This window comes from Schistocerca serialis, chromosome 1 (assembly GCF_023864345.2).
Source record: "Schistocerca serialis cubense isolate TAMUIC-IGC-003099 chromosome 1, iqSchSeri2.2, whole genome shotgun sequence".
Taxonomy (NCBI): domain Eukaryota; kingdom Metazoa; phylum Arthropoda; class Insecta; order Orthoptera; family Acrididae; genus Schistocerca; species Schistocerca serialis.
Window position 1 is genome coordinate 341,473,234 of NC_064638.1, and position 144,179 is coordinate 341,617,412.

Here is a 144,179-nt window from a genome sequence, read left to right on the forward strand (position 1 = left end):
GACACTCATTGAGGCGGTCCGGAGTTTTCCTGCCTGTTTTCTCTGTTTGATCTCCAATTTTGTTCCCTCCTGTTTCTGTCATCCCATCTGTTTCTATTTCCAAAATTTCTATCCCTGTCTCTGTCATTACCATTATGATCCCTATTGTTTCCCCTGTGTTGTTCATATCTATTGTCTCTGTATTGTCTTCTCTCTCCATACCTGTTTGAATACCACCCCCCCCCCCCCCCTGTTGGTGTTCACCATTGTCAAAATATTGCATATTTGCTCTTTCTAATGCCCTATCCAATTTATCCACATATTTTAAAAATTCTTCCACAGAACCATCAGACCCGTGAACTAAATCCCATTGCAATTTTTCAGGTAGCCTTCTTTTCAGTGCATCTATTTGTGTCATTTCATCAAAAGGTTTATCTAAATGTATTAATTTTCTCATGGTGCCCACTCTCCCTCTGAAAATAGGTCCATTTAAAAATTCAGATTTAATCCTCCCCTGTTCAGATACTGACCAAAATTTGTTTAAGAAGCTTTTCTCAAAATTTGCAAAGGTTTCCCACTGATCAAAATTTTGGTTAGCCCAGGATAGGGCCTACCCTTCAAGAAATTTTTTTGACAAATTTAATTTTTGAATTATCAGACATTCCTGGCACAAAATTATCCTTGCAATGGTGCAAAAAATCAACTGGGTGCAAATTATCACAAGGAAACCTTTTCACTAACAGGTTCGACCATACTGGTCCATGACTGTACAAATTCTTGTTCAAACATATTCTTCAACTTTATTTATTTTCCTTTTTAAAGTGTCTAATTTATTGGTAAGATTTAATTCTAAACTGTCAACCTTTTTCTCAACACTACAGACTGCATTAACACTGTTTACTTTCAAGTCATTTAATTTTTCATCTAGTGATTCATTTTCATTTTGAAGTTCCTGAATTTCCCTGGCTCTGTTACTATTTTCAGCAATGAATTCATTTTCAAAAACAATTACTTTTTTCTCCACATTGTCTACCCTCGATACTATCACCTTTAAGTTACCTTCCAGTGTATTTTTGATCTCAGTTAACTCAGTTTTTATTGCATTTAATTGCTTATTCAAATTCTCCCCTAACCTTTCGCCAATTTCAGCCCTCATTTCAGATTTTAAGTTATTTATGTTTTCATTCTGCTTACTCAGAAGATACATAATTAATTCTAACCTATCAATTTTTGGACCCCCCCCCCTTCTACTTCTTCCCCTGCATTAATTTTATCCATTATTAACTGTTAACAGAAAATGAACCACTAGAAATGATGATACCAAATTACAAAATTCGTTAGAATTTTTACTTAACTTATAGCTGAAGTCTTCTCTGTCGGAATCGAGTCGTAGTGTTTATTTTAAATCCTTTGTCGTCTCATTGTTTTTTGCGTCCTTTTCTAATCCTGTGGTTGTCTCCTTTTGATTTTCAGGTTTTTGTCGATATTTTTCATAACAGATTCACTGTGTACTTTTCCTGAAACACATCTACAGTTAATTTTTGAATATTTGGTGCTGCCTATCCTGGCTGAGCCCCCACGTTCTAACAACCCTACCACAACAAAGGTCAAAATTTAATAATGATTGTGGTGTTGCTCACGCTGCTAAATACTGCATTTTCGGGCAACAACATAGTTATTATATGACAGGTGTCATTAGAGCATAGTTAATAAAGTCATTTCATGTAATAATGAGTAAACTAGACATTCATGTTTTCGTGTTTCCCACGCTGGTCTCGTTGTAAAATCATGGCTCAATCGTCGAAAATCTAGGTGGTTATGATTCCAAGCTCGGATGCAAAGAGGCCTAGGTTTTATTCTGCTATATTCAAAAATTTTGTAGATGCGCTTCACAAAGCATTCTTTAAGATTAAACCTTTCAAAGTTAGCACAATGGTGATGTAGAAAAAATAATCAGCACTCCGAATTTAAGTTACACTTCCTTTTAATTGCTTTTATTGCAATATCACGTAACACACAAAACATCACTTCACAAAACAAAACATACTTGAAACCATCTTCCTCACATTTTATAAGCCAACTACAATATGCGTCTTTCCAACATGACGTCCGAGACTTCACCCTCTCAAGTCTCAATGTCCGACTCTAACAACTAACTAATAATCGCTTACGTGCCCAAAAATCAGAGTTACAAGTACGTCAAAGATCATAGTGACAAAAGAAAGAATACACATAAGAATAATATCATTGCAATATAAACATATCAATGTATCACAAATGAAATCAAATCTGAATGTTGTCTCAGAAATATGTTAACTACTTCTACAGAAACACAGTAGAATATTACTGGTATCGAGAGGTTCAGGTGAGGCGCCGTAATAGTTACGTAATTCAAGTACCATTACAACCTCCACAGTTCTCTATTATTCCAATCTCATATAGTGCACAGAATGAACAAACACCTATATCTTTCCATAAAAGCTCTGATTTCCCTTATTTTATCGTGGTTATCATTTCTCCTTATGTAGGTTGGTGTCTAGAAAATATTTTCGCATACTGATGACAAAGTTGGTGATTGGAATTTTGTGCGAAGATTCCATCGCAACAAAATATTCTTTTCTTTTAATGATGTCCAGCCCAAATCCTGTATCATTTCTATGACACTCTATCCCATATTTCGTGACAATACAAAACGTGCTGCCCTTCTTTTAACTTTTCCTATGTACTCCGTCATTCCTATCTGGTAAGGATCTCACACCGAGCAGCAGTATTCTAAAAGGGGATGGACAAGCGTAGTGTAGGCAGTCTCCTTAGTAGATCTGTTACATTTTCTAAGTGTCCTGCCAATAAAACACAGTCTTTGGTTAGGCTTCCCCACAACATTTTCTATGCGTTTCTTCCAATTTAAGTTTTTCATAATTGTAATTCCTAGGTATTTAGCTGAATTTACAGCCTTTAGATTTGACTGATTTATCGTGTACCCGAAGTGTAACAGATTCCTTTTAGCACTCATGTGGATGACCCCACACTTTTTGTTATTTAGGGTCAATTGCCAATTTTTGCACTATACAGATATCTTTTCTAAATCATTTTGCAGTTTGTTTTGATTTTCTGATGACTTTATTTATTAGTCGATAAACGACAGCGTCATCTGCAAACAACCGAAGACTGCTGCTCAGATTGTCTCCCAAATCATTTATATAGATAAGGAACAGCAAAGGGCCTATAACAATACCTTGGGGAACGCCAAAATTCACTTCTGTTTTACTTGATGACTTTCTGTCAGTTACTATGAACTGTGACCTCTCTGACAGGAAATCACAAATCCAGTCACACAACTGAGACAATATTCCATAAGCACGCAATTTCACTAGAAGCCTCTTGTGTGACAGTGTCTAAAGCCTTCCGGAAATCCAGAAATTCAGAATCGATTTGAAAGCTCTTGTCAATAGCACTCAACACATATTGTGAATAAAGAGCTAGTTGTATTTCACAGGCATGATGTTTTCTAAACACATGCTGACTGTGTGTCAATAGACAGTTTTCTCTGAGGTAATTCACAACGTTTGAACACAATCTATGTTCCAAATCCTGCTGCACATCGACATTAACGATATGGGCCCGTAATTTAGTGGATTACTCCTACTACCTTTCTTGAATATTGGTGCGACCTGTCCCAACTTTCCAGTCTTTGGGTACTGATTGTTCATCGAGCAAATGGTTGTATATGACTGTTAAGTATGGAGTTAATGCATCAGAATACTCCAAAAGGAACCTAATTGGTATACAGTCTGGACCAGAAGACTTGCTTTTATTAAGTGATTTAAGTTGCTTCACTATTCCGAGGATGTTTACTTCTATGTTACTCATGTTGGCAGCTATTCTCAATTCGAATTCTGGAATATTTACTCCATCTTCTGTTGTGAAGGCATTTCGGAAGGCTGTGTTTAGTAACTCTGCTTTGGCAACACTGTCTTTGATAGTATCTCCATTGCTATCACGCAGAGAAGGCATTGATTGTTTCTTGCCGCTAACCATGGAGGTAAAAATTATTCTACCTCCATGGCCAGTAACATACTTCACATGTGACCGGGATCTCTTTGGATTTTCTGCCAGGTTTCGAGACAAAGTTTCATTGTGGAAACTGTTATAAGCATCTCACACTGAAGTCCACACTAAATTTTGAGCTTCTGTAAAAGATCGCCAATCTTGAGGATTTTGTGTCTGTTTAAATTTGGCATGTTTGTTTCATTGTTCCTGCAACAGTGTTCTAACCCGTTTTGTGTACCAAGGAGGATCAGTTCCATCATTTGTTAATTTATTTGGTATAAATCTCTCAATTGCTGCCAATAATATTTCTTTGAATTCAAACCAAATCTGGTCCACACTTATATTATTAATTTTGAATGAGTGGAGATTGTCTCTCAGGAAGGCGTTAAGTGAATTTTTATCTGCTTTTTTTGATTAGGTATATTTTTTGCTTATTTTTGGAGTGTTTGGGGATTACAATATTCAATCTCGCTATGACAACCCTGTGTTTACTAATCCCTGTATCGGTTTTGATGCTCGTTATTAACTCAGGATTATTTGTTGCTAAGAGGTCAAGTGTGTTTTCACAACCGTTTACAATTCGTGTGGCCTCATGAACTAACTGTTCAAAATAATTTTCAGAGAATGCATTTAGCACAATTTCGGATGATATTTTATGCGTACCTCTGGAATTAAACATGTATTTTCGCCAACATATCGAGGGTAAATTAAAGTCACCACCAACTATTATCATATGAGTTGGGTACATGTTTGAAATTGATCTCAAGTTTTCTTTGTACCTTTCAACAACTGTATCACCTGAATTGGGAGGTCGGTAAAAGGATCCTATTATTATTTTATTCCAGTTGCCAACAATGACCTCTGTCCATACTAACTCACAGGAAGTATCCACTTCAATTTCGGTACAAGTTAAACTACTTCTAACAGCAACAAACATGCCACTGCCAACTGTGTTTAGCCTATCCTTTTCTTTTGGAACACCATTAGGTTCTCTGCCAACATTTTGGCTGAGCTTATATCTAGCTTTAGCCAGCTTTCAGTGCCTATAACAGTTTGAGCGTCAGTGCTTTCTGTTAGCACTTGGAGCTCTGGTACTTTCCCAACACAACAACAATTTACAACTGTTATATCAATGGTTCCTGTATCTATGTTCTTCCTGTGTTCAGCCTGCACCCTTTGTGACTGAAGCCCTTCTTGTGTTTTCCTGAGACCCTCTAACCTAAAAAACTGCCCAGTCCATGCCACACAGCCCCTTCTACCCATTTAGCCGCCTCCTGCTTGTAGTGGACACCTGACCTATTTAGCGGAACCCAAAACCCAACCACTGTTTGGTGGAAGTCGAGGAATCTGCAGCCTATACATTCACATAACTGTCTGAGCCCCTATTTCAGACCCTCCACTCGGCTCTGTACCAGAGGTCCACAATCGGTCCTGTCGCCTATGTTGCAAATGATCAGCTCTGCTTTCATCTTGCAAGCAAGACTCTCAGCCTTTACCAATTCTGTTAGCTGCTCGAAACCAGAGAGAATCTCTTCTGATCCAAAGTGACACACATCATTGGTACCGACATAAGCAACCACCTGCAGTTGGCTGCACCCTGTGCTCTTCATGGCTTCTGGGAGGACCCTTTCCACATCTGGAATGACTCCACCTGGTATGCACACAGAGTGCACTTTAGTTTTCTTACTCTTCTTGTCAGCAAAGTCCCTAAGGGGCACCATAACACGCCTAATGTGGGCGCTCCGAACTGTGATTCCAGAAGGCCAAAGTGCATAGTGGAAATTGGGAATCGTACTCAGCTATAAACAGTGGTGGGAGATCAACAATAGCTCACAGTCTAGTTGGAGTCCAGGTAGTGAGTATCCATAATAGCAAAACTCGTAGCACCTGAGGAAGGTGGCTGGGTCAGTCAAAATATTGTGCAGAAAATGGAAACAACAGCTCAACTAAACACCCAGAAGGTCACTATCAACTAACAAAACTGAGAAAACCTGACAAATCGGACAATGATGTGATTGCAAAGATAGATTGTGTAGGGTGAGTTTAATTATGCACACTGATACTGTGTGAACTGTACAGCATAACAGCATCTGTCAGCAGCTTTTCAAACTATTTTGTAACTTTCATACAATTTCTGTATAAAATTCTTACAGCTCTCACAATAAAGAAACCTTTTGTTTCATTCATCTACTGATCTTACTTTGAGGTATTTAATTTTGAAAGCAGAGTCTCCTTCGCTAGAGATCCTGTAAGTACTGCCCAGTTTCATTCTCAGACAACTGCAAAGATAAATGATGTAGATGTTAATGTCAGTGGTGTTGAGAAACAGCTGGCACTGCTAAAACTTGAAATCTACCCCTCCCTTACATCATTTGCTGATTGTCACTGACTTCATTATTAACTCTTTTAATAAACCTCAAGAGGGGCAAGATTTACAATAAACTTTCACTTATCTTCTTTTCTTGTAGTTGGCTCCAGTTCTTCATGTCTAGGGGCTGATTCTTGAAGCTGAAATTTTTGACATTGTAGGTTCTCATGGTTCCAGTTTTTCTATATCACACTGTCTTTACAATTTCCACTTCAAAACCAAAAATTATGTTGTTATTGCCAAAAATAAAAACAAGTCTGATCACATCAGAGGCATGCCCACTACTAAAATCCATTCTACGGTACTAACAATATTCCAAAGAGTTTACAAATTTCTTTGACAAATGAACCTCCACCAATTTATATCATTATTTTATACATGAATCCAGAAATAAACATAATAAATATCATCAGATTGCACAATTAATAATAGGAATTTTAAGTGTGCCAGATTTTTATTGCTTCAAATATTAAAAAAAAAAAAATTATTTTAACTGTAAATACTCAGATAGTACATATCGATTGTAACAATGAAAAATAGAGTAATTTCTTTTTATGGATTATAGCCTAAAATATACCATATAATATACAAAATCATATGAAATCCTTTTAGTTAAACAGCTGAGATAATGTTAACCTATACAAGATTTGAAAATTTTTTGGTATCGATTACTTCTTTTGAATATAGGTAATATGAGAGGAGGGTGTCCCTTTACAATAGCACCCTTACAAAATTTGAAAACTATGTGTTTACAATATTTTGTGACAGACTAGCAGGTTTGGCAAACAGCGTACAAAATGATGCCAAAAGATAGAATACAGATGTATAGAAGTATCTGATATATAAGATACTACAGAAAATGAAGAAAAATATCTACTATACAAGTCATAATCTATACATATATCAGGACATGGCTTTCAGATCTGTGGAACATACTGTCCCAAGACAATACAAAGTCAAAAGTACAACATTACAGTACTAAACTATAGAAATAAATACAAAGACAATGTAAATTACTAGAATTACAAATTGCAATTTTACATCCATAATATCATTCCTTCAAAATTGTCAAAAGCGAAGAGAAAACAATTCAGACCCTAAGTGTACGACGAGTAGGCTGACAAGAAAAACTCACGACGACAACTACAGGCCAGAAGAATATACTCAGCACAATATAAAGCACAAAAACAATGAGCCACATAAGGATATGTTGAGTTGTGAAAGAACACAATAATGAAAAAATATTAGGGCCTAAGCTTACGATGTGGGAAACAACCCATGAATCCAAATCAAAATGGGTAAAAACCAGCAAAAAACACAACAAAAAACACAACAAAATGAATAAAGTTCATAATTATATCAGTAAGTTCAATCATATGTAAAGAGTAATTATAAGAAGCATCTAACCTCAATCAATAGTTGTACACTCTCCTTGAGAACTCACACAGACACAATCATGATGACTAGGGTACCCAAAACAGAGTTAAGCATAAGTTTGCCCACAACTCAAGTTCCAGTCAGATACAATATTGCAGTACTCAGGATCATAATTAGCTTTGAATGAAGACATAATTGAGTAGCTTGAGGACCAAAATCAGTCTATAAAAGCAGACATGTATACATCTTGTTATATTGACTACTCTAGTAAATGCCTTCCACACTATTTACATATTGTCCATACATACTAACCTACATACATAAAGGCCTAGAATATTCATTTACAATTGAATACTGCATGAAGTAAATTAATATTGTATAAACCTCAAGAACCTGTTTTACTTCCGGAAACTACAAAGGAAGCCATTGCATTGGAAGATAGGAGACGAGGTACTAGCAGAATTAAAGCCGTGAGGATGGTTTGTGAGTCATATGTGGTTACTTGGTTGGTGGAGCACTTGCCCGCTCCAGACAAAGGTTCCAAGTTTGAGTCCCAGTGTGGCAAACAGTTTTAATATGCCAGTAACTTTCAATTTTGATAAATTTTTGTCTAAGGCAATTCAGCCTCCCAAAAGCACTGATTTAAATTCCCTAGATTAGTTTGGATGGAGCTTAGTTGAAAGGGTCACCAACATATATCAACATTCCAATATGACATCATTAAGGACCACCACTGAGATAGCATTTGCCAATACAAACTTACATACATTACCGTTGCGCAGGTGCACAATTCAGACTGACACGGAACGCCATTATTACAGCTGAAAGTGAGTACTTTAAATGACTATTCAGTAATGGCAACCCATGTACCAGATTACTAGATTTTCGTAGTATTTATTATTTTGCAAGAACTATTACATTTACAAGCACATTTGTCTGGTTTATGATGGGGCGCCCTATAAATTAGTAACCTGAAATATTTCTAGATTACATCGTTACAACAGTAAAAATGGTGGAATTTTGTAACATACGCTCTTTTGGTTTAGAATTGTTGAGAATGATCTTCAACACAAATCCTAAACATTGGCGTAAGACAGATGGAGGATATGAGTTATAGCTGCCATTCAGTCAAGTAAGGACAATGAATGAGCCAATTTTAGTGAAAATCATGCCCTTTTTTCTGAAAGCAAACACTGTCAACAGGGAGATTGGTATACTGACCATGTACCTCTCAAATACTGCTGTAGGGTAAAGCCTTAAGTGCAGTATGGATGGTATGGCAACCAGCATCACAGTTTTCTATCGGGTGCTAAAAATAACCATCTGAAGTTAAATTTGTAATTTAGATATGGCCCTTGACTTCAGTCTATTCTGTAACAGCACAAGAGTACATTCACAATATGTGGCGAAACACAGGGCTATTATAAATGATTCACTTGTTTTTGAAGTTCTACAGTTTCCAAAGTATTACACATACAAATACAACTGATGCATGAAAACAGTCATAAAATCACCAAGTTTGCATTGTGCCCACCGCTTGGTGTTAACGAGTGCAGTGCCTTGACAAAATGATGACAAAGCAAGAAAATAGTTTTTGTAGGAATATGCGAGATATCTGTTGTAACAGTAGTGTGTGCATTCAGAAGGAAATATGGAAAAGAGCCACCTTGTAAATAGAGCACTGTTTGTTGGTACTGACAGTTTGGAGATGCGGGTTCTCCGTGTAAATATAAAAGTACGGGTTGACCAAGTGTGCCATATGCAACCATGGAGAGGGTGAGGGGACAGTTTCATATGCGTTAAAATAAATCAACAGTCTGCACAAGCTATGAACTTGGACTAAAGCAGAAAATTGTACGGAAGATTGTGACAGTAGTTACCTTTAAACCATACCGTCTGCAGCTCATAAAAAGAATGAAATCTGGAAGATTATGGGCAGCCCTTCAGTTCTACACTACAATACAAGAAGCACTTGAGGATTAACATTTCGCCTCCAAGCTGAGACTCAATGATGAAGCAACCTACCATTTATGTGGAAATGGTTAATTCCCACAATGTGGTAGTGTGGGACACTGAAAATCCCCATGAAATTGTGGAGCATGAATGAGGTTCCCTGGAGGGTAATGTTTTCTGTGCAAAGGTGACTCTGTATGGGCCATTTTTCTTTTGAGAGAACACTGTCACGTATGTCTTACCTCGATGTGTTGCAGTTGTGGTTGTTCCCACAACTAATTGATAATTTCAAGACTTCCATCTTCCAACAAGATGGGTCACTCCCTAATTTGAGCATCGATATTTCTCGCTATATACACAACAATCTTCCATATCGCTGGATTGGGTGTAGTGGAGAAGACAGTGTGGCTCTGTTCCGTTGCCCCCCCCCCCCCCCCAGATCTCATGACCCAATGCCTTAAGACTTTTCTCTTTGGCGGTACATTAAGGACTGTGTGTACCATTGCCAAGAAAACTGGAACAGCTCAGAGAGCTCATTAATGTAATGGCCATCGAAAGCCTATTGCTACGTAAGATATGGAATGAACTTTACTACCACCTGAATGTGTGTTGCATGACCAAAAGGAGAATCATAGAACATTTGTAGAGAGCAGAATGCAAACTCAGTAGATGATCAATCATATTTGTGCACGTAATACTTTGGAAAATATAGTTCTGAAAATGAAAAATCATTATAGTAGCCTTGTACATGTCAGTCATACTTTCTCAGATGATTTATGAATTTCTTCTTTGCTACAACTTGTTTGAACTGCTTAACCAAAGATTGATGGTTATATGCCCTCCTAAGATCCCCAAGTATCAGAAACACCAACTATGGAAGAAGTGTTGCACTCCAAGGTCTCAAATGACTTTATGGTAATAAAGGAGAATTGAAGACATACAGAAAATGAAATGAGCGGATTGGCAATCCTGTTTCTAGGCAAAAAAGCAATTTGTGCCAAATGGGCCCAAGTGTTGCAACCCTCTAGTTTGGATACATGCACTGATTTGGAAGAGTGTCATAAAGCTGTTGTATCCTCTCCTGAGGTAAGCTGGTCCACAGCTGTTGTAACTGGTCCTTAATATATTGGAAATGGAATGGAGTTGACATCTGAGCTGGTTCCGTTTTTTCTATCAGGCGCAGATCTGGTGACCTTGCTGGACACACAAGTACCTCCATATCACGCAGACAGGTTGTGGAGACACATGCCATGTACGGATGAGCATGACCTGTTAAAAAAACAATGTAATGCTGTAATATGAGAGGTAACACTTGGGGATGCAGGATGTCTGTGACATACTGCTGTGCAGTCTGAATTTCGTCAATTACTACCAGCTGTGACCTGAAGTCTTAGGTGATGTTATCCCACACCATGACACCAGTAGCAACACTGCAGTGCCTCTCCAAAACATTGGAAGACTTTGATCTCCCCTCAGGTTGCCACCATACTTGACAATTCTCATCTAGGCTAATGCAGAACTGTGGTTCATCACAAAACACTATGCAATGCTGTTCATCAGGAGTCCACGTTTCCCTGTCATGGTGCCACTTCAGAGCCAGCCATTTGTGTTGTGATGGCAATGGTAGCCCATGCAGGGGACAATAATTCCATGACAGGCTGCAGCTAGTTTCTGTCCAGTGATGCAGGATTACACAATGTTGCAGGGAATCCATTGTTTGTTCTCAGATGGCAAGCAAAGATGTGAAATGGTTATATGTTTGGTGCACAATACAGCGATTCTCCCTCACAGTGATTTGACGATGAGCATGCCTGCCCTCATATTCCCATGCAGCCCAACATTGGTTCACTATCTGAATGCTCCACAAACCGGAAATTGCACAATTCAACCAGCAGGACAAATGGAGAACCACAATGTCATTCCTTTCAAACTCTTCTCATTTGTTGATAAAACTGCCTCACACAGCGATCACTCAACAACTGATGATGATCATACCCCTTATACACTTTACCAGGCCTGGTCACAACATTGTTACACACTCCGCTGGCTGTTCTACCTTTCACAAATAATTGCAAATGTAATCATTTTCTGTATGTGTACAAAGATACACTGACATATGACCATGTCTTCTGGGTGCTTCGCATGTTTTCGTCAGGCAGTGTAATTTGCCATACAGCTCACTTAGTTGTTAAGGAATGTGTATATGTCAAAGATGTAGACTGTGAAAAAATGTATGTACTGTTGATATGAAACATTTTATTTAGATATTTGTTTAGATTTGCTGCTAACTGAAGTTTAAACATTAAATCCCTAGAGGCATTGACTTTTTTAAAGAAGGACTAGAGCCACTACATACATCAATTTTAGAACAAAATATCATAAAAGACTACAATCTAGTATCCACACACTTGGTTAATAACAAAGAATTAAATGTCTTACACAGAGAACAATAGGTAGTCCAATGCTTGCATAATTAGGTACAAGTTTAGACCTTGCAAATAATTCAGTCAACTGGTTCAAAACAGCTGTTTTTGTAGCAAAATTGTGGAAGTTTTTTATATGGTTTTTGGGGTGCTGCATCCAAATTTCACGTTTACTGCCATGAAAAACGCAAAACAACCTCAAATTCTTCATACTTTTTCAGGTTTTTGCTTATATCTCAAATGCTATGGGCTTTTTGAAGAAGACCACACGATACAAAATTAAAGTAGACAAAATTTCCTACAAAACACTCTGGCAAGGTTCTATTTCCTCACAAAGTGTATCAGTACTAAAGCACACTGAAAAGCAGTGAATTTTTGGACCCTTTGGAAAAGTCAGAACTGCCCATCTCAGCCTCCAACTCTTAAAATACACGTGCTGTCAACGAAAAACTGTACACCACATGAAAGTAAATTAAATTTCCTACCGGATACATCTGCTAACATTCAAATTTCTCTAAGGGGAGTGGGAACAAAGCGAAAAATTATGATACATGCTTTCTGCGCCCTACAGTTGCATGACCCGTCCCTCCTGTCTAGCTCATTGGTGCTACACTTTCGGTGCATTACACTTAAAAGAGGTTGTTTTTAAGGAATTTATGGTAAAGCATGTTTGATGAAAACCTTTACGACGTATTAGGTATGTGACCCTGAATAGAATTATAATAAGAAATCGGTGCGAAGTAATGTACAGTCTTAGACATAAAAACTTGCAGCCAGCCAGGTGCCACAGAGACTATGTTCGAGTCGTTCACTTAGAGTGGTCAACAAAACTGATGGCCCCTGACAACACTAAGTTCGGCCATCTGCACAATCTGGCAACACTGTAAGATGCGGAAGTGTCAGGAGGAGTGGTGTCTACTTCCAAGATGTTGTCGTGTTGTGTGAGCCCATGGTCTAGTGGTGATCATCATGCATTCTAAACTTACAGTCGCATGGTTCGCGTCCAACCATATCTCCTTTTCTTTTTTCACCACATTTCAGCCCTCGTCTAAAGTTGAGAGTCTGATTTAACATCAAAGATAATTTGCTTCACATTCTACCCACCAGAAATAACAAATACTTCCAGAAGCAATTCCCTAGGACAGCTCATGGCTGCGTCGTAATCAGCCTCGCGCTGCAGTGGCTACCGGCCACTGGTCAGACAGCACCTGCCACCTGAAGTTGGATGCTGCCCAGATGAACGCTGCACAATGCTGTCAGTGTATGTTTCAACTATCATTCTTGAATTTGTAGTTTCAGTAATCATCTTGCAGTTAAGCATTGGATTTTGCATACTTGAAAGTCATGAACTGCAGTTAAGCATTGTAAAATTGAGTTGCAAGTGGAAAAATGTGTAACATCTGCAACACAGTATTTACTTTTGGTATAATAGATGGGTGAATGCAGAGTAGGCAGCTTGAAAGATTTGAACTGTGTGTGCAGCGAGTGCTTTTGGGAAAAATACACCAGAAAAAGATATTCTTGTTTCTACAAAGGTCGTTCTGGTATGAATGGTTTCCCACATTAAGGAAGCCTCGACTACTGATATAAGTTGTGGATTACCATCTAAGCATCATGCGACATTTGCGTCCAACAGGCCAGGTTCAGAAGTCTGGTGTATGAGTACTGCAGGCTCTAATTTGGAATAACAAATATCATTGGAGTGCCTATTATTGCAGTTTTGCCTGAACATCATCAGGTCATTCATTAAGCATTCCTATGCAATACTGTTACTGATGATGAGTTATGATGCCTTTATTGTTAACTTCCTAAGAAGAAATGAAAGGCTGAGCCCTACCAAAAGACGTAAACTTGAGCAAAGAGTAGTGTGGTAATATTTTCCATCTGATAGATCCAAAAGTGTATTTTGCGCTAAGAATTCTTCCCAAAGGGCGTGTACATCACAGCTGGAATTTGTTGCCAATAACTGAGACACGTTTCGGTTGCAGTGTAACAAAATCAACCGACAAAACTACATCACTTGTGCTATTGCATGATAATGCACTCTGTTGATTTGAGAAACAAAACAATCCAGGAGATTGATAGGAAAGTTATGTCTCAGGCATTTGTATTGATAGGGAAGTCATCTCTCAGGCATTTGTCACTCTGAACGTGTACTTGTAAAATTGTACCTTTTTGCTCTTGATCGATCAACCATCAAGGCAATTCATTTCTACCCGAAAATGCTCTTCAAACTACACTGGTTTAATTACATTGTTAGAACAGTTGGTTTCTACAGGTGTAGAATTTGTAAACTACTTTAGCACGGTCAGATTGTTTTAGATATTGTGAAAGAATATACTGTTGCCGATTGATTTCCCTTTGGCATTACTGGAGGATGTTCCTTTGGCTAAAAGAATGCGTATGTTCCTCGAACATGACGGGGCTCGTGTACATTCTAGTCATCAGGTGACACATCATCAAACCTAACAAATCAAGGAAGATTGATCACTAGATATGGGCACCTTATCCCTTATGGATTTTTGCCTGCGGGGATGGTTGAAAGGCAAAGTCTACAAAGAAAAAGTAAACTCAAGAGCTGATTTAATTGTTCGGATTATGAATAGTGCAGCCCTCATAAAAGAACGCAAAGACAACCTCAGAAGAGGTACACGTGGTGTTATCAAGAGAAGTCAAAAGTCCATCGAAGTTGGCAGGGGGAATTTTTGAAAATCAACTTTGAACATCCTCATTTACCTTTGCTTTCAGTTTGTTAGGTTTACATACTAACAGCTGTACCACCATACTCAATAAAAAGTTGACACATTTATATGGAATTTTTTATGCAATTTGGGTATACTACCACTTGCTAAAATATCTACTATTCCTCCTGAAACACCCTGCATATGCATATATGTGTGGTGTCTGGCATTTCAGACATGTCTGAAAGAAAAGACTCCCTCCACACACATGCACACGCAGTTCTATCTTAAGTGGTATTTGGAAAATGTTTGGCAACTCTGTGACAGTGACGGACTGTAGCTGCATTAACCTACTCATTTCACTAGATATAGTCGTAATTTTCTGAGCAATTCATGTTTGGAAAATTTACATTTGTGAGATGGTTACTTTATGTGTTAATTATAGTGTCTCTCATCATTCACTTTGTGCAAAACCTGCTTCTTTCTGCCAGCAATGAGTGAATGCTCACATTCTTGATACCTCACTGGAGTGCTATTGCAACTGTAGCCAAAGATTCAAATCCTGCTGAAAAAGTATATTTCAAGTCAGATGATTTTGCTTCTCCTCTATTGTCTCTGAAAAGAGATCACAACAAAATTAAGTATAGGAATCCTACGAACCCTTGAGTTCATACTGCGGTGCTGTGCATATGAAAAAAGTAGTTTTTGACAATTATCAGATGACAGATGGAGTTTGTCAGATTCCACTAATTATGACTGTGTTATTAATTGTTGGTTCACAGGCACTTTTCTGCTGCTTATTGTAACTATTTTTTGAATGTTGGAGCTGGAAGAATAGAAACATCAGATTTTTGCCATATGGAATATTCGAATTCACCTTAAGTGCTCATGTCTCAAGCAACGGCAGAACATCCATCAGAAAAGCTGACAACGAGAAGCCAAATCATGCCTGTCTTCTGGTAGGTGTGCCAATGACAGTGATCTTAATAACAATATTGTACAGCAAAGGTACGTTGCCAACTCAACCACTAGAGAAGTTCCAAAATTGTGAATTACATCTGATGAATACGCTTTCAAAGTTTTGGTCCAATTAAAACACAAATAATTGTCACAGTTACTAAGTTACGGCGTTTTGTTTGCACTCAGTGCATCAATGTATTATGAGTAAATACGCTCTAGCCCCTAAACCTAGTCACAGAAATGCGAATAAGACTCACTGACATATAATGGATATTCCGGCTCTTGCCACTCACAACTTTTGAGACAAAGTCACCTCCGAGGTCACTCACAGAAAACATCAGCTGGTATCCTTCCCGGTAGTATAACTGAAACTTAAAAACAATGGAAAATATGTTTGGCAACTCTGTGACCGACGAGTTACTTCCTTGATGGCACAGAACTATCCTTCTTAATTCACTTGATATTATCGTGTGATTTAAATTGAATAATTTGAGTGATTTTCTCTTGAGATGTGATATAAGGATATCAGTTAATGCTTTTGAGTCCGTGAAAGTCTTCCCACATGGGAAATACAACTAGTCTCCTCTCTTACATTGCGATTTGTCTGTCATAGCAGCTACTGGGCCAATAAGTAAGAAATATATGCCACACCTCTTCGCTAGCTCTGAGGTAAAGTGCTTGCCTACCAGGTGCAATATGGTTTCATTTGCCTTTTGAGACTCGCTGAATGCCAGATTTTTACGTCTTTTGGAGCAGACCTTCAAGCAGGCAGATAGAAACTCAATAAGGGAATCTTAAGACAACGCCCAAGCAAAATTCGTCTTGCTACTTTCAGTACCCCTAAGTGTCAGAGCGAAAACCTTATGGTACTGCAAAATTCATAATGACACTTTTGTTTTCTGCCAACATATATATATATATATATATATATTTTTTTTTTTTGTGAGTACATAATTTTATCTATGAACTGCCACATTTTCATAATACTTGAGTATGATACAGGACATGAAGTGAACACAGACCCTTTTGAAATCAAAAGTCAGTAATATCCTACTAATTCGTGTTAAAATAGGCTTAATCATCTTACAGTCACTTAATGCTTTCTTAAGATAGACTGTCATCATAACGTTTCTGTAGTAACTTAAATTTAATTTGTATTAGTACTGTGAATATTTTAATTGTATTTTCCATTAGTTTATTGAACACGACAGTAATCATAAAAGGGAAATCAACTGGCAACAATACATTTTTTCACAGTATCTAAAACAATCTGACAGTGCTAAAGAGCATTTCCATGTAGAAATGAATTTCCTTGACAGAAAGGTAAAATTTTGTGAGCACACGATCAGAGTGACAACCGCCTGAGAGATGACTTCCCTATCAATACAAATGCTCAAGATATAACTTCTCTATCAATCTCCTGGATTGTTTTCTTTCTCAAATCAACAGAGTGTGTTATCATGCAGTAGCATGCTTGATATAGTTTTGTTGGTCAATTTTCTTACATTGCAACTGAAAGGTGCCTCAGTTATTGGCAACAAATTCCAGCTGTGACGGACACACCCTTGGGGAAGCATTCATAGTGCAAAACACACTTTGTAGCTTTCAGATGGGAAATACTATGTTCACACGACTCTTTGCTCAAGTTTGAGGCTTTTGGTAGCACTCAGCCTTTCATTTCTTCTTAGGAAGTTAACAATGAAGGCATCGTAACTCATCAGCAGTAACAGTACTGCACTGAAATTCTCAATGAGCGACCTGATGATGTTCAAAAAGATTTTGGGCTTGCTGCCAGCTGTTCTAAACTTCATTGCACGATATTTCAGCTGGACAACTGCCAGCCATCTTCAGGTCAGCTGAACGAGGAACGTTCTCCGCTCCAGCTTATATAGCGCGCTGATAGTACTGCCGCGCGCGCGCGATGCCGCCACGGCTGGTGGAACTGCAGTACTCAGCTGATATCGGTATTGTCGCTGGCCGCAGCTATCGAAGTCTTCTGGCGTCTTCGTCTCGAGCAAATTTCGGAGACGACGAGATTCTATGTGTTATTCAATTCGTAACCACTGTCATGGTTCATTAGATTTCCCGCAATGTGTATTTCAACGGATTCTTTGATAATGGAGTCCCAAAAACTTGTTGCTGTGGCCAAAGTTTCGTCGTACCCCATTGAATGTCCGTTAGAAATACAACGTTCCGCAACTGCAGATTTACTGGGTTGCAGTAGGCGAGTGCAACGTTCATGTTCCGCACAACGCTCTTCCACTGTCGTGCTGTCTGTCCTATATAGGCCATTCCACATTGACACGGTGTTTTGTTAATTCCCGCAATCCGCAGGAACAAATCATCCTTCACCGATCCCAGCAAATCCGAAATCTTAGAAGGTGGACGAAAAAACCACTTTCACATGAAAATTATTAAGAATCCTTGCCATCTTGAAGGAGATATTTCCAACGAAGGGAAGAAAAGCTAGGGACTTGGCTGGTGCGTTCCCCTCTTTACCCACTTCCCGGTTCCTGGCACTAGTTGAGAAGGCCCTGTTAATTTGCCGGGCTGACTACTCATTGCCTCTGAACACCGTCCTCAAATGTGCAAGTTCCTTAAGCAAATTCTCTGCACCCGACACCTCATGTGCCCTGTGCAGAAGGGTTTGAAGTAAACTCATGGTCTGGGATGGGTGATGCCAACTTGAAGAATGCAAATACAAATCAGTGTGCAACTTGAAGAATGCAAATACAAATCAGTGTGCAACTTGAAGAATGCAAATACAAATCAGTGTGAGTGGGCTTACGATAGACAGAATGGAAGGAGTTAAGATGATGAAAAAGCTCCATTAACTTTTCTTCCCTGTGGGCCCACACAATGAAAGTGTAATCGACATATCTCTAAAAAAACAGTCGCTTTTCAAACCGCTGATTCAAGTGCTCTCTCCTCAAATCCTCCATAAAAAGGTTAGCCACCAAAGGAGACAGAGGGCTGCCAATGGCAACATCGTCAGACTGTTCAAAATATTCCTGGTTAAACGTAAAATAAGTTGAGGAAAGAGCATGTCGAAACAGAGCCGTAATTTCCGATTTAAACTGCTGACCAATTAGAATCAAGGAATCCACAAGAGGTACTTTTGTCACTGGGCGGTGTGGCCTTTCTGTCTCCGTGACTGCAATGCATGCGCAGCAGTACTATCACTGCTTTATATAAGCTGAAGCAGAGAACGTCTTTGTCAGTCCTCGTTCGGCTTACCTGAAGATGGCTGGCAGTTGTCCAGTCGAAATATCGTACAATGAAGTTTACGACAACCAGCTGCAAGCCCGAAATCTTTTTGAACAATTGATTCGCCGGGAAAATTTCTAATTTTACAACCTGATGATATTCAGGCAAAACTGCAATAATAGTCACTCCATCGATTTTTGTTGTTTCGAATTAGAGCATGCAGTACTCCTACACCAGACTTCTGAACCTTGCCTGTTGAATGCAAATGCCCCGTGATCTTAATTGGTAATCCATCACTTATATCAGTAGTTGAGACTTCCTTAACATGGAAAATCATTCAAGCCAGAACGATCTTTGTCGAAACAAGAATATCTTTTTCTGGCGTAATTTTCGCAAAAGCACTCACTCCACACACAGTTCAAATCTTTCGAGCTGCCTACTCTGCATTCACCCCTCTATTATACCCAAAGTAAATACTGTGCTGCTGATGTTACACCTTTTTCCACTCGCAAACCCAATTTTACAATGTTTAATTGCAGTTCATGATTTTCAAGTATGGAAAATCCAATGCTTAGCTGCAAGATGAAAACTAAAACTTCAAATTTGAAACTGACAATTGATACATACACTGACAGCATCGCGCCGCGTTCACCTGTGTGGCACCTGATTTCAGGCGGCAGGTGGCATCTGGTCGGTGGCCAGTAACCGCTGCAGCGTAAGGAAATGCTCAAGCATAAGCCGTTCTGATCACGACGCAGCCACGAGCTGTCCTGCGTAATTGTTTCTGGAAGTATTTGTTATTACTGGTAGGTAAAATGTGAAGCTAATTATCTTTGATGTCAATCAGACTTACAACTATAGACAAGTGCCGAAATATGGTACAAAAATAAATTTAAAAAAAGGAGATATGGTTGGAAACGAATGTGACTGTAAGTTTAGAATGCACGACGATTACGATTAGACCACGGGCTCACACAACACGACAATATCTCGGAAGTAGACAATACTTCCTCCTGACACTTCTGCATCTTACAGTGTTGCCAGATTGTGCAAAATCAAATGGTTCAAATGGCTCTGAGCACTATGGGACTTAACTTCTCAGGTCATCAGTCCCCTAGAACTTAGAACTACTTAAACCTAACTAACCTAAGGACATCACACACATCCATGCCCGAGGCAGGATTCGAACCTGCGACCGTAGCGGTCACGCGGTTCCAAACTGAAACGCTTAGAACCGCACGGCCACACCGGCCGGCCAGATTGTACAGATTGTACAGATGGCTAGACTTAGCATTGTCAGGGGAGGTCGGTTTCATTGGCCACCTTAAATGAACGACTCAGACTTAGTCTCTGTGGTGGTTGGCTGGCGGTCAGTTTTTATGTCTAAGACTGTACATGTGTCATGAAATGGGTGAATGTTGAGCCCGTGACTAGGTCATCACTCCAAGTAGGTTCTCCATATGAAAAAAAGGCATTTAGTGATATTATATGAATACGAAAGACAGATAAATAGTGTCGTGAACTGTCAATTTATGAAGAAATACCTGTAATGATGTCATGTTCCTTGGTCACTGAAAGATCCATGCGAAGGACCCTGTGAATGCTTATCTGTGCCCACACTGACCTTGGCAATCTGTCTTGCATTTGTAAGATATAATGCTAAGGAAGCCTTTTGGGAGCTGGAGTACTTGGAGCCACTCCATTCTTTGTAGCTTTCACCACCACTGCTCTTGACCCAATCTGCTGCTGCACCTGATGAACACTGACAAACTGTGTTGTTAAGTTGCAGCTTTGGTGGGAAGTATGGAAGATGTGTGTTATGAGGCCTCGTAGGGTGATGTCACATACTGCTTTTCCTCAGCTAGATGAGTGTTGTGTTTGGATGGTTGCCTCGTAATGGGGACTCATAAATTTTCCACCAGCAGCTGTTATTTCTTTTGGATTAGGAGAAGGATAAGTGTCTGATTTGAGTTCTGGATTTTTTGTGAGGATCTTGAGAAATTTAATCTTGGCTTAACTGAATAAAGTCGAAGTAGATTTGCAACAACACACTGCATGGAGGATGAGCATGTGGTTAGCAACACCGTCCTCCACTGCACTTCCAAATGGAAGACGAAATGAAGAGATGGAGAGGGAGGGGGAGGGGAGGGAACAGAGAGGGGAGGGCAGAGAGTGGTGAGGGGCATGGTGAGGCGAGAGGTGGCGGGGCATGGTGAGGGAAGAGGGGCATGGTGAGGGGGAGGGGCATGGTGAGGGGGAGTGGAAGGGAGATAGGGGAAGGAGGTAGGGAAGATAGGGGAGGGGAGAAGGGAGGGGAGGGAGGGGAGGGGAGAAGGGAGGGGAGAGAGGGGGAGGGGGACAGAGGGGAGAAGGGAGGGGAGAGAGGGGGGAAGGGAGGGGAGAGGAGAAGGGAGGGGAGAGAGGGGGAGGGGGAAGAGAGGGGGAGAAGGGAGGGGAGAGGGGGAAAGGAGGGGGAGAAGGAAGGGGAGAGGGGGGAACGGAGGGAAGAAGGGAGGGGAGAGGAGGAGAAGGGAGGGGAGAGGGGGAAGAGAGGACGAGAAGGGAGGGGAGAGGGGGAAGAGAGGACGAGAAGGGAGAGGAGAGGGGGAAGAGGGGACGAGAAGGGAGGGGAGAAGGGGAAGGGAGGGGGAGAGGGGTAAGGGAGGGGGAGAGGGGGAAGGGAAGGGGGAAGGGAGGGGGAGAGGGGAGGAGGGGGGAAGGGAGGGGGGAGAGGGGAGGAGGGGGGAGAGGGGGAGGGAGGGGAGAGGGGGAGGGAGGGTAGATGGAGGGGAGAAGGGTAGGGAGAGGAGGCAGAAGAGAGGGGGAGGGGAGAGGTTGAGGGGGAGGGGAGAGGGAGAGGCGGGGTGAGGGGAGAGGGGGACAGGAGAGAGAGGGGGACGGGAGAGGGAGGGGGACGGGAGAGGGGGACGGGAGAGAGAGGGGGACGGGAGAGAGAGGGGGGATGGGAGAGAGAAGGGGATGGGAGAGAGTGATGGGAAGAGAGGGGGACGGGAGAGAGAGGGTGATGGGAAGAGAGGGGGGAGGGTAGAGAGGTGAGGGGAGAGAGGGGGAGGTTAGAGAGGTGAGGGGAGAGAGGGGGAGGTTAGAGAGGTGAGGGGAGAGAGGGGGAGGTTAGAGAGGTGAGGGGAGAGAGGGGGTGGGTAGAGGGGGGAGGGGGATGGGAGAGGTGGGAAGGGAGAGAGAGGGGTCAGGGGAGAGAAGGGGGTCAGGGGAGAGGAGAGAGGGGGAGGACAGAGAGAGGGGAGGACAGAGAGAGGGGTGGGGAGAGAGAAGGGATGGGAGAGAGAGGGGAGGGCAGAGGTGTAGGGGAAAGAGGGGGAGGGGAGAGGGGGCTGTGAGAAGAGAGGGAAAGGGAGAGGGGGAGGTGGGAAGGGAGGGGGAGGGGAGAGGGGGAGGGGGGAGAGAGGTTAGAGGGGTTTGGGGAGAGAGGGTAGAGGGGTTTGGGGAGAGAGGGTAGAAGGGTTTGGGGAGAGAGGGTAGAGGGGGAGGGGAGAGAGTGTAGAGGAGGGAGAGTGTAAAGAGGGAGGGGAGAGAGTGTAGAGGGATAGGGGAGAGAGTGCAGAGGGTTTAGGGGAGAGAGTGTAGAGGGGGAGGGAAGAGAGGGTAGAGGGGGAGGGAAGAGAGGGTAGAGGGGGAGGGAAGAGAGGGTAGAGGGGGAGGGAAGAGAGGGGTGATGGGAGAGAGGGGTGTTGGGAGAGGGGGAGGGTATGGGTGAGGGGATGTGGACAGGAGAGGGTGTGGGGGTAGGGTATGGGAGGGGAGGGTAGAGATTGTGTGGGTAGGGGTGGGGCGGGTAGTGAGTGAGGGGGTAGGGGAGGGGGGCAAAAGGAGTGGGACGAGGGGAGAAGGGGGGACACTGACTTTGGAGATCCATCATTATGGGCAGAAGATCAACATCTTCCCCGACAATTGTCACACTCTTCTGTGCCCTATCCAAGTATTCTACCATCTGCACTATCAGTGTGTCTCCATCATCAGCTGCTTGCTTGGAGGTGATTCACCTTCACTGGATTTTGTAATTAGCAAGATGATTACTCTATCTTTGTTTATTGTCGGTACAAAATTTCTTTGTGAAACTGTTGCTAAATTTCATCTCCATATACTGCTTTTTGGTCGACCTCTTCAAACGCTCCATGGACTTTCTAGTCTTCTGTCCCATAGAGTACCCATCAAACAATTGTTGCATTTTGATAGTACTTACTTCATACATAACATATATTTGAGTTACAAATTTGTTGGAGGTATGCCAACTCTGCCATATTGTTTTGTGCAACAAAAAGCATCCATCAATCGCACATACTGCACTAATTGCAGGTGAAGTTGACAAAAATTGACTTGGCTCCCATTAACACACTGAAAGCCCCTGCTCCTGAAAGGCCTGTTCAGCTTATATCTCGCAAGTGCCAGACAGACAGGCAAGGCTGGTGTGGGTGTAAGTGAGCAGAGCTGTTCTGCACGAAACTGTGCCAGCAATGTGAATAGTCTTCTTGAGCACCAACAAGAAATTTGATGTACGAGACAAAGACAAACTGGATGAGCAATTCACAGTACCACTGCTGAGGTAACTGGAGGAATTAGCTCGTGTATTATTTTGCGCCATTATGCACCTTTACTAATCAATCTCTCTATCATATTAATGGTAATTCAAGTACAGTTTTTTCAGTTGAACAACTAACACTTCATTGCGGACGTTCCACAGTTGCTGACACTTTGCCTGGAACTTCCATTGCCCAAGGTCCTTCACCTGGACCTTCTAGTGCCCAAGAAACACTGCCAGGCAAAGGAAGGTGAGTAAAGAAACCGCACACTTACAGATACACCTTATTTCTTCATACATTGGCAGTTCACTGCACAACTTATCATCTTGTGTATCCATATTCTACTGCTAAATTCCATCTTTCTTTTCCAGATGGAGAACCAACTTGAAGTGATGACCTATCCTGGGCTCAACATTCACTCATTTCATGATGCAGGTACACAGGGGCTGGGACAAGGGGGGAGGGGGGGGGGCGCTTATGGGGGGCTATAGCCCCCTCATGTAGTATCGTATTACACTGGATGAAATGGCTTCAGAAATCAGCGAATATATTACTCCAACATATTCAATCATTTTTTTTTATAATTATGTACCAATATAGGTTGCAACGTATTCCAAACACATTTTAACAAAAGAATAAGAGTGGCAAATAGTTTACTACCTAAACCAATAAATATCATTCAACTTAAAATAGGTGTCTATTAATACACATTTTTTACCCTGAACTCCAAAACGGTTACCAAAAACTACTTTAACCAACATCAAATTTTACCGATTTGTGAGTAGAGGACCCCAACTCTCCATTTGTTAAGCCATATTACATTCCCCCAACTCCCCCCCCCCCCCTCCCCCCCCCCCCCCCCCCTCGACCGACTTCTAGACTCGCCCCTGTATGTACATTACTACATACAAATTTCATATTCATCTTTCTATTCAGTGTCATGAATCTAATATGTTCAACATATACGTTAATGTTTTCATCAAACAAGCTTTGCCATAAATACATTCAAAACAATCTCCTAAGCATAACCTACAGATTATATATATATATTTACAAATGTCTGCTTGTGTCTGGCTTTCCTGATGAAGCAACCGTTGGTTGCGAAAGCTTGAATTTTGTGTGTATGTTTGTGTGTCTATCAACCCGCCAGCGCTTTCGTTTGGTAAGTCACATCATCTTGGTTTATATACCGAGTTGTGACTGCATGTGGGCATTTCTGACATTTTCGCAGAAGGGCTAAAAACTTGCTGCATCTTCAGTGTGGCCTAGCACTGCTACCACAAAAATCAAACCTGACCAGTGAATTTTGTGGGAAATTTTGTTTAAATTTGTATAGAGTGATCATCTTTGAAAAACACAAAGTATTCAAGATACATGCAAAAACTGATAAATACAGAAAACTGACATTGTATTTGTATTTTTCTTTATGAAGCCGATCTCCTATGAGGCAGAGAACATGAAATTTGGATTCAGCACCCAGAAAAATGCACAGAACTTTAGAGAAAAAACTTCTGCCATTTTGGTACAGAAAACTACCATTTGATTGGGCTAATGTGCAATTGGGATGGTGAATTGGTTTAATTACAACCCAGAATATGCCACTGACAGGCAATAAAAAGCTACAAAGATTTTCCTCAAATTGAGGTACTCGTAGTAAACCCTTGACACGGGACTATGATGAGCCCAGTGGCTGCATGAAAGATGAGAACCATGTCATCTACTGACTGGCTTGGGGAGACTGAAGACTGATTTCTTGTGCAAGTCTCAAGTTGCAGCAATTTCATGGAACTGCAAGAACGTACCCACGACACTTGCTTTGGAAACAAGAACAACACTTGGCATTTATTTACTTCCGGCTGTCAGGAAGCACCCTCGCTCCAACAACCAGAAAGAAGGCTTAATTAAGTTGTCAGACACTGAATGTGCAATTGACTTATCAAAGCCAACTAAATACAAAGACCACACTAAACACATTGATACTAGACAACATTGTCTCAGGAAAAATTTATTACGCTGAAATAAAAGTGATGCAAATTTCAACAAACATTACGCACCAAGATAAGAAGACAAAGCCCCTGCCACGAACTGGTCATCAACTTGCCCAATAATTTGGGTTACAAGAATTGGTGTTGTTATGTACACTTGATAGGACTTCTGTACTTTTATATTGTGTAATAGGTATTGTTACATTTATTCTGTATGAAAATACCCTTTTTTAATAACAAACTGAAAATGTTTCTTACTACAGGGGTGAAATACGTTAAGTGTTGTTGTGGTCTTCAGTCCAAAGACTGGTTTGGTGCAGCTCTCCATGCTACCAGTAAAGCTGCATGACCTCGGGAAAAATTACAGCTGTAGTTTCCCCTTGCTTTCAGCCGTTTGCAGTACCAGCACAGCAAGGCCATTTTGGTTAGTGTTACAAGGCCAGATCAGTCAATCATCCAGACTGTTGCCCCTACAACTACTGAAAAGGCTGCTGCCCCTCTTCAGAAACCACACATTTGTCTGGCCTCTGAACAGATACCCCTCCATTGTGGTTGCACCTATGGTACGGTTATCTGTATCGCTGAGGCATGCAAGCCTCCCCACCAACGGCAAGGTCCATGGTTAACGGGGGGGGGGATACCTTAACTAATGAAAAATAATTTGTGTGTGTCTTTCTTCACTAAAGCACTTTGGGTGTGCTTCCGTAAAAGCCTCTTCCACAATGCTTTTCTCATCAACAGTTCACGTTCATATATTTGGTGCCAGTTTGCAAGGAAGGGAAGATTATGTTTCAGCAGTGAATTGAACACGAGGTTATTAGAGATGGTGCATAAACTGTTTAGTGAAGAATACTCTGTGTCCTTTTTCCAAGGAGGAATCTTGATTGCAATAAAATCATAATGTCCTATGGGAAAAAATTTTCTTCATTTGACAGAAGCACTATAATAATTTTAATTCAAGATCTTAAACAGGCTTCTTTCCAATATTGTAACTGTTATCAAAGATTGTATTTTACTGGAATTCGGGGTAGACTGTGAGATACTAAAACCATTAGAGAACTATTATAATCCACAGCTGCTGCTCATGTCATGGAGATCTCTTGTAGCTGGATCTGAGACACACATGTAGCTCGAAGGCTTCCTGGGTGTTACAGCTTCTGAACAGCTGTTGTAAAGCACTGAATCTTAGTAATGTAATACACTGTCTCCAATCTACCCACTCTTACTATCTGTGATGATGAATGACAACCCACTATCCACATAATTTCTTGCGAGACAGTTGACTCTGGCTACAGAGATTTTCCTCAAATAGAGGTACTCCTAGTAAACCCTTGACACTGTAATGTCATGGGCCCAGCAGCTGCATGAGCTGGCAACAACCAAATTCACTAACATCACACCTTTCATCCATACTGCATTTCATTCTGCTGCTAGCAGCCATTAAAAGATCCAACATAATCCCACTCATACTGAGTTATTCAATTTACCATGGTGACAGGATCCAATTCTCGATTCTTTCACAGAGTACATCTGTTGCTCAAGTGTAGTCATTCACGTCATCTCCAGAAACTACAAGGTTTTCACACAACAACAGACAGATCAAAATTTGACAAATACTACTTTTCTAGTTTGCTAAATCTTGCACTTAATAATAATCTAAACTGAAACACCAAAGAAAGAAATGCAGATTTTGGCCAATTAATGAAATCAACGACAAATCTCTTTGTGGTACTATGTATTTATTCTGTATAATAGTATGTTACAGATTTGTAAAAAAAGTACTACAGCATTAACGTTACAACTACTGTACAAAGAAGTATTTCATTATATAAAATGTGTTTCAAGTCTCCTGCACAAAAGCCAACAAATTACAAAGTATAAACCAATTAAACAGCTTTGATCACAAAACTGTCCTCCCGTTACGTACTTTTTACTTAAAAACAACACTATACAGAAGTCGGGGTATCTGCAATGACAAAATGCACACACCTTTAACAGTGCATTTCAGAGTCAAATCCGTGTGTAATACACTCTGGCACACTATGAAGTTGAAAAAGAGGGCTTTATAAACCTGTTTCTGGTCCAGAAAGACAGACCTGTTAGTACATGAATATTTCACTGTTACTAATAGGTACTGATCCACAACCACTTCCAGAATATAATACAATCACCATCTGAGTCTTTGAAAGATGCATTATCCTGAACTAATGTCTGTATACAACAAAGGTACATGATAAATAACTGTCATGATTCCCCAACCTCCGAGTAACATCATGTAAATACCTTTGCTCAAAACTACTAATGTGCTCTTTGTACTTGTTAGAGTGTAAAAAAAATAAAATAAATGAGGAGATCTGCTCCAGGACAGACATTCAACTATTTCATCACATAGTTTTCTCAATATTCTTGGAATCATTTGTGGGAACAGAGTAGGGTCCTGTATAATATCTGAACACCAGGCTGGATCCACGTTTAAGCTGTTTAGCTCTACTCAGATGAGACCAGCAACAAATCCACGATGTGTACAATGGCATGTGTGGTGGCCTCCCAGCTGCTAACCTAAAATTGAAAAAGGCTGTCTTTAACTGCAAAAAATTAACACACACACACACACACACACACACACACACACACACCTTTATTTTTTGGCAATAATGCACAGCAGGTACAAGTTTACAAAACACAGCAGATACTTGTTGAGAACTGGTAATTGCATGCGAGTTACGTAAAAAACTCAAAATACTGCTCTATTTGACACATCTATTTTGATAAAATACAAAAAGGAACAACTTCTGTGCGTGATAAATACTGGTATTAAAATTTACTATTGAAGAATAGGTGGTACATAAAAACTACATTTGGAATTAACTGAATGTTTTGCCTCTTTTCTTTGGTGCTGTAAACCTACAACTGAAATATGGAATTATATTGTATAATAAAGTTTTGGGAAAATTATAATGGGAAATAGGAAATCTACTATTTTTCACAAAAAACCAAAAGAAGTTTCATCTATTTTAAGGAAAGTCATATACATCAGGTACTTGGAAATTTATCTCTCTTAATCTCTCTCTGTAGGTACTTAACACTCTCAGTGCCAAGCCTGTACATTTGCACAGGCCGTGTGCCCTTCCATTAATGCCAAACCTATAGGTTTCACGGCCAGCATATTCTGTTGATTAAAGAGCACTGTGCATTGTTTTTGCACCTCTGATTACTGATATACATTGTTTATATTGTTAGTTATCAGTTGCATGGATAGATTGCATGAACAAGTACCTTGTTTTCATAGTATTTTGTTCATTATGAGTTACCATCTTCACCCGTGGACTGAGCACATCACTGGTATTCTGTGTAAGAGAAATGGCATGCTGTGATTTATCTGATGATGAAACTGCTGATCTGCTGAATTATGGAAACACTATCGATGTCCTAGATGGTGAAGGTTATGATTTGGTTGATATGGGTGTCTTCAAAGGTACGTTTTTTGGTAAAATTCTATAAAAACATATATTAACAGTGCTAAGCAAAATCAGACAAATAGCGTGTATAACTTTACAGAACTTGTAGTTTTTATGTCTTCTCCCTTTTTTTAGCTGAAGCTTCAGTTGAAATCAGTTCATCAGAAGGCTACAGTAGTTATAATGATATTATGTAAAGTACCACTGTTCCTTCCACAACAGAAATTGGTGAATGGAGTGAATGTGACACTGCTCCAGTTATAAATGTGAACACAACTCAAGAGACTAATTCATGTGGACACTGTTCTCTCGAGTTTAGCACTTGATTGTGTTAGTACATTCATAACTGACAATGACATAATTTGCAAACAAATCTGTATACATCACAAACAATTCAAAGAAAGCATAGCAAAAATGAACTGAACCTCAGTCAGTGTACTCAGTTCCTGGAAGTTAGTTTCTCTAGCTGAAATTAAGACACTTCTTGGGCATCATGTTTCAGTCACATAGGCCAAAATTATCAGATCACTGAAGCACTATTAACATGGTCCATTGAAATTTTTGTCCGCAAATAATGAGTCACTTCAATTTCAAGCGGATACTATCAAGTCTGCATATTGTTGATAACTGACCAAAACAAATTAGGAGTGGCAGTTTTCATCCACTTTTCAAAGTGCTTCCTTACTACAGTAATTTGAAAGAGCGATGCATCCAAGCTTTGGTCCTTCTGAAAAACTGACCATTTCGTGACTGTGTCAGTTTTTGTACTTACATGCAGAATAAACTACATAAGTAAGGACTGAAATTACAAAGAATTGCTGAAGCTAACTGTCCCCACATGTAAACTTAAAAAGTTTATACCGGAAAACACACCACTGACAATTCATTGTCAACAGTTGTTATGAAGCTGCTGCCTAGCAGAAATTGTTTAAATAAAGGACACTGTTTATTTAAATAGATGTTATCCTAGCCCAGAACTCACTGAGCAGTTATTTCACAAAGGTACTGGCACTGGGACTGTAAATAAAGACAGAAAGTCTATACCTAAGGTTTTCGTTACAGCTAAATTGAAAAAGCCTGTGTGGCGTTGCTGGTCCCTCATTGGGGTGCCTTCCCAGGTGGCAGATAGAGGAACATTATCCAGATATGGAGGGTACCAGGTAATAAAATACATGGTATGGACCAAAATCAGCAGGCATGAGGGCCAATGGGTTAGAAGAAAGGAGAGGAGTTCCCAACTACTAACTGCTGCCTTGCAATCAGGAAAGGGATTTATAATGGCTTAGAATGCTCCCCTGTAAATGGAGCCAGCTATCTGGTGAGCTGTAAGGGGCAACCTCCCCAAATGGCTGGGTGTAAGATTAACAGTCTTCCCCAGTAAAAATCGATTGTTTCACATGCTAACAAAGGAATAAGTTGGACAGTTAGTTTGATGACAACCCCAGAAAACAAAGGATAAGATATACGTAAACACAAACAAGGAATGTGTGGAGCCTATACCAAGCTGGAGCACTGCGTCAGCTGATAACACAAGTAAGCAACTACGGTACAAAAATATTGGCTCTCCAGGAAATTAGGTGAAAGGGAAATGACATAATGAACTCCGGAAATTTCACTATTTTTTGTAGTGCAGGACAATGAATACCTTTGGAACAGGTTTTGTGGTCACTAAATGACTGAAACAAGCGGTGATGCACTTAGAACCAATCAATGGATGGATGTCCATGTTAAGATTAAAACATAATAGATGTCAGGAGCCAACATGGAGCTGATTGCAATCCAGATCATCATCTAGTGACAAATACAGATAAAGGATCTCACTACTGAGTAAACAAAAAGACCACAAACAAAAGAGGTGATTAAAAATGATACCGAAATGTCAAATGAACACAAAGAAATAATGTGGAAACAATGTAAGACTGCAATCCTCAAGGCAACTGTCGAGGTTTTGGGACACACACAGGCTCAAAGGAAGACACATTGGTTTGGTGAAGAATGTATGAGAAGAATTGAGGAGCATAAGACAGCACGAATGAAATTATTTCAGAGAAGAACTAGAGTCAATCTGAATGAATATAATGGGAAGTGCTGTGTTGCTAAGACGATTTGCAGACAGAAGAAATAAACACTAGAAAAGAAGAAATTGAACAGCTAGAAGAATAGAAGCAAATTTGTGAAACATACCAAAAGATCAAAGGAGGAAAGGCTGGGTTTCAAGCCAGGATAAATATATTTATGTGCAATGAAAATGATTTGATAGGGGAGAGTAACAAATGGGCAGAATAATTCGATGAGTCACTGAACCCAGAAGTAGAAGAATTAGAACAAGAAGAACTGGTGGATATAACTTTTATGGTCCAGAGGTCTTAAAACCAGACCCCACACTAAGAGAATGGAAACAAGCTCTTCAGACCTTAAAAAACAAGGCACTGGGAGAAGATCAGATACAGACTAAACTTCTCAAATATGGTGGGGGAACACTGTGGAAAGCAATACACAAACGAATACTGAGCATCTGGCAGGAGAAGAGCATGCCAATGGCATGTAACATGGCTATAATGTGCCCCAAACACAAAAAAAGGAGATACATTAAACTGGCGTAACTATCAAGGAATCTCCCTGCTAAATAGCACGTATAAAATGTTCTCCAAGATCCTAATTAGGAGGCTTACTCCCTATGTGGAAGAGAGGTTGAAAGCTATCAGAGTATCTTTAGAAGAAGTAAGTCAACAACTGACCAGATATTCACACTGCACATAATATTTGAAAAATGCTACAAAGATCAAATAAATATACACCAGCTTTATATCGATTTTAAACAAGCCTGTGATAGCATTTCATGAGTGGCATTGCGGAATGTAATGGAAGAGGCTGAAATACCTAAGAAACACGTTAAACTTACTACACACATCAAAAACAGTTTTGCATCATCTCGAATCCGAGAGTTCCAGAACCTGTACAGAAAATTGGAGTAGAGATCAAAATAAACATAATTTCTGCCCTTTTTACTGCTAATGAAAACCACACTTTGCATGTTTTGCCACCATACAGTGAGACCTTCAGAGGCGGTGGTCCAGATTCCTGTACACACCAGTACCTCTAATACCCAGTATCACGTCCTCTTGCATTGATGGATGCCTGTATTTGTCGTGGCATACTATCCGCAAGTTCATCAAGGCACTGTTGGTACAAACTGTCCCACTCCTCAACAGTGATTTGGCATAGATCCCTCAGAGTGGTTGGTGGGTCACATCGTCTATAAACAGCCATTTTCCATCTATCACAGGCATGTACGGTAGGGTTCATGTCTGGAGAACATGCTGACCACTCTAGTCAAGCAATGCCGTTATCCTGAAGGAAGTCATTCACAAGATGCGCACGATGGGGGCGCAAATTGTCTAACATGAAGACGAATGCCTCGCCAATATGCTTCCGATGTGGTTGCACTATCGGTCGGAGGAGGGCATTCACGTATTGTACAGCCGTTATGGCCCCTTCCATGGCCACCAGCGGCGTACGTCATACATAATGCCACCCCAAAACAGCAGGGAACCTCCACCTTGCTGCTCTCACTTTACAGTGTGTCTAAGGTGTTCAGCCTGATCGGATTGCTTCCATACACGTCTCTGACAATTGTCGGGTTGAAGGCATATGCAACACTAATTGGTGAAGAGAACGTGATGCCAATCCTGAGCAGTCCGTTCGGCATGTTGTTGGGTCCATCTGTACCATACTGCATGGTGTCTTGGTTGCAAAGATGGACCTCGCCATGGACGTCGGGAGTGCAATTGCACATCACGCAACCTATTGTGCGTAGTGAGTCATAACATGACATGACATCCTGTGGCTGCACGAAAAGAATTATTCAACATGGTGGCGTTGCTGTCAGGGTTCCTCTGAGCCATAATCCATAGGTAGCCGTCATCCACTGCAGTAGTAGCCCTTGGGCTGCCTGAGCAAGGCATGTCATTGACAGTTCCTGTCTCTGTATCTCCTCCATGTCCGAACAACATCACTTTCGTTCACTCCGGGACGTGAGGACACTTCCCTTGTTGACAGCCCTTCCTGGCACAAAGTAACAATGTGGACATGATTGGACTGCGGTACTGACTGACTGGGCATTTCTGAACTACAGACAACACGAGCTGTATACCTCCTTCCTGGTGGAATGACGAACTGATCAGCTGTCGGACACCCTCCGTGTAATAGGCTCAACTCATACAGAGTCCTTTACATCTTTGGGTGGGTTTAGTGACATCTCTGAACAGTCGAAGGGACTTTGTCTGTGATACAACATCCACGTTCAATGTATATCTTCAGGAGTTCTGGGAACTGGGGTGATGCAAAACGTGCGAACCATGGCAAGGTGCCCTTGACTGTACAGCTACAACATTTAGCCCTGGTCATTACGTATATATGAACTCATTCACTCTACTTATTTGAATGTATGACAATTTTATGAAAACATTGTCACATGTAATAAATTAATTTGTCTACGTAATATCAAACTTGGTTTTGTTCATAGTTGCATATTAAAGACGATGAAATGGGCATAAAATACTGTTAATTTTGTATTTATATGTTCAATATTTTCTGAGGCATTAATTTTTGGACATATCTAAAATTGCCTGAATTCTGCAGACATGGGCACTTATCAGGCGGGTACTGAGGGTGTTAATAAACACAAACTTGAGACATGCTGACTAATAGGTGAGTGGTGAAATGTGATATAATTCAGCAGTACACTCTTCAGTTTTCAAATGAATATCACTTTTCTGTCACAATCCATTTTCTTCCTAAAGCACACTAGCTACTACTTCAAGACTTTCAACACCATGAAATTCAAAGCCTCTCTTCATAGCTTTGACGCAGATATTTATGTTTTTGTAACTGTGGGATGAATGAAAATTGCTTGCAGAGATGTCTCATTTTCTGTAAATCTTCATTCAAATCTCAGTTCTAGTAATGTAAGAGCCACACAAATGTTTAAAAGTGTGTGTGTGTGTGTGTGTGTGTGTGTGTGTGTGTGTGTGTGTGTGTGTGTGTGTGTGGTTGCAGACATTCTGAGCATTTAGAGTTAAATTTACAGAAAATTACATATCCTTGTTACTTTCACAGAAATCTCAAAGTTTCTGCCAATGCAGCTCTGATTGCAAAAAAATCTCCAAAAATTTATATTTTACTACTAGTGTGTAGAATGCAGGTCAAAATTGACAGACTAAGCCATTCACAAATGGCTCCAGATGCAAAGAATCTTGGGACACTTCATGAATGTTGCTTGTGAGCATGTTTCTATATCTGCTTCACTCAATATGAAGACTGCTTAGAACTTTCTTGATGACTATTAAATGTTTAGAAAAGTCTACTGACCTATATGTTTCTGACCATATTGTTTCACACACACCCAAGACTTACTTTGTGTTGTACCAAATATGGTTTTCTCTCTATTCAACTTGCTAACAGCGTGCGAGAAAAATACTTTCTTAAGTGCCTCTGTCACGCTGTTATTAGTATTATCTTGTCTTTGAGGTCCCTTTGAAAATGATATCTAAAGGGCTGCAGTATATTCTCCACATTCCTCACTCAAACTGGCCTCCTGAAACTTTTTAAGTAGATTTTTGTGGGATAGTTGACATCTTTCTTCAAGTGTCTTCCAGGTCAGCTTTTTCAATATTTGTTAAACTCTCCCATGGGTCAATCAAAACTGTGACCACTTGTGCTGCCCTTCTTTGTACATGCTCATGCTTTGTTAGTCCTATACGATATGAAGCCCAACACTTAAGCAATATTCTACGATGGGCCACAAAGGGTGTCTTACAAGACATTTTCTTTGTACATTGACTGCATTTTCCCACTATTCTACCAAAAAAGTAAAGTCTGCTACTTACTTAACCTAGCACTGGACCTATTTGATCATTTTATTTCACACTGCCACAAACTGTTACACCCACGTATTTATATGAGTTGACTGATTCCAACTGTGACTGGGTGATACTGTAGTCATACAGTGCCAATGCTGTTTTCATTTTGTGAAGTGCAAAATGTTACATTTCTAAGCATTTAAAGTAAGCTGAATGCCATATAAGTAGCTTATACTTACATAAAATATACAGCTATTTATAGAATATTAGTGTTAGAATATCTGCGTGCGTGTGTGCATGTGCATGTGTGCGTGCTTGACAGGTTTACTTGTTTTGGAGCCCTCAGTGTAAACATATATTGCCTCTGAATACTGTCTTAAAACCCGTGTCAAAGTTTTATTGTTAATGTATGTCTCATGGCCAAATGTAACACCAGTTATTATTTCATGTTAGACAGTTTCAGAGGGAATGCAACACAAACTGTTTGGCCTAGAGCCTCTAATGGTAGTCCACGATATCTCCTGAGTATCTACATATGCTTGGATCAGGAGAGGAAGAGTTTTGGTGATTCAGAAGTGTCCAGTCTGTGTGGTGAACTTTGAAGTGACTGGATTCTGGAATGTTGGATTCATATTGTTTCATTTTGAGAAGAAATTTTGAACAGACATACTGCTGGTGTAGATGGAATGGAGGTTCATATGCTTCAATCATGAACGTGTTGGCAGGAGTGGTGTGCACTGCTACCAAACAAATTCTCAGCTATTAATACTGACATTTTTTAATTCTGTTAAGTGTCAGTTGCACAACTGTAACAAGCATTCCCAGATCAATAACTGTATGTACCTACATATGGTATAGTGCTAGTGTTGTGCTGATGTTTAATCCTCACTGAAGTCCTGTCACAGCTCTGATTATGTTGACAGCCATCTCTCAATTTGTAGCCATGGCACCTTCCAGGTTAGCGTATGATTGGTGAGTCCCAAGTACTTGACTGCTATCTTAAAAACGAAGTAATATGGGCCTAGTGCTATTTTCACTTGCAGATTCACTCTGTGCCTCAAAAACAATACCGCGTGTGATTTTACTGTGGATGTGTTAAGTCTATTTCTTCTTCGCCACTGTTGGAATGTGAACAGAGTATTTGTGAGTTACAGTCTTCTAATCTCCAACTTAAATGCTAACTTGAGAGATGAACGTCTAGGAAGGAATACAAGTAACAGAAGGAGTTAAGGTAAGGACTCATTCTACAGCTGAGCACTGATGAGAGATCAATAGGTACATAAACAACACTAGAAACATTGCTGAGCTTTAGGACAACATCCTTCAACAAACCAAACTAGTGCCCCTGCGCTCTCCCTCTCCCTCTCCCTTCCACCCCACCCCACCCCCACACTGATCACTGAACTCTAGTTCTCTAACATACGAAACAATCCTGGACCACCATTTATTTTTAAAGGAAGTGTCCCGCTGTGTATTCCTAACTATGAAACAGCTTACTTTCTTGAAAGACAAGTGGTTTTACACCTGCTAATGTTAAGCTCCATCATATGAATTCCTATTATATCCCTCATAGTTCTTACTTACCCAGAGTCCACAACAGCCATACATGTGCTCACTACAACGAAAGGATGAGTCAGCGAAGAGACGAAGAACTGGAAACAAAAAATGTAAAACTGTAGTCTTCAGTGAAACATTCACAGGCACACACAACACACTGCCTATCACTTCACTGGCCGCTTTCTTATTTGATCACCATTCTTGTTAGCTTTATTGCCTTCACTAACAGCAGCTGCTAACAACCTATTTCAGGGCTTACGTATAACCCTTTAAAACTGCCTCCTAATTTGAATACTCTTGAGAAGAATAATGCCTGGACCTGTTTAAAAGAATGTGTTGAACTTTTTCAACAGAGTATTAAGTTGGAAAATCACAGGAAAAGTATATTTTGAATAAAAGTTCTATAAATATATTAATTAACAAGATATGCTTTGATTTTAACCAATAAGGGTATGATGTGTAATTGTAGCTTATGCTAATTCTTATTGTTTACTGTACTTTTTAATCTGCCTTTTGAATACTGTGGAATAATTGTTCTATGCCCATGTGGCACTACGGAGAGGTAAGACTATAGTGTTCAAATGTATGGCTCTAGCGCATTTGCACTGCTCTCTCCAGTACCAATTTGAGAGCAGTTGGCACCACAGTGACACAATGAACTGTTACTAATCATTTTCTTCAAGGAGCTCTGACGTAAAAGCCCTCTAATGTGAGCATTCCACTGATCCCGCATCACTGCCATTTGCAACATCAGTGGTGTCAAGTGATATCTCATTAGGGGGAAAGATGGTGGTCTTTTTTATTTTCTGATGAAAACTGGTTCCACCTTGGTACCAGTGATGGCCATGTGTTGGTTAGCAGGTGGCCAGTTGAGAACCTACAACCAATCTATCTGCATTGTAGCTAGACACACTGGGCCTACACCTCCAGCTATGGTCCAGGGTGTGAACTCATATGACAGCAGGAGCACTTTCATTGTTATCCCAAGCACCTTAACTGCAGCTCCGTGCGTCAGTCTGGTGGTTTGACCTTTGTACTTCCATTCATGAACAGCATCTCTGGGGGTTTCCAATAGGATAACCCTCGGCCACATGCTGCCCTTATAACCTAACACGCTCTGCGGAGTGTTGGCATGTTGCCTTGGCCTGCTTTATCACCAGATCTGTCTCCAATCGAGCATATGTGGGACATCACCAGACGACAAATCCAGTGTCATCCATGAACAGCTTAACCATCCCTTTATTGACCAACCAAGTGCATCAGGCATGGAACTCCATTCCACAGACAGACATCTGACATTTGTACAACCCAATGCATGCACCTTTGTATTCTTGGATTCGGCATTCTGGCAGTTACACTGGTTATTAATGTATCAGCATTTCACATTTGCAATGCCTTATCTCGCACTTACATTATCCTGTGATCTTGCGATGTTAAGCACTTAAATATATTTATCTAGCCAAATGCATTCCTGACATTTCATTACTCTACATTAATTACGTTTTGAAGTTCCAATTTTTTCCATCGGTGTATAATTTATTACTACGACAATAAAATATCTCCAATCACTACAATCAGCATAGCACCCAAAAAAAGTTGCTACTTTAAAACTGAAAACATCTTCTGAAATCCAACACTTGCACTGGGAAAGAAATGAAAAATCCGTTTTGCAGTGCCTGGAATTTTTCCCATATCCTGTGCAAGTGTGGTGCTGAAGATTCCAAAAATACCATCGATTTTGTTCTAGCAACTCTAGTTTCCTACAAATTGATGATACAATTATTTACATTGTAATTTATGATTACTTTTTAATCAATACTTATTATTTTATGAATATGTTGGTACACAATCTATAGTATAAATAAATATTTTAAGACAAGTGTGCCTAAGCTCACTACTTGTCATTCCAAATAAAGATATGGATTTAGCCAAAAGATGGCAGCATCATCTTCATGGATACTACTTTGGAGCTTCGAACAATGAACACATGATGTTGCTAGTATTCATTATATGCATTTTACTGAAAAATGTCAGCAGCAACTTCATACATACAATGTCAGAACTTAGCAGAATAAACATTTGAGATAGTCACTATATTGTGTTGGATATTGTTGCTGATGTAATGATTGATCTGTAAAAATTAATTTTTAACAGTGTAATCTTAATGCATTTAATGATAGTGATAAATATTTTACAGTGTATTTTGTGCACTTTATTACAGTACAATGCTTTGAATATTAAATTTTATTGTCACCTATCTAAATAACTAAATTTACTTATGTACATCTATGATGCTGTTCTACAAGCTGTATTTAAATGTAATGGTCTTCTCATTTTTCATGAGAACTGAAATGGCTGCATGACACAGAAAACGTCTGAATCATCGAAAGGAGTTTTGTTTTGTTAGTGAGGTGTACACATTTGTTCAGCAAAGGAAATGTGTAATTGACTTTGTAAAAAGAGTGTATTTAGCCTGTTTCAAAGTACGATTTGGAGAACAAGGTAAGGCTTGGACACATCTTGTGTACAAGATATGCACAGAACATTTGCACAGTAGTCAAACGATAAACAGAAGCACATGAAACGTGAATTGCCAATGCTGAATGTACAGGAAATCTCTAGTTATTAGTTTCTAGGCTGACTGGGAAACAAAATCACTTTCTACTGCAAGAGAGAAATTTTTTTTGCCATTCTTCACAAAAGGAAGCTAACTTATTTTCTGTAACAACCTGAAAGGATTGCTAACAAAACTTTGTGTAAGAAAACAGATACCAAGTGAATGACATTTATAAACTGTACCAAGGATAGCCTCAAGTGTGTACCTTTACATAATGGGAACCTATACAGGTGCATCCCAACTGGCTATTCAGTTTGTATGCATAAAAATCAGGCTACAGTAACCATAGTTTTGGTTAAAATCTCTTACTACGATCGCTAATGGACCATTGAGGTTGATTTGAATATGGTGAATTTGTTTCTAGCAAGGTAAATACACCAAGTATCTGTGCTTTACATGTTTTTAGGATTGTACAGTTACAGATCAACACTAGGTGAGAAAACTGTGGCCTTTTAAAGAAAGCTTTGCCATTGGACATAAATAACATCATACAGTCCTCACTGCAAATAAAAACAAGTTTCATGAAATAATTTATAAACACGTTAAACTGAGATGGAGCATGTTTCGGCTATGTGTGTAGAAAATTTCCTGCATGAAGTATGGAGCACGCAAAATTATATAATAATAATAATAATAATAATAATAATGACTGTATAAAGCAGTCAACCCTGGATTAGTACAAAACATTGCCTCAAATTAAGCTTAACTCTTAAATCTGAGTTGCATTAACATTAATCCCAGATTATATTGTGGTAAATATTTATCAGTTTATAGTGCGACATTATAAAACGAACACTTTTGTGCGAACACAAATTGAAATAATAAAGAAGTTGTTATTAACATGTAAATATGCATTCACACACCGCTGAAGCTCACAAAATTTGTTCTATATACAAGGTTAGGTTATGGGACTTACCAGCTAAATATGTAATGAGTGCACATAATAATTTATTTCATAACAATTCACGGAGACATCTCGCAATTTATGTGATTAACTTCAAGGCATTTTACAGACACTTAGCAGCAGAGTAAGAAAGGAAAATTCGAAATATTTACCATGAACAATTACATATACCGATATTGACAAGTCAATAATGACTGAATGTCTCTTAAAAGTGCTCTCTCTGCTCTAGTGGCAGCAACAATACAACGTATATCAATTTTTGAACTATCAAACATGACTGAACTGCTCTGCCAACACTGTGAGCACTGATGAAAAACAGAGAAATAAGCAAGTATATGTAAGTCGATTAGCGAGTTGTTATTTATTAGGCATCATTTGTACAACTGTTTCGGTAGCTCACAGCTTGCGTTTGGTTATCTCGTATGTAGGAACTCAAGTTCCAATTCAGATCAATTCTAGGTTTTTTTTTCCATCTGATACTGCTTTGTCTGCTGTATTGGCCATAAAGATAATTATAACAACAATATGTTCTGAAACAACATAACTTTCTATTTTCTGAGTATTCTGGGCCACTTTGGAGGGCAGCGTTCTGTGTGCAGGAAACTTACACCATGTGACTTATGGTATTTGGTTTCCTTTCATTTACTTTTTAGATATCTCAGTATTCTGATGAGTCTACTGAGGACGACAGAGAGCAAACTCATTCTCATAACCAAGTGATAAATCATTTAAGCTGCTTCTTTTTCACTCTGTTGTATCATTATACTGGCTCCACACAATTTCCAGCAAAAAATCTTTTTTGTATGGGGAGAAGTTCAAAGATTGGTTCTGTGTCTGTTTACTTTCCTTTATCTTCATAACATGACCTTTTCAATAATAAATACTGTGTACCTACAATGTTCAGTTAATGTTTGCATTGGAAGCAAGATAGTAGTTCCTGTGGTGTTGCCAAGCATGTTTCTCGCTATCTTAGATATACACTGAACCACCTTCGATGAATCGAAGTTTAGTGTTACATAAGAGAGAGTAATTCTGAAGAGAGTTCAATTTCTGAACTAACGTCAAAATTGATCTCCAGTCAGCGACACTTATACAATCGACCCTAAGTAAGGTATTTATGTTGGATTTCAGAAACTACAGCCGACACAGGAAAACGGATTGTATTTCAAGTCTCAGCATCTGAAGCATACTGAAAACCAGTTCCACATTTAAAGGCACTACAATGACTGTCCACCGCTTAACATTAGCTTTACCACAAAAAAAAATATTATAACAAACAAACACAACAACATAATCTGGGACGTTTGCCTTTTGCATACAAGTGCTCTGCTGACTGAGCTGTCCAAGCATGACACAACCTGCCCTCACAGCTTTACTGCAAACAATCCCCCAGGCTGTTGGTAAGCCATCTCTCATTTGTTCCTGGAATGCCAGTCCCACAATATATGCAGGAGAACTTCCGTGAAGTTTGGAAGCTCAGAGATAAGGCACTGGCAGAAGCAAAGCAAAGCTAAGCACAGATTGTGAGAAGTCCCAGGATCGAGTCCCAGTCTGGTACACAGTTTTTATTTGCCAGGAAGTTTCAAATTGGTGCACACATTGCTACAGGATAAAATTCATTCTATATCAAAATGGTCTGACATCCAATTTTGTGCCAAGTAACTCATGTGGGCCAGTGCACTACGCTGCTGAAAAAATATGAAATTCTGCATGCCAAGGCTTCACAACACTGGTGTTCCAACTATCCATCCTGAATGCATGCAGCTGACAACACAGTCAAACTGCGAAGTGTCCCACATTACTTGGCACCGCAGCATTGCACCTACTGGCAGAGCATCCCTCGACCTCCAGTATCTGCTGGCCAAGCTGCCAGGCAGGTTGGAGACAGCAACCATAACCACATGACTGCTGGACCTTCCAGCATCTGATGGACAGCCTCTGTCATCATCAGCCTGTCATTCCTAAGTTGACATCTGGAGTTTGAGTTGCTATGCCACCCTGCCTCAACACCACATACTTCACCTACACACCACCAACTGTGCTAAGTACAGTCACCACGAACTGCATGTATGCTGCACTTGTCTACTGGCCGCTGATGCCACTCAGCACCTAGTTATTGCACTGGTCCCCAGCAGCAAGCATAATCTTCAGGGGTATTTGCCACCACTACATCAATACGAAGAAACATGGGCCAATGTCACCAGACACTTTTACCTTATTTGGCTAATCAAAAAGAAAGTTTTCCTGAATGCCACCTGTCTTGCTGCGGCCGTCTGCACCCCTTACGAATTCCTGTAGTTTCTGCCAACCCACCAAATCCATTTTTCCCAGATGAGAGAGCCAAATGCCATCCTGAAAAACCAAAAGAATGGTTCCTCTACCATCCACTCTAGAGGTCCACAAATCTGATACCTCTACTTATCACTGGACAGGTCAAATTGGTGGAAGGTTTGAAGTAAGATTTACAGAACTCAATAAATTCGCCTTTATAATGTACCTACCACTTTTTATGCGAACAGCATTAATAACAACTACATAAATGAAACTGAACTACTCGTCCATCAAACATACTGAGGTGAAAAATATCATGTGAGAAAGGCAGGCACATTTACAAAGGCAATAGTATCACGTTCACAAGCTATAAAGGAGCAGTGAATTGGTGCCGTTGTCATTTGTACTAAGGTGATTCATGTGGAAAGGTTTCTTATGCAATTATGGTCACACAACGGGAATTATTAGACTTTGAACGTAGAATGGTAGTTGGAGCTAGATGCATGGGGCATCCTATTTCAGAAATCGATTGGGAATTTAATATTCCAAGATTCACAGTGGCGGGAGTGTGCTGAGAATATGAAATTACCAGAATTATCTCCTAGCACAGATGATACAGCAGCCAATGGCCTTCACTCAACGACTGACAGCAACAGCATTCGCGTAGAGTTGTCAGTGCTAACAGTTAAGATATACTACATGAAATAACCACAGAAATCAATGTGGGACCTACAACAGTGTGGCAAAATTTACCATTAATGGGCTACAGCAGCAGACAACCAATGGGAGTGCCTTTGCTAAAAGCAGGACATCACCTGCAGTTTCTCTCCTAGGCTCATAACCGTATCAGTTGGAACATAGATGACTGGAAAACCATGGCCTGGTCAGATGAGACCCCGATTTCAGTTGGTAAGAGCTGATGGTAAAAGCCATGGACCCAAGTTGTCAACACGGCATTGTACAAGCTGGTGGTGGCTCCATAATGGTGTGGGCTGTGTTTATATGGGAGGAACTGGGTTCTCTGGGCCAAGTGAACTAATCATTGACCAGAAACGGTTATGTTCAGCTATTTGGAGACCATTTGCAGCCATTCATGGACTTCATTTTCCCAAACAAAAATGGAATTTTTAATGGAGGACAATACACCATGTCACTGAACCACAACTGTTCGTGATTGGTTTGAAGAACATTCTGGACAGTTCAAGCAAATGATCTGGGCACCCAGATCACTTAATATGAATCCCATAAACATTTACAGAACATTATCAAGAGGTCAGTTCATGTGCAAAATCCTGCACTGACAACACTTGCGCAATTATAGACGGCTATAGAGGCTGCATGGCTTAATATTTCTGCACGGGACTTACAATGACTTGTTGAGTCTATGCCATATTGAATTGCTGCTCGACGCCATGCAACAGGAAGTCCGACAATATTAGACACAATCCAGTGACTTGTCACCTCAGTGTATTCCACACATCTGTTAGATGGATACATTGATTTTTCAAACAATATGATCCTTAACAGTTATTAAGATATGGGGATCAAATACACAAAAACATAAGACTCAACACAAATACTTAGATAACACAAGGTATTGGATGTAACTGACAACTGGAGGAAATATAAAATGCAGCAAAGTGAACAGGCAAAAGTGAATAAAGGTATCTAAAAATGGATGACTAAGTGCAAAATACCTAAGCAGTTATGGTTAGCAGATAACTGCATGCTGTAAAAACTTGGATGACTAGAAGATAGATAGATGCCACTTACAAGAAAATTAAAGAGGCCTTCAGAGAAAACAAATGCAGCTGAACGGATACTGAGAGTTCCAATGTCAAGCTAGTATTGAGCAAAGAATGGGACACCAAAAGGTTGAAGAAATATATAGAAGAGCTATACAACAGAAATATCCTGATGAGATTATTATATAATGGGAAGGGAGAACAGATGATGAGATGGAAGACATGATACTTCAAGAAGAATCTGACAGAGCATTAAAAGACCTAATCTAGAACACGGCCCCTGGAGTAGATGACATTCCCTCAGAACTGGTGAAATCCCTGCTAGAGCGCGACATCACAACACTGTTCCACCCATTGTACAAGCTGTAATAAATCCAATTCCAAAGAAGGCAGGTGCTGATGGGTGTTCATATTTCTGAATTATCAGTTGAATCAGCCGTGGTTGTAAAATACTGACATACATTATTTACATAAGTATGGAAACATTAATCGAGGCCAATGTGAGGGAAGATCAGTTAGGGTTATGGAGAACTGTAGAAACAAGGGAGGTGTGACTCTACAATTTATCTGAGAAGATAAATTATAGAAAGGCACATCCACATTTAAAGCATTAGTGGAGTTAAAGAAGGCTTTTGACACTGCTAAAAGTACTACACTCTGAATTCTGAAAGTAGCAGTGTTGATAAAATACAGAAAGCAAAAGGGTATACACAACTAGTACAGGAATCAGACTGCAGTTGTAAAGAGTTTAAGGACATGAAAGGGAAGAAGTAGTTGAGAAGACTGACACAGGGTGTAACCCACCCACAAAATTATCCAGTCTGTACACTGAGCAAGCAGAAAAGGAAACCAAAGAAATAATTAGAGAAGAGATTCAAGTTCAGGGGAAAGAAATTCAAAATTTTAAGTTTGTTGATGGGTGTTATTCTACCAGGGATGGAAAAGGAGTTGGAAGAGCAGTTGAACAGAATGGATAGTGTCTCGAAAACAGGGTGTAACATTAATAATAACAAAGGGATAATGAAAAGTAGCTAATTAAATCAGGTGAAGCTGAGGAAATTGGATCAGCAATTCAATAGTACATTAGCTTCACTATTTGGCCACTAAAATAACTGATGAGAGCCAAAGTGGAGGGAGTATAAAAAGCACACTAACAATAAAAGAGAAACACACGAAGAAGAGAAATTTGTTAACATCAAATATAAATTGAAGCGATGAGAAGTCTGTTTTGAAAGGATTTGTTAAGAGCAGTGATAGTCAACTGGTCCCTACTGCCCACTAATGGGTATTCCAGCGGTCAGTGTGCTGCAGGTGGCGGGGGTTTTAAAAACATTTTCGTTAAATTTTCAATGAATTTTGACAAAGTAAGTAGTACGTAGCTATTGTTGTGTGTTTTATAACTTTCTGTAACTATGCATTACAAATTTTATGATGTAAAGTTACTTCCATACTTTGTAAATCACAACTACTGCGGAACTGTTGGGTGATAGGTAGTGACATTTTAGAAACAAAATAAATTGTATTTTATTTGGCAGTATATGACTTTGTGCAATGTGCTTTATTTATATAAATATCTGTAACTTTATACATATAACAATCTCCAAATGGAGTTATAAAAGACAGACTGACAGTACTGACTGGATGGTTGGATTTACAAGACTAAACGGTGAAGTCATCAGTCTCTTGGTCAAAAGTTGGTGATGTAAGCCAGAAATTTGAGCCAATTATAAAAGTATGTAGGAGTGGTAAAATCAGGGCTTAAGAAACAACATTAAAGCCAGATAAATATTTTAAATTAAAATTACTTCAAATAATTTAAGGAGAAGTGAAACTATATGTGTTAGGCTGGCATGTAGGTCAAGCAGATGAGAAGTCTTCCAGGATTCATCCATGGGCTAGATAGACCGTACTTTCATTTGACCCCCGACGCCCGGCCCATATCCGCCAAACCAATTAACACTTTGGCAACCACACCCCACTATAGCTTGGGACACAATACTGTGTTCAAAGGACTATGCCCATGTAGATCTCAGTCATGATTTCCACAATGTGCAAGCTACCTAAAGCTTGAAAATTGGACTAAATATTATATGAGAATAATGTGTGTGGAGTGTATTACGAGGGGCAATAGTCCATCAGATGATGTTCCATGTTGCATCCTCAAATCCAAACCTGGGATCATCAAATCAAATATTGAGTGGATAAACTGGTATCACAGTATGAGAAGAGTAACATAAGCCAATAACCCACTGCTCACTGAGTCACAATACTCGTAAATTAAAAAGTGGTCAAGGTATGTTTATCTAACAAAACATAGGGCTATGTTAATGGACATCAGCTCCAGAAACACTACACACTGCTGATGACAAGTGGTGTTTCAGAATGCCAGGATGTGTAAAAGTGAGTAAAAATGTCTAGGGAGCCTCATAATCCCCAGTCATAGGGGCCAAATAAATTGAGATGTTGCCTAGTGCTGTAGTATGCTTTATGTACAACCGAGGTGTTCGAGTTTAGAAAGCCTTTCAGAGTGCTGTTTCCATCTGCCTTTGTGGCTGGTTGTATATCATCCCTCCTAGAAACCATAATGATAGAGGGATAAAGGGCCTCATGATCAGATAACCCAGCATAATCAGACTACCATTCCTTTACAGTTTGCAGAGCATGTTGGTGAGGCTAACCTGTCAACAGGTTTTGATGGAAGTTAGGTTTTTGCCTGGTTTAAGGATTGGGACAGTGATACCATTTCACCATTTTGATGGAAAACAACACCCAGCTACATATGGTTGAAGAACTTGAATAGATAGAGCCCTTGAGTGAGATTCAGATGTCGGATCTGATTAGAAATTGAATCAGGGTCTGGGGCCCTATCACATAAGTCAATAGTCTGAAGCTCTTCCCAGTCAGTTTAAGATTCATTATTTAATTTGGCATGACAAGGGAGGCAGGAAACAGACAGAAGGAATAGGGAAATGTCTGACTTTTCTTTTACGCCTACAAAAGATAGGTGGGTAAGAAGAGGATGCTGATCCACTTGCAAGGTGGGTCGCAATGTGTTTGGAAATAACAAATGCATCAGTGGATATACCACAATGAAGGAGGAGAGTTGGAACAGTAGTTTATCTTTGGCAGCCCAGTAGACTACAGAGCTTGGCTCTTACCTGGGATGAAAAGGCATGTTTTTCCAGTTCTATGAAGGTTGTGACCTGAGACGTTGCAGGATCCTTTGGCAATCCTAAATAGCTGTTTTAATGTCTTGGTATACCACAGTGCGACGAGCAGCGGATTGATCCCATAGATGGGAGCATCCCAGTTCCAGTGGTGATTGTACTTGCATCAAAGATGTCAACCTTATCCTCGACAATGCAGCCAGACTGGGGTCAAGATGATGGCAGATTGCCAGTTAGATATGAAGAGTCCATTGTGGTAAGTGGTCACTACTGAAGTGACAAAGTGACAGTATCATCAGAAAGGGGTCACTGTCATTAGAGCTTTGTGCTGTGATCATTGTAATGAAGTCATGGGACTGGGGGAAGGAATCTTACACAATCCATAGCCGAAAAGGAGCCACAGGCAGCGCTTAAGTGGGTAGGTGAACTGTCATTGAAGAGACTGACCAACATTAGAAAAAAGCTGTTTATCAGAAAGCGCCTACCAGAAGAATGGAACTTTCCCCAAAGGAGAAGGAGGGGGGGGGGGGGGGGGGGGGGGAAGCATTTCGAAAAGGATTGGTCATATTTTGCGAAAATATGTTTTTGGTTGCATAAAGGACGATCTATGATCTCTGTCTGTGTAGCACAGGTATCTATCATATTCTGTAAAGTTTTTGCATGTCACATATTGGTCAGACTATCAAAACTATACAGCTGTGGAATATAACAACACATAACCACACTTAGGTTCTGGCATGCAATTCCAGCTGTTGAGACAGTGTTATTTAGGAAGCAGTTGAAATTAAATTAGCAAGTAACCTTATAAACAGAGATGATGCTTTTGTTTGAATTCTGCATGGACTATCTCCCTCGTCAAAAAACATCCACAGTTTCTCTGCAAAACCAAGATTTTAAATTCCCTTGCACAGTTCTTGCTTCAGTTTTGTCTTGAAAATGCCAGGGCATACTTCTGTCAAAATATCAGCGATTGTCGATGCCACCCAGCTGTATTCCCAAACATTGTTTGAACAAGATTCGGCGTTTCTGTAGCAACAAGATCTAAACTATTTCCACTGTGTGTGGGTTGTACAGTTGTTCATTACAGTTTTCAGAAAATGTGTTCAGAAGTACTTCACAAGAATATCTGCCTTTACCGCTTACAATGAACCCATAGACGTTCTAGTATTTACTCTGTAGGTTATAGTCACCAACTAATACTGCATGATCAGTGTTTCCAGTGATACTGACTGTGGACTTTCCTCAAATGGCTCTAAGAAGTCATAGCAGAATTACGTGGCCAGTAAAAACATCCAACAATTAACTTGATTTCACCTAGACTTGTTAGACAACTTCACTGTCGCACTCAATCCTACCTTGTCTGCAGCTTGTGGTCTACTGGCAAGCATTGCTACCTCTGGGTCACGGGGTCCTGGGTTAAATTCCCGGCTGGGTTGGGAATTCTCTCTGCCTGAGGACTGGGTGTTTTTGTTGTCCTCCTCATTCCATCATCATTAGTCAAAGTGGCTAGATAGGAATGTGTACAGATTGGGAATTTGTATGGGCACCGATGACCCCACAGTTGAGCACCCCACAAACCAAACATCAATCCAACCCTGATAGACACAATATTTTTGTGAACTGCTATGAAACACTCCCCCCTCCTGTGGTATCTGATCTGGTTTTTTGATATACATCCTGTGAATTGCTAAGTATCTCAGAGCTTTCTACTCTGGGTTTCAGTCAGCTCTCCATCCACAGAATAATTCGAATGTGAGAAATTACCTGGAGAGCAGTAAATTCAGGTTCTTTGTTATGAACACTTCGACAACTCACTGTTCAAATTTTGACAGTCAAAGTGTGTGTACTTCAGTCGTGATCTGATTTCGTTTTCTGTGTATATACTGGCACGCATTCATCAAAGAACCTCAAACTACTCCAGAGCCCAAAAAACCCCCATGTGCACTCCACAAGTATTCCATTACCAGCATAGTTGCTTCCTTTGTATAGTGTGCTCCTGATCTATCAACAGAAGTCCTACATCTATGCACCTTATAATGCAGGTCCAGAAACCTGCACCCTATAGTCACAGAATTTACAGTCTCAGACCAAGGCCCACCACTCAGCTTCAAACGAAAAGGACTCCGATCGACTCTGGGCATGATGCTGCAAATTATGAACTCTGCTAGCACCCTGTGAGCGAGGCCTTCAGTCTTCACCACTACTGACAGCTTCCTGTAGAAACTGAGGCTGGCCTCCTCAGAACCCAAGCAACAGGCATCATTGGTGCCAACTTGGGCACAGCTACTGCACCACCCTGCACCCTCAGTAGCTGCAGGGAGGGCTTCCTCCACATCTCTATTGAGAATACCAATTAATATATTATTGAGAAATACAATGCTTAAAGTACACATTCATAGTGAGTAATGTATAGCTAATGTGCTGACGTCATACTTACTGATGCTAAAGATGATACAACACGATGCTTATCATTTTCAGCAGCGAAAAAGTTCTTAATTGCATACTCCAGTGTGGCTAAAAGGATTGCAGCTGATAATTCTCCTAATAATCTTGGAATTAGACCACTAAAGTAGCCACCAATACCATTCTCCCTATATATTTCGACAATTGAACTGAAGATGTTACTGAAACAAAGAAAATCATTTACTTTTTACAGAATCAACAACAAATTAAAACCCTCTCCTCTGCAGAAAACACATTAGGTGAAAACTGTCAGTACAGCCAAAAAGGTTTAAGCCCACATGAAATTTAGAGCTATGCCAGTATTAGCCTCACTTTTGGTTCAGCCCCACACACCAACTAAGGCACAGCAGATGAGCCAGACAAAATATGTTCAGCAATAACATGTCACTCACTGAACTACTTAAGGGTCACGAGTTTTGCTCACGGTCCCTCCAAAAAATTCCTAGGTTACATTGACTGTAGGCTTTTGTAACGTGGAGATGCCCTGACTGTGCCAACAGTCTTTCCATAAGGGGGCTGATGAGAGACTAGCCACCGCTGAATGTGGAAGAATCAGCAATAAACAATTTTCCTAAGTGCATAACAGCTTAAAATTTCTAGGTCTATCAAATGAAGAAACCACAATGCTTGTATTACTAATGAACTATTAATTACTGTGTATTAGTGTGTGACTGTTCAATCTTTAAGTGTGTCCTTATGCTGTGACAACCTTCAACTTGCTCTATCAAATCAATGGCAGGGGGCAAGCAGTTTGCCATAGATATATTATTGCACTCCGCTGGAAGGCAAATGCATCAGTAATCATGAAAATGGCATGCAAGAATGTATCGAGCAGTGTAAGGAAAGAATACGGGATTGTGCAGACTCCGCTGTTCCTACTTTGAAATCTAACACTACTAACTGAATATTACCTTGTACACATGACCAAACAGAACACAAGAATACTCCTGTAGAAAGCCACTAGTCCAGTGCCACTAAGATGATGAAGTACAAACAAACTTGTCACAGAATAAGGACATTGTTCAAGATCAAAAACAGTTGTGCATTAATACATTGTGACAATTATTTCTTTAGAAATTCAAGCAGCCTTCTCACATTTCATATAATTTACATGACCATCATCCCACACTCACGAGCTCATATTTAATAGTTCATTAGGAGATTGGAATAGAAGGGAGAACCGATAGAGGTAGAGGGAAAGCCGAAAGGATGTGGGTTTTAAGGCCAAGAAAACCCACCTATATGTGATATACTGGGTGTACAGAAATTTCCATAACAAACTTCTAGGACTTTTAGAGAGGAATGAGTAGGTAATATTTTGAATAGAAACCTAAATATGGAAATGTACCGTTTCTGTGCTACAGCCAATTGAACACATGGCTGCTAAGTATAAAAAAAGGTTTCACGCACGTAAGCTGCCAGGGCTAGTGGCTTCTTCTTCCTGCAGAAGGGTTGAAGGGGAAGAAAGAGGGGTGAAAGATAAGGAGAGTTTTAAGAAAAGGGATATAGTTTGGAAAAGTCACCCAGAACTGCAGGTCAGGGGAGACTTATAGTCCCTCCTCCTCATCCAGTCTGATGAGCCTCCCATAACTACTCCTTTTCCCAAGCCTATCGAGTCTTTTTCCTTCACCCCCCTTCCTTCTCCTTCAACCCTTCTGCCAGTAAAGGAGCCACTAGCTCTAAAATCTTGCATACTTAAAACCTTTTTCTTATATGCGCGTTCTCTTGATGCCGTGTGGTGAGTAGATTTTTATCTACACAGTTACATTATCTGTCAAAAATCGATTATTTTTGTTGTTATATTTGCTAGGTAGGCATGCAACAGGGTAGTCATAGTAGGGGTGGTTACACCGGATCATCTAATGTCATTTGACATCTACTCTACCTCTCTGACCTGGTTTGAGCCTTATTCATGTGATTGGGAGTGTTGGAGCAATATGGTTGAGTCCACATTTGTAGAACACAATGACGTGATCCTTCTGAAAGGCGAAGCTCCCTATAATGGAAGAGCTGCTTGTTGCCTTTATGGAGATTTTTCTCCACCACGTCTGACTTCATCACATTCACTTTTTGCCACAATTACACAACTCTAAGAAAGGATGCCTCCACTGTCAGCGGGCATGACAGTGGTGCTCTATGGAGACACTGCACACCCAAATTAGAACAGGCCCTACTGCATCACGTTTAAGAGGAATCCGTCGATGAGTCCAAGAGCAATTTCTTCGACTGTTAATTAGTGTAATTGTAAAACAAATGACATACTGCGTCAATTACTTGTAAAAGTGGCCATGTTACCAACATGTTTTCAAATGGTTGTGGTGTGGAAATGGCATGGTTACAGATAATAGTTCTAATTCAAAATAGTATCTACTCACTCCCATCTAGAAGTCCTAGTAGCTTGTAATGAGAATTTCCAAGCACCTTGTACATAATCAAAATGGACCTTCACTTCCATTTTTATGCAAAACAATCTACTTGCCAAGTAGCTGTAGAGAGAGAGACACGCACAGACATAGATATTCACAAAATCCTTAGGTTTCATGAACAAGAAACTCCATCTGTCTCTTCTTGGCCTGTGGTCTCAGTTGACATTCCTAATTTATGCCTAGTCTTGTTTACTCCAGCTCTTTACTCTTTTGTTAGATCAAGAAAATTTAAGTCAAAAACCTAGCAATTTTGTTACTATCTTTGAGTGGCCTGTTTCTGTTGACACATAACTAGAAATTTTATTTGGTACATTTAGTTGAAATTACAATGTGAACATGTGAAAAAGGAGCAGACGTCAGTCACTATTATACTGAGTAACTGAGAAGTGTAGGAAATACTATTTTTTAAACTACTTTCATATTGATCCAACCAACTGTTAACTATATAAAAAATAAAAATGTTAGAGTGTTATGTACCTAAGGGACATAATGCAAACAGGAACAAAACTTTCATAGAACCTTACACATGTTTCAGTGTAGAGTTACATTTTATATGCTCTTTATTTCTATTTGGTTTACCCTCAATTAGTTTCACATCCTTTGTTGCTAAAGTTTGAGAGATTGCAACTTTATTTGGTTTCCTTTGTGCTGAATCCAAGTACTACAGTAAGTTAGCCTTCCAGAAGCTACGCCAATTACATAGAATGCTGTACATTGTCACTTTTAAGTAAACTAAAACCCTATTTAAGGAACTGCTCCATAACCAACCACCATATAATTGTAAACTCTCTGCACAAGAAATTCTCTGTAGATAAAGAAGACCAAGCTTTCTTTTTGGCAGTTCTAAATGAAATGTTCAATGTTTTGGCATCACAATGTATGTTACCATCTGTAAAGTGGGTTTATTTTACATCCTCAAAAACAAAATATAAATACCAAGGAGGAGGATTAGAACAACATCCTGACAAAAGTCCTATAGTTGATGGCTTCAAAGTATCCACCAAAAGTATATCTGCCTTGGTTGATCAACACCTTCATCCCACAGTACAAAGACGTCCCTCCTATATTAAAGACACCGATCATTTCCTAAATCATCTGAAATCCATGCCTGTCACAATCCCACCACACATCTTGTTTGTCACCACTGATGCCACCTCCCCCTCTATCAACATCCCCCATGTACATGGTCTGTCTGGAACTGAATGTTTCCTCAGTCAGCAGCCACCTGATTCCAAACCTACGACATCCTTCCTGCTCACCTTAATCAATTTTGTACTTACAAACAACTACTTCACCTTTGAGGAGTAGATATACAAATCAGGGGCATGGCCATGGGAACTAGGATGGCTCCTTCCTTTGCCAACTTTTTCATGGATCACTAAGACGGGGCTTTTGGTATCCATAAGTCTTCAGCCCCTGGTATGGTTGAGAGACATTGATGACATCTTCACCATAGGGGCTCATTGGTGAGGTTGATCTGTTAAAATTCCTGGAATATCTGAATACCTCCTCCCCATTAAATTTCACATGGTCCTATTCCAAATCCCATACAACTTTCCTAGATGTTGATCTCATCCTCATCAAAAGCCAGCAACACACTTCTGTCCACATCAAACCTACTAACAAATAACAATATTTACATTTTGACACTGCCATCCTTTCCATGTCAAACATTTCCTCCCACACAGCCTTGGCATTTGAGGCAAACTTATCTGTTGGAGTGGAGACACTTTACAGCAATACACCCCCATTCTCACCTCAGCCTTCACTGGAGGTAATTACCCCACCAGCCTAGTTCAAAAGCAGATATCCCAGGCCCCCACATTCAATCGTGGTACTGCTGATCCCACCAAAAAACAACTTCAGAGCACGCCACTTGTTGCTCAATATTATCCTCATCTGGAATGTGTTAATCAGCTACTTCAACAAGGTCAAGACTCCCTTAAATCATGACCTGAAATGAGATCCATTCTATCTGATTTTGCCCACCACACCTAGAATAGCTTCTCGCCACCCTTTCAATTGCTGCAGTATCCTTGTCAGGCCTTATGCACCTTCTGCACCCATCTCCATACCGTATGGCTCCTACCCCTCTGACTGTCCCCAATGCAAGACTTGGCCTACGCATCCCTCTGCCATCACCTACACCCATCCTGTAACTGGCAAAACATATACTATCAAAGGGAGAACCACCTGTGAAATGACAGGTCATGTGAACACTGTTCGGCCTTTTACATCGGCATGACTGCCTCCAAATTAAGTTTCGTGGTGGTGGTGGAGGAGGAGGAGAATAATAATGATTTGGGGGAGGGGACCAAACAGTGAGGTCACTGGTCCCATCATTTTAGGGAAGGCTGGGGAAGGAAGTCTGTCATGCCCTTTAAAAGGAACCATTCCGGCATTTGCCTGAAGTGATTTAAGGATATCACGGAAAACCTAAATCAGGATGGTTGGGTGCGGGTTTGAACCACTGCCCTCCCGAATCCCAAGTCCAGTGTGGTAATCACTGCACCACCTCACTCATTTATCAGTTAGGATGAATATCCATAGGCAGAGGGTGTGTACTGGCAACACAGTATCTTGTTGCAGAGCATGCTCTACAACATGATAATAGTGACCACCGTGCCTGTTTCACCACAAGCACCATCTGGATTCCTCTCCCAGACACCAGTTTCTCATAACTCCACAGGTGGGAACTAGCACTACAACATGTTCTTGGTTCTCGACACCCACTTGACTTTAATTTACATTAAATTCTTCCGTCTCAGCATTTCTTCACTCCATTTTACTTTCCTACATCTTTCATTTTCTGACCTGTCTATTTTTCGCTGTCCCCCTCCCACCTCTGATACATACAATGCACTTAGCTTTTCACTCTTATTAACTTGTGTACAATGTTTTATCAGTAATCTCTGTCTTGCATATTACACTGTCTTCTATCTTTAAGCTTTCAGGTTTCGAAATTTTGTCCAGTGCAGCCCCAACGATCAGTCTTTCCTTCTCATCCCGTCCGGTATGTCTCCCCTGATCCGAGATTCTGGATGACTTTTCTGAAATCTACCTCTTTTCCTAAACCTAAACTTCTCCAGTCCTTTTCCTACACCCCTCTTCCTTCCCATTCAACCCTTCTGCCGGAAGAAGGCGCCACTGGATCCAAAAGCTTGCGTAAGTATAACCTCCTTTATGTGCATGTTCTGTCACCACTTGGAGAGTAGATTTTTTAACTATCCAATTACATTATACTGACAAAAATTTATTATTTTTGTTGACAATGAAATGGTGATTAGAGAGAATTTAAGCTCAGGTGGGACAAGAATAGAGAAGGAAATAGGCCATGTCCTCTGAACATGAACTATCTTGACATTTGCTTTAAGCAATTAAGGTAACCATTGGAAATCCAAATCAGGATGACCAGACAAGGTTTTAAAGTACTCTTTTTCTAATGCATGTTCAGTGTTTAACAACAGCACTCTCTTTGATATACAAATGGGCACAGGTTTATTAACAATTACTCCATTCAACACAGCCCGTAACATAAATACAAGAAACTGCACAACTTAACACAGGGTTATTGATATTTCTAACATCTGGGAACAACCACCTTCAACTTACTTACATTATGGAGCCCTTATTAACTACTGTATGATTCAGTCCACTGCAGCAAACCACTGAAACCAAAATAAAATGACCAAAGATTGGAATGGGGACAGACAAGATTTCCAAACTGACGTACGACTTTCCTGGATCTAGTTCTTTGTTTTCTTTAGCTTTGTCAGTAATCAATATGAGGAAAAGAGGAATTAACCACATCTTAGACATGGGCTATCACGCTGCTGCCAGGACAATGAATAAATGAGGCTGCCTGTGTCTGATGAACGAAAAATCTAATAATACATGGCCTGTTTTGATTTATCTGTAAATTTATTACAACAGTTGCTGTCACTTGAAAATTATGCTTTTGTTTCTGCTAAAAATAGTACTACTCCAATTTTTATTTGTCCAGTCCCATGATAAGTCAAGTTAGTTGGTTTTGCTTCTGAATGCCTAAGTATTTTAATAACAAAATCTGATGACTTATTTCTATCTTACCTATATTTGTCCTCACCACCAATAAATTGCGCCATCATCCGATATGTTATCACAGCCAGTGGCTGGCTTGCAATAATTCCAGCTGTGCGAGCTGTTATGTCAATAGTCAGTTTATTAACAAGTCGCGAAAACCTTAAAAAGAAACACATTAACCCCAACATTAATATGATAATTTTTACTTTATTTATGCAATGAAACATTTACACTCTCAGGAAAAGTACAGTAAAGGACCCTTTGTATAAAGTACCATGTCAATTAAGAAAAGAGAGGGAAACTAAAGGCATGAATTGGATACAAATCTTGTTTAATTTCCCTAAAACACATTTATAGATTAATTTATTATCATTCTTCACTATGTGTTTGTTTAGACAAACTATTTCTTTTTGCTTTACCAGTACATAAAATAAATTGTTTCCAATTGCATCAGCACAAGGACAATTTGAGTTCTTCAGTGTTCTGCCACGAGAAGTTGGCAATTTTGCATTGTTTTTGGCAGTGAGACATCGTCAGTCGACTGCTGATGAATGATGAGTTAGTTGTGCAGCACATCCTTTTATACAATTATTGGGACTTCTGTCCCCAGGTACAGACACCATTGTGCTCAGTACAGCCATACTTCAGTGACTTGCTAGCTGCTGCATCACCAAGGGTTTATATCTCGCTTCACATTGCACCCTCTGTGTGTCAATAGGGTCCCATATATTGCAAAGATAGAAACATTATCTATGTTCACTGCATGTCTGCCAAGCAAAATACCTACTGCTTCTTTAAGCACAGTTCCAGAAGAAACACAACCATCTGAGTACCTTCATTTTTAATAATTCACCTGAGTACTAAGAGTCATGGACATGAATCAAAAACTGAACTCCCATTAGTTCATCAATTGGGCACGGCATATCAATTTTTTGAAACTGCCCATGGTTTATGGAGAAACAAAGGTGCTCAGACTACTTTCGCCTAAGACTAAGTATGTGAAGAAGCCATGCACATCTCTTCACAGAGTCTAATGAACAAAGATAGCAGATTATATATTAGCAAAACATGGGATGCCTCATGTTGGAGTCTGAGGGCACATAGTGAAGCAAGATGCATCCTCTCTCTGATTCCTGCCACCTGCAGCCAGGAGCACAGATAAAGAATGATGGAAGGAAGATTAGAGTTTAACATCCCATTGACAACAAGGTCATTACAGTGTGAAGGCTCAGAATATGGAAAGAGGAAGGAAAACACCCGTGAGCTTTGAAGGGAACAATACTGGTGTTTGCCTTAAGTGAGACAGGTAAATCACATGATCCCTAAATCTGGATGGCTGATCAGGGATCTGAACCATTATTCTCCCCAATTCGAATCCAGTGTGCTAACTACTGTGCCACCTCACCCAGTGATTACAGCTAAATGCATAAATGGCACCCTCAATATCTCACTGATCATCAGTTACTTCATGGAGGCAACATAGATTATTACTTACCGTGAAGATTTGTTCTGACAAAGGCTGTGGCCAAATGCTTATGTATAAGTGTCTTACTTGTGTGTGTGTGTCTTAACATGTGATCTTCACAGTAATTACCAAATTATCTTTTCCTACATTATTGATATTCCAACATAGAGTTTCCATTGTTTAAATTACAATTTTGCAGACAAAATATCAGACAGTATGGGAAACATTTTTTTTAAATGGCATTGCAAATTGGCCTCTCATTTGACACCCAAATAACATGTTTTGTATGTACTATTGCCTTATTAAAGCATTAAGTCTGCCCATTTGATTGAAAATGAACATCAGTCATAAGAAGATAAATTACATTACTGAAAGGATTTCCACGCCCCACTATTACAGAAAGACAAGGTGTGAAGTTTTCAGCTCAGAACAGAGAAGGATGAGATAAGTGAAACTTTGATTTAACATATGGTACATGTTCTGCAAAAACTATAAATCAGAGTCAATTCTACATGTGAAAAAGTTTTAAGCAAAAGTACACATATGAATAGCAAAAAGCATAAAATCGCATCTGCACTGAGTTTAATGATTATTGAGAGCAGTTTCGAAGACTGAGGGAGGTGGTGAGGGGGTAGCGGAGAGCATACGAGGCAAGGAGGGAGTAGGGGGATAGTGTGAGATAGGTCTTTCAACAAATGACTCAGTGGCTGCACAAGGGTGCAGAGGATATAGTAAATAAAAAGAGGAGAAGGGAGCACAGAGGAAGGTGGGAGGGGCAAGGGTGCAGGTGGGAGGGGCAAGGGTGGAGGTGGGAGGGGCAAGGGTGGAGGTGGAGGCATGAAGAAAAGTGTATGCAGATAAACAGTCATCTTCCTGCACTTCAAACACACTCAAACCAGGAAGGAACTAACATTTTGTACAGCGCTAATTACCCTCTGGCAGACACTTCCTGTATTGCTGAGTATGTACATGAATTATGGAAGGAAATGAGCCAAATACTAGGAAAGTTGTTACCCATCACTAAAGTCTCTCATTTCACCCAGCAGATTTCATCATACCCACTTTATATAGCTAACTTTGAAGATTTCAAAAAATCATATGATGCCATGCCTGCATTGCTGCAAGACTATGAATTTAAGTATGGATTTCACCTTTTTGTCAAAACATCCCTCCACAGGCTGTAAGTCCTTTTTAACAGCTACTTAAACCTAAATACTTATATTTTCAACTTTTCTTCTGTTCTTTAACTGGCAATACAATGTCTCAAACAGATATCTGACACTTAAGACTCTCATCATACAGTTATTACCATATTTTTGCAATAATTATCGTGACACTGCAATGTTCAGGAAGTGTGTTTTCCAGATTTTAATAAGCTCCTTCTCCCTTATTTTCAGTATGATTCAAAGTTCCTTACAGCAACAAGAGCTGCTTTTTGTTAGCTTCCTGGCTAATATTTACTAATGTGAGTTATGAATTGTTCATCTCACTGCAGCAGCACATTAAATAACCAGGTCACCCACAAGATGGTCAACTGTCTTGGGTCCTCCAAATTGTTCTCACTATGAAACAAATCAAACAAACCCTTTGTAAAAATTAAGATTCCTCTACACACAAATCGAAGCACAAAGATTTAAAATACATGTAGCTGAATAGAACTTTCATTGACTATTTTGAAACTGAGGTGCAGCAGGCTGTTGGTTTGGCAATTTCACAAGGCAGTCTGACTTGTTTTGAGAAATTCAATGTTTCTATGCTGGAGATGCAGATTACTTGCTTTTAGATAATGTCATTGGGTGACTGGAGAGTGCTTAAATAGTCGCAGACTTGCCTTCAGATTAGTTATATGGAAAACATGAAGCAAAACTTAACGAAGTCATACCAGTGGCAGTATCTGCGAGTGACAATGACATGGCACCAGGCAGTAGCTTATCTGAATAAAAAGCTTCTTCATACCCCTCCTACTCTGATGTTTTTCCCTATGATCCATCATCACTCTACTCTTCCCACATAGTTCTCAAAATATTTTGCTCACTCAACAAAAGTGTTATTTGCGAAATGTATTAACCCTCTGGTTGCTACAGACATGCCTTGCAATGCAGAGTTGAGTGCTGCAACATAACTGTTTAATGTACCTACTCATGGTAAGTAGCCTCCGTTTGGGCTTCCTCCTGGGACAGGGATATCCAGCCTGCCTTGCTCTGTGCTGAATATTTCTGGGGTGCTTTTTGTGATGGCTTCTTCAGTTGTGCTAAGCTTTGTCACCACCATGACATTACTGTAGATGTGAAAATTAGTTTCCGACTTGTCTGCAAATTTACAGTTGTTACATATCTCCAGCATTGTAAAGGTGCCTTTCTTCCATTGTTTCTGATCTGATTCTGGTAAACCATTTGGAAAGTTACTATCACTTTCAGAGTCTTTAGATTTGGATGAACTATCAATTACATCTCTCACTGAAACGTAAAAGATCTAGCAACTCGAGATCAACATATAAATCTTATTTGTAAAACACATTGTTATAATTTCATAGGATCACTGAGTGATAATTAGCTGCACTGCTGCACAACACAGTGTCGTGAACTAGAGTTAGGTGTGATCCTACAAAAGTGCTCAAAATATGCTCAAGATGGTGATATTCAATACCATATTGTACAGTTTCTTATCTGTGGTTGAATTCTTTGGCACTCTTCACCTAAATCTCTAAGAAGAAAAAATACAACCAGATTTGAATTCAGTTTTACATTTCTTAATTGGTGAAAAACAAAAGATTCCTCATAAAGCTTCAAAACCTTTGGATCAGTTTCTAGTGATAATAAATAATAATTTAGATTTCTATGATGTCTTGATATTACTGTTAATCCATTTAAACAAAGAACAGACAACATGTCATCTTTAAAAAGCCATATAAACAAAACTATTATTAATAATGAGTCAATAATTTATCGTTTAACATGTGTGAACACAACAGAACAAAATTATTACTATCAATGTCATATCTGTGCTGGGGTGAGAACTTTTCACCTTACCCATGTAAAGTTTGATTCTAGTTTGAGATGCTATGGTGGACTAGGGAGTAGTAGGCTTTAACCACAGTGGACATGTACTGGACATTATCGGCACTGGCTAGAGGAAGGAGGAGGTCAACAACAGTCATGGAGAGAAGAACCAGCGGAGATGACCACGAATTTAATAGCGACTGTCACTCCCTTGTTAAAAGTGAAATTGTAGCAGTTTAGTAGCTTTTATTGCAGTGAAACTGAAATTAATTATGAGGATAAAATCATGGAGCTGGAAAATTCCACATTTACTGAAACTTTTAAAAAATGAGTTAGGATGGCAAAGTCTGACTGACAATTTTATGGCACACAGTGAACATCTAGTAGAGTATTTTTTTAAATTATTTTTGCAGCACTGTTAAAAATTCCATCAATATTTCTCTACAGTTACACCATTTACTCAATATGGGTCTTGGGTTGGCTACAATTGTAATTTCAAAAAAGTTCAGGCTGTTCAGCACCGTAGCGGAAACTATAACTTCTTTTTAATTTAATTTCCAGTACAGCAGTGAGTGGACATATTCATTCTCACCCACAAAACCACATTACAGACTGTACTACATCAAATGATGGGGAACTGTTTATATGGCTCAGAAACTCACACTATGTGCTCATCTTCTCAAATCTCTTCCTAGCTATAGGCCCGGCTTACTAACATGCTGATAGCTTTTCTCCAAACAACTGATTATCAATCTTTGTAGTTCTGTGTGTCTGTTCCTCAATGAATATCTTCTATAATGACTAACAGATTTCAGTACGGATGTGTTAGTGACTGAGCTGATTACCACAGGTCCCACCCGTTCTTTTACACTAGCGAAGTATGTATAATATAACTTACAGTTGATTGTAAAGAGCCCAGTTAACCTTTCTGAACATCCAGTCATAGTACCTCCATTCAATACTCTTCTCTGTTAAACATATAATGTAGGTAGTTATTAACTGGTCTTCAACACTTTCCATAAAGTGTGTGAGTAAGGTTACAAGAGTATTCTGGGACACTAGTGGCAGACAAAGTCACGACTGCAGAATTAAAATGTGTCATCATGAGGGTTCAAATGGCTCTGAGCACTATGGGACTTAACATCTGTGGTCATCAGTCCCCTAGAACTTAGAACTACTTAAACCTAACTAACCTAAGGACATCACACAGATCCATGCCCGAGGCAGGATTCGAACCTGCGACCGTAGTGGTCACGCGGTTCCAGACTGAAGCGCCTAGAACCACACGGCCACACTGGCCGGCCATCATGAGGGTTAAGTAGACACAGAACTGTGTATTTCAATTGCAACCACCTACAGATCTAATGCAGAAGAAGTGACCATGTTCCAATAAAGCTACTACTGATAGGTGAGTGCTAAGGATAATGGGTGAGGAGTTCTAACAGTAACAAACGAAGCCCAGCAGCTTCACCTTCCATCATTTTACCACTCAGGTTGTTATCTTCAGAGCTTGTAGCACTTAGCAGGCATGTAAGGTGGAGTCTGAAATTTCTCTGGTGTCTTACTAATTGCTGCCTCTTCAAGATTCTATGATGTAACTTATCAGAAACTTTTTTATTTGTTAATACAGTCCAAGTTGCTACAAACTGACAAAGATAAGCAAGGACAGCATTATGATCAAGTTCACACATTTAACACAGAAGTAAATGACCATAGCAAAAAGACACTGTGGCATACATACAACTCCTGAGAAAGTTTACTGCAACCACCATTTTCTACCACGCAATGTTTTCACATATCTACCATCACTACATAGCTATTTATTGAAATAATGGAAATGTACTATTACTACCAAGAAACTGCATTACCGGTGAAAAAAAAAAAAGGTTCACCATAACCTCACTTTATTGCTCCACTTTCTTCCTGAGTACAGCTTTTCACAAGTAACAGTACCCATTCACTGGGTTCACTGGATATTTGTCAATCTCTACATACAATAAAAATCGAGAAAATTTGTTTATATGAAGTGGGACAACTGTTTGTACCTTTGGAAAATTACTGGAATGTTGTTTTGTTTCAGTTTCACAACTAAGTCACTTAACACAACTAATTCTGCAATCAATGTTTTTTCTCTATTTTGTAATGTAACAACCCAGACCTTGTTTAATTTATGGCATTTTAATAGCAATATACACTACAGGAGACTTACCTTTCCTGCTCCGAGAGTCTACTCTCATCACATTCCTCGAGATATTTGTCTCCTCCTAAATATGTAGATGTTTGTGAATAGACAAGACCGTTAACAATAATTCCACTGAGCCTTGGAGATATACCTCTAAAACATCCAGAGACACCATCAATTGTCTTGATGTAAGACACTGTCAACAAAACAATTTTTGTTAGTACACTGTATATTTGCTAAAAGAAGAATTACACACATTCCTATGTATTTAATGTGATGTTACAGCCGACAGATGCATAGCTACCACAAAAATTCATTGCTGTACTCCAATAAACACATTACAAAATAGTCACACTTCACATCCACACAACTGTTTCACAACTTCTTCCACCACTTGCAACAACAATTTCTGAATGGCACAGTAGTAGTAGTAGTAGTAGTAGTAGCAGTAGTAGTAGAAGAAGAAGAAGAAACTTAAGACATCATACAAAACATCTGCATGTTGTCACATTTTCTACTGAGAAGATAAAATTATAGAAGTGATTTGTTCCATATCATAACAAGAAGTCACAATTCTGGACATGTAAACACAAGCAACTAACCAACACACAGAATGACAACCGCTCAAACTAACAAAGAAATTCAATGCACCGTGTACTGGCTTATTTCTGGGTTTTATTGAGTACAAGAGGGGAGAGAGATGAGAAGTACAAGTGAAAATAAGATTTAGTAATGTTGTGGCTGACTGTTAATGTAATCAATTTTGAGACTAGGATAGCAGGAAGCATAGTGAAGTGAATGCCAGTTTTAAGTTGCATACAGCAGCTAGAGGGGAAACACTGTTAAGCTCTACTTCTCACACAGCTCCCAAACCTTTGTTAACATTGAAACACCCATACCCCCAACTACAGCTTTTATTCAACAGCTGTCAATTTACACATCATAATGCCCCTTGCCTATAACCCAGGCAAAATAAGTAGAACTTATCCAAATACTATGAAGATCTCACAGATATCTTATCAGATGAAGTACCCTTCCCATGTGTTCCAGTTCCTCAACATTCCAGTCACTGCCACCTTTCCTCCAGCATCTCTGTTAAACAGGTATGAAACAACAAAACTTTAATTATCCTAAATGACACTAACAGCCCATTCACATCGTCTGCCACAACTTTGAAAACCTTGTTAACATATACCAATTTCCCATACACATTTCTGTCATTTATTTGGTTTGAGTTATGTCTTCATCTTTCATACTTATTTTCTTTGCATTAAGCTTCTCTCTACGACTTATTGACAACTCTTACACAGAAGTGCTGAATTTCAAGGTGTTATACAATTGTTATTGCCACTTTGTTTCTTATAACGTGTATCTCTGTGTGTTCAAGGTTTGTAGGGATTTACTTCCACTCAGTCCTAATGCATGCCATTTCCTTTTTCTGTTTCCATCCTTATCTCAGGAAAACAACTTTAGAAAATTATAATTTTGGTAGGTTGAACTATTTTTAAATTTGTATCTTTTTATCATACTGTAGATGTTCCTGTTTATTGGCCAGCAACAAGATAACCACTTTTCATTTAAAAGTCCCCATACTGGAAGGGAAGCAGTGAATGACATCTCTGTCTTCTTCACATGGTTAACATTATCGTTCCACCTATAGATAGTTTCATCATTCTTATTCATAATCATATTCACATTAATTATTATATACATAGTATTATCTTCATTATACATATAATCATCATAGTAACAGATTACTGTTGCTTCAGCATCATGCAACATTGCACATAATCACATCACTTTGCACACCAAGTTGCATCGTTTGCTTGTTGCCAGTGTAATCATGACCATGGTGTTTCTATGGGCAGTATGTGTTTAAGCAATAACAAGAAAGATAACTTGTTTGTAAAATTCATTATATAATATAGAAAAAGAATTTTTGAAGATTCTTGGATGAAAAGCAATAAATGCAGCAACATCATAAGCAAATTAAGTTGCAAGAATAAAGAGTTTTACAATGAAAACAAATACAATAAATAAAAACAGATGCATCACAAAACCATAATGCAGTGTCATCAACTATGTTTAATTCCAGTTATGTTGCCATATTATTTCAAGTCATGGAAGCCTATGATGTCTACAGTCAACCCTACTAAAACTGAGCGTCTTGAATTCAAAGGTGCTAGTACATATCAGTCATCAATGGTACTGTCTTACCTAGTTGCCAGAGACAAAGTCTGAGTCGTTCACTTAATGAGGCCAATAAAACCAGCAATCCCTCAGAATTCAAAGTCTGGCCATAGGAACCACCTGGCAACATTATATTATGTGGAACTATCTGGAGGAAGCTCTCTCTTCTCAAGTGTCCGCAGCTCGTGGTCTAGTAGCTAGCATTGCTACCTCTAGATCGCGAGTTTCATTCCAGGCCGCGTTGGGGATTTTCTCTGCCCCGGACTATGTGACCAGGTTAATGTGAAGTGGTGTATGAGTATATTTATCAGCTGCAGTTTTCTTATTTGAAGTTCTAATATTTAGTGACCAGCTAGAACATTATGATCACCCACCTAATAGCCAGTATGTTCACCTTTGTCATGGATACTTTGGCAGAGTGCTGGAGGGGACTGGCACCACATCTGCACTCAAGTCACCTAATTGCCATAAATTCTGGAATTCAGACTTGGCGAGTTGGGGGGCCAGCACAGCAACTGGAACTTGCCACTGTGTTTCTTGAACCACTCCTTTACACTCCTGGTCTTGTGACATGGCACATTATCTTGTTGAAAAATGCCACTGCCTTCAGGAAACAATATAGTCATGAATGGGTGTACATGGTCTGCAAACCAGTGCACAATACTCCTTGGTCATCATGATGCCTCGCACAAGGTCCACTGGACCCATGGATGTCCATGTGAATGTTACCCAGGGCATAACAGAGCTGCCGCCAACTAGTCTCTGTCCCACAGTACAGGTGTCAAAGAGCTGTTCCCCTGGAAGATGACTGAATCATGCCCTCTCATCGGCTTCATGAAGAAGGTATCGGGATTCATCATACCATGCAATGCTCTGCCACTGGGCCAACATCCAGTGCTGATGGTCACATGCCAATTTCAGTCATAGTCGCCAATGTTGTGATGTTAACACTGACACATGCATGGATTGTCGGCTGTGGGGGCCCGTCCTTAGGGATGTTCGGTGCTCTGTGTGTTCAGACACACTTGTACTCAGTCCAGCATTAAAGTCTGATGTTAGTTCTGCCACAGTTGTTTCACCAGCCTGCCCAGCCTACGATGTCTGACATCTGTAATGAGGGGTGGCTGCCCAGCCCCACGATGCCTTTACTTAGTTTCACCATGTGTATAAGACCCTCAACCACAGAACTGCTCGAACAACTGACAAGCTGTGCAGTTTCCAAAATGTCTGTATCGAGACTATGGGCCATCACAATCTGCCCTCAGTCAAACACAGATAGATCACGTGCCTTCCCCATTCTACACACGAACAGCATGCACAGAGAGTGTGTGTGTGTGTGTGTGTGTGTGTGTGTGTGTGTGTGTGTGTGTGTGTGTGTGTGTGAGAGAGAGAGAGAGAGAGAGAGAGAGAGAGAGAGAGAGAGAGATACTTGTCGCCCGGACAGGTTTATATTGATAGTTAATGGATGGTCATAATGTTCATGCCATTAAGTGTACCTTGCATTTACATAGTGGATTTTGCATACTTGAAGTGGCAGTTGATGGATTTACAAGACTGCACCTGAATTATCCCAGTAAGTTCTCTCATTACTTAGTTGTAATTCTGATGAAATATTGCAAACAATTCAGGCATAATAAGTGACTGAGTTGGAAAATGTTTTGACTGCAAGAAGCTTATTTTATGAGTAAATTACAATGTCTCATTCACTTTGTGGGAAACCTGCTTCTTTCTACCTTAGACTACAACAGCTAAAAGAGAATGTTTACATTCTTGATGTCTTGCTAGCTGTGTCCTACCGCAACTGTAGGCCTATCTATAGATTCAAATCCCACTAGAAGTACATTTAAAGTTAGATGTCTTCCTCCTCTTGTTCTTCTATTGTAATTGAAAACAACTGCAAAGAAATTAAGTAACGGAATCCTACGAAATCCTTGGAGTCTTATTTCAATGCTGTGTAGTTACAAAAAGGAGCTTTTTGTAATCGTCAGGTGACTGATGTAGTTTACCAAACTTTTATTAGTTCATAGGCATTTTCTGTTGTTCGTTTTCACTGTTTTTTGAATGGTAACATTGGATGTTCACCATGCAAAATATTCATATTTAACTACAGAGCAGTGGCAGAATACCCAGTCAGAGAAGCTGCAACAAGAAGCCGGTTAATATAGGAATGAATCTGCATTCATGTCACAATTTGAGACACATCCTCACTGGGTGTAACAGGTGGGTGGAGGGTGCAGCTGTGAATGATGGTGTGGTAAACAGTAACACTTGTTTATTGCCTCCACAACTGAGTGACAATGTGCTGCAAAAGAAATTACGTTATTGGTAGAAAGATACAGGCATAGGGAATTTTTCTCCGATTAATTGATGTCTAACAGGTCTGTCTATGTGGGGTGCAGAGGTGTGAGGCTTTTGATGCACTGCTGAGCAACCATTTCCGGTAGATATTAAGTCTAGACTATAATCCAACATAGTGTTACTTTGGCATTATGAATCAGCAGCAAGTTTTAGAACTGCCTGCCTATCTGAGACAACATATTACAACTTTATAATTCCCATGTGCATACTGTAGTAATCTAAAAGCATCATTCATATTAAAATGTCAAGGAACAAATTAATAATAGTATGCTCAGGTGCTACATAGTCTCAGACACATGCTCAGCTTGATGAACCTGTCATTATTTTGGGTTCTACATCTACATCCATACTCCGCAAGCTACCTGACGGTGTGTGGCGGAGGGTACCTTGGGTACCTCTATCGGTTCTCCCTTCTATTCCAGTCTCTTATTGTTCGTGGAAAGGAGGATTGTCAGTATGCTTCTGTGTGGGCTCTAATCTCTCTGATTTTATCCTCATGGTCTCTTCGTGAGATATACGTAGGAGGGAGCAATATACTGCTTGACTCTTCGGTGAAGGTATGTTCTCGAAACTTCAACAAAAGCCTGTACCAAGCTACTGAGCGTCTCTCCTGCAGAGTCTTCGACTGGAGTTTATCATCTCCGTAATGCTTTCGCGATTACTAAATGATCCTGTAACGAAGCGTGCTGCTCTCCATTGGATCTTCTCTATCTCTTCTATCAACCCTATCTGGTACGGATCCCACACTGCTGAGCAGTATTCAAGCAGCGGGCATACGCAAACTGCAAAGCTCTTCAAAATAGGCACTTCTGTTTCTACTAATAAAGCATTAGCAGTGGATATACTGTAATCATAAAAAGTAGATGATATGTGTCATTCTTTCAGTATTTATAATCTGAACGATAGTTTTGCTTAAGCATTACTTATGCCAGACACTACTGTCAGCATTTTGTGGTCACTGTTCCATGCTCTGATAACAAATGCTTCTTTTGTGTTAGCAGAAGCTGGAACTGAATTTTAGCACAGGATAGATTCACTGGTTCCATGTTAAATTGTTTTTTTACACACAGAATTACACAAATAACAGCACATAGTTTCCTGCACAGTAGCCCTTCTTGATTTGTAACTTTAATGTATTCGTCAATTACAAAGTAGATGTTCACATTTTGTAATCAATGCTGTAGTGCTGTCTCTGCATTTGTGTGCCTATCTTTTAGGGATAGTGCTGATCTCAAGAAAGGTATTTTCTAAGCCTACAATTATAAAAAACAATATGTTTCCTACTCATAATGTATCTGGTGAATAATGCTTCTTAGTTGTGTGTACACTTCACACAGAATTACGCAAGTAACTGTGACAGTTACTGTTTTATGGTGCTTAATTTGTACTTGTGCATCTGAGTATTATTAATAACTACATTAGTCCATAAACCTACTTACAGAAATGCGAGTAAGGCAACTGACAAATACTTTGCAAATTCTGGCCCTCAGCAGCCGTGTCTTTGGGATGCAAGCTGTAGTCACTTCCAAGCCCATTCATGGAACACAGCGGCTGGTAATATTCCTGCTGGTAGTATCACTGAATCTTTGCAACAATACACATTATTTTAGGCAACTCTGACTAAAAAGTTACTTCCTGGAATTACCTTGCTAAATTCACTTTATATATTTGTATCATTTCTATTGAATTAGCTGAGCAATTTAAGCTTAAGATGCAAGATACGGTCATCAAGTTATGCTTTTGAGCCCAGGCAAGTTGTATGACATGAAGAATATAACTAATCATCTTTTACATTGTGATTTACCTGTCCCAACCACCACTGGGACAATAATGGAGACAAATGCTGCAGCTCTTGAACAGCTCACAAGTAACGAAGTCACGCTATAAGGTGAAAGCTGCACAGGGTCTCGCTTGAAATCTCACTGGAGGCCATCTTATTATCTACTCTGTGACATAGCTACAAGCAACCTGTCTGAAAATTAAAAAGCAAATCTTAAATCTTCATCATATGCTTCTTAATGCCAGTACCCCATAATGTAAGGGTGAAGAAGTATGATACTTCACAACTGATAAAGCCTCTTTTCACTTCTGCCAACATAATTTTTGGCTTCTGTGAATTTATGAAATAAATGAATTTATGAAATACCACGTTTCCGTACCACCTGACTATGATTCAGGACAACAACTAAATAAACCATTTTGAAGCCCAGAGTAAGTAATTATAATTCGAACCAAAACAGGCACGCTCACGCCGCAGATACCTCATGGTATTAAAATAAACTTTTGTCAAAGTTATCATGGTAAGTTTTATTTCATTTGTGTTAGTACAGTGCTTACTTTAAGGCATTTTCCATTATTTTATTGTATACAACAGTAAATATCAAGAGGGAAATTGATCAATTTACAGGGTGTTAGAAAAAGAACTCCCCAGTTTTAAGCATAAATTTAATGGGGAAATTAATGAAAAAATTACATCAATGAGTACATGCCATGAAAGAATTCCTTCAAGTACTGTTTAATGTTAGTAGACTTCAATGTAAGATCCATTTGCTGCCCTGCACACGTCGAGATGATATTCCACTTCTCACCACATTTCACTGGTTTCCTTGAAAAACATTAACCAATGATGGATAGTTTTTGCTGTAGGTGGTTCACCACTATACTGACGTCTAAAATTATGTTGCACTGTTATAACTGACTCATCACTTTTCACAAGCCAGGTAACACACTGCACTTTCTGTTGCTGAGTATACATTGTTGCCAAGTTGCTCTGCACTGCATGCACGCCTCGACTAGGCTGAGGAAACAGGAAAAAACAGCACTAGTGCCGTCTCAAGGTCAAGCAGACCTGCTAACTTCAGGGGAGCCGAACTTTGAGAGTTGATGAATCAAACACCACAAACTAAAATAGTGTATGTCACTTTGTACAGATTCTAGAACACATTAAAACTAGGGAGTTCTTTTTCAAACACCATGTATTTTCCCGCATTATCTAAAATAGTCTGACAATGCTCAGGGGTCATTCCATGTCAAATCAACCAATTGTACTACATGATTTGAACCATAACCCCTCAGATTTGGATGAATTTTTTTTCAGGTTATGTACCCACTAACACTAGTTTGTTAGAATTACATAGGCCTACCTTAGTATTCATAGCCTAGAAATAGTCTGCTTTTCACCTCACTAGCGTGTATTGCGGTATTTTATTTTATACAAGAACCCATTGAGATCCCATCTTGAAATTTTGCATGCACGTAGTCAGACTGGACCACACATACAATTTTTATAAAAAAAATCCGAGAGTACGTATTTTGGAAATTTCAAAAAATGTTTTTTTGGAATAGTTTAAAATTTTGAGATATAGGTAGCATAGTCATGTTACATATCAAATTGAAGGGAATTTATAGAGGAAAACAATGGTGCAAGTTTTTGAGCTACAGCATTTTAAAACAATCATCGATTGATCAGAAACGGAGTTTTTTTTTTATTTTTAAACCCTTGAAACTCTAAAACCAAAAGGTCAGAAAAATTTGAAAATTCTAATTTAAGCTAGTGTTAGTGTGTACATTACCAGTAAAAAAAAAAATTCATCTGAATATGAGATATCAAGGTTCAGACTGTTAGTTGATTTGAGATGGAATGACCCTCAGGTAGTTTACGAATCCATGACTAGAAAACTATTTACCGAGTTAAAAGATAATGTCAAACCAGGCCTGAAATGCATTTCTGCCCAGAAATTTTCTAAAGGTTGTTCAGTAAGGAACAGGAGGATAAACATCAGAGAGCATAAGATCAGAACAATATGGGATAATTACCAAACTCTTGGTTTTTTTTTTTTTTTTTTTTTTTTTGGTGAAATCAGCAGATTGCATTATCATGTAGTAGCAACATATGACAGTTTTATCAGTGTTTTTCACACAGAGAGCGATGGGTGTCTCATTTGGCAACAAACACCAGGTGTGATGTACATGCCCTTGGGGTGTGCTTTGCATTACACAACACTCTTCTCGAGGCACCACCTGCGAAGTATTATTTTCATATGGCCCTTTGCTCAAGTGTTGTAGGGCTCTGCCTTTAATTTCCATTGCTCGTCAACAGTAACAATACTGCAGAGGAATGCTCAACGAGTGAACTGATGATGCTGAAGCAAAAACTCAGTAATAGTCACCCTTCAATTTATGCTGCATTGAATTAAACATGACTATTGAATGCAGTGTCACATTACAGATGGTCACATTTGATCACAAGTCAGTTTTCGATACTTCCTGAACGTGGAAAATCATTCATGCCAGAACAATCTTTCTTAAAAAAAAATTGTATGTGTTTTGCCCAAAAGCACTATCCCGTACACAATACAGGGTTTTGAACTGCCTCTTAGCTTCACCACTCTCAACCACAGCAAGCAATATGTTGCAAATGTTAAGACCTTTTTCTACTTGTAATTCTATTTTACAACACTTGAATAATGTCCATATGTTTCAAATATCCAAAATTCAATACACAACTGCAAGATAAATACTAGTCAATACACTCTTAACAATGCACCGCATTTAGCTGATCAGATGGCACCTGATGCCAGGCAGTGGATGGCCGCTGCAGGATGAGGAAACTCTCGGGCATAAATTATTCTGATCTTGACACAGCCATTAGCTGTTTTGTGGAATTATTTCTGGAAGTTTTTGCTATTACTAGTGGGACAAAGTGAAGTTAATTATCTTTGAGGTTCCATGAGACATGCATTTAGCAGACACCCAAAATGCAGTAAAATAGAGGAAGCAGTGGACTTTAACTCTCAACTATGTGCCTATTGTGCAACGTTTACCACTAAACCCTGAGCAGATACCGCACTGAAACAGCTCAAGAAGAGAGAACACTTTCTCCAGACACTTCCACATCCTACAGTGTTGTTGATCGTGCATATGACAAGAATTAGAACTCAGGTGCAGCTTGTTTTATTGCCGGCCTTATGTGAATGACAGGCTCAGTCTCTGCAGCAACCACGTTTTATGGGCAAGATTATCCATCTTTCCATAAGTGCAGACCGATGCACAGAACACAATGTTGGTACTTACATCTCTATCTTGTGAGTAAAAATTTACTTTTATTGAATACTAATTGGAGGTGTATCACCAATCCTGGAAGCTGTGCTCAACACATGCTTGTTAACAAAAGTTGTACGGCACTCAGTCTGCAGAGGATGATGATGACAGCTGCAGGCTTGTGTGCAAAAAGTTTTATAGATGGGCATCCAGTAATTAGACTCTCAGAGAGATAAGTGAAGAACTGATGTCAGCAGTTTTAAGACTTACTACTTCATATGTCAGCAAGAGTGTCCTCACACTAGCCACAGGATCACATCTCGTGCAGGATGTGTACTGTCAGCTTCAATAAGTCGTTCAATATGCTCTGTGACCAAGTTCAATTCTCCTCACACAATGGCAGCAGCCGGCTCAGTGAATGATATTTTGCTTATTGTGAGAACCCACAGACAACGAAGTAGTGTGCTGTTCACAAACAAATTCCCGTTTTTGGTCTTGAGAGGAATTTTTACTGTCCGTTTATCTTGTGCTCCAGTGCAATACTTTGCAATCCTGGCTATATAGTGGAAAGGACCCAATAACAAGGCCAGAATTCTTGTCTGGAATGACATGTTAGGGGCACAGAAAGACGCTGAACTTTAATCAGACAAAGCCTTGTCACAGTCACAAATTTGCATCAAAGGCTCTTTACCCACTAGGAAACAAAACCATACAGTACTGAACTCCCATTTATAACTCTCCTTCTTGATTCATGTGCAAAGATAAGAAACAGACAAACTTTAAAATTCAGTAAAGCTTTAGGATTTGCTTACCTTAATATCCAGTTACCAAGTTTACAAGCTAAAATATTTCTTCTGTACAAAAATGCTGCTCATACTTATACTCCTGACCTGCTGTCAACATATTTCCTTACACTGAACAGTTGACTATAACAACAAAATGTAAGTCCATGGACTAATAAAATTAGCTCTTTACTCTGCAGATGGTTCAAAGCAGTACAAATACTATAATAAACCTTAAATGTAGTGAAACAGTTCATGCCTGAAGAACAAGACTACACCTAAATATTCCACAATTTACTGGTGAACTCCTTCCCATACGAAATTCTATGTAGAAAGGAAAGTATACCTCATAAGGGTGTGATAAACCATTATGTATCGTATACAAATGAAGTGCATATGTGACATAGATGTAATTGTAGCAACAATAGAAATGTCTGCTGTATGACTCCAAAAATGACGGAAAATAAAAATAACTTCTACAGCTACCTACAGTATAATGTAAGGCAAGCTTGAACTATCATTTCCCATTCTTCTGTCAGTGCAAGATACCCATAAACGATTTATTTCACCAATACTGCACACAACGACACAAAAAAATTATAGTATGGCAAATACGTAAAACCTGAATTTGTGGGTTAGCACTCTTCTAGTGCATATACATAGCAGCCAAATACGGGCATCTGACTCTTAACTATTCCCAAAGTATACTGAATTTCTTGTCCCAGTGATAAAGCAGTACTTTTGCCCACAGATTTCTTGCATATACTGCGCTATATCAATGACCACTGGAGATAATGTGATTAGTAACTACAAGGCGGCGTTATTTACGGCACGCTGCGTTAGGAAATAAGATCGCCGTTTAACGTCCCATCGATAACGAAGGTCATTATAGACGGAACAAAGGCCATTTCCTTTCAAAGTAACCACCGCGATATTTGTCTGGGGTGTCGCCTTAGGAATTTTGTGGAATGAATGATTTCTACATACTTTCCGGTAAGGTTTGATTCCCAAGAAGTACGACACTGAATAATAAGCATGACCACAAATACTGTCGCTCAACATAGTTCATCATCATTCCTTTAACCCGCATTTCAAGATTCGTACTGCACAATACACTAATCAGCAATAGCCGGTAATCTTACGAATCACCGGTAAGGAAAAGTAACTGCATTCATTATTTAAGGTGTAAGATGTTAACTTACCATATTGAAACACATTTGGAAGAGCAAGAGCCGGCTTTCCGAACAGGGTCTTCGTTGGATACGGTTTTATAGGTTCATAACCAATCTAAAACACAAAAACTTGTAATCAAGATATATTAAATTTATGCATACAGAGTAACGTACAGTTATAAGCATTATCTTACCTGAATAAGGACTTTTGCATATTCTACTGGGTGTAAAATTATGGCTCCTCCAACTCTCAATCCGAGATTTACCCATTTCAAGTGGTCCAACTTTTCTGACATTCTTGGGCAGTTTTTCAACTATTGACAAACTTTGTAACTCCCCACCAACAACCATCCCCTACGGTCGGCAAAGACCTTTCTGTTTTACAGCAGTTCAAAGATCTACGATACACAGAGTTCCAACACACGATGTATTCATGTACGCGTAATACCAACTGGCAGCAACAGCAGCATGCTTATATATTTCCAGAACAACCTGTGTATCTAAAATTTGCACCGGACATTAATATGCTAACGGAAGCATAATGCAGCATAATTATTCGAGAAGATGCCAATCTTCTATAGCAACGTTTAAATTCCTATATTTTTTCTTTGTAACGTCGTTACTTTCCATTGTACAATACATTGAAACTCATCTCTCTTCCACTCGCGAAGCGCAGGAAGACTGAGTAATTATTTGCACCGCAAGGTATTTCTAGATTCTTAATTGGAATGAATTCTGTGCAAATTGGTGTACCGCAGGGGAGCGTTCTAAGACCTCTCCTATTTCTTCTTTACATAAAAGATATCAAGATTCCAGAAATGGTACTCACATAACCCTGTTTGTGGAAGACACAAACATTGTAGTAACTGACATTAACCGGGTATTGCCAACACCTGAAAGCAGAGTTATAGAATATTTGCAAAACTGATTTGAAATGAACAAATTAACCATAAATATCTCTAAAACTAATTATATCCATTACAGGAAAACAAAGTCACACTCGGGTCTGGATCTCAGAATACAAAATAAAGAAATTGTGAGAGTTGCTACCACAAAATTCTTAGGTGTACATATAGATGAAAATTTAGACTGGAAATCCCACATCCAGTATCTGTCTCATATGTTAAGCTCCACTTGCTTTGCATTACGTGTTCTTAGCTTTGTATGTAGTAGGGAATGTAGCAGAACTGTTTAATTTCTTATATATATTCTGTTATTACCGATGGCCTCACCTTCTGGGGTCATAGTAAGAAAAATCTCAAAACCATCTTCACTCTACAAAAACGAGCTGTTAGAATAATTACCAACAGTTCAAGGCTAACTCCTTCAAAGCAATTATTTCAACAGCTAAATATTCTACCCCTACCATGCCTCTACATACAAACAAGCGTAATTAATGTAAAAAGAAATATTGACAATTTCTAATCCTACTCGGATCTACATACTTCCAACACAAGAAAGTGCAATGACATTCATATTAAAAGAGTTAACAAGGCTTTGGCGCAGAAACAAACAAACATACAAGGAAGTAAATTGTATAACAAACTACCAGTAAAGATAAAAGGAATAAAAAATTGTCTTCATTTAAAGAAGCAGTATTCAAATTTTTAATGACCAACTGCTATTATACTGTAAACGAATACCTGGAATAGCTTCATATGAAACAATTAGATTTATGTACTCTGTGTCAATAGTAATTTTTATCTTACTGTTACTATGATCTAAATAAATAATATGTACAGAAGTGTTAGAATTATTATGTGTTATATCTAAATATCAACTGTGTATTCCATGTAAAAAGTCTTTCTCATACAGTAATGTAATTAATCAAAGTTGCACGTGCTAATTCAATTCGGTCTGATGTTGTGTAGTCCTATTGTGCACATTTGTATTATGTAGAGTATATATATATATATATATATATATATATATATATATATATATATATATATATATATATATATAATTTCACCAAAAATATATATACTTTGTATTTTTTGACGAAATTCATGCAATGTACATTGTCTCTGGATGAATACTACTACTACTATTCCCGTTTTCAGCAGTTATGTGAAACAACCATTATGGTTCAAATGAATCTTTGTCCATCTATACTGCCAAACAAGTATTCGATGTTCCCTTCTAAACAACACTTAAGGTACAGTGAACAAGTGTTCATTTTTTTTGGGGGGGGGATAAATCTTTTAACAGGCTTGATGTTGGCCTGCACAATGCCTTTCCTTACCAAACTTCTCAAGATGATTAACACTAGACATCAACGGAACACAGCGTTGGGCGTGGTCGCCATCATATGGTGGAGTGTTCAGGATTCGTGTTCACACTAGATGGAACATTATTAACACGAAGTATTTTCACTTAGCCCCTTACCGAGTGATGAAATTGAGGTGGCTAGATACCATCCATAATACAAAAAGTTGTAGTATAGTATCAGAATTATGGGCTAACAAATGGATGAAATGGCTCTGAGCACTATGGGACTCAACATCTTAGGCCATAAGTCCTCTAGAACTTAGAACTACTTAAACTTAACTAACCTAAGGACATCACACACACCCATGCCCGAGGCAGGATTCGAACCTGCGACCGTAGCGGTCCCGCGGTTCCGGACTGCAGCGCCAGAACCGCACGGCCTATGGGCTAACATCGATAAAGTTTATTGAAGGCCAATGCAAACTCAATACTGGATGTTCCTATAGTAAACTGCTAAAAAAAGGGAACAACATTCCAGAACATCGATTTTTATTTTTTAGCAAAATGTTTACATACAAACACTTAAAACAAGATTTATAAAGGAATGCATAGAGCTTGTTTAAGTTATTTATTTGTCTTTATTTATCTTTATTTATCCAAGGATCGTCTCAAAATGATATAGGATTTGTCAAGATAATATAATGCAAATCAGTACACAAAATATACAACACACAGCACACACAAGACGCATTTATAAGGATAGGACAGCTAGCCTTTTGTCCTTCATTGCCACACATTCTGAGGACACTCGATGATGCCTCCTGGACTGTTTCTGGTTACTTGCAAAGTAAAACATAGTTCCACTCCTCACTGCTGCACACACAGAGACACCTACTGATAACTCCTAAACTAAGAAGATGCTACCGTGTCCTTTGCCTCAATTCCAGAATCCATATTCAGTTATGTGCCATGGTCCACCTGAAAAATTAGGCCAGCTGACATTACAGTCAAGCATTACACATCTTTATGCATGATGTTTATGAGGGTAGTAAACCATAATCATGTACTGGAATGTGACAAGGTGATGTAGTTATGCCCTTTCATTGCTATCCATAACTCTGAGCCATCTAAGAAATCTTTAATTGAGTAATATTTTTGTGAAGAATTTTTACCTGTTTTGCTAAACAAATGTATTTTCACTTTCCTTGGCAATTTATTATATAGATTTATCACCTGTAATAAAACGCTGTTTTGAGTTTTTATCCTGGGTAAATCTAAGTACAAACAGTCTCTTTTTCGATGATTGCATGTAGAACAGTTAATGCAGTATTTCCCGTGATATGGACCATAGACTGGTAGATGTCCTCACCTGGGCAGTAAGAATGCTCAATTTTTTAAATGCCTCTCTACAGTGAGCCCAATTACTACTTGCAGTTATTATTCTTATTACATTACATTTATCGTTTTCCATGAATCCCTTGGAGAGGAGTCTCTGGGATGTGGAAAGAGTCAAAGTCTTTTTTTACTCAGATACATGGCTATTGTACGATTATAATGCAGAGTTATAAGCTATAATCCTTGTGTAGATATTCATCGGTGGAGTAGAAGGAGTTGGCCAATAGGAGGTTCTTTAATTCACTCTGAAACCGATCTTCATCACTTATAAGACCTTTGATATGCTCTGGTAAGTTATTGAATATATGAGTATCCATGTATTTGACTCCTTTTTGTACTAATGTTAAGCTTTTATAGTCCTTATACAGATTGTTTTTGGTTCTGGTATTATAATCATGTTTAGCACTATTTTGTGTAAAAAGAGACATGGAAATGACAAAGGACATCAATGAGTATATGTACTGAGAAGTAGTATTTAGAATAACAAGTTTCTAATTTTTTTAAACATAGCTGCACAACAGCAGTGGTTTCATGTAATAAAATTATAAACAGCCAACCAGTTGCAATGGATAAAGAAATTCTTTACCTAGGTTTCGACAAATATAAATTTGTCTTCTTCAGAAGGTAACAATTTTACATTAGCAAGGACTAATGTCCCATCGCCGTTTTTACAATTGTCGGCATAGATCCATGTGTCGAAAATAAAATATAGCCCTAGAATTAGGGTTTGTCACGTTATTATAAAATAGCTCATGGATCTTGCAGAGCTCACTATCGACTTTTTTTGTGAGCTCTGCAAGATCCATGAACTATTTTATATTAACGTGACAAACCCTAATTCCAGGGATATATTTTATTTTTGACACATGGATCTATGCTGACAATCGTAAAAACGGCGATTGTTGCTAATGTAAAATTGTTACCTTCCGAAAAAGACAAATTTATATTTATTGAAACCTAGGTAAAGAATTTCTTTATCCATTGCAACTGGTCGGCTGTTTACAATTTTACTAAGGTTCTTATTGTACGATTTTAATGCAGAGTTATGAACTATAATCCTTGTGTAGATATTCATCGGTGGAGTAGAAGGCGTTGGCCAAGAGGAAGTTCTTTAATTTACTCTGAAGCCGATCTTTACCACTTACAAGACCTTTGATATGCTCTGGTAAGTTACTGAATATATGAGTACCCATGTATTTGACTCCTTTTTGAATTAATGTTAAGTTTTTATAGTCCTTATACAGATTGTTTTTGGTTCTGGTATTATAATCATGTTTAGCACTATTTTGTGTAAAAAGAGTCATGGAAACGACAAAGGACATCAATGAGCATGTGTACTGAGAAGCAGTAAATAGAATAACTAGTTTCTTAAACAGGTCTCTGCATGATGATCTGGGACTGACACCAGATATAATTCTAATGACTCGTTTCTTAATTTTGAAAATATTCTCTTTGTGAGAGGAGTTTCACCAAAAGATGATTCTATAACTCACTAGTGAATGTGGTTGAAGTGCATACTCTTCATTTTCTTTATGTTCATTGTTAATTGATTACATACTGCCCATTCATAAACATCCTTGAGGGTTTCATTTGCTTTCTGTAATAGAAGTTCTCATGTTCTACCAGTGACTATGATTTTACTGTCATCGGCAAAGAGAATTTTTCTCCATGTCTTACACTTCTGGAAAGTCATTGGTGCATATTAAGAACAGAATTGGATCCAATACACAACCACGAGGAAATTCTATGTTTTATACCTACATCAAAAAGAGTTTTGCCTCATCTCGGTTCCGAAAGTTCTGGAACCTGTACAAAAAATTGGAACAGAGGTCAACACAAACATCATTCCGCCCTTTTTATTGCTAGTGAGAACCACACATTGCATGTTGTACCACCATACATAGAGACCTCCAGAGGTGACGGTCCATATTGCTGTACACACCAGTACCTCTAATACCCAGCAGCACACCCTCTTCAATTGATGCATGCCTATATCTGTCATGACATTCTATCCACAAGTTCATCAAGGGGTTGTTGGTCGAGATTTTCCCAGTCCTCGACGGCGATTCGGCGTAGATCCCTCAGAGTGGTTGGTGGATCACGTCGTCCATATATAGCCCTTTTCAATCTATCCCAGGCATGTTCGATAGGGTTCATGTATGGAGAACATGTTGGCCACTCTAGTCGAGATACGTCGTTATCCTGAAGGAAGTCATTCACAAGATATGCACGATAGGGGCGCAAATTGTCTTACATGAAGGCAAATGTCTCGGCAATATGCTGCCGATACGGTTGCACTATTGGTCGAAGGATGTCATTCACGTATTGTACAGCTGTTATGGCACCTTCCATGACCACCAGCGGCGTGTGTCGGCTCCACATAATGCCGCCCCAAAACAGCAGGGAACCTCCACCCGCTGGACAATGTGTCTAAGGCGTTCAGCCTGACCGGGTTGCCTCCAAACACGTCTCCGACGATTGTCTGGTTGAAGGCATATGCATCACTCATCAGTGAAGAGAACGTCACATCAGTCCTGAGCGGTCCATTCAGCATGTTGTTGGACCCATCTCTACTGCACTGGTGGTTAGCACACTGGACTCACATTCGGGAGGACGACGGTTCAATCCCGTCTCCGGCCATCCTGATTTAGGCTTTCCGTGATTTCCCTAAATGCTTCAGGCAAATGCCGGGATGGTTCCTTTGAAAGGACACGGCCGATTTCCTTCCCCATCCTTCCCTCACCAGAGCATCTTAATAAATGTAAAACATTTAGCGTCTCACAATAATTTCCATTTAATTTTAGGCCAGAACGAAAGTAAGGGCTTCCGAAAGTATCTCTTGCTTTCGTGTGTCGTGTTATGTGCCAGTATTCATGGTTCGTACTGAGTGGTAGTGTTTGGCAAACAGTGATTATAATAAGCAAGGAAATTTATATTTGTTGTAGATTTAGTGTATAATTAGAAATTGTAGATTGCATTATTATTACTTTTGCGATGATTACGGTGTGAAGATAGTTGTGCTAAAATAATGTCTCGTTCAGAATCCATGAGATTTTGTAGCAAGACTGCGAGAGAGGTCGATGTAGAAACAGATTCACGAGAGTGTAGTAATAACGAATTAGAGGAAACCGCCATGAGATCCACCTCGCATAGATATATGCAAGACAATATTACTAATCATGAAACCGAAACTGCACATCAGCACGCAGAGATAGAGTGTAGCGCTGATGGCAGTGTGTTGCCAACTGTTGCGGGTGAAACGGCCAAGCCCGCTACTTAGTCAAGAGTTACGTGCGCCGCGCAGGGCTACGACGCCGTAACTGGTATTTTGATGAAACTAGATCTGTTCCAAAAGCAGCAGGAAGAGAGATATAGAGAGAGGGAAAGAATACAGTTAGAAATGTGGAGACAGCTCGAGGAGAGAGAAAGAGAGGGAGAGCGGAAAGGGAAAGTAGAATATGCGAACAACTAATAAGTTTCGAAGTCATGAAGGCGGACATCGCTAGCTTAAAACAAGCATACCAAGAATTACCAAATTTGGTAGCCAGTCTAACGACAGATGTACAAAATTTGCAGATAGACCAAAATAGTATGAAAGAAGATATCCAAAACATAACAGGAGTAGCAAACATAGAAATAGGGAATGAAGAAAACTACAGAATTGATTAGTGGAGTACACTAAAAAGGTCATAGAAAAATAGATAGGTGACAAAGAGAAACAAATAAGCGAGAAAATACAGACAGAAGTGACACGGACAATTTGCGCAGTTTACTCAGTTTATGTAAACTGTTACGCTAAGACTAAGAAGCCAAATATATAAAAATAGTAATAGTACGAACATGCTATTACATAATAATTGAAATGCTGTGAAACACAGTATTCATTATAAAAAAGTTTTGAAGGTGTAGAAAAACAGTTTTGTTATCATATTTAACCGACATGATGATGTACATCACGAACGTCGTACTTCTAACTGCCCACGCCAGATGGCGAGTACTATGTTTTTTTTAAAAACTCTGTTATACCTCATTTCATGTTATTCATGTATTATTCTTATTCCTTTCCTTTTCTATTTTACTTGTCCTACACTCTAACAACTTATTATCGATCTGTCTTATGTTTTGTAAGTTGGTTTTTTAAAAAACAATACGTCAGTGTATTTTAGATGTTTCCTTCCCCCTTTGTCTGCTATGTTTTTTATGTACATTTTAAATTTGAATTACTTCATGAGTCACAAATGCACAAGAGGTATTTTGTGTTAATATCACAGTCTAACATAACAGTCGCGACACTCACTGCTGTAAAAGTTGTTACCGTTTGACAGATGGAGCGAGACTAGTGCTCCAAGCGGCGAGTAAGGTGAACGTCAAACGCGTCGTAAGCATAATGTTTGTTTTGCATCCATTTCCTACGTAATTTACGAAATATTTGAGTTATTTTCTTGCCTCCAAGGGTTTGTGTAGTTTCAGAAGGCATATATGTTTCTAAAAATGATTCTAAAAGAAGCGCAGGTAAGGTCAAACACCGTTAATAGAGTGCAAGCTGCAACACATTCACGAAGAAACACTTGTGACATTAGATAGAACTGCAGTTTACCACGTTGATATCAAAAGAATATAAACACACAGATCCACACGTAAGAAGCACACACATGTACCTCTACATGCAAAAGCGATCGACAGCTCATTTATCGTTCTGTAGGCCTACTGTATTTGTCATTGTAGACGCCTGTTGCCACAAGTACGACCTTCACCTTTATATTGTTCTATGTGGACAAACAACTGCCAAATAGTGGGAGAAATGTGTTGAAAACATTGTAGTGATCTGATTACATTTCAAAATAAAAAACCAAATATTTGAATAATTTTCAAACAATCTGTCAGTGAACAAGGTGCTACCAAAATAATGTCATCACACAAAGGAAGCAAGGAAAGTTCTTAGACTAACAACAGAAGTGATTGCAATGCATACTAAACATTACGCTTCTGTAAGACACGAATAACTGCACTTAATCTAACCATTTCATCGTCAAAGCAGGTCTGTGTTGACGATTCACACGAATTTGGCACTGACACATGGAGAGTTGAACTGGTTGCTTCTGAGTCATAGGACTGTTTACAGCTTTAGATGGATTGTCGAATCTTTGTGGCAGTTTCCTCTTCATCCTCAGTTGAGGTGGCTTCTTTGGGTTGTCAAACAGTGTGGGTACTGCATTCCACACGAGTTTATTATTGTCTGCGTTCATGAACTGGTTTTGTTCGAAATGTAGCGAACAAAACCTAATATTATTATACAGGTAAACTGGGTCATTTTTCATAAGGTCATCTCATCTGCTATTAACTAGCCATTTTCAGCTCCTAAAACGAAACATTAATCATTAATGCACATGTAGTTTTGCAAGTGAATCCTGACGATACAGTTTAGTAACATGATGGTATATACTTCTCAGGATCCTCAGGAAACCTAAAAAAAGACAACTGTGCTGTCTTCTTCCTGTTGTGGTGCTGCTGGCGCGGTAGGCAACAAAATCGAGGCGAAGTATCGCGACTGTTATGTTAGACTGTGGTTAATATCTTGCAAAACCAGTAATATTAAGTCCTCACGTGACACATGTCACTTAGAGGGCGTTCCAAGTCCTGTCACACCGAGGTCTGCTGTACAGGTGCATGTAAACAGCGGCCTCAGTTTATGTGATCGCTCTACGCTTGTGGTTATAGCTTGATACCAGTGCCTACCAATTTTAATTGTATATTACAGGTATGTTCCATCAACTGTTATGTTCATACGCAGATGTAGTTGTGAGTTTCGGTTCTATACTCTCTGATCGTTATGTGAAAATTTTTAACTTCTAGCACTGAGGATGGTCACTAAGTGACCGAATATCGATTTTGCTGACAATAAAACAACAAAATACGGCCAATGCTGATTTTCCTTCCAATTCTATCCACTATTTGGTCGTGGTGCACACAACACGCAATGGAGTCGCCAATCAATAGTTTGAGAAAGCATTTCAAAACAAATACTGGTCACCCTGTGTTCAGGAAAGACTTAGAAAATAAGTATACAGTCCAGAGGCACATAGTCCTAAACAAGAAAACTTAAGAAAATATTTCGAGAAATATATTAACAAAACGCGATATTGGGACGATCGATCTCAAATCGTGATGTGATTAGATTATTAAAATCCAGACTTCCACCCAATATTAGAGAAAAACTAATCCATGTACCAGATAATGATAAGATAATTTGTTGTCTGTCTTGGATTCGATAGACCTAATGCAGGAAGACTTAAAGTTACAAAATAGCAATGGAAATGGTTATGAGTATAAAGAGAAGAACAATAATAATAGGCAAAGTAATTGGAATAATTGTAGTAACTGTGAAATCAGTCATTTAACAGCCATACGAATGATGACAAAGCTAATAATAATAGACAAGCTTGGGGAAACAGTTCACTCCAATATAGACGAAAACGAAGACATGAGGAAAGGTTTGGCCCAGGAGGGGGCAATCAACAGCCAATGCGAGACGCAGGGCCACAGGGAAAGAGTAGGTTTGCAATGCCATGGTTTCCGAGACAGGATAATCAGAATAACCCCGAAAGATACTCAAACAATAATAATAATAGGAACGAACACAGTTTAGCAGGAACTTCAAACAACCCAGCTTGCCAGAACCAGAATCAAAGTGTGGAATCGCTGAAGTGACGAATGGCAATCGCCCTACATCAACTGATTCGACAAGCTACAGACGGCCGCGACTAGCTCAGCGTTGTTGGCCGTGGGACGGGGGAAACTCACAGAAGAGTAAGGAGAAACAGGATAAAGTCAATATGTTAAGATATAACGATGATGTTGGACTGGAGGAGGAACTTTTGTGTGAGAATAAACGATGTAACCAAGTAGATAGTGAGTTGATACAGGCGGTGGTTCAAGCTTAAGTTATTAGTATGCCTCTCAGTATCATAATTGATGCAGGAGCTACAATAAATGTGATGAGTTATGATTTCTATAGGAATTTGTGCTAATTGCATAAAGTGCCAGTGTTGCCAGTTCAGAACTGCAAGGTGTCGGGTGCCATTGGTGCCCATGCACAGGTAGTTAACAGCCAGGTACAGGTAGACGTATTTATGGGAAATGGAGCATTTAATTGCACATTCCTAACTGTAAAGGGATTGGGAGTCGCCTGTATTCTAGGTTGGGAGTTTTTGAGAGAAAGTGGACCTCTCTCAAGGTATTAGCAGTTTAGAGAATGGATAACCAGGAGTGCAACTGGAATTGCTGCGCACTAAAGCCATACATGGCAAATATTGTCACAATGTGAAAGTGTAACCTGTCAAAGATACTGCACATACAGCAGTGTTTTTTTTGGGGGGGGGGGGAGCAGATTATAACCATCACAGTGGAAAGAATGTTGGTACCACAGAGCCTTGCCAAGCAGTAAAAGATAAAGTAGAGGAATATACATATCTGACACCAGATAAACAGTTTCAATTATCTAAGCTATTGATCGAACATATAGAAGTATCCTCTGAGAGACCAGGGGTCATCAGCTGATATAAGTATAATATTGATGCTATACAACACAAAACGTTTTGTAATGCTGCTTACCCCTTCCATGGTCGAAAAAGGAGGCAGTAAAATTAGAAATACGTAAAATGCTAGAATGGGGAATAATTGAACCGTAAATGTCACCTTACAGCAACCCATTACTAGCAGTTACAAAAGATAGTGGAAAGGTGCGTCTGGTGTTAGATGCTCGTGACATTAAAAAAATTATTGTGCCAATAAGGACTAGGCCAGAGAATTTATGGAGGAACAGTTGCAAAGGTTTTTTGGAGTAACGCCTCTTTCCTCCATTGATTTGCCATTTTCATATTGGCAAATCCCTTTGACAGAACAGTCGAGAAAGTATACAGCTTTTATTTTCGCTGGTCGGAGTTACCAGTTTAAAGTACTCCCATTCGGTTTGAATACCAATGCTGGAGTATTTATAGCAGCTCCTGATTCGGTGTTGGGCACCGCACTCTTAGCGAGATGGGCTTGCAAGAGTATCGTTTTCAAAATGTATACATTAACGGAGAGGATAACATTACTGCTGAGGCCTTATCCGTTTCCACCCGAACCCACACGATCGTGCAGGTTCGGTTTTTATTTTTTTACGACAAACTGAATCTCTTGCCTTGCTTCCAACCGACCTGCAACGATCGTGCAGGTTATGCGCTACGTGTTTCTCATGTTTATGTTGCCATTCGGCTCTAACAGATTGCAGCACATGTTGTTTAAGTTGATCGAGAAGTGAGCATTATGCCGGCTCCTGGTTAGTACCTCATAATTAAGTTAAATTGAATTGTTTCGGCTATCTGCTGGATCTGGTTATTTGTAATAGTGTGTACAACGTTGTGATATTGATAATTATTAGTAACTTCATATCTTTGCACAGTAATTGTGCGTTAAATTTGTACTAGCACGATTGTGCGGGCTAGGTGTTGACTGTGTAACTTCATCCTCGAGTGGGTGTTGTTGATTGTGTCATTGGCCACCCTATATTACTGCTTTTCATACAGTTTTGAATGGGAAAGTTTTTATGGACATTCTTGTAATTGTGTGCAGGTTTGTCAGACAGTCAAATCCGTTCTCTATTAGAGGATTCGGATTTGAGTGGCATTTCGTCAGATGAAGACAACGAGTTTGTTCCTTCTCCTTCAAATATTCAGCAGGCAGACGACTCGTCTAATGATGATTTGAGTGCCGAAGAAGTTCCTGAAGAGCGCAGGAGTTCAACAGTGTCACAGAAGGCGTCAGACCACTGCTTTTTCGGAGATCAAATTTTGTTCAGAAGTTTCATCCACCAAACATTAATTACAGTGCTGTTGAGGTCAGTAACAAAGAGGTGCGATCTAAGTTACCTATTTCGTATATCATTCCCATTTTCTTACTAAAATATCTTCATTTTAATTCTAGAGTCCTTCACCAATTGGAATTCCTGCTGAATATTTCTGTGAATATTTCAGTGAAAGGTTTTTTGAAGAGGCAGCGAAATATACAAATATGTATAGTGTTGCAACGACAGGGAAATCCCTAGTGACTACAACTCATGAACTGAAGGTGTTTTTTGGGATAAATTTAATGATAGGGTGCATAAGGTATCCTAGGCTACCCATGTACTGGAAGAAATCTATTTCTTTATCAGCTATTAGTGACACTATCTCTAGAGACCGGTTCCTTGCACTCAGGAATAATGTGAACTTTGTTGATACTATAAAACCATCTGAGGAGGCTAAAACTAATAGACTGTGGAAAGGTCAGCCAGTGATCGACACAGTAAGAAGAAGATGTCACAGTTTGCTCATAGCTTTAACTACTACAGTATTGATGAGCAAATGATCCCTTTTACTGGGCATTGCAAACTGAAGCAATATGTTAAAGGATAACCAAGGCCTGTAGGTCTTAAAAACTTTATCATGACCTCACCATCAGGTATAGTGTTGGATTTTGAAATTTATCAGGGGGTTACTACACCTCTGGGTAACAAGTCATTAGGATTAGGCCCTTCTGTTATTTTACGACTAACACTGACTCTCCCACAAGGAAGTTTTGTTTATTTTGATAGGTACTTTACTACAATTCGTCTCTTAGCAAAGCTTAACGGGAAAGGAATTGAGGCTACTGGCGCAATAATGGTAAACAGAATTAAGAATGTTATTTGAAAGAGGGAAGAATTAAAAGAGGAGAGTGCCATTCATATGTTAGAGCAGATGAAGCTGTAGTAATTACTGAGTGGCAGGACAGTCAGAGGGTCATAATAGCATCCACGTGTGCTGGCATCGAGCCAAAATGTACAGTTCATAGGTGGTGTTAGCAGGAGGGTCACTATCTTGATGTAGATTGCCCTTTTGTAATTCAGCAGTACAATGGCAATATGGGTGGCATAGACATTCGTGATCAGCAGGTTGAGTGTTACCGAACGTGGTTCAGAACCAGAAAATGGACACACACTCAAGTGCTTGCTGCATTTCATAGACCTTTCAGTGGCCAACCGCTGGTTTCTCTACAGAGAGCACTGTCGTGAAAACCAGACTGCCAAAAAGAACATTACGGATCCGTTGAAATTTAGAATGTCTCTAGCTGAGGCTCTTCTGTCATGTCCAGACAGAAAGAGGAGCTGAAGAGTTTGAAAGACCGTTAGATGATACGTTAAGTACCTCCACAAAGGCAAAAGTTTGCAAACCACTTCCAAAACCAGGTTTGGACAAGCGATATGATGGGTATGATCACTGGCCAACAGTGGATGATATTTTGTCACCATGAACATGTCAGTATGAGTGCTGCAGTTCCAGAACAAAGACAAAGTGCATAAAATGCAATCAGTACTTATGTCTTGCGAAAGGAAAGGATTGTTTCAAATTATTTCATGAAAAGTGAAGCAGTCTGAACCATGACATTGTTACAAAATAAATAAAAAAAATTATTTTTAATTTTTTTGCCACAGAATATGATTTGCAATCTATGTAGCATCTTTTATAATAACTAATAAATAAAAGAATAATTTTTTATTCATAACTGTTCCTCAGGTAACTTATAATATCAAACAAATCGCAGAAAGTCAGAGAATAATTTTGGTGAAATAAAACCTGATCCTCACGATTGGCTAGTTGTTTTCCCACTACATTTTTTGTGGAAGAGTTTTCTTATTATTTTTCCCAGTGTCTATTATGCCCAAGTATACAGAGAATTCAACTTTATTCACCATTTTCAAAAAAAAATGTGTTCAGGGTGGAAAGGGTTATCCAGGCATGTCAGAAAATGCAGAACTTATTCAACATGTCCCCCCCCACGAACCATGGACCTTGCCGCTGACGGGGAGGCATGCGTGCCTCAGCAGTACAGATAACCGTACTGTAGGTGCAACCACAACAGAGGGGTTTCTGTTGGGAGGCGAGACAAACGTATGGTTCCTGAAGAGGGGCAGCAGCCTTTTCAGTAGTTGCAGGGGCAACAGTCTGGATGATTGACTGAGCTGGTCTTGTAACACTACTCAAAACGGCCTTGCTCTGCGGGTACTGCGAATGACTGAAAGCAAGGGGAAAATACAGCTGTAGTTTTTCCTGAGGGCATGCAGCTTTACTGTATGGTTAAATGATGATGGCGTCCTCTTGGGTAAAATATTTCAGAGGTAAAATAGTCCCCCATTTGGATCTCTGTGTGGGGACTACTCAAGAGGACGTTGTTCTCAGGAGAAAGAAAACTGGCGTTCTACTTCGGAGCGTGGAATGTCAGATCCATTAAATGGCAAGTAGGTTAGAAAATTTAAAAAGGGAAAAGAATAGGTTAAAGTTAGATATAGAGGGAATTAGTGAAATTCGGTGGCACAAGGAACAAGACTTTTGGTCAGGTCAGTACAGGGTTATAAATACAAAATCAAATAGGGGTAATGCAGGAGTAGGTTTAATAATGAATAAAAAAATAGGAGTGCGGGTAAACTACTACAAACAGCATAGTGAACGCATTATTGTATCCAATATACACACGAAGCCCATGCCTACTACAGTAGTACAAGTTTATATGCCAACTAGCTCTGCAGATGACGAAGAAATTGATGAAATGTATGATGAGATAAAAGAAATTATTCAAATAGTGAAGGGAGACGAAAATTTAATACTCATGGGTGACTGGAATTCTATAGTAGGAGAAGGAAGAGAAGGAAACATAGTAGGTGAATATGGATTGGGGCTAAGAAATGAAAGAGGAAGCTGCCTGGTCGAATTTTGCACAGAGCATAACTTAATCGTAGTTAACAGTCGGTTCAAGAATCATGAAAGAAAGTCGTATACATGGAAGAAGCCTGGAGATTCTAAAAGGTATCAGATGGACTATATAATGGTAAGACAGAGATTTAGGAGCCAGGTTTTAAATTGTAAGACATTTCCAGGGGCAGATGTGGAGTCTGACCACAATCTATTGGTTATGAACTATAGATCAAATATGAAGAAACTGCAAAAAGGTGGCAATTTAAGGAGATGGGACCTGGATAAACCGACAGAACCAGAGGTTGTACATATTTTCAGGAAGAGCATAAGCGAACAATTGACAGGAATGGGAGAAAGAAATACTGCAGAAGAAGAATGGGTAGCTTTGAGGGAAGAGGTAGTGAAGGCAGCAGAGGATCAAGTAGGTAAAAAGACGAGAGCTAGTAGAAAACCTTGGGTAACAGAAGAAATATTGAATTTAACTGATGAAAGGAGAAAATATGAAAATGCAGTAAATGAAGCAGGCAAAAAGGAATATAATTGTCTCAAAAATGAGATCGACAGGAAGTGCAAAATGGCTAAGCAGGGATGGCTAGAGGACAAATGTAAGGATGTAGAGACTTATCTCACTAGGAGTAAGATAGATACCGCCTACAGGAAAATTAAAGAGACCTTTGGAGAAAAAAACCACTTGTATGAACACCAAGAGCTCAGATGGAAACCCAGTTCTAAGCAAAGAAGAGAAAACAGAAAGGTGGAAGGAATATATAGAGGGTCTATACAAGGGCGATGTACTTGAGGACAATATTATGGAAATGGAAGAGGATGTAGATGAAGATGAAGATGAAAGGGAGATATGATATTGCGTGAAGAGTTTGACAGAGCACTGAAAGACCTAAGTCGAAACAAGGCCCCGGGAGTAGACAACATTCAATTAGAACTACTGACAACCTTGGGAGAGCCAGTCCTGACAAAACTCTACCATCTTGTGAGCAAGATGTATGAGACAGGCGAAATACCCTCAGACTTCAAGAAGAATATAATAATTCCAATCCCAAAGAAAGCAGGTGTTGTCAGATGTGAAAATTATCGAACTATCAGTTTAATAAGTCACAGCTGCAAAATACCAACGCGAATTCTTTGCAGACTAATGGAAAAACTGGTAGAAGCCGACCTCGGGTTAGATCAGTTTGGACTCTGTAGAAATATTGGAACATGTGAGGCAATACTGACCGTACCACTGGTCTTAGAAAATAGGTTAAGGAAAGGCAAACCTACGTTTCTAGTATTTGTAGACTTAGAAAAAGCTTTTAACAGTGTTGACTGGAATACTCTCATTCAAATTCTGAAGGTGACAGAGGTAAAATACAGGGAGTGAAAGACTATTTACCATTTGTACAGAAACCAGATGGCAGTTATAAGAGTTGAGGGACATGAAAGGGAAGCAGTGGTTGGGAAGGGAGCGAGACAGGGTTGTGGCCTATCCTCGATGTTATTCAATCTGTATATTGAGCAAGCAGTAAAAGAAACAAAAGAAAAATTCGGAATAGGTATTAAAATCTTTGGAGAAGAAATAAAAACTTTGAGGTTCACCAATGACATTGTAATTGTGTCAGAGACAGCAAAGGACTTGGAAGAGCAGTTGAAGGGAATGGACTATGTCTTGAAAGGGGATATAAGAAGAACATCAACAAAAGCAAAACGAGGATAATAAAATTTAGTCGAATTAAGTCAGGTGATGCTGAGGGAATTAGATTAGAAAATGAGACATTTGAAGTAGTAAAGGAGTTTTGCTGCTTGGGGAGCAAAATAACTGATGATGGTCGAAGTAGAGAAGATATAAAATGTAGACTGGCAATGGCAAGGAGAGCATTTCTGAAGAAGAGAAATTTGTTAACATCGAGTATAGATTTAAGTGTCAGGAAGTTGTTTCTGAAAGTATTTGTATGGAGTGTGGCCATGTATGGAACTGAAACATGCTCGATAAATAGTTTGGACAAGACGAGTACAGAAGCTTTCGAAATGTGGTGCTACAGAAGAATGCTGAAGATTAGATGGGTATATCACATAACTAATGAGGAGGTATTGAATAGAATTGGGGAGAATAGGAGTTTGTGGCACAACTTGAAGAAGGTATTGGTTGGTAGGACGTGTTCTGAGGCATCAAGGGATCACCAATTTAGTGTTGGAGTGCAGCGTGGAAGGTAGAAATCGTAGAGGGAGACCAATACACTATGCAGATTCAGAAGGATGTAGGTTGCAGTAGGTACTGGTAGATGAAGAAGCTTGCAAAGGATAGAGTAGCATGTAGAGCTGCATCAAACCAGTCTCTGAACTGAAGACCACAACAACAACAACACTGAACAGGTATCAGAGAACAAAGTACTGTTGGTTAAAGATCAGACATGCAGACGTATTTTCTTGACATGTGTAAACTTATGTCGGAAATGCAAATTGCTGACAGTAAGTGGAAAGACATTGTGCAACTGGTCACTCAGCATCCGAAATCGCGATTAGCTGAGCTATTTAAAGTGGAGAATGGCATTTTATATCACAAACGTAAGAAGGAGGAAGAACGGTGGTGTTCAAAATGGCTCTGAGCACTATGCGACTTAACTACTGAGGTCATCAGTCGCCTAGAACTTAGAACTAATTAAACCTAACTAATCTAAGGACATCACACACATCCATGCCCGAGGCAGGATTCGAACCTGCGACCATAGCGGTCGCTCGGTTTCAGACTGTAGCGCCTGGAACTGCACGGCCACTCAGGCCGGCAATGGTGGTGTGTTTGTATTCCGGAAAGTTGTTTACAAGACTTTATCTGGTATACACATAAAACGTAGGGGCATTTTGGCATAAACAAAACTATTGGGAAGATCGGACAAGTTTGCTTTTACCCGAATGTAGGGAGGAATGTTCACAGAATTTTGAAAACATGTCTCATATGTCAGGAAACAAAACCGAGCAACCGTTCAGCAAGAAACGAATTACATGCAACCATAATGACGCTCCCATTACAGCTAGTTTCTTTGGATTTAACTGGACACTCCCCACAACACGAGAAGGGTGCAAATATATCTTGGCAGTTTACGATGTGTTTTCTAAGCATCTAAAGATGTACCCCCTTGAATGTTCCACAGCCACAGCCATTGTTAACAGAATAGAAAAGGATTATTTACCCATAGTAGGTAAACCGGAACTGGTCATTTCAGATAATGCTTCATATTTTAAGGGTTATAGGTGGAAAAATTTTCTAAGAAATCATAGGATAAGACAGATTCTGATAGCCAGGTTGCATCCTGAAGCCAGTCTGGTGGAACGGATATTCAAAGAGTTCAATAGATCCATGCGCACATATGCGCCAAATAAGCATTCAAAATCGACTGAATATGTGAACCTCTTTGAAAACATATTTAACCATTTACCACATTCTGCCACCCAATACACGCCAGCAGAATTGATGTCTGAAAATGAAAATGGCGAGTGGGTAACTTCATTGCCAAAAGTTAGACTCTCGGCAGCTGATGAGAGAAGAGAAAATCGAGAAAGCTTTGACCTTACTTAGAAATTGTGCAGAAACGAAAGTACGATAAACAGCTAAGGGAAGTACAAGAGTTTGTAGTAGGAGAGAACGCACTGCTAAAGAAGCACCCGAAGGCCTCTCTGATAAATAAAAGAAATAAGAAGGTGCAAATGCTATATATTGGGCCAGATGTCATCGAGAGAATACCTTATGGATGTAGTTATTTTCTGATTAATTCTGAGAACCAGAAATCAGTGGCTTGTACCCATACAACAACTTGAAAATTTTTTTATGAACTATGTGTTAAGTCACATCACTTGAGGTCCACGGTTTGGCTGTTTGTTAATATTTCATTATTAGAAGCACCAGCAGAGGCCCCACCGAAACAAAAATGAAAGTACTCTCATTCTTCCCATGTTTTACGTATTTCCGAATTTTCCACAATTTTATGCGTTTTACCCAGTTACGTGAGATCTTTTCCACAGTTCTCGACGACACTTGTGTTGTGATTTGACTTGTGGTTACTACACTTTGTACATGCGTATGTTGCCTTTAGAGGAATGTATAGAGTAAACAGATGCATAGGGTGGCGGAGTTAGACGCACAATGCAAGCATATTTTATTTTTTAAGTTTGTTTGCAGGCCCACGTCTGCTGGTCGTCAAATCGCATTGTGATTGCTTATTAACGAAGCATAATGCCTGTTGGCAAAAGTTTCAGACTGAAATGTAGTCACTATCAGCAAGAATTATTGACGGAACCTAACAACATCGTTATAGTTTTGTTTCAGAAGTACGAAGAAAGTAGGATTACAAAATATGGTGTAGTATCTTTAAAATTGTGTTTTTCATACAGGCACCAAGTCTATGACCTAGGAGCACTTGTTCAACTTTGCTATTGGAAATCCATCATAGCTCTGAAACTTCTGCAAAACAGACATTGTGCTTGTGCAATTAGGAATTATCGCACCACACTACTTTCTTAATGTTACTGGCATGATTGATATAGCAGAAGAATATTCGTAGTTTCTACACTGAAAGATGGGAAAGGTAAACTTGTGATCATTTGCACCGCCCTTATCTGTATATGTTCGATGCCCACTTTACTTTGACCCAATATGTGCCCTGCTAATTTGAACAGTATTCAAGTACATGCCACACAAGTGTATTGGATGCAGTTTTGTTCATACAAAAAACTGAAGTTTCTCAATATGCTGTCAATTACTTGGGGTCTACCATTTGTAACGTTCCCTGGCAGCACACACACTATTAATAAAATGAAACGACATTTAATTGTACTATGTATGCCGCTATGAAGCAATTCGTATGTACTGTAATTGTTTAACAAAAATATTATTTAATTTTGAATAAAGGACGTTGGTTATTATTGTAATATTTTCTGTAATAATATTCCCGATGTATTTATGATTGTAATATTTCTATACTCATAATCTAATTACGAAATATGTTGATATCTGCGGTGAAAATAATGTTGTAAGATTACAAAGAGATATTCAAAATCAGCAGTAGTATAAAAAGCACTACATAATGTGCATTCTTTGTCATCTACCTCGAGAGCCGAGAGAGAGAGGAACCTGTGACGTAGCATTATATGAATGAGTAGACTTCTTTTGTCTGTATCTATCTTTAGCTGCCATTAGAGGAGAAATTATAAAGGTGTGTAATTTTAATTATTGTTATGGTCTAAATACACTATAATTTATCAAAATTGTGTATTACTAATGTAAATTAGCTTACCCATGTCATCTATAATATTTCTTTAAAGAATTTTCAGCACTTTTAGTGATTATCGTTGATGTTGCTGGGCCATGTGGCGACCGAACGATTTGCAGCGGCGGCACATTTAAAAAATTGTTCTGCTATAAAATTAACCAAACCCGTAAATCGGGAGTAGGTAAAATTAACAGTGAATTACGAAATATTTTTCTTTTACAGCGATCTTGAGGCTGACTGAATTTATTACTGGTTTTACATTTGTGCATTCATAGGCGGATAATTAACGTTGAAGTTGTTAATCTGTTGGTTCTTTCAATTTCTAAAGCAAATAACTTAAATGTATAGTGAAGTGTGTTTTGTCAATGATAATTAAACGTTCAGGTCGGGTTAGCAATATTTAACCATTTTATGCTAACAGAGACAGTCTTGTGTTCCATAGCTAACGCCGGGAAAGAATTCAGTAAATATTTAAAAACCCACTGCATTTAGAAAATGTGTATAAGGCCAAAATAAGTAAAAAATTTTAATTTAAATAAGTTTCAAAGTCATAAATGTTATTAATCAGTTAGTTTGAATATATCAGCATGAGAGGGTTGCTAAGGTTCACGTACTTTTAAATGTGCTTAATTCTGTCTTAGTGAATTTTTATTACCACACGTAAATAAGGGGTTCTATAACAAAGTTCGTACTGAAAGAGTAAATAACAACAATATTTAAAGCCATTTCTTCCCCATTTTCATCCATTCATTTTTACATAATATTTATATATATATATATATATATATATATATAATTTTTTCATCAAACATTTTCTTTACTTCTCCAGACCTAATGGTCGTTCCATTTCATATACTATATCTACACATTATTACTTAAAATTTGTATGACATTACAAAATCCCAAAGGTGGTTTGAAAGTAGTAGAAGGTAAAGCTCAATTTACATTACTTGAATACCTGACTCGGAATCTCCTCCTAGTTTCAGAACCATCGATAATAATATTCACCGAATGAACTTCATAACGCTAACGACAAAAATATGGCTCTCTTCAGTGGGCTATGTTGGGAATTTTAATATAAGATACCTGTTCTCCTAACATCTCCTCAAATTACAAGAAAATTAGTAAATTCAAAAATGATCAGGAAGAACCAGGCACTGAAATGAATGAATGAAATGAATGAATTAATTAATTAATTAAATTAGAAAATTAAAAAATGATAAGGAAGAACCAGGTACTGAAATGAATAATTGTTCTCCTCAGCTTTATTTTATCTGGTATGAACTGCATGAAAACACAGAAATAAACCACTGGTCAAAATAAATTTAAAAAAACACATGAATTAAAATTGACAGTCATGCATGATATTCAAGGTTGGAAAAATTATAAAATGAGAAGGTCATGTTAACATGATGCATGCCAGAAAATAATTGCAACATGAACTCTACCTAACTATTATATATTGAAGTGACAGAGAGTGTGAACCTCTAGCTGGTAGCTCAATATAACATACATTGGCTGCAATATACTGCTGGGAAGAAATTACAACTGAAAAGATGACCCCGATTTTGATCTGATGATCGCATATACCGCCTGAGAGATAGTGGACATATTGATAATGGTTCCAACGTCACCCGCCGATAGACAGCATAGAGTCATAGCTACTACAGCGCCACCCGAGTCCACTATTTAATAGGGAATGCTCACAGTCAGAGGGCTCAGTGTGTGCAGACATGTGAAGCAAGTAGGTAGTCATGCCATGGAGATGGGCTCGTGTTTCTTACAGCCAACCGAGCGAGTTTGAAAGGAATCAAATTGTGGGCTTGGATGGTCCTTTTGGAGAATTGCCACACAAAGTGGACGTGCTGCTTCAGCTGTGAAATGATGCTGGTATCAGTGGTCATGTGAACATTCACATACCTGTAGCGGATGTTCACGAAACACAGACCCCAGCCAGGATCATCGTATTGTATGGGTAGGAGTGGCAGATCGTACAGCTACCACAACGCAGATAAAAGGGCTTGTGAGCCCAGATGTGTCAACACGAACTGTTGCAAACTGGTCATCAGCATTAAGACTACGGGTACACACACCTCTAGTCCATCTTCCACTCACGCCACAGCGTGAACGTGCACGTCTTGACTGGTGCCTTCAGAGGATCACTTGGAAGATGGAATGGCATTCCATGGTCTGCAGTGATGAAGGCTGATTGTGCCTGTATACGTGTATGATGTAGACCTGGTGAGTGCTGTCTGGTATGCATTTGTCCCAAGACATATTTGCTCCATCCAAGGCCTTATGGTCTGGGGTAACAATAAGTTACAAGTCTCATTCATCTTTGGTTTTCCTGGAGGGGATGGTAACCAGTGCTTGGTACGTGTAAAATATTGTTAGACCCGTTCTTTTGCCATTTTTAAAACAGGAATATGATGTGTTGTTCCAACAGGAGTAATGCTAGCCCACACACTGGCTGTGAAACTGAGTGTGCTTTGCAAGACATGCAGCAACTTCCCTGGCCAGCACAATCCCCAGACTTGTCTCCAATCGAGTACAAGTGGGATATAATGGAATGAGAAGTGACTCATGCCAACAATCTGCCAAAAACTCTTGCAGAACTTCTTGAACAGGTCGAGCAGGCGTGGCATAACATATTGTACTACAGTATTTACCATCTGTACAATCAACTGCACCTGCAGTGTTGCCCATTCAGGCTACAGGACATACTAATATGGGTGTTTGAGCATGGGGCGATATCTGGTACCTCAGAACTGATTGTGCTATTGATCTGTAAATGTAATCATTTCATGTACTGCAAATGCAATTTTGCAGCAATGATTCTTGTGAATCAAAAACCTCTAAAATGGTTCACTAACTTTTTTTCTGGAACATTACATGTGCTGCAGATCGGATGGACTCAGCCCAATGAAGGCTAAGCTCCTAAAAACATTCCTAATAAGCATGGGCTGCAGATATGATAACCAATGCACTGCTCAACATTTGGTATGGAGTCTGCTTGTAGGTACGCAACTGCTAACTGCTAAAACTGCAAACAATGCAACTTTGCACCAAGCTGAGTGGAGAATTCCGGCTGGAGATCACAAACAACCAACACCATACTCACAGGTGGATCCCTACTGAGTGCCTCTAAAAATCCTTTTCTGGTTACTTTTTCAACACCATCACTCCACAAGGCGAGTCGCCAAAAAATTATCGTCTCTAATCGTCGAATGACTGGAGTAAATCACCCCAAATGGCATTGTTATAATACTGCGCCAGAACTCCTTCCTGTACATGGCTTTACACTTTCTCCCAATAGGAAAGCATGCTCCCAAAGACTATGTACACCCACACACAAGCTGGCCGCTGTGGCCGAGCGGTTCTAGGCGCTTCAGCCCAGAACCGCGCTGCTGCTACGGTCGCAGGTTCGAATCCTGCCTCGGGCATGGATGTGTGTGATGTCCTTAGGTTAGTTAGGTTTAAGTAGTTCTATGTATATGGGACTGATGACCTCAGATGTTAAGTCCCAAAGTGCTTAGAGCCATTTTTTTGAATGACACAAAATGTACTGGCGTCAACAGCAGACCTCCTGTTGCACTGTTATATTTTCCTGCACACATGAAGATTGTCCCATATCAGAAACGTTTTGGTGGGCCTTACGCTCCTACGCTAGCCTGGCGCTAGCGAGGTGCCAAAATTTCTCCCAGCATCCGACAATGCCCTCCTCCTTAGAGTGACAGAATAAACGCCAGACAGCTGTGCCCCACATCCATACACATACAATATGTATATATCACCATAAATTATTGACTCACCAGTTACTAAATATGGCAAAAATAGTGAACCTTACATATGAATGTACAACTTTTGTGATAAACTAATTAAATGAAAGCAGTAACTTCATCCAAAATACGTATCATTTGTAACTGTGTCACATGTGTGAATCAAGAATGCAACAGCACTTTTCATGAGTGATAATCATTCATGTGGTACCAAAGTGAATATTAAGTTTATCATGTGAGTTAACAATAAAGTTGGAATATAAACAAATATTTTTATATAATATTCCAACGTGGACAAAATGGTGTGTGAACGCAAAGTCAGATTTGAAAATAAACATGAACAAAGTCACCAAGATGAAGTGTGACTGTGTAAAATTGGTGTCAGGTGCATTATGGTCCATAGAAACCAATAATAACTTGCAACAAGCAGAAAAAAATAGACAATATACCGACAGATGAAATGTAAACAATGTGAAATTTACAAAAGAAACTACATGGTTACATGATAATTAATTCAACCTTTTCTAGAAAAGAAACAAATCAATGATCAATGCGCCATAAATAATATTTAGAACATAGCCCTAGGCATGAGGGATTTATGTTATTTTCACACAAGGCTGTATAATTCACTTAAATGGCGCGACACTTTTACACTTCATTCTCTTTCAATTGTCTGGAGAAGTTGTGCTGGGATTTGGTATCGAATGTCGTGTTCAGATCTAATGGTCAGAGACAAGCATTATTAATGACCGTACCTCAGAGTGTGATGCTGGCCTAAGCAGTACTTGTCCTTCAGTCAGTCGTAGAAGAAGGTTCAACTAGAGCATGTGGCTCTCGTTGTTGACGTGGCAGCACATGATATCTGTGAGAAGCGAGGTTGACAATTAGTGAGGCAACTGGGAAGACTTAGTACATGGACTCTTTGACTATAATATGACAGGGGACTCATCATTTGATGATGACCTCCAAGTCTTTGACTATGAAATAGATGTTTGTCAGTTGTTAGCTTAAAGCAAGGAAAATGTCCTTTGTAAGAGCAAATAGGAAGTGGATGGATGGAATAGTTCAGGAGGTGTCAGGATACGATCCATATATTTTCATGGGTATGTAGGTAGTGCTGATCAAAACCATCATTATGGCCAATAGCAATGTATTCTTCTTCCAAGAAGGAAAATAGTTATCTATGTAAATTCTATCCCTTAGCACAGATCTGCATGACAGTCACAGACTGGGCGAATGATCAATTGAAAGAATGTGAAGCGTGAGAAGGTAATGTTGTGGGTTTCTTCACCTCAATTTTGCTGCTATTCCTGCAGTGGCCCTTTAGCAGAACTACAGACCTAATTAGAGCCAAGCCACATTGTTGTCTCCCACTCGTTTCGTTATGAAAGGGGTTGTGCATGGCGTACGGCCCTAGCATGCGCCAGTCAGTCTCCCATAATCTCCACCGCATTTAAATAGCAGCTACAAGCCAGTTTGGAACTCGTCCTTGGGGCGTCCCGCAATAGGCCCACCCAGTTACCGCAGAAGCACGCCCAATCCCTTGGTACCTCTTGTCGTGGAGGTCACCACCCTTCTCCTTGAATGTGGGTCACAAACCCTCTGTCAGCTGGCCAGTGCATGACATTTCACCTGCTATCGCTGAGACACAAGCTCTTCTCTGCTCTCCAGGGAGCTGGTTGTGTAGTGAGTTCTCATGGTGTCAGCTTCCAGGGCTTTGTCTGGATAAACCTTTTGCATGCCGCATAAGCAGTCGGTCTATGTAACTCCCTCCGGCATGGGTGTGTGTGTTTGTCCTTAGGATAATTTAGGTTAAGTAGTGTGTAAGCTTAGGGACTGATGACCTTAGCTGTTAAGTCCCATAAGATTTCACACACATTTGAAGATTTTTTTGTCTATGTGACTTATATACAGAACATACAGAATATACAGTAAACATTACACACTGAATAATAACCAACAAACTCCTAAAGGGAGTACTGAAATACGTACTCCTATGATCTTCTCTAATAACCATAATTACGCATTGTGGGATTAAATAGACATACCAAAACAAATGTTTTAACTTCATACAAATAACAAAAATACATATAAATACACACGTGATGTGAGTTAACAGTGTGTGGTGTCAGTGCCCACTGGTAGATGTATGAATGATATGGAGCACACAACTACACACACAAAAATCAATCAATGATGTACAACCTTTCGAAGATTAGAACTGCTGTTGTTGTGGTCTTCAGTCCTGAGACTGGTTTGATGCAGCTCTCCATCCTATGCGTTCCTGTGGAAGATTCTTTATCTCCCAGTACCTAATGCAACCTAATTCCTTCTGAATCTGCTTGTGTATTCATCTCTTGGTCTCCCTCTACGATTTTTACCCTCCACGCTGTCCTCCAGTACCAAATTGGTGATCCCTTGATGCCTCAGAACATGCCCTACCAACCAATCCCTTCTTCTAGTCAAGTTAGATCAGAATTATGGATAGATATATTCTAATTCTGGTGCCATGACAGGCCTCAGTGGATCTACTCAACATTCTAATCTTACCTCTCATCATGCAGTACACAGTTTGTAACGCCGGAAATGCATATCCTCCTATTTCCATCTATTGTACTATAAATTTTTTCTTATTTTGTTACCTGAAGATATGACATTTCTGTGTCTTTATATATTGTAATTGTTTTACAATTTGTATATATTTGTATATATTTGAGATATTTTCACAATGCTTTTCACACACATACAAAAACTCAAAAAGTTTTTTTAGGCATTCACAAATGTTCGATATGTGCCCCTATAGTGATTCGGCAGACATCAAGCCGATAATCAAGTTCCTCCCACACTCGGCGCAGCATGTCCCCATCAATGAGTTTGGAAGCATCGTTGATGAGAGCTCGCAGTTCTGGTACGTTTCTTGGTAGAGGAGGTTTAAACACTGAATCTTTCACATAACCCCACAGAAAGAAATCGCATGGGGTTAAGTCGGCAGAGCGTGGAGGCCATGACATGAATTGCTGATCATGATCTCCACCATGACCGATCCATCGGTTTTCCAATCTCCTGTTTAAGAAATGCCGAACATCATGATGGAAGTGCAGTGGAGCACCAAGCTGTTGAAAGATGAAGTCGGTGCTGTCTCCAGTTGTGGCATGAGCCAAATTTTCCAGCATGTCCAGATACACGTGTCCTGTAACGTTTTTTTCGCAGAAGAAAAAGGGGCCGTAAACTTTAAACCGTGAGATTGCACAAAACACGTTAACTTTTGGTGAATTGCGAATTTGCTGCACGAATGCGTGAGGATTCTCTACCGCCCAGATTCGCACATTGTGTCTGTTCACTTCACCATTAAGAAAAACTGTTGCTTCATCACTGAAAACAAGTTTCGCACTGAACGCATCCTCTTCCATGAGCTGTTGCAAAGGCGCCGAAAATTCAAAGCGTTTGACTTTGTCATCGGGCGTCAGGGCTTGTAGCAATTGTTAACGGTAAGGCTTCTGCTTTAGCCTTTTCCATAAGATTTTCCAAACCGTCGGCCGTGGTACGTTTAGCTCCCTGCTTGCTTTATTCGTCGACTTCCGCAGGCTATGTGTGAAACTTGCCCACACGTGTTCAACCGTTTCTTCGCTCACTGCAGGCCGACCCGTTGATTTCCCCTTACAGAGGCATCCAGAAGCTTTAAACTGCGCATACGTCGCCATTTTGTCTCACTGCGCTCTCGAGCGCTCTGGCGGCAGAAACCTGAAGTGCGGCTTCAGCCGAACAAAACTTTATGAGTTTTTCTACGTATCTATAGTGTGTCGTGACCATATGTCAATGAATGGAGCTACAGTGAATTTATGAAATCGCTTCAATCATTTGTAATAGCCCTGTATACATGGTGTCCCATCTATCTTGTCCACCCAAAATATCTCTGGAACAATAACAGCTATTGGAAAACGGCTTTCACCGGTATCAATGTAGGGCTGGGTCGCTTGAACGTACATATTTGGAAACATTCTAAAACGAAAACATATGTGTTTTTTAACACAAACTTATGTTTTTTTAAATGGACCTTCTATATTTTTTCTTCAGCAATCCATAGCATGACAAAGCACATACACAATAGCGTTGATTGCATCGCAATATTCCCATTACATCCCGAGATATTAAGACGCGAAGTTGACGCTTGAAACACCCGACATGCGCTGCTAGCTCACGTCCTGAGGCTCAGGCGTGAACCCCATGCTGCCCGTAATCGCGATGTGATTGACATGCATAATCACACTTCCATACTTATCAAGAGGTTCGAAACGAATAATACGGTCTGCTGCCATCCTGCATTAACGTCGTACATTCCAGCAGGTATTTATCCCATAGGCTAGGGGTGATGCGGTTCTGTAACATATCTGTGTACCGCAACGTTAGTCACAAAGTTAACTTCGCTTATCGTTAATCCGTTACTAAAAAGGTAATGCCGTTTAACGTTTAAACTTCACTTTACTGTAGATCTAGCGCAAGTGACAGTTAATCATTCACTCGCAATAGTAAAATTCATGTTGATGGTTTTAGTGAAACGAGCAAGTGGACTAAAAGTTTTCCGTTGTTTAGGTAAAAATGTTTTGATTTGGGAAGTTCAGGTAGGACATAGAAGATGAATGTAAACATGTTTAACCAATTAGTTTTATTCTCACATAATTGTCAATGTTATGTTTATCTAATGCGTTAAATGACAAATTGTTGCAAACAAATGTTTCTTAACATCACTGGGTAAAATAGCCTTTTGTAGAAACTTTCACTGTGATACCAGCACTACATACTAAACATAGCGTTCACATCTCATGCTCAAAGTGATGCCCATTGGCTTGCGTACATAGGGTCACTCTGCGGATGAAGGATGCCATACTTCGTGCTACTGTTTCCTCTTTGATGGCTGTACAAGCATCAATAATGCGATGCTTAATGTCCTCTAGTGTTGTTGGTTCATGTTGGTAAACAGCATCCTTGACTGCTCCCCAAAGAAAATAATCCAGCGGTGTAAGGTCCGGAGATCGGGTAGGCCACCTAACTGGGCCACCTCGTCCAATCCACCTACCAGGGAACTTACGGTTCAGAAGTCGTCATGCTCGTAAGGCGTTACGTGCAGGGCATCCGTCATGCTGATACCACATGACCATTCTCCGGTTCAGAGGTACGGTGTCCAAGAGAACAGGAAGATTGTGTTGTATAAATCTGGAGTATTGTCTGCCATTTTGGATGCCATTTATAAAGAAAGGTCCGATAATGGTATCTCCAATAATCCCACACCAAACATTAACTTTCCACGGACGTTGATGCTCTACCTGACGGAGCCATTTTGGATTGTCTGCGGACCAATAATGCATATTCCTCATATTGACAATTTCTTTGTTGGAGAATGATGCATCGTCGGTAAAGAGAACATCTGCAAAAAAAAATTGGATTAGTCAGAAGTTTTTGCTGAGCCCACCGACAAAATGTTACGCTATTGCGGAAGTCATTTCCATGAAGATCCTGGTGTAAATGAACGTGGTAAGGGTGAAATTTATGACGTTTAAGAATACGCTGTGCACTTGATTTCGACACACCAACTTCACGTTCAATTTGACGTGTGCTGATCTGAGGATTCACAGCTATGGTAGCGAGCACAGCAACTTCAGCACGTTCATCTGTGCGTGTTCTAGGACGATGTCGAGGTCTTGGATTTCAGCTTCCCGTTTCACGTAGACAAGATGTGAGACGACCAAACATCCGGCGCGAAGGCGATGGCTTGTCAGGGAATCGTCTTCAGTACAGTCGTTCTGCCTGAACAGCATTTCGTCCACCTACAACGGGGTACAGTACAGGTATGTAGAGTAGGGTGGAAAACAGACATATTAACTTAATAATCATAATGTTCGCTAACAGTACTACAAACAAACAAGCAATCTCATAACGTATTTCCCGTCAACGTACATTCTCCACAGATCAGCAGCATTTCTACCATATCTTCATGTGTGTACATTATACTGTACAGTATAAGTTTTACAACACAACGTTTATTCACAATGTGTACTACCTCCGTGCCGTCACTAGATTACTCTGATGCACGACTACACTGGCAAGCGGTGTACTGCACGCCAAAGCAACAACAAATGGGATGCTCGGAGGGTGGTGGAGTACAGGAGTTTGCATGGGTCGCAAATCATAAACAAGGCGAAATGGTAACTGTGGCAGTAGTGGGAACTACGTTGGACACTGGACTAGGTAGAACCAGGCCCTGCGCGACAGGCACAATGGGTCATATAACGCATTAGATAAACCTTATTTTGGGTGTGCAGGGTAAATAAGACAACCTGACGGGTGTACACCGACCGAAATTGGTTCATATTGTGTACGTAGATACGTAAAACGTGCAAGAGGGAAACCATTATGTGCTTACGAGAGTTGATGGCAGCAGACCGTAATATTCGTTTCGGACCTCTTGATAAGTATGGAGGTGTGATTACACATGTCAATCACATCGCGATTACGGGTAGCATGGGGTTCACGCCTGAGCCTCAGGACGTGAGCTAGCAGCGCATGTCGGGTGTTTCAAGCGTCAACTTCGCGTCTTAATATCTCGGGATGTAATGGGAATATTGCGATGCAATCAACGGCATTGTGTATGTGCTTTGTCATGCTATGGATTTCTGAAGAAAAAATATAGGAGGTCCATTTAAAAAAAAAACATAAGTTTGTGTTAAAAAACACATATGCTTTCGTTTTAGAATGTTTCCAAATATGTACATTCATGGGCCCCAGCCCTACATTGATACCGGTGAAAGTCGTTTTCCAATAGCTGTTATTGTTCCAGAGATATTTTGGGTGGCCAAGATAGCTGGGACACCCTGTATGTACAGGGTGAGTCTCCTAACGTTACTGCTGGATATATTTCGTAAACCACATCAAATACTTACGAACCGATTCCACAGACCGAACGTGAGGAGGGGGGCTAGTGTAATTGTTTAATACAAACCATACAAAAATGCACGGAAGTATGTTTTTAACACAAACCTACGTTTTTTTAAATGGAACCACATTAGTTTTGTTAGCACAACTGAACATTCAAATAAATACGTAATCAGTGCCGTTTGTTGCATTGTAAAATGTTAATTACATCCGGAGATATTGTAACCTAAAGTTGACGCTTGAAACCTCCGACGTTCAGTTGCGTGTTGTAACAAACACGGGCCACGGTCGGCGAGCAGCATCTGTAGGGACATGTTTACGATGACGACCGTGTTTACGAGTGTGGCTGTAGTGCACTGTTGTGGTTTGGTCTAGCTGTCGCAGTGTCCGCATGTAGCGCTTGCTGCTATTGTTATTCTGCATTTGTCTCCGCACGCAGATCAACTGTAGTACACCGTGTTACCAGGCGTCTGTGATAGTGTAGTGTTGTAGGAAACTGTGACCATGGTGTATTTGAACTCTGAAAAGGCGTAGATGATACTCATCTATGGCGAGTGTCGACGAAATGCAGCTGAACCCTGCAGGGTGTATGCAGAACGGTACCCGGACAGAGAGCATCCAACGTGCCGGACATTGCAAAACATCTACCGCCAACTGTATGCAACAGGTATGGTCGTAGCACGTAAACGGGTCCGTAACAGGCCGTCACAGGAGAAGCGGGTTCAGTTGGTGTGTTAGCTGCTGTTGCCATGAACCCACACATGAGTGCACGGGACATTGCGAGAGCCGGTGGACTGAGTCAAAGTTGCGTCATGCGCATACTGCATCGTCACCGCTTTCACCCGTTTCATGTGTCGCTACATCAGCAATTACTTGGTGATGACTTTAATCATCGAGTGCAATTCTGTCAATGGGCATTAACAGAGAATGCGTTGCAGTTCTACCTGTTTACCGATGAAGCGGGTTTCACAAACCACGGGGCAGTGAATCTACGGAACATGCATTACTGGTCCGTAGACAATCCTCGCTGGCTCAGACAGGTAGAGCGACAGCGACCGTGGACTGTAAATGTATGGTGCGGAATCATTGGCGACCACCTCATTGGTCCTCACTTCATTGCAGGGGCCCAAACAGCTGCAACATATATCGCGTTTCTACAGAATGATCTGCCAACGTTGCTCGAAAATGTCCCACTGGAAACGCGTCGACGTATGTGGTATCAGCATAATGGTGCACCTGCACATTCTGCAATTAACACTAGGGTGACCCTTGACAGGATGTTCGACGGGCGTTTCATAGGACGTGGAGGACGCATAAATTGGCCAGCCCGTTCTCCTGATCTTACACCTCTGGACTTCTTTCTGTGGGATACGTTAAAGGAGAATGTGTACCGTGATGTGCCTACAACCCTAGAGGATATGAAACAACGTATTGTGGCAGCCTGCGGCGACATTACACCAGATGTACTGCGGCGTGTACGACATTCATTACGTCAGAGATTGCAATTGTGTGCAGCAAATGATGGCCATCACATTGAACATCTGTTGGCCTGACATGTCGGGACACACACTATTCCACTCCGTAATTGAAAACGGAAACCACGTGTGTACGTGTACCTCACCCCTCTTGGTAATGTACATGTGCGTCAGTGAAAAAGACCAATAAAAAGGTGTTAGCATGTGGAAGTAATGTGCTGTTCCAGTCTCTTCTGTACCTAAGGTCCATCACCGTTCCTTTTGGATCCCTACGTAATTCGGTGCTCTCCGATACACAGGATCGAACAGCGGAGGAGTGGTACTCAAGCGTCAACTTTAGCTTACAATATTTCCGGATGTAATTAACATTTTACAGTGCAACAAATGGCACTGATTACGTATTTGTTTATATGTTCAGATGTGCTAACAAAGCTAACGTGGTTCCATTTAAAAAACGTAGGTTTGTGTTAAAAACATACTTCCGTGCATTTTTTTATGGTTTGTATTAACCAATTACACTAGCCCCTCTCCTCGCGTTCGGTCTGTGGAATCGATTCGTCAGTATTTGATGTGGTTTACGAAATATATCCAGCGGTAATGTTAGGTGACTCACCCTGTATATATGCATTTGTGTTGATGTATAATTGGTTTGTTTTGTAAATATTATTTGTATTTTGAAGCTGGGTCTTGCCTAGGGAAAACTATGCAATCGAACGATTACATCGATAGGTCGTGTGAAGAACCAAAGTGTTTAGGATCTTGGGTAGTGTTAACTCTGCCACGTGGAACGCGGGCAGAGCAGAGTCTGGCTAGAATAGGGCAGTGGAGCAGGTGTGTTAGTGACGCTCCCGCGAGTTGCCGCGCTTTCGGGGATGGCAGCATGTAATAGCGTTCGACTTGCTATGATAGTTTTTGGTACGGTGTTGCGGACGGGAAACATTAGATGGCACATATCAAGAGACCGTTTCGCCTGGTGACCATGTCGAGAAGAAGGGGCACCAACATCCAACTTCTGCAACAGTGACGGCCGACAATAAGTGATTGTCGCCACCTCCTCGATCGATGACTTCAAACCTTCAATCAACCAACGAGGAAGACTGGAAGCACGTAAAGTTTTAGAACTGTATGGCAGACCTTAGCTTTTCAAACTATTCCATTTGCATCACTAAAATACAGCAACTAAGCATGAACCTTGGTTGCTCATTGTCCCAATTGCATTACCAAGCAGGGTCCCTTCCTTTTCCGAAATGAACCCGAGTGTCGTTGAAATTCAAACTCCAGCATTAAAGTAATATCATTCCATTTCACTGCTTTAATTTCAAAGTTCAGTTAAAGTACTCATAGCTGGCTACAATAAACAAACATAACTATATTTAGATTACACAAGCACAAATTAAGAGTGCGAGTTTTGTTACCATATTTTAGCTTACCTGTGACTGCAGCTCAGCTTGGTATGTACTAAATTTTACTATTGTTAATTGTTTAAAATCATTTAATTCAAGTTCAAAGTTAAATCTCTTATTTCTAAATTGCGTAGATTCAAGTTGCTTTTGAGATGATTGTTGAGGTAGCCTAAGACTAACCTTATTTTATTTAGTTTCGTAGTGCTTCAGAAACATAGTTCACTGTTAGTTTCAGTCACTAAATTAACTTTCAATTTTCCGGTTTTATTAATTCTTTTGCTAAATTAAGTCAGAGTGTAGCGAAAATTATTACTTCTGACAAACATTCAGTGTTCATGCAACACATGTCAACCTTCAGTTGCCACGCTTTTAGTGCAAATTATATGTGCCTTTCTTTTTCAGTTATTATAGTAGTTGTCCATGGGACTGGCGACCGTAATTTTCCCCAAATCTTAAATATCTAATTAACGCCAGTTAATTGTTTACGTAACGACCGCACATTTACTTTCTTTATTAACTTTACCCTTTTTCAAAATTAATTTCCACCAATTTCATTTGCATTTTTCCTTTCATTTAGATGTAATCCTTCCTTCCTCTTTACCGACAGATTAACTTCGGTGACGATTGCTTTTCCCAAATTTCCATTAGGTTCACGCAGTTTAATTTTTCACTGTCATCAAGGTCGATAAGTGAGGGGGAGGTTACAAGTTACCAAAATGAGGTGGAGGTGTCATTTTCCTTGGTTTGACTGTCCTGTGGCTACATAGTATGTTCTCTCTATTTCATTTCATTTGATTTTTCTCTTCTTCTCCTTTTTTTTCTTCTGAAACTCACAAAACCATTTTACCCGAATGCTTCAGATTTCCATCTCAGTAATATAAGCACAGTGATCAGAGATCACAGGCTCAATACTGTTAATTTATGCCATGAAGTAAATACTGCTTCTTCCACAGGGAACCAGCTGATGTATTGCTCCTCTTGGTCAATCTTTTTTTCTGTTCTTCGTTGTGTGGAGACAGTACTCATAATGCCCTGCAATGAGCGTGCAATACACGACATCTATAGCTAGAGAGAGAGAGAGAGAGTTCAATCGTTTCGCACATGTACTGAAACTTGTAGCGTCCAAAAATCTCTCACATATCAGCAATAGTAGTGTCTGTCCACTATCATTGTGTAGATCAAGCCCTTTATGCTCCCCTCAAACATCCATGGCATGGACACAACCCAAGACAATCACGAGAAACAAAGACACAATGCCTCAGTGGCGCGGTTAAACATAGAGACACAAAAAGGACTACCAGTGAAAAGACGACCAAACCTTGGAACCTAAACAATGCTACACGCAATCTGAATCAGAGCAACAAATTCTGCCAAGTAACACGCAATGTAAGTAGGATATAATTGGACAGCACACCTTTCTGAATCATCTCTCCAGATAAGTACCAACAATGACATCCAATTCTGGTACCTGCAGCATAATTATTTACTTCCTCTACATACCATGAAAAACCTGGTTAATCTCAATTTGTAGCTATCATGTTGTAGCTAATGCAATGGACAAATGGTTCAAATGGTTCAAATGGCTCTGAGCACTATGGGACTTAACAGCTGTGGTCATCAGTCCCCTAGAACTTAGAACTACTTAAACCTAACTAACCTAAGGACATCACACACATCCATGCCCAAAGCAGGATTCGAACCTGCGACCGTAGCAGCCACGCAGTTCCGGACTGCGCGCCTAGAACCGCTAGACCACCGCGGCCGGCCTGCAATGGACAAATCCAAAATTTATTAATGACACAGTACATATACTGTTATCCATAATGCTCTAAACAGAAAACTCATATACCTTCCCACACAAAACTCATTATACAGTGATCTACAATATAGCATACCGAAAACTATTTGATCTTGCCTAATAAAATCCCATCTCACACTTGCTGTATGATCATTTTTTCTCCAACAACAGTCTTCCTGTATTCTCATATTCTAGAATATCTGGTTAAATCTGATGTTTCGTGTGGGTAAATTTCCAGCCATATCCGCTCCAGTATTTAGTCAGTCATGACATGTGATGTCATTTTGATCCTCATTCAGTGGATTTGAATGCCTAATTTTGACAGTATCTGCTGGTGGTTTGCTCCTATTTGGGTAATGCCAGTTCCTGTCATTATGTCAGTTACTGGTTGTCTGAAATGACTTTGTTGACCAGATGGCCTATACCAAATGTCTCTTTTGTCATTGTTTCTCCTAGGTGACACTCCAGTATTACTTTCCATGTTGCACCTTTTCTTATTTGCGTTAAGGGATACAAAGGCATACTCCAGTTCTTGGAGTACACTTTTAAATGCCTCAGTGTCATCGTCACACCTTCCTAGTAGCGGATGCGAAACTTCATGTAACAGAAATGCGTAATGTCACTTGGGCATCATGCCAAATCCTGAGTCTGATTTTTCTTAAACATCGACTAAAAAGTTTCACAGGACTTCAGAATCCCAATGACCCAGGTTCCTGCACATCATTATCACCTGCTTGATCCTACCGTGCATCAGTTTTGGCCAGTATACACGAAGTAATATCTCTCTGAATTCATCAAATGATCGACAGGTGATTGCAGTATTTCTCATAACCACCGCTAAGAAACCGTCCATGTGTCTGCAAGTAAACTCCAGTTTGTAGCCTAATGGCAAGTGCGGGAGGAGGGGGGGGGCAATGATCTGTCAGACTGAGCTATCCAGGCCTTGGGATATGTGGCGTGTTTCCACTATCTCGATAGTTTTGAAAATTTTGCATGGAAATAAAATGTTTAGAGTTGAGACCAAAGTCTTCAGTTGCATATACGGTCACGTCTGTCTCTGTGACCCTTATTTGTTTGATATTTTGCGGAACTTCGTCCTGTTGACTATTATGGCTGTGCTCTGCACTGCTCCTGTAATAGATTTGCGTGTCAGAGCTTCTGCTCGGTATTTAGTTACGCGAAGGTTCCGCTACTGTGATACACCCCGTTGCTTGTGTTCTGCATGTTCATGGTGGACAAATGTAAGTAGACCTCTGTTGTGGGGATTCAACGATACTTACAGGTTAACTAGTATCTGAGTCAGTGGTAGTACTGCTCGTTTCTTCTTTGGCGCCGCTTCCGACGCTTCACATCCTCCTTCTGTCTATTAACACACTGACCTCTGACTATTTTATATGTCTATGAGTGCCCTTAACTTCCTTCAGAATCTGAACTTGCTGCCCAGAGACCCGCTCATGGCCTTGCTTCAGCTGTGACAAAATTGTCTGCTGTTCTTCCACTATGTGAATTTTCTTGGAGTGCTCCAGAATCTGTTCCTGAATCATCCGTTTTATCTCGCATCCCTGTAGTGGTAAGAACTGTGCAGATTTGATGGGCGATACTTTTGTCCTTGCATATTTCCTGCCTACCAGCGCGACCTCTTGGCCACCAAGTGCCACTCTTTTAACAACGTGAGGGTCTTCTTTTCCTTCAATTGTGATTTCCTTCGCTTTGCCGGCTGGTTTAATGCTGGTAGCTACCTATTGTAACACATCCTTGATAATTCGCGATAACCTATGTTCGAATTCTGCTGCCGCTCTTTATCTTTCTTCTGCTTGTGCTTCCCTCATGCTTTCTGCCTCCTCGAGCTCCTTCTTTCTTAACTTTTTCACTATCGCAAGCTCCACCTTTTTCAACGTTTTAGCGTTTTCCATTAATCTTCTTTCTAGATTCTCAACTTCCTCACACCTGTTCTCTTCAGACCGCGGCAAAAAATCGCGGATGTTGCTAATTGTATAACTACTTTCCATATTTGTGCTCAGAGACGGGATCATCTTGTTATTGTTGGCCGCTGACTGGCTTTTAATGTGAAATACTGCATCGACATGAAAAGTGTCTTCTGTATCTTCACCTTCACTCATCTCACTGTCAGGTTCACCCTTCTCTAAATGTGATACTGAACTACGCCTATTACTTACATTTGAATTTGACTGTTCCACGAGGAAATCAACTGCTTCGTCTACAGATTCGTCCCTATCAGTAAACTGATTGTTCTCCATGCTAACAGAGCAAACAAATTTCACACTTTTACATGACGACTGTTGCCCTATTTCTAGTTAAAATTCAGACATCAAACAAGCATCTCAGAATAAGATGAAGCCTATAGAGAACATAATTCCTCCAGATATATTTTCTACCCAAACAAACATGCACATCAAAGAAATAACATTCCAAAAGTTTTCAGCATCTTTGTCAACTGTTAGCCAAACAACATAGGTGGTGCAGAAATCTCAGGACACAAACACACAGTAAAATAAACACCGAAAAATAGAGTACCTATATTAGTACATATTGCACCAGCAAATTTAAGAGTACCGTAAGTCTGATTTGTTCACAATCGCTTACTGATATAACACTAAAAAGCCAACACTATTTCTCTGACTCTATCACAGAGTTATTCTGCCAGAAACATACTGAGCTTTCGCCAGTTTGTACAAAATCCCGACTGTGGTTCGAAAGTAGTTAAGAGGCAACGTTCAATTTACGTTGCTGGGGTTACTGACTCAGAATCTCCTTCTCATGTCAGAATCACCCTTAAGACCCACCACCAATAATATTCATGAAATAAATTTCACAATGCTAACGATCAAGCTGTAAACCCCCAGCAGTGGCCTTAAGCTGGGAATTTTAATGTAAGATTCCTGCTCTCCTAATGTCTCCTCAACTCACAAGAAAATTAATAAATTCGTAAATGACCAGGAAAAACTAGATACTGAAATGAATAATTGTTCCTTTCTGGCTTCTTTCATTACAATCTGAAACATAGGAAAACACAGAAATAAAACACTGGTAAAAATAGTTTAAAAAGAACATAAGTCATAGTTGATGGTCATGGATGATATCGATGTTCGGTAAAGTTATTGAAAAGGCAGTGGATGGTCATGTTAACACGATGCTTCCCACAAAATAATCACAACGTAAATGCTATCTAGTGTCATATCTTGAATTGACAGAGATTGAGACCCTCTGGTTGGCAGTTCAATACGACATACATTTGGCTGAACTACAAGTGCTGCAGGCCAGATAGACTCGGTGCAGTGAAGAATAAATTAAAAAAAAAAAAAAAACAACAACTTAATGTACATGGGCTGCAGATATCGTCACCAATTTATTGTTCAGCGTGTGATATGGAGATATGGAGTCTGCTCGTAGGGGTCTAACTGCTAAAACCGCAACTACTGCACTCTTGCACCAAGCTGGCGCCCACAGACAAAAAATACCGTACTCTGTGGTAGACATTTGCCAAATGCCTGTAACTATTCTCTCCTGCTTTCTTTCCCAACACTATATCTCCACGAGAATCGTCGCCATCAATTATCGTCACCAATCGCCGAGCAGCGCGCGTAAATCGCGCCAGTGACATAATTAACACCGCGCAAGAACCCCCTCTTAGGCACAGCATAAAACAGTCTCCCAATAGGGAAGCTTACCCTCAAAAGCTATGTTCATCCACACAGTCAGATAGGTTTTGGCAGGCGTTAGGCTCCCACGCTAACCTGGCGCCAGCGAGTTGTGCAAAAATTTCTCCCCACAGCGGACAATGCCCTAAAAAAAAAAATGGTTCAAATGGCTCTGAGCACTATGGGACTTAGCATCTATGGTCATCAGTCCCCTAGAACCTAGAACTACTTAAACCTAACTAACCTAAAGACATCACACAACACCCAGTCATCACGAGGCAGAGAAAATCCCTGACCCTGCCGGGAATCGAACCGGGGAACCCGGGCGCGGGAAGCGAGAACGCGACCGCGAGACCACGAGCTGCGGACGACAATGCCCTCCCTCCCCAGAACGCTCGACTGTCGCAGACGATATCATGAACCCGTAAATGTACAGCGCCTGCCGTGCTGGACAAGATGTCCCATAGGTTAATGCAAGGCTCAGCTCCGCCTGCTTAGCTGGGTGGTAACTTGCTTGCCTCCCATGCGCTGGGCCTGGGTTCGATTCCCGGTTGGGTTGGAGATTTTCTCCACTCGTGGACTGGCTGTTATCCTCATCATAATTTCATCCTCATCATCGGCCGCAAGTCACCCAAAGTGGCGCCACCGAAATAAGACTTGCACTTGGCGGTCGAAACCCTATGGGACCTCCCTGTCAACAATGCCACACGATCATTTCATTTCATTTCATGCAATGCTCAGGACGCTCACCCGTCCTCCCAAGGGATCAGCCGGTCAGACATGAAAGACGCTGTTCACAGTGCAGTCTCCACTTTTGTGACTGCAAGGGCGCGCTAGACATACCTTTCAAGAAATTGCAAATGCGGCCCGCATCGGCTTTCACTCCGGGTATGCGACCCTTCGCACAGCGTGATAGAAGCATCTTTCAGGCATACTCGCAGAAACATAGTGGCAAACATATTCTGTCAGTCCACGTTGTACATTCTTTTCGTTGCTCTGACGGGTCACTACATAACTAAGATGGCGACAATGATTATTTAATTAACAAAGATGAAAGGAAGTGTGCCCAAGGGTGTAGCTACTTTTCAACATGACTGACTCTAGTTTTAACTCATGATCTCTAACGTCAATGAATGCCACTGTTTTACTAGTTGTAAAGTGCATAACTTTTCATATCTCTGCATTACGCTGAGGTGACAAGTCATGGGATAGCGATATGCACATATACAGATGACGAGAAAATCACGTACACAAGGCAGAAAAGGGCAGCGCATTGGTGGAGACGTCATTTGTACTCAGGTGATTCATATGAAAAGGTTTCAGATGTGATTATGCCCGCACATCGAGAATTAACGAACTTTGAACGCTGAATAATAGTTGGAGCTAGATGTATGGGACATTCCATTTCGGAAATCGTTGGGGAATTCAATACTCTGAGATCCATAGTGTCAAGATGGTGTCGACAATACCAAATTTCAGGCAGTACCTTTCACCACAGACAACGCAGTGGTCAATGGCCTTCACTTAACGACCGAAAGCAGTGGCGTATGTGTGGAGTTATCAGTACTAACAGACAAGCAACACTGCGTGAAATAATCGCCGAAATCAATGTGGTATATACGATGGTATCTACAACGAACGTATCAATTAGCTACACTGTTATTTAAATGGATTTTATTTTATAAATCACTCATGATGAGCCCGTTTCGGCAAATTGCCATCATAAGGTGCTCTGGAATTAAATAAGTAAGTGATGGTCGTAATATAATGTTAAGTAACTATAAGCGTTTGGTGTGTTTACCTTACATGTAACATCATTGCCACCATGTCCTGTCTTTTTTTAGAATTATTAGTTTCTTCTTAGATGTACGTTGAAGACGTGTACCTGACCTTAGTCGGTTTTTATGTATGCTATTTTTCTCTTGTCAGCTTGGATGACAATGTACCAGCAATACATAAAAGCCGACTGAAGTCAGATGTACGTCTCCAGTATACATCTAAGGAGAACTAATAATTCTATAAAAAAAAGATAGGTCATGGCAGCAACGATATTATACTTAAGATGAAAGGTAAAAACACCAACAGTTATAGACCATTCTATTAAGACCATCATTTGCTTATGTATTTACAGAGCACATGATATGGCAGTATGCCAAAATGGGCTCATCAAGCGTGGTTTATAAAATAAAAACCACCTAAAGAGCAATGTAGCAGGCTGATATTCATATAATCATGTCAGTAGAGGATATATTTTACACTGCATGCCCCAAAGAACAACACGAACTTATCCGTTGGGACAGTGCAGCGAAATTTGGCGTTAATGAGCTATGGCAGTATACAACTGATGCGAGCACCTTTGGTAACAGCATGACGTCATCTGCAGTGCCTCTCCAGGGCTCGGAACTGTATCTGTTGGACCCTAGATGACTGGAAAACCGTGGCCTCATCAGATAAGTCCCATTTCAGTTGGTAAAAACTGATAGTATGGTTCGAGTGCGGAGCAGACCCCATGAAGCTACGAACGCAGGTTGTCAACAAGGCACTGTGCATGTTGATGGTAGCTCCATAAGGGTGCAGGCTGTGTTTGCATGGGATGGATTGGGTCGTCTGGTCCAACTGAGTGAATCATTGACTGAAAACGATTATATTCGGCTACTTGGAAACCATTTTCAGCCATTCATGGACTTCACGTTCGTAAAATAACGATGTAATGTAGATGGGTAGATCGGTAGATCACCTAACTAATGAGGAGGTATTGAATAGGATTGGGGAGAAGGGAAGTTTGTGGCACAACTTGACCAGAAGAAGGGATCGGTTGGTAGGACATGTTCTGAGGCATCAAGGTATCACCAATTTAGTATTGGAGGGCAGCGTGGAGGGTAAAAATCGTAGAGGGAGACCAAGAGATGAATACACCAAGCAGATTCAGAATGATGTAGGTTGCAGTGGGTACTGGGAGATGAAGAAGCTTGCACAGGACAGAGTAGCATGGAGAGCTGCATCAAACCAGTCTCAGGACTGAAGACCACAACAACAACAACAATGTCCCCAGGACACAATTGTTCGAGCCTAGTTTGAAGAACATTCTGGACAATTTGAGCAAATGATTTGGCTGCCCACGTCGTCCGACATGAATCCCATCGAACATTTGTTTGACATAATCAAGAGGTCAGCCACAACTATGGGTGACTGCAGCTCAATATGGCCCAAAATTTCTGCAGGGGATTTCCAATGACTTTTTGAGTCTAAGCCACGTCGAGTTTCTCCACTACTCCGGGTAAAAGGAGGTCTGACACTATATAAGAGGTAGCCCATTACTTTTGTCACCTCAGTGTACATGCTAGTTTTGAGTCTTGACAACATACTTACATTTGTTGAGATCAATTGCATATTACTATAATTTTTACGACTTGTAAAGATCTCACAGATAATTACAGGAACTGAAAAATGCATGAGACGACCCACTACGTCTTTAATGTTTCAAATGAACTATAAATGCCCTATTACATTCACTTGAAGAACACAACATACTTCGAGCGGTAATAGTAAAATTTTTACTATCACATTCTCCCTTCAGTGTGACTCAGATCCGAACAATACAACTTGGTGGAGATCCAGGTTGCTGTAATCTGCTTGCTGGATGTTGAGAAAACACCCACCTCGAATAACACCTCATCGTCATACTGGAAATTCCTGTCACTAAATGGTATCTATAGCCAAGGAAATAGGAAGAAGTCTCTGGGTGCTGTGTCAGATGAATACGTGGGTTAGACCAATTTTTATAGCCTCAAGGAACAGTGTGCCTCACTGTGCCCAGTACAGAATGAGCTGACGTGCTGTGAAGCAAGAACACCACCTTGCACATCTTCCTACAATACTTCAACTTGACAGCCTCATCAGGAGTTGTCTGTCGTATGTTGCCTACGCAGTTTGCCTCTTACAAGCATAATATGTTAACACCATATCAAGATAGTCCCAAGAGCAAGCAGCGTCACCTTTTCTGATGATGGTTGTGTTTTTTTCTCTTTTAAGTTATTGGCATGGCACACTTCCAGTAAAATAAAAAGTCATTATGCTTGTGCTTTGAATAACTTCAATACAAAATTGAAAACAGATCTAAAGATGATCATTGCTGACCAGAATCAATATTCTATGTATATTTATTTGTTATCAATCAGTGGAAATAAAGATACTGTTATTCTTCATTGAAATGATACATAACTCATGTAACAATTATTTCGTATCATCTAAAAATAAATCAGTTTCAGAGTTATCTACGAAACATGAAGGCAAGTCACTAATGCATATCATTAAAAGAAGTTGCTCCAGTAAAGAACATTGGCGAAAGCCCCACTCAGCTATACTCCAATCGAATATTACTTCATTTATTTTTATGTAAGACTATGAGGCAAGCAAATACTCCAGTAAACCAAAAGCAGCTGAATTCTATGTTACTAATTTTGTAATAGTCTAATAAAATTATATACATAGTCATAAGCTTTTTAAAGCACAGTTATTTATTTATTATAATTACATGTTAGCACAACACAGTGGTGGGGTGTTATACCATCAAATAGTTTATGATCATTTATTTATAAATATGCAGCATATAATATCAACAGCCCGTACATGTTTTTACTATTAACGACACTGTTTTTTGTTCTGCAGCATTTATATGAGTAATAGAATAAGGTCCACATCTATCCTCAATAAGCTACCTTATGGTGTATGGTGGGGGGTACTGCGCATACAACTGTCCCTCCCCCCCACCTTTTCCTGCCTGTTCCAGTCACGAATGTTCCACATGAAAAATAATTGTTGGTTCATCCCAAAGTGAGGTCGAATCGCTCTAATTTTATCTTCATTGTCGACTAACAAGATGTAAGCTAGAGGAAGCAATATATCTGCTGGCTCTGCTAAAGACGTTTGCTCTTGGAATTTTGACAGCAAACCACACCATGATGGACGATGCCTCTCTTGTAGCGGCTGTCACTTTAATTGCAGGAGGACCTCAGTGAGGCTTTCACGCTTACGTAACTAAAATGTGACGAAATATGATGCTCTTGATTTGAATCTTTTTTTTTTTTTATCTGCAGCTCTATTTATAAAGGTTGCAAGCTGATGAGCAACACTCAATTATCGTCTGAATGAAAGTTTTGGAAGCTGCTCCCCTTCTGGGTATACTGCATTCTCTGAGGATTACTGCAGTGAGTCTCAGTCTGGTCTCTGCCTTTCCTACGAATCATTTCATTTCGTCGCTCCATTTAAGTTTCATATGCACACTATCACATATGTAATGGACGTGACTGTTCCCAATTATTGGTTGGCAATCCCTGCAGAGCACCTCCTGCGATACTTAGTGTAAATGATCTTGAATTGTTGAATTGTACCATCTGTTTTCTATCACTGAATCTTACTTGAATGATAGAAAACAGATGATAGACTTCAACAGTTGAAGATTATGCGTGCTAAATATCACAGAAGGTGTACCACAGGGATCTGCATTGGGACCTCTGTTCTTTATCATTTATGTAAATTATCTACCATATATGATAAAATGTAAATCAGTTATTTATGCAGATGATACTACTTTTATGATAGTAGAGAAAGACTTCGATGCATTAACATCATCAAATGAAGAACAAATAAGTGCACCTAATGACTGGTTTGAAATCAATGAGTTACGAATCAATCCTAACGAAAGCATAAATCTTCTCTTCAATGTATGTAATATAGAAACAGATGATAAATTGACAAAGTTTGTTGGTATTCACCTTCACTCAAGTTTATAACTTGGGGCAACAAACGAATTTTTTATGCACAAGGCTAGCAAGAGTCACTTATTTTTTGGAAAAACTTAGAATTTGTGTTAATGATAATATTTTTCTTGCTTCACATCATACCTATTTTCATACATACTTAACAATGGGGCATTGCTATGGGGTAACTCATGAAGATCAAAGAAAATCTTTGTTTGGCGAAAAACAGCCATCAGGTGCACCTTAGAAATTTCTGATAGTAGGTGGGAATTTAAGGAGATGGGACCTGGATAAACTTAAAGAACCAGAGGTTGTACAGAGTTTCAGGGAGAACATAAGGGAACAATTGATAGCAGTGGGGGAAAGAAGCACAGTAGAAGAAGAATGGGTAGCTCTGAGGGATGAAGTAGTGAAGGCAGCAGAGGATCAAATAGGTAAAAAGACGAGGGCTAGTAGAAATCCTTGGGTAACAGAAGAAATATTGAATTTAATTGATGAAAGGAGGAAACATAAAAACAAAGTAAATGAAGCAGGCAAAAAGGAATACAAATGTCTCAAAAACGAGACTGACAGGAAGTGCAAAATGGCTAAGCAGGGATGGCTAGAGGACAAATGTAAGGATGTAAGACAGATACTGTCTAGAGGAAAATTAAAGAGACCTTTGGAGAAAAGAGAACCACTTGTATGAATATCAAGAGCTCAGATGGAAACCCAAACCAAAGAAGGGAAAGCAGAAAGGTGGAAGGAATATATAGAGGGTCTATACAAGGGTGATGTACTTGAGGACAATATAATAGAAATGGAAGAGAATGTAGATGAAGATGAAATGGGAGATACGATAATGCGTGAAGAGTTTGACAGAGCACTGAAAGACCTGAGCCGAAACAAGGCTCCGGGAGTAGACAACATTCCATTAGAACTACTGATGGCCTTGGGAGAGCCAGTCCTGACAAAACTCTACCATCTGGTGAGCAAGATGTATGAGACAGGCGAAGTACCATCAGACTTCAAGAAGAATATAATAATTCCAATCCCAAAGAAAGCAGGTGTTGGCAGATGTGAAAATTACCGAACAATCAGTTTAATAAGCCACAGCTGCAAAATACTAACGTGAATGGAAAAACTGGTAGAAGCCGACCTCGGGGAAGATCGGTTTGGATTCCGTAGAAATATTGGAACACGTGAGGCAATACTGACCTTACAATTTATCTTAGAAGAAAGATTAAGGAAAGGGAAACCTATGTTCATAGCATTTGTAGACTTAGAGAAAGAATTTGACAATGTTGACTGGAATACTCTCTTTCAAATTCTAATGGTGGCAGGGGTAAAATACAGGGAGCGAAAAGCTATTTACAATTTGTACAGAAACCAGATGGCAGTTATAAGAGTCGAGGGGCATGAAAGGGAAGCAGCGGTTGGGAAGGGAGTGAGACAGGGTTGCAGCCTCTCCCCAATGTTATTCAATCTGTATATTGAGCAAGCAGTAAAGGAAACAAATGAAAAATTCGGAGTAGGTATTAAAATCCATGGAGAAGAAATAAAAACTTTGAGGTTCGCTGATGACATTGTAATTCTGACAGAGACAGCAAAGGACTTGGAAGAGCAGTTGAACGGAATGGACAGTGTCTTGAAAGGAGGATATAAGATGAACATCAACAAAACGAGGATAATGGAATGTAGTCGAATTAAGTCGGGTGATGCTGAGGGAATTAGATTAGGAAATGAGACACTTAAAGTAGTAAAGGAGTTTTGCTATTTGGGGAGCAAAATAACTGATGATGGTCGAAGTAGAGAAGATATAAAATGTAGACTGGCAATGGCAAGGAAAGTGTTTCTGAAGAAGAGAAATTTGTTAACATCGAGTATAGATTTAAGTGTCAGGAAGTCGTTTCTGAAAGTATTTGTATGGAGTGTAGCCATGTATGGAAGTTAAACATGGATGATAAATAGTTTGGACAAGAAGAGAATAGAAGCTTTCGAAATGTGGTGTTACAGAAGAATGCTGAAGATTAGATGGGTAGACCACATAACTAATGAGGAGGTATTGAATAGAATTGGGGAGAAGAGGAGTTTGTGGCACAACTTGACGAGAAGAAGGGACCGGTTGATAGGACATGTTCTGAGGCATCAACGGATCACAAATTTAGCATTGGAGGGCAGTGTGGAGGGTAAAAATCGTAGAGGGAGACCAAGAGATGAATACACTAAGCAGATTCAGAAGGCTGTAGGTTGTAGTAGGTACTGGGAGATGAAGAAACTTGCACAGGATAGGGTCGCATGGAGAGCTGCATCAAACCAGTCTCAGGACCGAAGACCACAACAACAACAGAGCTTCTTGCTGAGTGCAGTTTAAAAAGCTGAGAAACTGACTATCCCATCATTATTGATATTCAGTTGTTTACTACACACAAAAAAAACACAAATGTATCATAAAAATCAGTTCATCTACTTGACGCATGACAGAGGGAAACATAAACAACAATTGCAACTTGGGTTCAGAGTAAAATTAACAGCTACCAGTATGTAGGAGCTAAGTTTTTTAATGCATTGCAACCACAGGCATATGATGGTATATCACCTGCTTTTGAAAATGTTACAAAGAAGTGGCTAAAAGATAAAGTTTTTTATACAGTAGGAGATTTTTATACATGCTGTAAAGATGACCTTATTTACTGACACTATTATCTGTGAGAATGTTAAGTAAGTCTTGCAATTCTGATTTGCAAATATTTTAACCAAGATACTCCAGTTGATATCCCTTGTATTAAATATCCATGTATTATATGTTAGGTATCACATGCTGCGCAGTGCTAGATAAGAATAGGTCGATAGCGTACCTTAAGCCATTTGACCGATTTCAACCAAACTTGGTAAACATACGGTTTGCTGTCTGGAAAGAATTACTGTATGGGCAAGAACCAGCCACCTGTCGGAGAAGTGAGGGTAAAAAGGTAGTTAGCCCACGCTCCGAGAATAGCCATACTTTAGTTGGCAAGTATTTGAGAATGGGAGAACTTGGAGCAACGAACTTTACACATAATTTCGAACCTTTCCGAAACTTTTTCCCACTGAAGACCTCTACAAAGTAACAAAAGGAAAAAAAAAGTTTGTCGGTTACTGCATTTTCACTGTTTACTGCCACATGGAGCATGACTTTTTAATTTATTACTTTTTTGCTACTGACTGTAATGGAGTCATAGTTTGCAGACAGTATTCACATATGCCACTCAATGTACCAAAAATAGTTCAGGGGATACGGCGTCATAAACATTAAACTGCAGGACGAAGTTTGGTAGGCATTCAGGTGAAATACGTGTACAAGTATGTTAAATATGTATGAAATATATTTGACATTAGTTTATGCGAGCAGAGTCACAGATAGACAGCTCATCCTAAACCGTTGGAACGATTTCGATCGAATTTGGTACATATGTTGTTGCGACCTGGAAAGAAATACTGTAGGGCTAAGACCCACCAGTCTCACACTGGAGTGATTGTGATAATCCAAAGAGAGAAGGGAGGACAAGAGGGTGAGCAGACAGGGAGGGTGGAGGAGGAGATAGGTACAGATAGCAGGAGTAGGAGATGAACATAGATAGGGAAGGGGGAAATGAACAGAGGTAGGGGGAGGAGGATACTGACAAAGAGAGGGAAAGGAGGGGATGAAATTAGGGAGGAGACGCCTGACAAAGAGAAGGAAAGGAGGAAACAGAGGTAGAGCGGGTAGGAGGAGATGAGCAGAGGGGGAAGAAGCAGATGGACAGAGAATGAGGAGTAAATTGGTAGAGAGGGGGGAGAAGGTGATGGATAGAGATGGGGAGGAGGAGATGGACAGAGAGTGAGGATAGAGGAGGAGGACAGAGAGACGGTGTGCTGAAGATGGACAGAGAGAGGGGAGTGGAGGTGATGAACAGGGGCCGGGGAGATGGATAGTGAGAAGAGAGAGGAGAGGTGGATAAAGAGAGAGGGGTAGGTAGAGAAAAGGGGGTGAAAAGTGTGAAGGGGAGATGGGCAGAGAGAAGGGAAATGGGGAGATGGACAAAGAGAGAGGAGGAAGGAGAAGATGAACTGACAGAAGGTTGGAATAAATAAATACCCAAGCAACACCAGATATCTCAGCTCATCACATTAATAAAATATGTCATCCAGTTGATAGAACTCATATTAATGCCCAGATCATATACAGTCTCAGACCAGTCAGGTAAACAATGCAAAAATAGAAGAATACCTGCACATTGCTGTAGGAATCAATCCGAAAACTGCACCCAACATGCGGAGTCCGCTGGCTACACCTTCTGTTGTAAAAGCGCAAATGTGGCATCTATTTGTTGCTGTGGAAGCAGCTGCACAACTTGTATGCACACCGCTGTATATCACTGTTAATGTACAGCACTGAATGCAGGGTTGAGGGGGTGAAGAGTAAATACACTGACTGCATTTCCCCATTTAGTATTTCAGGTATGTGTTGTGGTGGACGATATTCGAATGGCTGACAGTTTTAGCAGTAGTTTTAAATACTGCAATGTGAATGCAAAAAAAAATTTAAAGACAAACTTGGTTCAGCTGTAATATGTACAATATATAAATTGTAGGTAATTCATTTGAAACAAGATGAGCCATGACTGGATATTACACTAAGATATACACTATGTGATTAAAAGTATCCGGACAGCCCCCAAAACAAACGTTTTTCATATTAGGTGCATTTTGCTGCCACCGACTGCCAGGTACTTCATATCAGCGACCTCCTCAGTAGTAACACATCGTGAGAGAACAGAATGGGGCCCTCCGCGGAAATCACGGACTTCGAACGTGGTCAGGTGATTGGGTGTCACTTGTGTCATAAGTCTGTAGGCGGAGATTTCCACACTCCTAAACACTCCTGTTTCCGATGTAATAGTGAAGTGGAAACGTGAAGGGACGCGTACAGCACAAAAGCGTACAGGCCGACCTCATCTGTTGACTGACAGAGACAACCGACGGTTGAAGAGGGTCGAAATGTGTAATAGGCAGACATCTATCCAGACCATCACACAGGAATTCCAAATAGCATCAGGATTCACTGCAAGTACTATGACAGTTACGTGGGAGGTGAGAAAACTTGGATTTCATGGTCGAGCGGCTGCTTATAAGCCACACGTCACGCTGGTAAATGCCAAACGATGACTCACTTGGTGTAAGGAGAGTAAACATTGGAAAAACGTTGTGTGGAGTGACGAATCACGGTATACAATGTGGCGATCCGATGGCAGGATGTGGGTATGGCGAATGCATGGTGAACTTCAACTACTAGCGTGTGTAGTGCCAACACTAAAATACGGAGGCGATGGTGTTACGGTGTGGTCATGTTTCTCACGGAGGGGGCTTGCACCCGTTGTTGTTTTGCGCGACTCTATCACAGCACAGGCTTACATTGATGTTTTAAGCACATTCTTGCTTCCCATTGTTGAAGAGCAATTAGGAGATGGCGATTGCGTCTTTCAAAACGATTGGGCATCTGCTCATAATGCAAAGCCTGTGGCGGAGTGGTTACACGACAATAACATCCTTATAATGATCTGGCCTGTACAGAGTTCTGACCTGAATCCTACAGAACACTTTTGAGATGTTTTGGAACGCCGACTTCGTGCCGAGTCTCACAGACCGACATCGATATCTCTCCTCAGTGCAGCACTCTGTGAAGAATGGACTGCCATTCTCGCTGGCCGGTGTGGCCGAGCGGTTCTAGGCGCTTCAGTCTGGAACCGCGCGACCGTTACGGTCGCAGGTTCGAATCCTGCTTCGGGCATGGATGTGTGTGATGTCCTTAGGTTAGTTAGGTTTAAGTAGTTCTAAGTTCTAGGGGACTGATGACCTCAGATGTTAAGTCCCATAGTGCTCAGAGCCATTTGAACCATTTGAACTGCCATTCCCGACGAAAACTTCCAGCACCTGATTGAACGTATACCTGCTAGAGTGGAAGCTGTCATCAAGGTTAAGGGTGGGACAACACCATATTGAATTCCAGCATTATCGATGGAGGGCGCCACGAATTTGTAAGTCATTTACAGCCATGTGTCCGAATATTTTTGACAACGTAGTGTACATCGAACGAACCACCATTTTTGCCAATGCTCGCCAGTAGAGGAATAGTGGTGGAAGACAGGTTCAAGAGCAATTTTTTCTATCACACAGCACCGCAGGTACTAGATGGTGGCTGTGTGTCACGGCTGTGTGGCGGTTTGCAGAAAGCGATGCGTGCCCGATGGATTTCTCTCCATGTTTAACAGTACTTCAAAAGTATTTCTGCAGCTGTGTACTGAATTCGCGAGAAGATGCGTGCTTCCAGCAGCAGCTGCTGCCGCTGCTGGTCTGTGCTGGTGCGCCTCTCCTATGAGACTCGCAGGCATCTCGTCGATTCACAACTGGCATCACCTTGGTGGTGAGCTGGCATCACATCAGGGCGCTGCCAGTGTCACATGCATCACATCGGTGTATCACTGGCGATGCAAAAGGTGTTGGAATGGAACATAGCACACACTTCCACTAACTACACACCAAATTAAGTGCTACTCCGCAAGCTAGAGAGGACTGCATAGATTGATCCTTTGTCAAAAATACCTAGAAACGATATTAACTCTGATGGGTAAAGCTGCCCAAAGAAAACGATATTTCGACAAAAAATTATCAAGAGTGCACAGCTGTAATGTATGAGAGTCTTGGAAGTCCTCAGTTCTTAATAAGAGAAATAAAAAACTGCAAATATTATACAAGGACCATTCCATGCTGGATCTTATTTTCTAAGCTATCCTGGTACAAATAGAATAAAAGGACTAACACATACCAGTACTTAAAGAAGTGTTTCTGGCAGTGTTTAACGGTAGATGTGTACATAGTTATGTATATAGTGTAGCTTTATATGTTGCAGAGTTAATCCGCATAATGGACATTTACTTTTAGTGAAAGGAAAGGATTATATATGTAATTACCAGATATAAACTGATTTAGACTAGCTGATGTATGCACTGTACAAAATGTGTTCACATGTAGAATACAATTCGTATGTATGTGGTCTAGACTACTCTTTATACTACACAAGAAATCTGAAATGAACTGTAAATAGTTACTCTTAATAAGTTAGTTGTGTTCTTGTGGACTTAATGAACAGTCTCAGGTACATTTTGATGGTACTAAAAGCATAAAGAATATTTTCATTCTGAAAGACAATAGAGATTTGGAAATAGTATTGGTACATGGAGGTAATAAGAATTCCAGGTACTGTCCAAAAAACAGTCATTGCCCTTTAGTGGTGGATAAGAAGCTAGCCGGCCGCTGGTGGCCGAGCGGTTCTAGGCGCTTCAGTCTGGAACCGCGCGACCGCTACGGTCGCAGGTTCGAATCCTGCCTCGGGCATGGATGTGTTTGATGTTCTTAGGTTAGTTAGGTTTAAGTAGTTCTACGTTCTAGGGGACTGATGACCTCAGATGTTAAGTCCCATAGTGCTCAGAGCCATTTGAACCAATTTTTTATAAGAAGCTAGCTTTTTCTCATGACATATGATGTATTTTATGAGATACAGTGATTAAGTTATATTTTTGTGCTACCAGTACATGGGTTACTTGTGTGTTTGACCAGCACAAGAGAATGAAAACCGTGAGATAATCAGCTGCTGATGAAATAATTACACGGAGCCCATGCAACAGAAGTGGACATCCCTCTAACTTATGTTAAGAATTTGCGGGATTCTATGCGATCCTAAGATGAGCAGGTTACTGTGAGTTCGGCATCAGATTTCATTGAGAGTTTACGTTTTCGTTAGAATTTATATGCATCAGTTAGTCTGGCTACCATTTCACTGTCTCACTGAACTTTGCCCAAGTGATGCGCTATAGAAAAGAAGAGGTGATGAAACGAACAGCACTTCGTACTGTGTGTTTCTACATACAAACTACCTGTGCATATAAGGAACTAGGCAAGGGTGCACATATGGTATTTGAGAAGCGTGAGTGCCAAGATAAATTTTCATTATTGTAAATCATACGATTTGTTCTCGTTAGTGTGTTACTTCAGAAGAGCATAATGCAGCCTGCAGTCACGTGGTATTTGGGATGGAAGTCTTAAATGTTATATTGTAAGGTTGTGATAAAGAATCTATTAAATTTATGTTCACAGACTGACAGTATGAACATTCAAACGTTAACTTGCCTGAACTGACTTTACATTGTGGGTAGACATTTGTAAACTGCAGCTGCACCTATCACAAACAGTTAGTAAGGGTTGCCTTCAAGCATTAACTTGGCTACCGAGGATACGAGCTTCTGGCATGTGCGATGTAACTACTGCCATTCGTGAACACGAATTGCAATGTGTCGTGAAGAGAACGCTTGACACTGCACACTTAGACGCCAAGTACAGACGTGCCGCTAGTGAGTAACGGTTCCTGGTGCGACAATTAGACTTACCAGCCGGAATTTTTTGTGAATAACTGCGTGCGTCAGGTATCTTCAAAATGTATTAAGTAGCTTACCAAACTTGCAATCAACTAATTACAAAGACGCTGTTTAAGTGCGCTTGTAGCGGTTCTGGACAGTACTTAATTACTATGGTCATACACTGCATTGTGGATCACGAAATATCGAACAATGAACAGGTTCAGTCAGAAAACAGATTAAGCTTCTGTTGTCAAATAAACTTCATCGTACACTGCTTTTCCCTAACCCACACAATTACAGTTGTGTTAGGTTAGAATGTTTTAACGAGAGAGCGTACCTCTGCCTCCTGGTTAACAATTTATTTTTATCTTGTTTTCTCAACAGAAAGCTATTACATGCTCCCTGTTTTCCTTACATCTCACGCTGGAAGGCGATTCTGTAAGCTGTACCTTCTATCATCGTGAAGGTCCTAAGATGCATCAATTCGCTGCAAACTTGCCTTGAGCAACTAGATGCTGCTCCACTGATGACCACAGGTGTAATCAGTACAACTATCCCAACATCATTAACTTTGTGAAGAAAGAAACTATCTACGAATAACCTTTATAAAATTCGAACAATTACGAAAACAAACAACTGTGAAACCGAAAAAATTGTACTAAAATTATGCAATGAACTGTGTGGAAATTGATATTCTCCACTCAAAAACAAAGTATTTCTAGAGAAATTCTATTCAAGCGTCAATTAATTTGCAAGCTCTTGTGCAAAGAACTTTTATCGAATTAAAGAACATTAATTTGTGTAATGAAATTTCGTAAGTTAACATTCGATATTACTTACCAAAAGCGCTCTAATGAAAACTGTTGTCATAAGGTTGAAGGTCTCTCCCTCTATCTTCCCTGGTTTCCCTTGGCCTCAGACTTCATAGCGAGGCAAAATAAAGAAATTAATTCGGGAAGAAATATTAAATCTAATCCCACCAGTAACAGATATAACAGCGACGATGACTGACGTTGTATACAATTAAAAAACCAAACAAATTGTAATTCACTAATATACCATACCTTTGAACATAATTCTGTAGAACCATCTTTATTGTTTTATGTCATAATATTACAGGTTACACCAATGTTCAGATTCATCTAAAGAAAATTTATAACCAACTCTATGTCTCACGTTAATCCTATTCCTATCTTTTTAAAAATACGAACCAAATATTAACCCGAAAGAAAATATTTTTAACTTGATCCCAGCAGAAAGGAAAGATAATAGTAACTAGTACTGAAATGAGTAAAATCAGAATGGCGATAGGCTTGTTTACTTAGCAAATAAAGTATGTCACCATTGGGGGCATTATAAAGCATCGTGTCGCGTTCGCATGATTTGCGATGTTTTCGATCTCTGTTTGTGATCACGTAGGGTACCAAAGCCTCTAGATGCGCAAAATTTAAACTCTCCACCGTCCTTTTAATTTCCTCGTTACATTACAAGAATTTATAAAAAAATTACGGCCATTTTTAAGTCCCACTTTTTTATGTCTCTTGATCGAAGGTACATGTATCAAGATGGATAACCGATTATTTAAGTGAAATTCATAAATTGTTTTTCGTCATTCAGTGCTATAACAGCAGCATCATAATGATTATTCAAAATACTTTGTCGCGTTATGAACAAGAGTTTAGCACTAACGAAATATTAGAATTTGTGGTTTATTTAAATGTCTATCTGACTTGGCAAGGAACTGAGAGGGTGTACACTCACATTTTTACTGTGGAAATTCGATCTGAAAATAATTGCCTCAATATCGACCGATCTTGCTGTTCTCAAAAACAAATTTGATATGAGAGAACATTAAATAGTAAGTCAAGAAACTTTTATTGATTGCTGCACTACACTTCAAAGTAAAACCAATGTATGACGCTATATTTGAAAATAATCACCATGTCTCTGTGAACAATGGTCGACTAGTCCTACCAGTCATTGAGTTCCTTGATGGTATAAATTCGCTCCTTGGCCATAGAGCCATTCAAGCACCACTATGTGGAAATTTATGTCCAACCGAAGATAGTTTTGCTTGCCAAAAAGAGGGAAATCACATGGTGTAAGTCCTGGCCTGTATGGTGGGTCCTTCCAAACCTCCCGCCAAAAACAATGAAGCAAAGCTTGGCACACCTTGTGCGGTGTTGTATCGCTGAGCAGGAAAACAACGTCTTTGCTTCATTTCCCATGTTTCTTGGTCTTTACGTTTCATCCATACATGTCTGCAGGAACTGTTATAATTCTTGTTGCACAATGGTCTTAGCATAGGACGACATGAGTAACTTAAGGGGCTCCGGAAAGGCTCAAAATCATGAAAAGTTCAATTTTTACTTTTTTGCGTTTTCTGAATCTGCAGACTATTACCTTTTAATAGATATATAATTTATTCAATTCTGAAGACTACAACTATTTTTAAATTTTTTTTGGAATGTGTTCTACATGGGCATGACCCACTGCGGCGCTGTTAAACTGCTGTCAAATGGTGTTATTATTAATGTCCGTGTTCATCAGGTACATTTTAGTGATGTGAGATAAAGTATGTGTTGTGGCTAACCTGTGATGGTTCAATATATATCGCTGGTGTGATTGTCGATTGTTTCATGTTTATTTACTCTGTCGTTATCTCGAAAATATTCGTAATTAATTCTGTTTCTTGAGTCTCTGTTTTGTTGAAGTATAATAATGAGTAAAAGTAAAGTTATTAGAAATCCTCTGAAGGCTTTTAAGAAAAGGAGAAATGTTGGAAAGCCAAAGGTATGTGTTATTACTGTAAACAATAAAGACGATAACCAAGTGAGTGAACCTTACCTCTCAAGTACACCTGCCCATAGCAGTCAAAGTGGGAAAGAAAATACTTCACAGAAGAAGCTTGGTTCAATGAGTGAAAACTATGAATGTTTTATGGGCGAATCGGATGTGAATGAAATATTTGATATGTCGGTTCTCAAAGGAATTTTTTCAAACTGTGCAAGATGTATTCATTGTAGTGAAGTTGGTCTGGAACTCTCCATAATAAAGCACATAGGACTTGCTAGTGAAATACAACTGAAATGTGATAAGTGTTCATACATGACCACCTTTTGGAACAGTGTTGCAATAACTGCAACTGAAGAAAATGGTAGCAAAATCTACGAACACAACATTAGATTTGTTTATTCCTTGCGTTCAGTTGGTAAGGGTGCTACTGCAGGTGCAATTTTCTGTGGCATCATGAATCTTCCAAATCCCCCAACCAAGTTTACGACCTATAATAAATTAATAGGGTCTAAAGTAGAAGATGTCTGTATAGAATCTATGAAGAACGCTGTGGAAGAGGCAGTAGTGGAAAATAATGGTAACAGAGATTTGACTACAGCATTCGATGGTACCTGGCATAAACGGGGACACACATCTCTTCATGGTGTAGTATCTGCCACCAGTATGTGTACAGGGAAAGTTTTAGATGTAGCAGTAATATCAAAGTATTGTAGATATCCACAAAAATATAAAGGTACACATGAAAATAATTGCAAAGCTAACTATAGTGACAGTAGTGAAGGAATGGAAGTGGCTGGTGTTGCCAGTATATTCCAGCGTTCTGAGGCGTGTGATAAAATGCGATATGTTAATTACCTTGGTGACGGTGATTCTAAAAGTTTCAAACATGTTCAAGGACTGAAGCCCTATGGTGATGATGTTGTAGTGCAGAAATTTGAGTGTATTGGACACGTATAGAAGCGAATGGGAACAAGACTTCGGCGACTGAAAGCTTCGTACAAAAAACAAAACTCAGTGATGGTAAAGGGTTGGATGGGAAGGGAAGGTTAACTGACAGTGTAATTGACAAAATACAGAACTATTATGGAATGGCTATTAGGCAAAATACACAACGTGTCGACGAAATGAAGACGGCTGTTTGGGCTCTTTTTTTTTCATACTTCTTCAACCGATGAAAATCCCCAACATAGCTTGTGTCCCAAAGAAGAAGACAGTTGGTGTAAATATAACAAAGGATTGCTAACTGGTGAAGTGTACACTCATAAGCATAGTCTGCCTCATGCAATAATGGAGGTGATAAAACCTATTTTCAGAGACTTAGCAGCACCTGAACTGTTGAAAAAGTGTATTCACGGAAAAACTCAAAACCCCAATGAAAGTGTAAATAGTGTTATATGGTCGAGAATCCCCAAGACTGTATTTGTTGGAATAGAAACACTTCACTTTGGTGTGTATGATGCTGTTGCGACTTTCAATGATGGCAACATTGTAAGGTGCAAGGTATTTAGAAATGTGGGAATGAAGATAGGTTCTAACATGGTACGAGCAATGCTTGCTTTAGACAAGGAACGCCTTCGGGCTGCAGACAGGGCTGTAAAGAGTCTAGAAATACAAGCAAGAGTAAACAGGAGGAGGAACAAGAGGAAGCTGGAGGAGGAGTTTGCAGAGGATGAAGATAATCCATCCTATGGACCTGGAATGCACTAAAAAGTTAATCCAATCTTTGTCGCTCGATTCCCAAAACTTTTATTTTGTCATACTAATTACATGTTTTCTAAGAATCTTCCAAACATATTTGTTTCAAACTTTCAGTAAATGTTACACAGCACCTTCTGCATAATTTAACACAGCCTTTTTCCAAAAAACTGTATATTTTTGAATATATAAATAAAAAATTGCAAAAAAAATGTTGTGAATTTTCATTACAATTGAAAAAAAATCATCTTTAATAACTGAACTAAAATTTTGTAAAATCCCTGTGTTAAGTTGTAGCCCATATTCCAATAAATAATCTGTAAAAAGTTCAACTTCCTACCTCAAATACTTTGTGAGGAAAGATGTAATTTATAAGCGTTATTTTAACATTGCAAGTATAGGGCGTTCCGGAGCCCCTTAATTTCTGAAGTTCCTAAGAAACTCACATCATACGGGATAAATCATTCAAAATATTTCACGAAAATGTTAAGAAAATATCTAGTGAATGTAGTGGGATAGTTCTGTTTTACTGCATGAAGTAAGTCGACTGTCACAGAGTTACCTGACAGTTTGCAGTATTTATAAGTTGCAGTTATACTAGCAGTACGAAGAAAATGTTTCTACGGCCAGTGCATTTCTTAAGCAGGCTCATACTTCAGAAGCAAAGTTTGCACAACAAAGACATGGAACAGGTAGCAGCTGAGTTGACCAGGGACTGAAATACAAAAAGTATGAGGCAATGAGTATAAACCAACTGGAACACAATAAATTAAGAGCAAGCGAATCAACTGGGTTGCCCTCCTCTTTAAAAACTGTCACAGTATTTTTATTTTATTCTCTAGGTTGTCACAACACTGATACAAGAATTTTTGGGGAATAACTTTTGAAAAAGCTTGGTACATTAAGTGTAAGAAATAAAACGGCTTAGCACTCATTCTGCTGAAAGAGTAAATGACAGCAACTCCCTACATAAAAATTTTAAAAAATGGAACTTGGAGTGGCGTTTACACACAGAAACATCTTCAAGTACAAACGTGTTGATGTAGACGGGCAGCTGGTGCTCGAATGGGTGGAGATAATAGATGCTGTTGATTCATCATGACAAACTACCGTGAATCTCTGACAGTGGTCATTGTCAGCCAGATTATAACTTAATTGCTGCCCGTGAAAGAACTGCTCAACAGTGTGTAAACTGCACAACGTTCTTGTATCCCACACACAACATAGCCCTATAATATGCTATTTAATCACAGTACTGTCTTGCAGTTACATCCTTCAACAGACTATGTATCCTACAGCAAATTGTAATCGCGTAGTGAAGGCTATAAACAAGAGCAACAGGCCATCACACCACAAACTATGAACCTGGACGCAAATTTATGTTCCGTTATTTGACTGTAGTTTTACATTTTTGTTTTGGCGAAGAGATGTTGCAAAAAAGCTTACCACTAGTAGATACACTAAAAACAACCCTTGAAGTGCTTGGTCCGCCCAGAATTAGTCAAAAAGCCCGAAGAATATTGCAAAGGCTAAAAACACATTCAAGGCATTTTTGGGCCATTTTCTTGTCCCCAGATATTATTGCTTATCAGCTCTTGTTTATCTCAAATATTTGGGGTCGTACGAACATAACAAAGCCAGAACGACAAACACACGTCGAGATTATTGTCCTCACAGTCTCATCACCATGTACAAACTTAAAAAAGTCTTTAATATGTTGGAAAATAGGAAACAAATAGTTTTACGTGGTATGAGAAAGGAACTAATTAAATATTTCAGGATCGAAAGGAATTTCATCGCTGCCATAAGTTTTCCCATGTTGATATTTCACTAAATGACGAACTTACAGTAATACATGTCTCTGACGGCCTCTTAGAATCTTTTTGGATACTTGGCTCGCGAGGTCAAGACTGCGGGCATTAATGGGGTACTGATGTGATATCATATGCTGTCTCACTGCTATAACTACCCAGATGCTGCCAAACTTTCATAATGTTTAACAGTGGTGCACACTAGCTAAGTCTGAAATTAAGTGGTAAATGTAAATTACAGTATTCAACAAGGCTTGATTTGCGACAACGTATATCTTACAAGTATGGTTTTTGCATATAAATAATAATTTCGTTGCACACTTTTTGTCATAAATAATAATTTTGCGTAATGAATGGCTCTGTTAAATAATGCTCACGCTGGAGTTGTTTGTAGAGCTGTTTGTGAATTACCACAAAAGGTGAATGCGATTTATCCATCTAATATTCAGCATTCTGTTGTATCACAACATTTCAATAATAATTTTGCGTAATGAATGGCTCTGTTAAATAATGCTCACGCTGGAGTTGTTTGTAGAGCTGTTTGTGAATTACCACAAAAGGTGAATGCGATTTATCCATTTAATATTCAGCATTCTGTTGTATCACAACATTTCACAAGCTTCTGTTGTCTTCTGTGTGAACTCTTCATCGTCCACATTTCGCTTCCATACAGCACTACTCTCCAGACAATTACCTTCAGAGAAAACTTCCTATTTTAATCAAATTCCCTCATTATTGCCTGGTTTAATTCCACGTGATAGCATTATCCTTGTTGTACTTTGCGTGATATTCAGTTGTAGCCTTTTTTCAAGACACTTATCCATTCCATTAAACTGCTCTCCCAAGTCCTTTGCTGTCTTTGATAGAATTACAGTCTCATTGGAAAACCTGAGAGATTTAATTTATTCTCCCTGTACTTTAATTCCCTTTCCAAATTTCTTCTTACCTTCCTTTTCTACTGATATCCAACGTATTATAAAAATGTATGTGTTTATGGTTGGTTCGTGGGATTAAAGGGACCAGACTGCCACGGTCATCGGTCCCTGTGTTTATGGATTATATGTGTTTGTATGTTATGTTCCCCATCTCCTCCTAAACCACTGAATCAATTTCAATAAACTTGATGCACAAATTACTTACTTACAGAAAGAATCGCAGTGGGTGTAAGAACCTACCTATCAGAAGCCCAGGGGTTAAAAAGCAGTGTACCCCACGGAGTGCGAATATCCATATTTTATTCATCTGGTATTTGAGAATGAGAGCGCTTGGAACTTGTAACAAACTTAACACATATTTTCAAACCTTAGAAATTTTTTCTCGCTGACAACCCTCGCAAAATGATGAAAGGAAAAAGGTTTATCGCTTACTACATTTCCAATCTTCAGGCAGTGAAACTGCCACTGGAAGCATGACTTTTCAATTTATTACTTTTTTACTATTAACCGTATTTGTTACACTTGTGCAGAAGTATACATATATACCACTAAACATAACAGCAAAAGATATTGTTCGACACATAGTTAAGGAGATATGAAGTCATAAACGCTGAGATGTGTGAAAAACTGCAGCATCGTCCATGACGTTTTAATTTACGACTTCTTTACTACTAACTCTATTTCGTAGACAGTATACAAATATGCCGCTGCGTGTACCTACAAAAATGGACCGTTGTATTACACATAATACAGAAGGTATGTCATAAACTGTGAGATGCGTGAAAACTGTCGCATCATGCAAGAAGTAATAATTTATTACTTCTTTACTACCTATCTATTCACAACTCATGTCACAGACAGAAGCAAAATATACCACTGGACGTACCTGCAAAGTTATGTCATTGTATGGCACATAGTTCAGGAGATACGAAATCATAAACATTGTGCTGCGTGTAAATGAAACTGCAGTGTGAAATTCGCATGAAATACGCGTGAAACATGCGTACAACCCCATGGGTAAAAAGCTCATCCTAAACCCCTGGAACGATTTCAACCAAAAAAATAAATATGGTGAGTCAGGAGGAAAGGTACAGGCTTTGAGGGGTGATAATATAAGTGATTCTGAACAAAAAACGATATTTGGACATATGCCATATTGCGAATAGTTTCTGAGATAGAACACGTGTAATATCACTTTTGTACCATTTCTGGAATCACTCGAAAGCCGCAACACCCACCTACAACATGTCGCAGTACAAATTTTAACTACATTCAGTTTCCTACAAAAAAAGGACCTATTCATGTTTCCCTAGGACTTACAGTTTGCGCAAAGACAGCGCGAGGATACTGAATATCTGACGCGACGCGACGCTCATGCACTGTAGCTTAGGTAGTTTTTGTAGCCCAATTTGATATAATCCTCCTAGAGGGGTGGAGTTGATAACGTGGAGAGAGAAGCGGGAGGAGGAGATAGATAGACAGAGTTGTGGAAGGAGGAGATGGTAATGGGTAGGGGAACAGGAGAGGAACAGAGTGATGAGGAGGGGGAGGGGGGATGGACAGAGAGAGAGAGAGAGAGAGAGAGAGAGACGAGAGGAGGAGATGGACAAAGAAAGGAAAGGGGGACAGATGGGCAGAGATAGGGGGAGGAAGAGGTGGGAAGAGAGAAGGGGTAGGAAGAGATGGATAGAGAAAAGGGGAAGGAGGAGAAGAACTAATAGAAGACTGGTGTGAATACATGCCTGGGCAATGCCAGTTGATCAGATAGTATGAACTATACTTTCTCCGCTACTGCTCCCTTTCACGTCCGCTGACTCTTACTACCATAATCAGGCTGACTTCATAGAAAACGAATTACTTTTCTAAGTGCATAAAACTCTCAGCTTTTATTGACTGTCCACCTTTCCAAAAGTCACAGTTTGCAGAGCGAAATAGGAAAAGCAAATGTTTCTTTGCAGATGCTTTCAGTTCTCCATATTCTGAGCAGGCAGCTCGGTCTTGCTGTTTCTCCTGGAGTACCTTTGTTTGGGGCCGAACGTCCGAAGCGGGTCTTCTGTTTCCGTCTGCCGAATGGAAGCGACAAGCGCGTCGTAAGTCGTGTGTCGCTGAACCATCACCTGTAACAAATTGCGGCTCTCGTCATCTCGCGCCTTTGCAGGTCGTCCATAGAGGATAACCTATAATGATATCGATCTCATAAATAGCGGTCAGCATTTCTAAATCTTAGAAGTTTGATAGCTGGTTGGAGCTAGTAAATTAATTAATAGCACTTACCTCACTACGGTACTTTCAGATCTGACAGTGCTTCGTATGTGTACAGCGTTTGTAATTGCATGTTGAGCGGTGAACTACACTGCTGCCTAAACTTGTACTATTATATCAACAGTAAATGCTGGAAAAAGCTTTGTGGTTTTCCATGATTTGACCACGCTCGGAGTTTTCTGATTTAGGAAGCTTTGATTTATTTTGAACTTCAGGGCCAAGCGGTAAACACACTATGTGAGGGCTCTAGAGTCTGTCTACGGACATTAACTTTTATTAAGCACACTAGATGCTGTACTTCAATAATAAAGGGAATATAAAGACTATTTAGGCTCAATTTTATGCACTAGGAATGTACCTGTGACAAAAATTATGACCACCACCCAACGTGAGAATTGGCGCTCCTTGTGGCGTTGCAAGCACGAGACCCGGCATACGGAGCAGACGCAATTTAGTAATCATTCTAGTAACGATAGGGGCCACAAAAGGGGAAATCCACTGACATAAGCGACTTTGGCAAAGGTCAGATTGATGTGCTGTGGCGTCTTGGTACGAGGATCTCGGAAGCGTCGATGCAGGTCGGCTGTTCGCTGCTGCTGTTGTTAACATCTATGGAAAGTGGTTAAAGAATGGCGAAACCACGAGTAGGCAAGTTGTTGGACGTCCGAACTTAGCGATCTGTGGCAGATGTGGCAACAGAGTACAATGCTGGTGCACGCGCAGTTGTTTCGGAGCATACCGTTTGCACACATTGCTAAAAGGGGGCTACGCAGCACAAGACATGTTCCCACATTGTTGACTATGACTGTGATTCAGTAGTTCGGCATCACAGAGATTGCACCATGGATCAGTGGAAATGTGTCGCCTAGTCGGTTGACTCATGTTTCTTGTTACACCAGTTCGATAGTCGTGCCTGAATATTCCATTGTTCAGGGGAACGGGTGCTCGAATCATCGAATCATGCACCATGGCACGGACACCGGCTACTGGGGCAGTTGTTATGCTATCGGGAACATTCACCTGCGGTTCCATGGGACATGTGGCAACAATCGAAGGTACGCTTGATAGTTTCACCGACGGCGATGGCATCTTCCAGCATGATAACAGTTGAGTCAGAAAGACAGAATCACGCTACAGTGGTTGAGGACCATTAACTAAACCTAATGTCACCTAGTCAGAACCCAATGGCATACATCTGGGACGCCATAGGGCACTAGATTTACGCGCACTAGATCCGCACCCATAAACCACCGGCCTGTAATTTATGGGAATTGTGTGACAGGTGCGTATATTGACATCACGTGTGGTATGGATTCGACAACTCATCTGGAGTTGTCGAATCCATACCATGCAGAATTGTTGCATCTTCCAAAGATGTGTCAACAAGTTATTAAGCAGGTGGTCCCAATGTTTTGGTTCAGGTGCGCATGTCTATGTGTGTTTTCCCTATACCCAACACAACGTTTATTGTGCCTACATCTATTTACGTGCAGCTTGTATATGATTTGAGGTGACACTTACAGATGCAATCACTCCTTAGACAATGAATAGCCAGAAGTGTGTTTCCATTTAAAGCCCAATATGGCGGAAGAACATTCTTTTTCTCTAATTTTAAATTGATAAACATATTTCGTCTGATTTGTATCATTGCGTTATTGTGACATCAGCCATTTTGTCTCAAACAGTGCTTGTCAGTCAAAAGTGTTATGAGTCACAGAAAGTTCTACGTTTCATAGTTTATCATGAAATAATTGTGTAATTCTTGTTAAATATATTTTTACCTTATTCATTACCCATTCTCTACACCACATATCATGCTACCTCATTTAGTTTTGTTTTGTTTTTGCAGATTATGACGAAAAAACCGGCCGGAGATGTCGCGTTAAGGTAGTTTAATAGAAACATACAGTGACAGATTGCTCTCATGGTTAACAATATGGGAGCTCGGCAATGGGGCCACATTTTCTCAATCCAGCAACGGCTGTTGTCCCTTGAAAGCAGGGGGAACCCCGTCCTCAGCTTTTCATCCCAGAAAAAAACCCAGACACTACCTGGAAACGAACCCAGGTCCTGACCCGTCGCAGCTAGGCATGTAGACCGCTCAACTTGAAGATGATTTCACCCAACGATGGTAAACGAAGAGCTTACAGGTGCTTTCAATAGCCAATGAGGTGTTGCTTCACAGTCACATTTTCTGTTGCGAGTGATCTTATCACTCATCCCGAAGTATGTAAGCCGGCCGGAATGGCCGAGCGGTTCTAGGCGCTACAGTCTGGAACCGCGCGACCGCTACGGTCGCAGGTTCGAATCCTGCCTCGGGCATGGATGTGTGTGATGTCCTTGGGTTGGTTAGGTTTAAGTAGTTCTAAGTTCTAGGGGACTGATGACCTCAGAAGTTAAGTCCCATAGTGCTCAGAGCCATTTGAAGCAATTGAAGTATGTAAAAACAAACGAAAGCAATACCGTCGCACTTACGCATTTCATATTTCTGAATACACTAAATGGTAGAACGGTCACACTCCACAAGATAGACTGAATGTTAATTATCAGATTTAACAGTTCTGCATGGCTACAAACAGTACTGCTTGGTTCCATTTATATTCAGTTTGGCAGATATAGTGAAGTATGAATGTTTATTGTTCGTTAATCTTGTGCTAGATCCTATGGTTGAGGTACAGTAGTACTCCCACGCGATACAAGGTGTCTCAGCAGAAATTTTCATCATTCAGAAATATGACAGGAACGATCAATCGAAGCAAAAAATTCTAGTAAACATGGGCTCTAAAATGCATACCTAAAGAGCTATTGGCACTCCTTCATCTCCGATACTGTGAACAAATCTCTTACCTTGTAAGCTCTTTGCTTTCCATATTATGAGATAAACTTATGCTCTGAAGTGTATACTGTGAACAAATCTCTTACACTGCAAGCTCTTTGCTTTCCATATTATGAGATAAACTTATGCTCTGAAGTGCATAGTGCATACTATAAGAGCTGTGAACACTTGTTCAATTTCGCTGCTGTGACACACGTCTCTTCTACTGAACAAGTGCTCATAGCTGTTAATGTGTACAGTTTAGAGCATTTGTTTACTAGACAATTATTTCTTACTTTGGTCCGTACTGTCTTCTCCCAAAATATGAAAAGCAAAGAGCTTACGGTAGTAGAGATTTGTTTCACAGTGTCGAAGATGATGAAGTATTCATAGATCTTAAGGTGTACATTAAAGAGACCGCGTTTACTAGCGTTTTTTGCTTCGAAAGATCATTCCTATCGTACCCCTGAATACTGACCATGCCTCGTGGGACACCCTGCATGTATAAGAGACACTTGATGTTGGTACTAGGGACAGGGCGCCCAATAGCGACCAAATACAAAACGATAGGTAAATCAAAAGCCAATACGTTCGTCCATAAAACTATGCATAAGATATGAAGTGTGACAAAGAAATTTAGGAAATGTCCGACTCTCTATGCCACGAACAAGAATAGACCAAACTCACCTCAGCAACTGAAACGCGTTGTAATAAAAATTTTGGTTAGCGGAATGCGTACAAAGCAAGCACTGTGAAATTTGTCAGATAGGCGACGCGTTCTCTGCGTCATTGCTCTCACAATGGCTTACAGTTACAGATTGTAAATGCGTTAGCAAAGCTGAGAAAATAGTCAGGGAATGCGAGGAACCAAGGCTCGTGAAAAATAAGGTTTGGTAATAAGTAGTGTTCGGATCGATATCCACTTAAAACGAACGAAATATGCGCCACAACTGCTCGAAATATGCATTTAAAACATGCTCTTACTGGCGGTATATGCCTTTAAATACGCAGCTAAAATTCTTTAATTATGCATTTATCTTAGATAAATTCTTTAAAATATGCATCTTAATTGGGAAAATTAATGAATAACAATCAAATATTTTTCAGTAATGGCTATAATTCAATGAATAAAATGAAGTATAACATAGGTACCTACACGATAAGTTTGGTAAATTCTAAAAATTAGAGTTTGTTTGAACACTTTTTCCATATTCTCTACATGAAATTTTTTCTTCTGGTCAGATAATAACATTCTCAATCTTGAAAATGATTGTTCAACATCACATGACACTACAAGTAAAAATTTAAGAGCAGCGGCATCAGATGACGTGAAATCATCTAGATTCTCAGAGCGTTTCTCTCCTTCCAGTAACTGAGCGATCTTCCGAATCGTAGACCAACCAGGATTTCAATGAAGAACTGCATCCTATTTTCTTCTAAGTCTCTCACCGATCGGACCTGGCCAACTCTATGTCCTGAGTCCTTCGACGAGAGCCACTGCCCTCGTAACTTACATGTTACGAGTCTCAAGTTCCACAATTAGGTCTGGCAGGCCACCCAAGTGCACTCGGATGAAAGATAGGCTGTGTAACACACTGGAATTCTTCATGGCGTCCTTGGTTTTTGCTGTGGCTAAATTTTCGCTATCTTCAAACCCCCTTAGGACGTGGAACAAGAATGTAGTAATCTAGTGAATGTCGGTTTCAAGCTGAAAACTACTGTACAGAGAAATAAGCTTAATATTGGAATTCTGCATTGTGTTCGTTTTCTTTGCTTATTCAATTTATCCAGAACTACATACGCATCCATACCTCTTCAACTTTTCTGTGGCTGTCCGCATAATAGTTTGCAGCTGAAATCCACGTTCCCCACCTCGTGAAGACTGGTTCAGGTCGCACAGGACAGTCAGGGTGAGCAGTCTTGAAAGCTCTCACTCGACTTGGTGCCTTGATGAAAACCTTCTTTGCCGAAGAGATAAGGCTGTTGACCTCTGGCAATGTGGCTCTGACCTCTTCAGCGACTCGATGGACGCCGTGGGCCGGACACGTGAGGTGAATAATTTTACGGTAAAACACTCGGAGACAATCTGCCTTCAGTATATATGCGGCACTAACCATCACAATGGCTAAAACCTTCTACTCCCCACGTTTCTGATCTTCACTTCTCCATAGCACGCCTGAAAGAAAATCAAAGGATTTTACAAATTTTACAATTCTTTTTTATTTTATTATTATTGGCTCGGGACATGATGTGAAAAACTAATTATTGGCTGGGGATATGATGTGGAAAACTGCACTCTTATATTACCTATAATTTATTTTATACTATTCAATACTGTCGAAACTTACCCAATGCTTCCCGCACCGTGCGCGTAGTCGTGGCGTGAGTCGTTCGTTCCACTTCTTTGCGTAGTATGAGGTGTCCTCGTCCAGCCTCGGCAGCAGATAATTTTTCAACTGTGACGTGCACCATATACCGACCGCAAGAATCAGTGGTTTCGTCAGCGGATAGCCAGACTGGAGAATCGCTAATGTCTTTCTTGATATTCTTCAATGTCTGTAATAGAGGAACTAAATTAAAAAATACACATAAACATGTGGACTCTACGTAGGAGACATACACACGAAAACAAACTATATCCGTTTTGCACCTACCTATATTTTGACTATTTTATTATGTATGTACATTGACCAAAATAATACTAGTTTAATTCGCACAAAAATTATATTCTATAAAAATAAATTCACTTTCTTTTTTGCAGTGAACGTTTTGAGACAGACTGTCTCCTTCCCAAGTCCTTAAAAGAATAAACGTTCAAACATAGTTTATATTTATTTTTCGAGTTTTTTAAAATTAAATGACTATTATTTTGGCCTATGTATATATCAAATAATATCCATTGACTTTCACATACCGAAAAACCTTACCTTTTCATACAATGGGTCCACATAGTTCTTTCTGATCGTTGACTCGTGAGGAATATCTTTTCCCGTGTATTTTTTCAAGAATGTCCTCAATCCTTCATTGTCCAGCTAATTCAAGAGGTTGTTTGCTTTTATTATAGCCTCGCAAAGTTCCTCATTGAACTCACTTTTGTCGTCCATATGATTGTCGGAAGGACAGAGTCAGCATACAGGAAGTCAAAACAACCTTTGGTGACATTAAAAGCAACGGTGGTAACATTAAGAGTGCAACGGGAATTCCACTGTTAAATGCAGAGGAGAGAGCAGATAGGTGGAAAGAATACATTGAAAGCCTCTATGAGGGTGAAGATTTGTCTGATGTGATAGAAGAAGAAACAGGAGTCGATTTATAAGAGATAGGGGATCCAGTATTAGAATCGGAATTTAAAAGAGCTTTGGAGGACTTACGGTCAAATAAGGCAGAAGGGATAGATAACATTCCATCAGAATTTCTAAAATCATTGGGGGAAATGGCAACAAAACGACTATTCACGTTGGTGTGTAGAATATATGAGTCTGGCGACATACCATCTGACTTTCGGAAAAGCATCATCCACACAATTCCGAAGACGGCAAGAGTTGACAAGTGCGAGAATTATCTCACGATCAGCTTAACAGCTCATGCATCGAAGCTGCTTACAAGAATAATATACAGAAGAATGGAAAAGAAAACTGAGAATGCGCTTGGTGACGATCAGTTTGGCTTTAGGAAAAGTAAAGGGACGAGAGAGGCAATTCTGACGTTACGGCTAATAATGGAAGCAAGGCTAAAGAAAAATCAAGACACTTTCATTGGATTTGTCGACCTGGAAAAAG

General features: G+C 39.9%; 1 protein-coding gene and 1 long non-coding RNA gene across 2 annotated transcripts; one reads left to right on the plus strand and one right to left on the minus strand.

The window, feature by feature from the left end:
- Positions 1-3,975: 3,975 nt before the first annotated feature.
- Positions 3,976-24,015, plus strand: LOC126470061 (uncharacterized). Its single transcript, XR_007586113.1, has 4 exons — positions 3,976-4,021; positions 15,614-15,790; positions 23,719-23,806; positions 23,929-24,015. It is a non-coding gene; the product is annotated as an uncharacterized LOC126470061 (long non-coding RNA).
- A 3,247-nt stretch (positions 24,016-27,262) lies between these two features.
- On the minus strand, positions 27,263-74,626 carry LOC126470051 (mitochondrial carrier homolog 2-like). The gene is made up of 7 exons (XM_050097558.1): positions 74,456-74,626; positions 74,292-74,376; positions 62,747-62,915; positions 56,101-56,232; positions 49,560-49,746; positions 36,446-36,513; positions 27,263-28,101 (listed from the first exon to the last, which is right to left on the minus strand). Exons 1-7 carry the CDS (start codon positions 74,555-74,557, stop codon positions 27,927-27,929), a joined length of 918 nt encoding a protein of 305 aa, XP_049953515.1. The 5' UTR covers positions 74,558-74,626; the 3' UTR covers positions 27,263-27,926.
- Positions 74,627-144,179: the final 69,553 nt, after the last annotated feature.

What these genes read in the sequence shown, in the direction of transcription:
- LOC126470051 (XM_050097558.1), bottom strand. Translation starts at nt 74,557, where the DNA reads ATGTCAGAAAAGTTGGACCACTTGAAATGGGTAAATCTCGGATTGAGA. An exon ending in ATGCAAAAGTCCTTATTCAG is followed by an intron (nt 74,377 to 74,455) that starts GTAAGATAATGC and finishes TTTGTGTTTTAG; the next exon opens with ATTGGTTATGAACCTATAAA. An exon ending in ATGGCTGTTGTGGACTCTGG is followed by an intron (nt 28,102 to 36,445) that starts GTAAGTAAGAAC and finishes TTTCAATTTTAG; the next exon opens with GTTAGCAGCTGGGAGGCCAC.